Source organism: Arachis ipaensis, chromosome B8 (assembly GCF_059453495.1).
Source record: "Arachis ipaensis isolate K30076 ecotype BB chromosome B8, ASM5945349v1, whole genome shotgun sequence".
In the NCBI taxonomy this organism is placed as follows: Eukaryota; Viridiplantae; Streptophyta; class Magnoliopsida; order Fabales; family Fabaceae; genus Arachis; species Arachis ipaensis.
In genome coordinates, this window is record NC_142443.1 from 128,592,262 (window position 1) to 128,736,440 (window position 144,179).

Sequence of the window (144,179 nt, forward strand, 5' to 3'; positions counted from 1 at the left end):
TTACAAGGGGATTCCCACAGAATCATGAAACACAACATAGATGAACAAAGGAACTCTAAGACATCTATGGCTTTTTCTTTTAATTTTGCACTCTCTGCCTTTTTCATACAAACCTTACTGTTTGCCTTTTTCCATGAGACTCAAGACATGACAAATTAAACAGAAAAATACTTAAACAGAATACATTGAAGGAGAAGAGAAAACTGTTAGCTCAGGTAGCTCTGAGAATTCTGTGCCTTGCACTCTCAAACTTTCTCCTTGCTTCAAACAGTGGCTGTTCTCTCTTTTTATAGAAGAGGGAAGCCTCCACTATTGAAGCCAAAAACCAAGCCAACTTCTTCTTCCTTCAAGAAACAGAACCGGTTCGGCCACATAGAGAGAGAAGAGATAACCATGCAAAACCCAACATGCAATTACCTCTAGTCCTTTCTTGATCATCACTCTTCATCAATCCGAGCTCTCCATCCTTGGCTTGCTCTCCAAGATGGATTTCTGGCCATTGATGCTTCATAATGATGATGACTTCATCTGCTTCAATCTCTGCTTCTACCATCACTTCGCCACTCTAGCTACTTCCTGTGGTGGTTGAGCAGAATCAAAGACAAGCCATGCCTCCAAGAATCTCCTCCTTACTGGCCGAATCTTCTTCTTCCTTTTTGAGCATGAAGAGCTCAAGATTACCTCACCAAATCTAACTATATTTGGTGAAAATCTCAGCCACAGCTCATTTTTATTTTAGTATGTTTTCTTGCCATCTTCATGATGGTCTTGAGACGAGCTCTATCTTCTTTTCGGTGAGTAGGTGTAGCTACCATGGCTTTCATTATTTCCTGGTTAATGTCCGAAGAGAAGAAAAATATGAGAGAGAATAAACAACTTGGAAAAAGCAATTCAATGTAATAAACATATTACACAAGTAAAGGTTGCTTTTACTTCCCTTTGCTGAGAGGCGTACATAGCTATCATAGCAATCAAATCAATCTTCTCTCACTTACTTATGTTTCCAATGCTTAAATTAAATTTGAAATCCATCAAAGAGAGAAATGAAATCCGTTGAAGGTGTGAGGCAATGGTAACATTTTCTTTCCTGATAAATTTTGTTTCGGATCAAGCAATGGAATCATTCATCAAAATTAAAATTGGGCTTGGTAGTAACAACATTGATTTTGGCCCCATAATATTTTGATTCAGGCTAAGTATTGGATCACTTAGCAAAGATTTATAATTGGGCTTGTAACCACAAGCATTAAGTTTGGCCCAACACAAGAACAATAATTAAGCCAAACTTCATTGATTAATATTTGAATCAATGCTAAGCAAAAATTCACACTTGGGCTTGTAATCATTTATATTTTATTTTCGGCCCAATTAAAAACCTGCACAGCAAAATTAATTTAATTAATATATCAATCAAAATTAGATTAATAATTTTGCTATTAATAATGTTTGATCATCATTAATTTAATTTAGAGTTTTCCAAACTCATCAACCTATTTCAGGTTTATAATGGATTTTAAAATAGCATCATTTTGTTTTTTACTCATAATAATTGTACTCTTGATTTTTAAAATTTATTAAAAAATTAATTTATTTGGATATCCAAATATACTTTCATCATATTCAAGGGATTTTGTTCTCTTTTCTTAGTCATTTATACTCGTGCATATGCTTGGCATTTCATTGAGGCATTTGAAGCTTTATCCGATTTGCCAAAGTTGACACAAATAGCAACATTTTCTTGGGTTTCTTTTCTTTCTTTTCTTTTTTAATTTAACAAAAATTAAATTTTAAATTTTTACACCATAAAAATTTTGATATTATATTATAAAATTACTTTTAGAAAAATATATTTTTTTAATAAAATAGTTGATTCTCTCTTAAATGATCGATCGAATCCATACTAAAATTTAAGTAACTTATTAACATATTCTAAATTATCTACCAACAAAAATATAACTTTAGCAGTTAAAATTAATTAATCTGCTTTTTATTCTTATACAGTTATACCTGTTTTGTTTCCACAGCTTTGTGTAGTTTAATTTGTCACTTTTACTTTTGGGCGCATCTTTGAATTGGTATACAAAAATTAAAAGATAAGTGGCCATGTTATGGTTATGCTATGATCAAAATTGGTGACATTCATTCATGTATTTACTATTTAGAGAAATATTTATGTCTTATTTTATATTAGAGGGAGATTACTTTATTTAATATTTACTATTTAATATTTAATATATACAAACAATGAATTTATGTGTCTTATTTACTATTTAATATTTATTATTTACAAACAATAAATTTATAGATTTGTGTAATCTTTTTAAAAAATATTATTTTTACAATATATTATCTATTTTTTTGTTGGTATAAACTCGATCCAAAATAAGAGAGATAATGTGTATGATTTATCAATCACTTCCTTCGGTGTCCCCATCAAGAATAATAAAAAATCATAAATAAAACAAAATCACACACAAAAAAAAAGAAATGTTAGAAGACAATATTAATTAATCATCATAAATATTTTTAATGATGTAAGATGATATCTAATGATGTAAAATTAATCATTTTTTTATGATTAAATACTGAAATTTCAATAGAAGTCCTCTAAACTTTCTCCAAAACGAATATCCTAAAACCCAACAACTAGGACACACGAAAAGTAATCCTCATACCAATCAACAAAACTTAAAACACCTGACAAAATATTAAATAATAAAATAACTCCTTGCATATTGTGGCTGCAACCCCTCTTTTTCCGTCAATCTCATCCATTTTGTGCTTCCCTTTGTTATATCCCTCCATCCCTATTCCTCTTAACTTTTCTTGTTTAATACTTTTTGCACCCACTCCTTCCTTAGCTTTGAGAATGAGACTCCACATATCACTTCTTTCATCCCTGCTACAATGATTATATCCTCATGCCTCTCTCCATTATTTGATGCCACTAAGCTCTTCCATTGATTAATGTATTGAAACTGCATTTTGAATTCCAAGTGTTGTCCATCAAAAGAATAAGAAATTTATTATAAGGAAAAAATAAGAAAATATATAACATGTATTTTCTTTAAAAACAATTAAACACATTTCCTTGGCAATAAATATCAAAATATATAACTTTGAACACCCTTCTTTTATAATTAATGACAATAAAACATATTTTATTAAAATTATTTTTAGTATTCATAAAAATTATTTAACAATTATTTAAAAATAAAAGAAAAATTTAAAATTTACATGAATCATAACAAAGACTTTTGTATTTTGATAACTGCTTTTTGTTCTTTTTCACTTTAATTTTTGCATATCAACATGTATATATTTTGACTAAAAGTATTTTTAAAAAATTAAAAATTATTTGCATATCAAAATTTTAATTTAATATATACAACTTCGAGCCAAATAGATATAAAGATCAAACCTATCATGGTATTGTAGCTGTAACGAAATACAATGGAGATATTTCAGTATTCATCAAATATCAGCATGAATTTAAATCAGAAAGAATGTATATACGCTGTTATACACCACCATCTTCAGCTTCTTGTAAAGATGAGTATGCGAAGAAAGTGCAAGTCAGGATATTTTTTAAATAAGCTATATTTGTATGTATTAAAACTAGAGTATTATGGACTCAACTAATTACTTGTCCAATTGTTGGTGTGCTCTCCCATAATTTCAAGAATACGCAGTCCATGTCATGCAAATCACCCACGAAATGGATTTGCCTACAACTTCGAGGAGCCACCCATGAAATGGAGAGATAACCGACAAATCTGCGTGGAAGTCCAACTCAACTATGACATCCACAAAATGGGACATGTCAGTGGCGGCGGCAGCGAAATGGACATTACAGCTGAGGCGACCACGAATTGAGTCAAGGCGTGGCTGACACACGCGAAATGGATCATCTCAATTGCGGCGTCCACGAAATGGCCACAACAATGGCGGCAGCAACGAAATGGTATATAGGTTTTTGTTGAAGGCTGCAAGTTTATAGTGCATCAGTACCGTACATGCATGCATTGGGTGCATGGGGTGGTAAGATTGGGGTTGATGAATTGGTGTGTATATAAAGGGCAGACGGGGTAAGGGACCAAGTGCTTCATGCATTGAAAAATAGTGGAAGAGAGAGTTAAGAATTGTAAACCGTGGAAAAGAGGGAAAAAAAAGTGAGTTTTGGCTAATATTTTTGTACTATGGTTTGAATATAAAAGTGTAACATGGGCGATGGTAGCGGTATGAACGTGGAAGAAAATCTTAATCGGTTAGACAAAGTACATATTGCCGTGCATTTGATTCATAAGGTTAGTGTCATGTGTGGTTAATTTTGTTATTAGTCTCTATTATTATTTAATATTTGCTAGCGTAAACTTAAGTGTGGTATTCCGATTTCGATGTTGCAATCCGCACGTGTTCTAACGCTGCATGACACACTTGTTGATGTTTTCACGTCGGAGCCGGTGGATCCAAGCATGGATCTCAGACGGCAGAGACTTGAACCATATTTACGACGAGTAGGATTCTATTATGCGTCATTAATAAGGCGTTTTGAGTTTGACAATCCGCTGATAAGTGCATTTGTTGAACGATGGCGACCCGAGACGCACACATTTCATCTCCCGTGGGGTGTGTACCATAACACTAGAGGATGTGGCTATGCAGTTAGGGTTACCCATTGATGGCGAGCCTGTTAGTGGTACTCTAAGGTCATGGAGCAAGTTTCACCAGAGAGATATATGGCAATGGTGCGAAGAGCTACTTGTTGATTTTCCACCAGGACATGTAGCTACTTGGTGCGAAGAGCTACTTGGTGAGTTTCAGCCTTATGTTGTACTTCGCTGTCCCTACATGTCCGGGTGGAAAATCACCAAGTAGCTCTTCGCACCATTGCCATATATCTCTCTGGTGAAACTTGTTCCATGACCTTAGAGTACCACTAACAGGCTTGCCATCAATGGGTAACCCTAACTACATAGCCATATCCTCTAGTGTTATGGTACACTCACCCCACGGGAGATGAAATGTGTGCGTCTCGAGTCACCATCGTTCAACAAATGCACCACTACAAGATTTTTGTTTATTTGTGGCAGTTTTTTTTCTTATTTGTGGAGGTTTATAACCCCCACCAAATGATTTGTGGAGGTTTCCAAAACCCCCAAAATTTGAGGTGCCACGAGGTCTTTTGTGGGAGTTTTTAAAAACCTCCACAATCTATTTAGTGGAGGTTTTGTGTGTGTTTAGTGGGAGTTTTATATTGAATTTTTGTGACAGTTTTAAATCACTTTTGTGGCAGTTTAAAACCTCCACAAATTGATTTTTTATTTTAACAAAATTAACTATTTTGTGAGATTTTCAAACCTCCACAAACCTGTAATTATTTATTTATTTTTAATTTTAAATCATTCATTAATCTCATCTCATTTACATACTCTCATCTCATTAATTAGCTACTTATCAATTATAAAATTTTCTATCAAAATTCAACACTAATGGTGAGTTTTGCACGGATCAAAATACACATAGATCAATTCCAAAGAGCTTCCATTCATAGTTATTTTACCCCAATACAACCAAGAGGTATATATTACAAGAACAAACATGAATCTAGAATTAAATTGCACTACATGAGAGTTACAATCTTATCCAGATTGGGAGTGCCCTTAAAAAATTGAGCAATTGAAGCAGGTTTGTTTTCCACTAACTTATAATAATATCCACAAAAAACAAGGCAGTTTTATACCTAATATGAAAGCTCAATGAAACTACAAAGAATTTTACAGTAACTAAACCTCAAATGAACTACTTGTTTCCCATATAATTGAAGCTGTTTGAGAAACAGCAACAGCATTTGGATCAACATTTTGAGTACTCTGAGCTATTTTTGATAGAGCTGTAACCTACATGTTAAATTGGAAGACGATAGAGATTATTGTATTTACCAACATGCACATAAATACTAATTGTTATATCAGAAAAATAGAACTTAGTTGCATCCCACTTTGGAAAATAAATCCAATTTTCAGAATGAAGCAAAAATGTAAATGAAACATAAATGTAGTGTAAATAAATACTATGATAAGATTCATACACAAAATACTAACCTTATATAGATTTAATTTGTTAAATTAAGCCAAATGTAAGTGAAAAAAAATACTAGGTATAATACTAGGTATCTGTGCCCTAATTACCGATTCCAAGTACTGTAAAAAAAATCTAACATAATTATGCTGGCTCTATCTCTTTAAGAGAATGAGAAATAGCAGCTACCAGAGACCAAACCTGAGAGAGAAGTTTTGCAAGGTATTCTGAACCCATTTTATTTGCCAAGTGCCCGTACTCAGGACTGGTGGCAAAATACTCTCGCTCCTTGCGCCTAGAAAAAATCATATCAACGTTTCTATTGATATCAGCTTGGGATCGATTTACTATACCAACCCAAGGATGTTGCAGACGATAGGATCTTCCTTCAAGGACCTTGATGCAATAAAAGGGTAACATCACAGAGTAAATTATAAGATTAGTCTCACAGGTTCAATTTTCAAACTTCCAAGAATTTCAAAAGGATATATTCAGCTGCATGCACGTGCACACACACACACACAGAGAGAGAGAGAGAGAGATTACATCCAATGCATTAGTTCTTTTGTCCATTAAATCCAGCTTTGTCAACACTCCAAATGTTCTCTCACCTGGACAGGTTGCAGATAGGAAATTAGTGAAAAACAGATGTCAGGGCTTCAAGCAAAAGGAACAAACAATTACTCCATGTAAGTACCTGATGGCTCCACTTCCCTTGCAATTTTAATAGCATCAGAAGTTGCTATGTCTTGATTGGCCAGAGATATTGCCAGTATAATACAATTAGGCTGTCAAAACGCATTAAATATTGGTTAATGGCATCTCAATTGCAGACTAAATGATTCATCAACAATATGAAGTCATAAAATGGTTCCCAGAGGCAGAGAGAAACACAATAAAGGTGTCTTTTTGGAATCAAGGAATTCATAATTTGTCACCCAGTGCAATAATAAATATAAGAAAGAAAAGCATGCTAAACGAAAACAAAAATCTAAATCTAAAATTCAACACCAGTATAAGAGGAAACAATAAAAGCATTGCAATACTACAAATAAGTCATTGACTCCCTAAGTCTTTATGACCTTATCAAAACAATCTACACAAACTGAAGAAGTACCCTTTTATATTTTTCAGTTTTGTCTTTTATATATATATAAAATACACACACACACACATATATACATTCTTAAAAAAATTTCATTTTACCTTCTCAATGTAAGACCGGACCATATTTTCAATGTCTTGAACAATACTCTCCTGCTGTCCTTCTGTAAATGGCATAGTAATCAATGACTGCAAACTATAGAGGAGCGAAATATCATACCGTATAAAGCAATTGAATGCAAATCATACCTACAACAACTTTAGTCAACCCTGGTAGATCAACCAAAGTTAGGTTGACAACTGCCCAAAAAACAGAGAAAAAAAAGGATAATTTAATTAGGGGAAAAACAAAGAACAGAAAGAATAGTTATGTAATAGCAAATGACAATTTAACTACTAGTTCCAGCTTATGCAATATGATAACAATTTACAGGAATTTAAATACAAATATAAATAACAAAAGAAAGAATAGAAATATAATATACAAAAAGAAAATAATAAAGGGAAAAAGACGATGATGCAAATTAAATAAATGAAATTTAAAAGCTTTTAAGAAGTGCTATTGTTATAATCTATTTACGTTCCCATGAAAAAGAAATGTTAACAATGAAGCGACTCATCGGAAGAATTTCTTGAATAAGGAGGTCTTCACATTGGTTTTGTCACAGCAAAGAGGAGTAGAAAGAGTATAGTTATATCTGAAGGCATTACAATTTCTTAATTGCAGAAGATCGTATAAGTGCTAATCTCTGAATTGAATACAGTGAGGAGGATAAGGGTCCTCTGACTTGTTAGGGTGGTGAGAATCCAGGAAAGCCATGACTGAAAATTTCTTCTCACAGAACAATCTTGCTAGCCTTTCTGATTTATTGATCATTCCTGATATCTGCCTATTGGCTTCTCTTGGAGCCTGAAAAGCAAGTAAATCAATCACAAACACACATGTAGGGTCTCAAATCTGAATACTAGTTAATAAAGAATACCAGATTTCCAGAACCAACAGTATAGAATCCATTTATGATGTCCACAAGAACAAGACCATTGACAGTGGCTTCGGTTAATACCACTGACTCCTGCTCCAGAGGAATCTCATTCTTGAGGAGCTCAACTGTTTGTGACACCATACTCCCTTTCCCGCACTAGCAAGTAATATGAATTTTCAGTTAAAATCGGTGAGTAACTATTACATGCTCACTTCATAATTATATGATAGTCATAGCAGTGTACCTACATTCACTAAGGCAAATTCACAAACATGTTCTACTCATGGTTCACCATATCTCAAACAAATTATACTGAATTCAAAGACCAATCCTTTTTTTCTCACTTGACCAAAATTAACCACAAAGAATTGCATACTAAATTCCCCACTCTATGTATTATATGCCAACTTTTCTTCAAATAAGATTCAATACTTTACTCAATAAAATTTATAATTTAATTTACTGTTAGGAAGAACATAACCATGTCCTCCATATACATAAATGAATAAATCAATAAAAAGGTTTTCCTAACGAGAAGAGCTGCCAAATTAGCTTAAGCACGAAGATATCACCTACCACTACCAGTCAATGCAAGTCATACGCAGAATCAAACATAGTATATAGATTCAATTTCTCAAGTTTGGCTACTAGACGAAAATAAACAGCACTAAAAGCAAAGAACAACGAAAATAGTGAGACCAGAGGAGGCGGCAAGCAGAGGAGGCAACTGCGAGAAAAGAATGACACCATGATGAGCAACGACAGATCTGGACGGCGATGCGATGATCTGCGACAAAGGACTGAGCAGAGGAGGCGATGGTGAGAAAAAAATGACACGACGATGAGCAACGGCGGAATGATCAGAGGAAGACGGCGAGCAACGACATTGACATAGAAGCTTGATGGCGGCAATGACGAGGACATGAACGGCGACAGTGGCGAGCTTACTCTCCCTCTGATCACGAACACTACAGCGAGCTTAATGGTGATAATGGCGGAGATGCGGCGAGTAGATCTAGGGTTCAGATCTCAAATTTTTTTGTTCAATTCTAAATTTGTTTGGACAAGTTTTTATTTAGAGTGAAATTTATTTGGGCTTATAATAATTTAGAGTATAAACATTTGTTTAGATGATTGGACTTAAAAATTTTTAAATTTTAACTAGTAGTAATTAATGGGAGTTTTATATTATGCCACAAATAAAAAATATTGGGGAGGTTTTAAAAAACATCCATAAAAAAAGTCCCATAAATAAATAAAAATCTTGTAGTGCACTTATCAGCGGATTGTCAAACTCAAAATGCCTTATTAGTGACGCATAATAGAATCCTACTCGTCGTAAATATGGTTCAAGTCTCTGCCGCCTGAGATCCATGCTTGGATCCACCGGCTCCGACGTGAAAACATCAACAAGTGTGCCATGCGGCGTCAGAACACGTGCGGATTGCAACATCAAAACCGGAATACCACACTTAAGTTTACACTAGCAAATATTAAATAATGATAGAGACTAATAACAAAATTAACCACACATGACACTAACCTTATGAATCAAATGCGCGGCAATATGCACTTCGTTTAACCGATTAAGATTTTCTTCCACGTTCATACCATTACCATCGCCCATGTTACTAAAAACTTGCAGCCTTCAACAAAAACCCATACCATTTCGTTGCTGCCGCAATTGTTGTGGCCATTTCATGGGCGCCGCAATGGAGATGATCTGTGCCAGCCACGGCTTGGCTCAATTCGTGGTCGCCTCAGCTGTAATGCCCATTTCGTTGCCACCGCCACTGACATGTCCCATCTCGTGGATGCCATAGTTGAGTTAGACTTTCACGCAGATTTGTCAATCAATCTCTCCATTTTGTGGGTGGCTCCTCGGAGTTGGTAGACAACCCCATTTCATAGGTGATTTGTATGACATGGGGCTGTATATTCTTAAAATTATTTTCATGCATGCGTAATCGAGGAATTAATGGTTTTTCTTTGTTTATTTTAATAAAAAAGCCCTATCCCGCATTAATCTTTGACCTTTTTCATATTTATGTAGGGTGGAATTTAGTGGCATGCATTTTATGACTTGCTAATTGCTATTTAAGTCTTAATTCCATTGCAATTTCAAAATTAGATAAACACATGTATGTACGCACTACAATAAATTCGGGCTGACAATTCTTTAAAAACGTTGCCTATAATACGAAAAAGTGTTGCTTTTGATCAAAGACAACACTTTCTGACAAAACGCAACGCTTTTTGGGGTTGGCTATACGGCCGTTACCTTTGGTCTAAGCCAACGCTTTTATGTATCAAAGAGAACTTTTTTTATGGCAACCTTCAAAAAACGTTGCCTTTTCTACAAAAAAGGCAACTCTTGGAAAGGGTTCCCTTAGAGCACCCAAAGACAACGCTTTAGATAAGACTTTATGTCAACACTTTTTACGAGTTGTATTTACATAAAGCAACACTTGTCCAGATTTTTTTTAAGTTGTCTTTTCATATACCTAAAGCAACACTTGTCCAAATTTTTTTAAGTTGCCTTTTTTATAGACCTAAAGCAATGCTTATCTAAGTTTATTTATAGTTGTCTTTTTCTAATATCTAAAGCAACACCTTATTGAGTTTTTCTTAAGTTCTCTTTTTTTTTATATCTAAAGCAATATATTTTATCTTTATTATATTTATATGACATTTAAAGGAACAATATTTAAATATTTAAATTCAATTAAATCAATATAACAAGAGAATGAGCTAATAAAAATATATTGCATATATATAGAAAGGTCTTCTAAGTACTAATTAACATACTTGCTAAGTTACCAAGTCAAATAAATGATAAACATAAGTAAACAAAATACATGTTTTTCTCATGATGAAATTGAACAAAAAAGAAACTGGTTTTCCAATTGAAACCAAAAAGACTTTGTGCTTCACCATTGTGCCAAGAGTTGCCTTTATCTCTTTAGAAAACTTCATCCAACCATAAGAAAGTCGCAGTCAAATCTAAATGGACAAAAAAAATATAGTCAAAACATTAGCCTAACAATAACATGTGTATTCAAGTGTTACAACAATAGTAGCAACTAAAACAGCAACCACGACAGCCATAAGACAGCCACCATGACAGCCATTAAACAGCCATAAAATAGCAACCATGACAGCCACAATACAACCATAAAGTATCAAATAAACTAGCAACCATGACAGCCATAAAACAACAACTAAAACAACAACCAAAACAACTATAAAACAGCAACTAAAACAAGAAAATTATCGAATAACTTACAATAAATTATGGTTCAAAGTGTTTCTTCTTGATTCTTGTCTTGTATCGCTTCCATGCTCCTTAAACACCCGTCATCACCCATAATTTTGAGGATTTTGGAAGAATGAACTTTGACTACAAATACATCGATTTCATCATATCATATGAATAAAAAGATTATAAACATATGGCATAAATATAAAAATAAATGGAGCTTACATTAATATACTTTCATATGCGTTTTTTAATTTGCCTAGGCACAGCTTTTCAATTAGTGTACATCAAGGTAATAAAATCACTATTCCTTTCCATTGTTCCAATAAAATTGGTTACTTCCTTCACTCTTTGAGGAGTTGGCCCCATGGCTACTCCACGATCAAAAGTCACTTTCTCCCTTTCTTTTCAAGTTCTTGCATAAATCTTTAGGCATCTTATTTTTTCATGAGTTTTTTTAACCTTTGGAGTTTCTAAATTAAAAAATTGAGAAATAGTACAAATTAAAATAAAAAAAAACCACTATTCATATAGAAAGGGACAGCCGTGAATCATATAGAAGTCTTTCCAAATTAAACAAGTATATGCACATGTTACTATTCATATAGAAAGGAAAGCTGTGAATCAAATATGAATTTGTAAAACAAATGATGATAATCAGAAAATGTAAAATAAATAGTAACAAACAAAAGGACATCACCTTCTACATGAGCATCTTCCATAACTTGGTCTGCTTCCACATCAAAATTGTCATTTTCATATTCACCAACATAATCTTCCTCATGGGGATATGAAAATTTCCTCCATCATTTGGGAATGGCCTAGATCTATCATCCTCAGTAATTGGAACTTCAATATGCTCCTCTTCTCTTTTCAAATGAGCTTGATACTTTTTTACTAGCCTTTTCCTCTTTAAAGTTGCTCCATTTTTCATTATGTTGCTGTATAAAAATATTAAACAGACATAAAACAGCACAATAAGAAGCAAATCAAGTAGTGAAACATAACAAAAATTGCCAAATTCTATATCATATAAAAAAAGCAAAATGAGGAGAAAATCAAATAGTGAAACATAATCACTAATTTCACTTGATGGTAGGGGCTTCTTTCAAAAAGTTACATGGGTAGAGACTGAAATAAAGGCCTTCTTATTGTACAAAGACTAATTTTAACATTGATGATATATATATAACAGCTAGATTTATATTTTAACTATAAAAAGGTTTATTTCAAAAGGAACACCATGAATATATACACTACAACAAATTCAGGTTGAGGCAACCCTTTAAAAATATACTGACTTGCAAAGTTGATGAACTTTCAAGTTTCTAATGTTATTTGTTTAAGAAGTCCTCATCCCAAAACTCACATAAACCAATGAAAATTGGTTACTGCATCTATAATTCATGTCTCTCATGCAGTCAGGATTAGTGTATTACTTTTTCTTTTATGGTATAACATAAAATGCACACGATAGTGATGGGGATACCGATCAAATACAGGCATGATGACCTAATCGAATACCAACGGTGAACACGTTCATCAATGTCCTCAAACAATGCAATTTATGCAAACTTGACAGTTAGTTTGTCTTAACCTCTATTGATTACAAGGTTTCACTCTTGGGGCAAATGTTTCGGCAACAAGCAAAGGGAAGGCGATGGTTGCATCGCATGGACCTGGTTTAATGAAATCAACATATTTGTAAGCATAGAGATTAAGACAAAATATTTATTCATGACTTACATTACATAAATCTTTAGAAGTCCAACAAATATAACAAGAACAATGGACATCAGCATATTTTACAATTTTGCTAATGTTAGTAGAAATTATGGTTGTATTTTATAATATAAAATTGGATGAACCTTGGAATTTTCAGTCATATTCTAAATCAGGATGATGATTGATGATATTAGCTGGCTACAATAACCCAAAAATATGAAACTATAGCCATAGCATTCACCGCAGCAATTTAGAGAATTCTGACAAGAAAAAAAGTAATTGTGAAATCATATAGAGGATGTACCTTAACAGTTTTTGCAGATCCTCGTATTATTCTCCAGGAAACAGCTTCAAAAATCAGAATTATTAAGAAGCCCCAAAAATTAAGATTCAATGCATTCAAAAATTCATAATCAAAATGCAGAAAAATTCAGAAAATCTTAAGAAACAATAATCAGAACCATGAAAACTTTGGAAAAATTGAAATAAAACTCCTAAAATTAGAATTATTAAGAAGCCCCAAAAATTAAGATTCAATGCATTCAGAAATTCATAATCAAAATGCAGAAAAATTCAGAAAAACCCTAAGAAGCAACAATCAGAACCATGAAAACTTCAGAAAAATTGAAATAAAACCCCTAAAATCAGAATTATTAAGAAGCCCCAAAAATTAAGATAGATTCAATGCATTCAGAAATTCCATTTTCATACTAAAATTCAGAACATTTCTAATCTTCATTCACAATCAATGCATTCAGAAATTTCATTCCATAGTAAAATTTAGAAGCTTTCTTACCAATAAACAAAGAAGGAGGAGGGGGTTACAGCTGCGTGTAGTATTGTGAGACCTTGCGAAGAGAAGAAGGCGAGACAGGGGAAGAAGTGGAAGCAGGAACAGGAAAGGGGTTTCTCGAAGAAGACCCTCTACATGGAGCCGAGACAGGAAGATGAGGAGCCGTGGAGCAGCGTGCGTGGAGGAGAGCACCGCGCCGACGCCTATGGAGGAGAGCAATGCGCAGAATCCCGTGGAGGAAAGCAATGTGCCGACGACCGTGGAAAGGAGCACCGCGCCGTCGCCGTTTGGGGTGGACAGCACTGCGATTGAGAGCTGCGGTCATTGTGGAGGAGAGCCGCAATCGGTGGAGGGTGTGTGGCCGAGAGCTGCGGTCGTTGTGGAGGAAAGCCGTGATCGGTGGAGGGAATGTGGCCGTCTGTGTGGTTCGTTTCAAATGTTAGGGTTACAGTATAGTGATGAAGTGATGAAGCTAGGTGATGAAGGAAGTGTTGAACTGATGAAGCAATTGTGTCTTTTTTTTTTCTAAGTTATTTGATTGGAAAATAATTGGTTATGAAAAGTTTCTCTCAAATTTGTAACTCTGAATAATTTTAGGCAACTTTTTATAAATGTTATTTAATTAATTTTTTTTATAATTTTTATAAAATATTGTATTTTTATTTAAAAATGTTGTCTTAAATATTTTATATTGTAACATTTGTTGAGTGTTGTTTTAGTTATCAAAGACAATAATTTTTGTGGGTTGCCAAAAAATTGGTTATCTTAGCCTTATTCAAAGGTAACTCGTCAAAAATATTGTCTTTGCCTATCTAAGACAACTTTTATTAAATGTTGCTTCGAATAAGAGTTACCTTAGGCCAAAAATATTGTAGTGACGGTAAAAGTCTACATGTGTGAATAAATATATATAGAGAGAGTTGCACTAATTTTATTATTCTAATTTTTTATAATATGTGTTATTGTTCTTATTAAAAATACTAAATTAAATAAAAAATTAACTATAAATAATAATAAAAACATAACTATTAAAAAGTTAGAATCCAAAATAATAATACAAATAAGATTATTGAAAATACTTAGAAAGAATACTAAAATATATTATTTTATATATTATTTTTAGTTTAATAAATAAATATTAATTTTATTATAGAAAAAATACTTAAAAATTGTTAATTTTTATATTATTTTTAATTTTATAAATAAATATTAATTTTTATTATAATAGTAAAAAATTATAACATACTAAAATTGAGTACTATAGAAAAATATACTACAAGAAGTATTAAAAAAGATTAAATACACTTAAAAAAATAATATTATAATTTAATATTATATTTTTTTAGTAATTAACTAATTATTTATCTAAAAGTAATTTTAACTAATATTATTCAAACAATATTCATTTTATTAAAATCAATTTTAGTATAGAATTGCCAAATATAAATCATGTTGGCATAGACTCACTTCTACCCAAAATTAATTTTATAAAATCAATTTATTCAAACTCTAGTTTGACAAACGTCAATCTAAACACACACTTTAAATCCTCAATTTTTACAAAAGAAAAAATACGCACGAATAAAATCACGGTAGATTGTCATATTTAATTTACAAAATTTGTAAAAGAAAAAGTATAAGGGCTTGTTTGGACGTCATTCTTAAAAAAAAAAAATTTTTAAATGATATTTTTTTAAAAGATCTTCTACAAAAGTAAAAGTGATTTTATGTTTGAATATTTCATGTAAAAAATCATTTTATCTATTAATTATGTTTGAATAAAATAAGATAAAAGTATTTTTTTTGTTTATTTATTATGTGAAAGACATCTTTTTTCTTTAGGAAAAAAAAAGATCTTTTAAAGAAAAATATAAATTATAACTTCTCAAAAAAGATATTTTTTTTATTTTTCTAGTACTTTTACTCTTACTATTAGAAATTTGCCAAACACACTAAAAAATAAAAAAGATATTTTTAATTAAATTTTTTTTATCGATTTAATGGCACCGAAACAAGTACTAAGGTTGCGTTTGTTTTTGAAGACAGGACATGACATGACACTAAGACAGAGACAATAGAACAGAAACACTAAAAATTATTTTTTGTGTATTGTGTTTGGATACGATGGACAAGACACTAATGTAATGTCTTGTAGACATGGACAAAATTAAGATATTATGCGAAATGACTAAAATAGCCATGTGATTCCAAATTTTTTACATCAAATACAAATTAATTTAATAAAAAATAAGAGTAAGTAGCAGTACAGAAAATTACAAAAAAAATGGTCTATGAACCAATAAGATAAAAATGATATTAAAGTAATAAAATTAAGAATAAATAAAGTAACATAAATTAGAAGAGTGAATTAAGTCTCCATTAATACATCATGCCATAGAGAAGAGAATGAATGATAAAAAAGAATAAATTAATTATTCAGTCAAGTAAGAAATTATACTAAAAAGGAGAGTATCTGGTAAAAAAAGAATGCAGAGAAAGAAGAACTACGATGTAGACAAGAAGCTAAAATTAGAAAAAATAAGAAGGGATAATAGTAGAATAATAAAAAATATCTATAGATAGAAAGGAAAAAAATTTTGATAAAAAAGTCTGTGTCCAGCTCCTCAAATTTCATGTTTATCATTGTTCTTCTTAAAAGATTGGACACAAAAATATAAAATATTGTCCTTGAGACAATGTGTTCCGTGTCCATGTCTTTGCCTCCAAACATATTTTAAACATTTGTTGTTCATGTTTCTGTATCCTGTTTCCAAAAACAAACGCTACCTAAGAGGACAACGCTTGTAATAAACAACCTAAATAATAAATTGAATTAGGAAAGTTAATTTTAATTTTAGAATTCAAATTTTAAATCAATTAGATTTATTCATATTTAGTGAATGTGAGATGTATTTTATTATTCACATTATTCACAATTTCTATTGTTTACTTAGTAAAATTATTTGTAAAAAGTTAATATTGTTTTATTTTGTCAAATAAAATAGTTATATGATAATAGTTTGAAAGATTAATTAATCGGATACTTACAATATTATTTCACTTAGTCAAATAGGATAAGTTAGTTAATTATAATCTTTGACTTAATCAAAGAATAATTTGTTAGTAAATCAAATGTTATAAACAAGTGAAAAGATAAAGTCCTAGTCGATATTTATGAATTTATCATGCAATATGACAAGGTTGAATAAGATGATAAAGTTCAAATTAATAATATTCCTCTGATAACGTTGAATAACTCTGTTTTATTTATTTCTATTATCGTTACTCTTAGCAAACTATATATATAGATGATTAAGGTATTTATTACTATATGACAAATTTTGATATAAAAATTAATGACTAAAAATTAGAGAAAAAAAAATTGAGAAATCTTTTATGCGTGTAGTTTTTTTTATGAATGTAATTTTTATGATATAAAAAAAATTATTATAGACTTATTTATATATTTTAAAAATTTGTCACTTTTATCACTTAATTATATTATTTTTATTATTATCTAAATTATTTTGTTCAATTTTATTCCTTTCTCATTTATAAATTTTAGTGGTGATTTTTTGCCCAATAAAATTGTAGGAGAATACATAGGAAAGTGATGATTAATGTTTGGTGCCATCTACTGTAAAGATGCATCTTTACAGATTTTTGTCTTTTATGGCAAAAAAGCGTTTCACTAAAAAATGTTGCTTAAAGAAAAAGTGTTACCCTTAATTGTTAACTTGGCTCTGATACCAATTTTTATCATTTCTATCCAATTTTTTACTAGTCCTTGATGTATATTGTGATTTCATTTTTATAGCTTTCAATCTTGTTTTAATTTATAATATTCTTTTTTGCATGGATTATTGTATATAAAATCTTTTATCTGTTTGTCTTTTTCTTTAATATAATTTCTCAAATCCTCAAAAACTTCTTTTATTTCTACACTTTCTGTTGTTTCTAAATACCTTCTTAATTTTTCGACTTCATCCTCCATTTTTTCTTTCAACAGTTTTAATTCTTTTAAGTCATAATATGGTTTTCCAGGCATTTATAAATTTTTTAAATTTAATTCCAACTTATTTATATTTATTCTTATTTCTATCCTTTTTATTATAAGGTCATCAATTTCGATCTGAAGGTTATTTAATTCCCTTTTATACTCTTTTATTTTACTTTTTAATTTTTCCGCCCTTTTTCTTTTTATTTTATTTTCTGGTTTTTCAATCTTTTTATGCTTCATTATTTATTTTAAAATTTCTGCAAACTCTATCATCGATTCATCACTATTTTCTAGAGATTCTATTAATTTTTCTAACTCTTCAACTTCTCTTCTTAACTTGTCATAGATTATTTTTAGAGCTTCAAATGCTCTTTGATTTATTTCAGAAAACTGTAAATAATTCAAACGATTTTCTTTTTCAAAGAGCTCTTGTTTCTTGTCTTGATAAGTTACATATATTTCTTCTTTATTTATTGTCATAATTTAGTGTTTAGGGTTTCATTTAATTTTTCGACCTTTTTTGTTAATTCTTTTATTTCAGAATTTTCTTCTTTAATCTTTAACTTAGATAAACTTAAAGGGCTATTAATTTTAGATTCTCTTATTTGAAAATTCGATGAAAATAATTTTCCTGATGATTCTTTTAATAATAGAACTGGGTTTTCAATAGCTTTATATTTTGGTATTTCTGTTTTTACAATTTTCTAAAATAATTCATAGACATAAATTCTTTCTCTGTTTTTAAATATTATACTATGATGGCTATTTGTTAAAGCATAATTTATTGCATATGTAATTGAAAATGGTTCATCATCTTGTTCCATTAGATTCTTTCTGTGAAATTTATAAGCCAAACTTATAGATCTTCCAAGATTTTCAGTTGATAAAGGTATAGCATATCCAAGATGGGCATTGAATTTAACATTTACGTTTGCCAAGTTTCCATGAACAATTCCAATTATTTGATCTATTGGGTCATCAGTAATTCTTTTGTCACAGATTGCTAAGCTTATTGGTGAATTAATTCATTTCATATATGTAGATTTGATTAAGACTTGTATAGTACTAATATGAATCCATCCAATTTTAGATCTTTTTTGTTGATCCTTAATTTTTCCAATCTGTTTACTTAATTCTTCATCATTTATCAAAGCTATTTCAAGTTCTCCATTGGCGGATTTTATCTTTATAGGGGCTTCAAGTTGAATTTTTCCATAGTATATTATATTTTTTCTATTAAAAACTTCTTTTAAAAGGTTCTGTTTATTAAAATTTTCATTTGATTTGAGATTTAATTCTGTTTTTAGAACAGCCTGTTTTTCATTATCTAATAAAGCAGTTAATTTATAATAATCAGATTCTTCTGTTAATTCTAAACTTTCTAAATAATTCATAAATGAAAGACTAGGATGAAGATGTACCTTTCTGGAGAAAAACTTCCTTTATTTAATATATTTTACATAAGGTGTTTTTATCTCCAGAGGGGAGATTGTAAATACTAACTCCAGAGGGGAGTTTAGAACTATTTTTCCTAAAGGAATTCTTCCTCAGACCATAGAATCGCCTCGGCAGCTTCCTCCTTGCTCTCCTAGCATGTGAGTACTCTTTGCCTCCTGCTTTCTATTTTCTGATGCTTCTACAATTGCCTAAGCAACCTATTTATAATAGTTGAGTTTGATGGACAATTCCCATCCTTACCCTTCTTATGACGTCATTGCTTACGTCATTGTTTGCTTATCTTGCACCAGCTACATCGTTGGTGCTTTATGACCTAAGTGCTTACGTCACTATGCAATAATATTGAGAGATGCTTCAGATGTGTTGTCCTCCTCTTTTATCATGTGACCCTCAGATGCATTGTCCTCTTCTTTCATCATGTGAGTTGATTCCGTTTCATTATTGCTTTCTTCAGATAACTCTGAGGCACATAGTTGGCACTTGTGGTCTTCTCTGTCTTTTATCAAATAGCAGAGATTCCTCTTTATCCCTTCAGGGAGCTTTTCTAAAAGTCCGGATAAGTTGTAGAATGCTGATTCAAATTCCACCAAGAGTCTCATCGCTCTTTCTTCAATTTCATTTCTTTTGCTGGACACAAGCAAAGTATTTCTACTTTTATAATTAATCCTTGTGTGAGATTCCTTCGTTATTTTTTGAGTTCTTTCAAAGACCCTTGCTAATGTGCTGGCTAGCCTTCCTTCATGACTGTAAATTGTTAAGTCTTGAATCTGATCAATTGGTTGAAAATTTCCTGGGAAGACGGACATGAATATTACTTGGTGTGCTGGAACCAAGCATTCTTCTTCTTTATTAAAAATAGGTTGACTGTTTGTAAATTTTAGGGATATATCCCTTGGATTTACATTGTCAATCATATTTTTAAATCTCTTTACTGCATCAACGAATCCTGCAGGAAACTCACTAATAATTTTTAGATCATTAAAAATTAAAATTGTATCAATTAATCCATATTGGAAAAACTGATAGGTGTCAGATGGGGAAGCATCTGGAAATATAACCAGCTTTGTTAGCTGTTCTTTGGCAATAGGATAATATCCCAAAATTGCCCTTTTTTCTTCAGTCCAATTCAGGACTATGTTAAGGGTTTCTCTGAGATTTGATCTGCAGACCCTTTTCTTTTCCTTTATTTCAGCCCTTGTAGGGATGTTTCTTATTATCCCTGTTCTCTGGGTTTGAATTGGAGCTTTATCTGCTCTTTTTAAGGTTTGTTCTGGATGAAGAGCTTCATATTCCCTGAATGATTCCTTTGCTTCTTCCAGTGTTAGAAACCCTCCTTTATGAATTATCCTTGATTGAAGTGTGAATGGTGCTGCTTTTTCCCAGGCATCATATACTCCTTTCATGGGGCCATTATAAATTACATAATATTTTTATCTTGGGTGGATTTTTTAATAATTTCAACAATTGTTTTATTTTCCGAAATTTTTTCTTCACCTGATTTGTCCACCACGCTTGGCTGGCTGAACTCTGATGGTGTTGCTTGTTGTGTTGATTTCATTGCTTCAATGGCCTTCTTGAGGGATTGGATCTGTGTCCTTATTTGCTGACAATGCTTGCATTTTTCGAGTTCTTGCTCATATTTTTGAATTTCTTGATCTAATGCGTTGTAGACGAACTCCATTCTCTTGTTAATGTATCTGCAATAACATTTTTGTCACCCTTAATATATTCAATTTTTATTGGATATTGTAACAAAAATAATTGCCATCTTACCAATAGTCCATGATTATAATCAACTTTTAAATTATATCGTATAAAACCTGTTAAGTAACTTGAATCTGTCCTTAATGTAAATTCTCTGGGTAGTAAATCAATTTTCCATTTCTTAAGAGATTTAATTGCTGCTAGAGTTTCCTTTTCATGAGTGGTATATCTTTGTTCTGTTGGAGTAAAAGTCCCTGAAATATACCTGCAAAGTAATTCCTTTGGGGAATATTTAGAATCTAGTGATTCTTTTTCTTGTTCTAAACTTTTTATAGCTTTCTTAGCTTTTAGACATCCTGACCAGGTTATGTCTGAAGCATTTGTTTCTACTATTAAGTAGTCATTTTCTTCTGAAATATAAAGTTCTGGAAGTTTTTCACATAATTTTTTAATCTTTTGAATTTGCATACTGTCTTTTTCGTCCCATTTCCATTCTTTTTTAGTACTTATTTTTGGAAATAAGCTTTTAGTGTATTCTGTTATATTCTTTAAAAATCCTTGATCAGAAATATAATTTATACACCCTAAAAATCTTTGTAATTGTTTTCTATCTTCTATTTTACTAGGAAATAAATTTACCTTTTCTAGGACATTTGGCTGTAGTTTTAGCTTTCCTTGAGTGGATAGAATTAACCCAAGAAACTCTATTTCTTGTTTTGCTATTCTTGCTTTCTTTTTACTAAGAACTAATCCTTTTTCTTTACATCTTTCTAAAACTATTAATAATTTTTGAAGATGATCTTCTTTATCCTGTTTTGTAAAAATTAGTATATCACCAATGTACACTAAAACAAATTCATTTAACTCTTTTAGATTTTCTTCCATAAATCTTTGATAAATACCTGGGGCTTGTTTTAATCCGAATGGTAATACATTCCATTCATAGAGCAACACACTTGTTGATTCTTTTGTTGGGCAAGTAAAAGCAGTTAATTTCTTTGTTTCTTCGTCTAAACGAAGTTGCCAATATCCTGATTTTGCATCAAGAGATGAAAACCAAGTTGCTCCTTTGATTTTTTCTAAAATAGAATCTTTTCTTGGAAGCTTATGAGCATCACCAATAGTTGCTTCATTCATCTTCTTATAGTTAATAACCATTCTTCGTTTTCCCCTTTTAATTTCATTATTGTTTTCGACATAAAAGGCTGGAGCCGCATGAGGACTTTTACTTAATCTTATAATTTCTTTTTCCAAAAGATCTCTACATTCTAATGAAAACTCTTCTCTATCTCTTGCGGAATAAGGAATTTTATTTGGAACATTTATCTCTTTTGTAGGATCTTTTAATTTAATACTTACTAATTCGTTATTTGTATTTTTAATATCTAAAGGATTTTCAGCACAGATTTCATCCAAGAGTTCTTCTATCTTTATTTCAATATTATTTTTTGGGATATTTATCTGAAAGTATAGATTTAAATAACATGTTTCTAAAATAGAGAATATTTTAAATTTTAAGATCTTATCTATAGTAGTAGTCGGTATTTTTATACGTTTTGATTTTTGATTTATTCAAGAATCGTGTGGAGCTTTTAAAACTATATATGTTAATTCTTGAATGAATGGATGATATAGCTTTAAAAAGTTATTTCCTATGATAAAATTCATTCCAGAGTCTAACATATATATAGATGGAATAATGAACCTATAATTTTGAATAAAAATTTCAACCATTTCTGCTTTTTGGTCAATTTTATGTATTGATTTGTCAGCTATTCTAACTCTTAATGGTTTCTTTAATTTTTTCCAATCAAGTTTTATATTTGAACTAGCAAAACATTGTGTTGCTCCAGAATCTATGAAAGCATTTATAAACTTTTCTGTTATTTTTATAGTAATAAATGTAGCATTATTACTCAGTCTCTGAGTCTGTTTCTGAGACATATTCAAAAATATAGTCTAAGTTATCATCAGATTCTTCTAATGGTTCCATGAAACAAGATTTAGCAATTTCTATTTGTTTAGTAAGATCCTTTTTATCCTTCTTTTTCGGGCATTCATTTGCATAGTGTCCTTCTTCTTGGCAATACCAACATTTACAATTTTCTTTTTTATTCGGGCAATAGTTATTTCTTTGTCTTTTGTTTTTATTGTTATTTTCCTTTCTAAAATATCTCTTTTTTCTCCAGTTTGGATAGTATTTTCTTTTTCTAAATTGATATTTTCTTTTTCTTTGAAAATTTTTATTAAGACCATATTTTTGAGGTATCTCCTCATTATCCTGACAGCAAATTTTAATTATATTTGCAAATCTTTTTTGAGTTGCTTCTTGCATACAACGTTCTTTTATTTCCTCTCTTATTGCAGAGGTTGCTCCACCAAAATTATTTTCAATTGTCCCTCTATTTATTTCTCTTATAAATCTTCCCATTATAAATTCATTAGCAGGATATGGAAGTTTTGTTATATACATACTAAGATAATTATTTTTATCTTCTTCTTTTAATTTGTAATAATGTATTCTATATTCACATATATAAGACTCCACATTACATAAATCATATATCTGAATATTAGCTAAATGGTTTTTCGCTTCTTGATATTCTTTATTATAGACTTCTTGTCTATGATCTATAATATTTTTTCCAAAAAATTCTTTATATAGAATCATCATTATATACAATATCTTATCATAAGCTGATGTTTTTGTTTCTAATTCTTCTATTACTTGATTTTCTATTGATGTCATATAATCTCTTATAGTTCCTTTAGTATGAAACCCTATGTAATTCCAAATATCTCTTCCAGACAATTCACTAAGTTTTGGATTAGTAAAGGCTTCTAATAAGAAGAAATTCAACCAATTTTCGAAAATTTCTTTTTCATTCTTTTTACAATCTAAATCGAGCATTCTATCTCCTTCCATTTCCTGGATTTTAGGGATGTATTTTGATGGTATTTTTGTATATTTTGAATATCTATTTATAAACCCTTTTTTAAAGGCATAATTATCAAAACATGTTTCCCATTTAAATTGAGATTGATTATCTTTAGATGTTCCAGCTTCATTTTTTACTTGTATTGGAATTGCTGGTTCTTCGTCACTTGAGTAATCTAGGATGTGTTCTTCATTTTCTATATTTTCAGAATTTACTAATTCTTCTTCTATTTGAAATCCCTGTTCCATAACATTATTTTCTTGAGCCATTTTTAATTGTTTAAAAAGCATTGTAACTTCTTCTAATTTTTCTTCAATATTCATAATTTTAGTGGTGGTTTTACTTTTAAATCTGTTATGTTGATTATATTTTGGAAATTTTCTTCTTTGGGATATTCTTTTTCCTTATTTCTTTGAAATTTTATGGATACTAATATTTCTTCAAACATGTCTACTATAGAATTTAATTGTGGGTTAAAGGTATGATAAAGATGTGGTGAATCATTTCCATGGTAACATTTTTTTAGAAATTCCATGTGAGAAATAAGTTTTTTCAGGTTTTTGGAGTCCTTCAATAAAACTTATAGTAAAATAAAGATTTTGAGAAAAATCATTTTGTATTGATTTTAAGAATTCGGTGTCATTACAGTTAACATTAGTTAAAATCATTAATTTTTGATCTATTAATTTTGATAACTTAATTATTTCTTCTCTTAAATTTTCTAATTTACTTTTTTCCATTAGGTGACGCTTTTCTTTATGAAGAGTTACAGTTTTAAATGAAAAGTGTGGCTTTAAGATGTGTGGTATAAATTTTGCCACGTAAGCACATCTATAAATTTAGATCTGTACCCTATATTTCACTTTAATGTTTTAGGAATTTTTAAATAAAAAAAAATGTTCTTGAAATTTTGTTGAACTTAAAACATTAGTGAATTTAATGCTTTCCAATTTTATTTATGATTCATTAGCAATCGTTCGACCCAGATACATTTATATAGACCGGAATCTAAATTAATTAACATGTGATGAATAAAGTAACAACAAACCATATTTCTTAATGGACCTATTCACCCAAAGTCAAAATCCATTCATCTAAAAATCAAGCCAACACTATCTACTAATGTACAGATATTCGTATCTATCTACAAGTACAATAAATCTATAAATACAAGTGATTCACTAGGTTACACAACTATGTTATTCATTCTAAATATTATTTTTACTGTTTTATATTTTTTTTAACTTTAGTGACTAAGGTTATTTGTTTTAACGTTAGTATTAAAATCTACTGATATTATAGTTAAATGATAAGTTTTGTGAATTAATTATTATTTTTATTGTGTCAAATTAAGATATTATTACAGTAGTATTAACAAATTTTATGTTTTTTTATATTAATTATTTTTAAAATTTGAAACTTGATTTTTTTATAAAATGTTAGTATTTTATCGATTTTTAGTAAATCGATGATGGTTTGATATCTAGTGGTCTGGGAGCGAAACCTACTCCTCTTTGCAGGTATCAGTTTTCTAAAAGTGCATCAAAGCGTCTTCGATTAGATCGGGATTGAAAATAAAAATAAATTAAAATTGATAAATCAAAGAAAAGAATAAAAGAAATGTTTTCGAAAAGAAAACATATTGAAAACAGAAAAGTTTGTGTTGAAATTAAAGGAAAGCGATAAAATGCCTTTGACTGGATTAAAAAACTTTAAATTAAAAGTAAACAATGCATAAATGTAAATTGGACAAAGATGAAGATAAAGAATACTTGGAAAATAAATTTGCTTAAAACATAAAGTTTACAGAAAGATAAACTGAAAGAATGAAAAGATGGAAGGAACCCTAAAGAAAAATTACTCGATTGCAGACTCAGGAATTCCTTGGGATGTGAGTGTGCTTGAGTGTTTTCTGAGTAAAAGTTCCAACCCTGATTTTCTAAGACTTCCTAATATTTATAATCTGCCTTTAGTAACTAACAATTAATTATAATTAATCACAATTAATTACAAATTTGAACTTTTCAAATACTTTCCCCTTGGTAACTGCTCCTGCCATTTGATTGGAGACGTTTCCGATGATTTTCTCGCGTGATAAAAGTTTTTAACTGCTCTGCTACCGTGACTGTTCAATCTTCCACTCGAATGCTCAATTCGATTCCCCTTCTGGAGAAGGTTTCATCGAATAACAAATCATTCGAAATCCAACTAGCGCTCATTGTTCTCGATCCTTTCTTACGCATGCATCTTCTCGAGAAACTATCTCTGACTTATTCCAAATCGATTTGCTTTCATCGAATAATATTTTTTCCGATCAACAAATTGCCCCCTTGGATTAATGTGTTTGTCTTCGATAACATCATTCAGAAGATAAAACACTTAATCCAAAACTGAAAATGTCAGTTCTCAAATCAATAATAATTACCATTTAAGCTCCCCATTAATACTGACCCACTCAACACTTTTCCCGAAACTTACGCACTCTCTTTCTACCACTTCGTTTTCTTCACTAAGTTACCTCTATTCGTATCCCTTTCACAGTAACTGTTCACAGTAATATTTTAAATTCATCATCCCCACTTTTATACAAAATCTTTCGAAACTCATTATCCCTTGGATTTTTCTTACACCATAAAACTTCTTCACAAAAAATCCTTAAACTTATAACCCCCTTTTTCCTGTGTTCAACAATGGCTGGTTCCTCTTCGCATGCCACTACTCAAGATAAGGGTAAAGGTCATGCAATAGCACCGCCATTTCCGTCGACTCTTCGCATTCTTAATCAAATCAATGATGAAATCATTGACGATCCCCATTTACAGTTTAAGGACACCAGAATCTTAATCCCCTTCACAATCGGCACAGATACACACTGTTTCCTTGGACCAATTGAGACTCTTGACAGAGCAAACAAAAAACTCTCTTTCTTCCCCAATGCTAAAGAGGAAGATTTACTAATAAACCAAGCTTTCAACATCTCTCATTTCATCAACCAAAAACCCTTCCGAAACAATCCAAAAATCAATCCTCGAGGGTTCAATTTCACAACTTGGTACCAATGCCTCAAGCCCACAAAGAGTGCTATCTGGGGAGCTCTAGGAATACAAGAACTACTAAGACTTTCTCATTTCTCACTCACTACACACCATTGGATGATTGGGGCGGTGACTTGTTTCTGGAATAGAACAACCAACAACTTCCACCTTCCTTGCGAAATGATCGGAATGTCTCTCCTCGATGTAGCTGCCATTACAGGACTCCCAATAAATTCTCCAGATTATACCCCTGACATGCAATCTAAGCATCAATACAATGTTGTCTTCAACACTTCTTACAGTGAATTCATTGCTCACAACATGGGTGAAGATGGTACAGAGATCACGGACAGTGAACATGTAGCCTTCTTGTTTTACTGGTTAAATGTAACCTTGTTCTGTTCTCGAAGTGTACAAATATCAAAGCTTTTCCTTCCCCTGGCTACTCTCTTACATGAAGGCAAAGCTCTCAACTTGGCCAAGCTTCTTCTGGGGCACATTTTTGAAGAGCTTGGTCGATTTGTCTGTGACCTCCGAGACAATAAAATAATCAATACAGGAGGTCCACTCTGGCTCCTTCAATTATGGCTTAATACCATTTTTAAAAATTTTATGACAAAATCTGAAGGTGACAGTACTGACAAACAATACATTGAAGGTTTTTGTTTGTCTAATTACAAACCAAATTTTCCAATGACTCAATCAGATGAAGACAGATTCTGGGCTGTTTTCTCCCTCTTTCATTCCTGCAAAGATTTCGATAACGATCAACTCAATTTTACTCCTTTTTTGCGTCGCAATCGCGACCCTAATTGGCTTGATCGTTTACTCTTTCCAAATACTAATGAGGAAAATGAACTCGCAAATCGAACTTGGGCAAACCTGTTGGCTGTTCAGGTGATACCAATAGGGTTGCCACATTATAGAAAAGAAAAGTTCAAGATATCCCTGTACGCTCCTCACTTAATCGCTAGACAACTGGGATTTTCTCAAGCTATCCCAACACCACAGCCTCGACACAGTGAACCATTCTATCACATTACTCTGTTATCTCAAGAAGATTTCAACACTTGTCTCTTAAAAATAAAAAACGAAGAGACCGCTTCAACTTCTTGATCTATGAACGCAGTTCATTCATTACCAAGTCTTATTTCGAATGGTGGGCTGCTTATTATTCAAGGTACACTCGTACCTTAGAAGAAATTCAACAAATTGTTGTTCGAACGGCTATCACTAAGAGTTTTCCAAAAAGAACTCACAAAAGAAAAGCTGATGCTGCTCGACCACCACCATATAAGAGTAGAAGGACTCCTACCAGAACCTCTCGAAGAGTAACTCTTCTATTCATAACTCTTCCTTTGAACTCAAAATGTTATTCAACTTGTGTTTTCTTAACCATAATTGGTTTTGTACTTTTATCAGTTAGTACTGCCATCATCAAGCGAAAGTGCTGATGAAAGTGAACCAACTAACAAGGACACTCTTGCTGCCTCCTCCCAGTCGGAAGATGCAGCCGATTCTGACCCTGGCTCTCAACTAGTACGAAGATCCAGACTTCCTCAGGTAACACAATTATCTTTATACACATTTTACTGAATTTTAAAATAAATTGTAAACTTATAACTGTGTACCTTTTGTACTAGCCCATTAATCTTGCCCATTCGACTTCATCTACTAGGGCTCTTGATCAACCAATTCTGCAACAACAAAATGACCGAGAGCATTCCATATCACATAATTCGATTCAATTCACAGGGTCCCTTCAATTAATTCCAGCCATTTTCCACCTTCTTTCCATACAACACAGGTGATTGACCCAACAACAAATCCCTTGCAACATTTTCCAGAAGAAACCCATATACTTGAGTCAATTTCACCAAACAATCAAGCTGCATTCTCTGCAGAAAACCAAACAGTCCCAGACTCTGATTCTGCTTCTAAAGCTACTAACACCACTAATTCAGATTCCTCTCGATCCAAGGTTTTAGAAACTCCTCCAGAGTTGCAACCCAATCCTTCACTCCAGGCTGATCTTCAGACCCTCCAGGATCAAAACCCAGAACATCGAGTGCTCCTACCACTCCGACCAGTGCCACCTTAGACGACTTGATTTCTGTTTTGAATAAAGTTATCCAAGCAAATAAAATTCAAGTGCCTGTACCAACAATGTCAAGACCTGCTACATCGAGGCCTTCATTCGAATTAGATCCTGGCACTCGAGAACAGCTTCGATCCTTCATTAAGCTGCTGGATCATTCACCTACCACATGGGTTAACGATCCAATTCTTCACCAACTCCTGGCTGATCTTTTAAATTCTTCTTTTGAACTCCCAACTAACACACCAAATTCTGCCTCAATTCAAGAATTCAAACAACTTCTCAATGAGAGCGTTACATCTCAATTTCAGCTCCAAGAAACTGAGACGGAAGAAGCCAATATCAAGACTAATATTGAAGATTGTCTTGCAACCGCTCAACCAATCCAAGCTTCTCGTGAGAAATTCAATCTGAGGATTTCCCATGCTATTTCTGTTCAAGCTTTCCATGACCAAGAAGAAGCAAGACTCAAAGCAGAATTAGCTCAGATTAAAGAACAGCTTGCCACAATATGCCAAAGTCGAGCCACTATAGCCAAGCCTCTGGCAGCAGCCCAACAAGAACAACACCACCTTATTCAGGAACTTGTCTCAATTGACACCAAGCGGGGAGAATATGAAAAATAACTTGAGAAAATCCAAGCTAACAAGTTCAAACAAATTGAAGTGCTCTCAATTCTGAAAAACAAAAGGGCAAAGCTACGCTCCGATTTGGCAAAACTAGTGGCACCTTGAATTCCTTTTTCATTTCTAATTTTATTTTTTGTAATAACTTCCATATTTTCTAGACATATGCATGTTAAATTTCTACTTTTTCCAACAATAGTATTGCTTCAAGTATTTTTCATTAACCGAATTAACTATTCTTTCTAATTCAATATCTTTAATCTGGTAAGCATTTTCAGAATATGTTCTCATTACTTGGAATAAGCTTTCCCAAGTATGGGACCACTTACCAAGAAATCTCGATTTCTTTTCCATTGGCAAAATAACTTTCAAAACCAATTCACCTACATTAAAAAATTTTTCCTTGATTCGATGATTATAACTTCGAGCAATACTTTCTTTCTATCGAATCATATTATCAAGTGCCAAAATTCATTCTGAATCTAATTCATTCAGCTCATCGAACATTGCATTCCAATAATCATCAACTGGAAAATCATTCTATCTTGATATTCTTAAAGTATTCAAATTAATTTCTAATAGTAGTATTGCATCATGACCATACACCAACTTAAATGGCGAAGTACATGTCGAACCCCTTGGTGAATTCCGATCGGCCCATAACACTTGGCTTAAAGTTTCATGCCATGTTCGAGGCCTATTTTCGATATGCTTTTTAATCAAACTTATTAAAATTTTATTTGTTGCTTCTACTTGCCCATTAGCTTGTGCATAATAGGGAGTCGAAGTAACCATATTGATATTTATTGAAGCTGCAAAACTTTTAACCCGCTGACCAGTAAACATTGTTCCATGATCAATACTTAATATTTGAGGCATTCCAAACCGATGAATAATATGTTCCTCAATAAAATCTATTATCTCACATTGACTTACTTCGATCAAGGGAATCACCTCAACCCATTTTGTAAAATAATCAATTGCTACTAGGATAAACTTGTGTTGTTTGGATGAAGGATGATGAATTAATCCAATTAAATCTAAAGCCCAACCTCTAAATGGCCATGGCTTTATTATCGAATGTAATTCGGATGCAGGAATTTGTTGAATCGAGCCATATTTTTGACATTCCAGGCACGCTTTTGCATAATCAATACAATCTTTAATCATAGTTGGCCAATATACATGATTGCGATATAGCACCCATTTCATTTTCTTTCCAGCCTGGTGAGCACCGCATATTCCATTGTGAACTTCACCCAAAGCAATGTTTTGATCACTCTGACCTAAACATCTCGATAAACTCCTATCGATACCTTTCTTATATAGTTCATCAGCCATTAAAACAAAATTCATTGTCCGCAATTTTATCTTTCTATCAACTGGAATATTAGGCTCTTTCAAGTATTGAGCAATAGGCTTCCTCCAATCAGTATCCTCCCATTCATCAACACATAAAACTTCTCTTTCACTTGCAGGTACTAAAATCTGATGAATACCTATTAAAGACTCAAGAGTCCCTGATCCAATTTTATACTTTGAAGCAATTTGGGCTAATTCATTAGCGATTTCATTCTGAATCCTTGGAATATGAACCAAAGAGACTTTTCGAAAAGAAGTTAACAATTCTCAAGCGGTTGTCAAATACTTCTGTAACCTCTCATTGTTACATTTAAATTCTTTGGATAACTACTTCAAAACTAACTGAGAATCCCCTAATATCTGAACTTCCAAGACCCCTTTACTAATCAAAATTTCAAAGCCCAAAATTAACGCTTCATACTCTGCCTCATTATTCGAACAAGGATATTTTATTTAAAATAGAAATTTCGACAAGATTCCTTCTGGTGAAACAATTAAAATCCCAACTCCTGCACCATCTTTATGTTTTGACCCGTCAAAATATAATTTCCAATAATCGATTCTTACCTCGATTATATTTGCCCTTTGGTCATTCAGATATTTCGAATTATCTACAAGAAAATCTGCAATGACATGTCCTTTCACAGCCTTTGCTGGAACATATTGTAAATCAAATTTCGTCAATGCCAACATCCATTTCCCCAAACGTCCCCTTAACATAGGGAAACTTAACATATACTTAATTAAGCCAGTTTGTGCTATAACTTTCACCGACTTGGCTACCATATAACATTTTAATTTCATACAAGCATGGTATAAAGACAAACATAATTTTTCGATTGGGGAATACCTTGTTTCGATATCAGTTAATACTCGACTAAGGTAATAAACCGCTCGTTCTTTCCCATTTTCATCATCTTAGGCTAACATACACCCTATAGTATCTTTAGATGCTGCAATATATAATTTCAAAGGTTCAAATGGTCGAACATTTGCCATAATCGGGGCTTGAGACAAATAAGTTTTAATCGAATCGAACGCCGATTGATGCTCCGTTGTCCATTTGAAATGTGAATTATTTTTTAATTTCACTAAAGGTGCGAACACCCTAGTTCGATCTGAAAGATTCGAAATGAATCTTCGAAGATAATTCACTTTACCCAAAAATGACTGCATCTCTTTCTTCGATTTTGGTGCAGACAATGCCAATATCGCATCTGCTTTATTTTTATCAATGGCAATCCCTTTTTTATGAACAACAAAACCCAAAAAATTTATGGCTGACACACCAAAAGCACATTTTAAAGGATTCATTTTTAAACCTTTCTTTCTTATAGTAAGGAATGCTTTCCTTAGATGATCAATGTGCTGGTTTACTGAAATCGATTTAACCATAACATCATCGATATATACCTCCATAAATTTTCCAATAAACTCATGGAAAATAGCATTCATTTTCCGTTGATATGTTGTCCCAGCATTTTTCAAGCCAAAAGGCATAACTACCCATTCATACGTACCTAATGCCCCAGGACAACGAAAAACAGTTTTAGCCACAATATCTTCTGCAATAAAAATTTAGTTATATCCAGAATAACCGTCCATGAAACTAAGTATTTTATTTCCTGCTGCAGAATCGATTAACATATCTGCAATAGGCATAAAATATTCATCTTTCGGAGTAGCATTATTCAAATCTCGAAAATCGATGCATACTCTCAACTTCCCATTTTTCTTCATAACAGGGATAATATTCGACACCCATTCAACATGGCGTGCAGTTCGAATAAATTTTGCTTTCATCAAACGTTCGATTTCCTCTGTAATCTTTATATTAATTTCAGGAGTAAATCGTCTTGGAGTCTGTTTCACAGGTCGAGCATTAGGTTTCAATGCTAATCGATGTTCCACCAGTGAACAATCGAGACCAAGCATCTCATGATAATCCCAAGCGAAACAATATTTAAACTCATGTAAAAGATTAAAGAGTTCAGTTCAAAAATGATCAACAAGATCTTTACAAATATATGTAATTCGAACATCATCAGGAGACCCTAAATTAATTTTTTCTAAGGGATCTTGAGATTCAAACCCTTTATAATAATCATCATCATTTACTGAGTATTTTTCAAAACCCAATGGTTCGAGATCATAAATGCAATCAAAAGTGAAATCAATAGAATTATCAAAAACAGAAGAGACTTGATCATGGATAAAAACATCATTATTTTTACTTTCTGCATAATGAGCATCTGCTATTAAATCGGCAGTCCGGCTTGCATCACTACTTATATTACAAGAAATAGAGAAATCATAATTAAATTCCACTAAAGATGTCGAATCAGACACATCATAACTAGTAGTATTACTAACCCTATGTGATTCAACTTCATCAGTAGAACCAACTTTATTTTCTAATAACTGAGAATTATTTAAATAATTATGTAATGTTACCAGGTAGTCAGAAACTTCTTCACCCTGGTCCATAGAGCATTTTCTCCAAAGTCTTCAAGAAAGACAATCCCAACCAGTTGGCTCCAAACCCAATTCTGGATATCGTAACTTCACCGAGAGACCTTCCGAGGACAAGTAGCACCCTTCACAATTATAAGGACTCAGTGATTGATAAACCACTATTTTATGGTTTATATTGTGTTTAATTGTGTGGTTTTGTCATGATCCTTGCCCACTTATTCATCAATTTAGCATGCATTTAGATTTCCTTCCTAAATTCAGTACATGTTTAAAAATTGCTTCCTAGAGACTTTAATTATTTACATTTAATTCTCCTTTATTCCATTCGATGCCGTGATCTGTGTGTCAAGTGTTTCAGGCCTTATAATGCATGAATGAGATGGAGATTGGAGAGGAAGCTAGCAAAAATGGAAGGAACACAAGAATTTGAGGAGATAACCAGCGAGAAGTGACGCGGTCGCATGGCTCACGCGACCGCGCGAAGGAGCACAAATCGCAGTGACGCGGCCGCGTGGATTGGAAAGCGCAAGCGACGCGGTAGAGTGGACGACGTGAACGCGTGGAGAGGAAAAAGCGCAAGCGACGCGTCCGCATGGACGACGCAATCGCGTGACATGTGCGATCTGCATAATCTGCAGAATTCGATGGGGGCGATTTTGGACCTTATTTCGGCCCAGTTTTCGGCCGGAACAGCAGACTAGAGTCAGAGAATATGCAGAAACAACACAGACATTCATTCAGTAGTTTTTAGATCTAGTTTTTCACTCTCTTAGGTTTTTCTCTCTAGTTTTTAGGATTTTAATTTTCAATTGGTCTTAGCATTGGAACAGTGAGAAGAGTTATTTCCTCATCAAGACTTCATCATTCTAGTTTGTTCTCTTAACTTGGTTTTATTCTTCCATGTTCTTTGTTATGTTCAATTTTGTCATTCAGATACTTTTATGATTAATCAATGCAAGGATTATTTCTCTTTAATTCAATTTCAATTCCAATAATCATGTCTTCTTTTAATTCCCTTTTATGTGCCATGGATTCTTTATTTACAATGCGTGAGTAGTTTCATTACTTAATAGGGAGTTGATTAAAAGGAATTCTTGAGTTGGAAGGATTGAAGGAGATTTTTATAGTTGGGTTAAATGTTGGATTGCTATCTTGTCACCAACACCAATCCCTTTGAACTAAGTGGGTTGTAACTCGTGAATAGATCTGGCAGTCCAACTTATTTGACTTTCCCTTACCTAGTAAAGGATAACCAAACAGAGTAACCGTTAATTATAAATCAATCTTAAAAATCACTCCATCAATGATAGAGATTCTAACTAATCAATTCCCAGTCAAGGCTTTTATTTATATTATTTAAAATTCCTCAATTTAAATTCTAATTTACTTATTTCAACTTCTTGGAATATCTGATTAATAAAACAGCACACTTTTCTGCAACTCGTTGGGAGACGATCTGGGACTTAAAACTCCCAGTAATTTTAATTTAAACTCTCTGTGACATATTTCTAAATTGATAGGCAGATTTTCAGTGAGTTAAGAACTATACTTGCAACGTAGTCATTTTAATAAATTTTTAATTCACCAGCTTCTGCTTCCCATCAGTGATCGATCAACATTTAAGGGCTTTAACTTACGATTATAAATCCTGAAATTGACATGCATTTGTTCGACATATAAATTCGAATCTGCCTTGATGATTTCAGGTTTTCCCTCCTTAGTCCATAGGAGCACGCTCTGATACACAGTAGAAGGTATGGCCCCCACACCGTGGATCCAATCTCGCCCCAACAAAGCATTATAACTTGCTCTTAAGGGAACCACCACAAAGATAGTATTACGCTCAGACGAGCCGACCTTCACAGTCAAAGTAACCAATCCTCTGGCTGGGGTCAAAGTCCCACTGAAATCTATCACAGCAATGTTTGTAGGGACTAAATCATCAGGATGCTTTCCTACTTTGATTAACATTTTCTCTGGCAACAAACTAATTGCAGCACCACCATCAATCAGAACTTTATTTACCTTTATCCTACTCAAAGTAGTTGTTATATGAAGTGGGCGGAGATGAGACATTTGTTTTTCAGTAAGCCGCAAAAAGTAACCCGGCTCGTCCTCGATTCTGATAAAGGAAAAAGCTTCCTCATCCTCCGAACCGTAATATTCGTTGGGGTCACCTTCATACTCCCCAAATATTCGGTTGGAATGATCGAAATTGTCCCAACCATGTCATCATCACCCTCATCGAAATATTCCTCATCAATATCAACATCTTTGTTTTTATCAATTCCAGAAGATTGGGCTATTGCTTTGCCCTTTTCCATCTTCGCAGGTGATTGAATCTCTTTAGGATAAGTTTCTCCATCAGAAGGAAAAACAATTCTAGAATGCACAGAAGGCGTTGTCCCCTTGCTTATTTCCTTGCCTGACTCAATCGAAAGTTTCTTGTTCTGATTGAAACTTCTCCTTCCTCCTCTTCCTCGTGGATAACCTCTGGCACGACCTCGATAGTAGGAATACTGATTTCGAGAAGGTGCTCGATGCCCCCACTGTGGATTACGTCGATACAAATGATCGCGTCTCTAGAATTCTTGGCAATTCCTAATCCACCGAACACTTATGGCCTGAGAACGGCTTAAAGGTGTAGATACATTTTCTTGAGGGGTCTTTGAACTAGAACCCTCCAAACGCCTAATTGGCTGCCTCTGGCGCGCTTGCTCTTCTCTATGAGCCAATTCCTTCTTCATCCTTTCCTTTTCAAAAATTGCTGCCTTTTCAGCATCAAAAATAGCATTGCACCGCGGACACAAAGATACGTCCCGGTCTTTGATCTTTTGCTGAACCAAGAAATCCAGCAAACCATCCCCTGTTCTGGGGTATACTGATCTAACCTGTGACTCAAAATCATCAAGAGCCACATCAAAGTCATAGGACATGCCCACCATATTCACTCCAAAGCAAGGTTCGACATAACTGGCATCAACCTCGAAGGGATCTACATCAACCTTCATCTCTTTCTTACCATCATCGAATTTCAACCATCCCTCCATTATCGCTTCTTGAATTAAGTCCCTGAAACAGACACAACTGTTAGTCGAATGACTTGTTGCTTAATGAAATTTACAGTAAGGCTTTCCTTTTAAATCTTTCACAGAAAGCAAAGTTCTACCCTCAGGCAAAATTAATTGTTTATCTTTAAGCAACACATCGAAAATCTGATCAAATTTCGAAATATCAGAACTATATTTCTTTCCACTTTTCAGTTTTGAATCATTCGACTTTTCATTACTTGGCAATTTCTTCAACAAAGAACAAACATATGGAGGACCTTTCTTAAGTTCGGCCAAATCGACTTCCGTTTCGAAATCGACTTCCTCCTCTGAGGACTCCATGGTTACATAAGCAACCTTTTCTTTTTGAGTAAAAGGTTTACTCTTTGATCTTTGTTCATTTCTATACTTTTCTTTTTCTTTTTTCATGAGTTCGGTCTGTCGAAACTTCTCAGCCAAATGGGCTAAATCAGGAATATGCACATTGAGCAATTTTCTGCGCATATAAAATCCTAACCCCATAGTTGCTATTTTCACTACCTCACTTTCGGGTAATGACACATAGCATCTACTCCTAGCGTTTTTGAAACATATTAAATAATCATCAATAGTTTCACCATCTTCACGTTTCAAAGCCACTAGATCAGTAACTGCCACATTCATTTTCCCTCGATAAAATTGAGCGTGAAAAGTAGTTTCTAACTGATTCCATGTTGTAATCGAATTTGGTCTAAGATTAGAAAACTAATTGAATGCATTCTTCGTCAACGAAGAAGGAAAAAACTTCATTTTCAAATTTTCATCATTAGCTAAGTTTCCAATTTCAACCAAATAACAAGCAACATGCTCAGTAGTTGATTCTCCAACCTCACCAGCAAACTTTGTGACTATTTTTGGACTTTTTACCCCTCTTGGCACTTCAACCATCTGAACAACTTGGGAAAAAGCAGACACAAAATATGGTCGATTCATAAAACCAACATTAAGCCCAACTCGATTCAAAACTTTTTCCACAATTCTAGTGACTTGATAACGTTCACCACCATGATTAGCACATAACCTGGCTAAAACATCATCAGCATTTTGGCCTCGGGGAATTATATAAGGATTTTCTTGATTCAAAACATTGTTTTCATTTTGAAAAACATTTTCTACTCCTTCATTATTTTCCCTAGCATTATGCCTTTCACCATCATCATAATCAACAATTCGAGCAATCCTCTCGACTTGTCTAGCAAGATGTTCGAATTTTGATTCATGATCGGCCATCATAGGATTCAGAATTGTAGTCATCTGTTGGGTCAATAAATTGACTAAAATCATGGTGATTTTCCTCCACTTGTTGTCGATATACTGCCATTGAATTAGCATCATTCAAAGTAGAGCCCACATTATAATCACGAGAATACTCAGAATATTGATGTGGGTTTTGAATATTATTAACTCCATTTGTATTCCCAAAGCGGATAGGTGGGATAAAATCACCCACCGGTGGGGTATAACCAGGAGGAAGACCATAGGGAGGCCAACCAGTGGTTAATGGAGGCTGATACGGTGGCGTAGGGCCACGTGGACGAATATTACGTCCAACATTTCCAATCTGAATAGTTGTAACTACTATACTTTCAGTTCTAATTGCAGCCTCCGAACGTGAAGACACGTCGGCTTATTACACAGATACTGGTATGCTATCATTAGTGGATGAACCACCATTCACAATCGATATCTCATCAGCCATGTGAATGATTTTTCCACTCCGTAATCGCATACACTAAGTAATACTGGAAAAAAGGTTGTTTGACACACTTCAATTTAAAAACTGTCTCACCGGGCGTGCCAATTTGTTTTGTCGATTTTTAGTAAATCGATGGTGGTTCGATATCTAGTGGTCTGGGAGCGAAACCTACTCCTCTTTGCAGGTACCAGTTTTCTAAAAGTGCATCAAAGCGTCTTCGATTAGACCGGGATTGGGAATAAAAATAAATTAAAATTGATAAATCAAAGAAAAGAATAAAAGGAAGGTTTTTGAAAAGAAAACATATTGAAAACAGAAAAGGTTGTGTTGAAATTAAAAGAAAGCGATAAAATGCCTTTGACTGGATTAAAAGACTTTAAATTAAAAGTAAACAATGCAGAAATGTAAATTGGACAAAGATGAAGATAAAGAATACTTGGAAAATAAATTTTCTTAAAACATAAAGTTTACAGAAAGATAAACTGAAAGAATGAAAAGATGGAAGGAACCCTACAGAAAAGTTACTCGATTGCAGATTCAAGAATTCCCTAGAATGTAAGTGTGCTTGAGTGTTTTCTGAGTAAAAGTTCCAACCCTGATTTCCTAAGGCTTCCTAATATTTATAATCTGCCTTTAGTAACTAACAATTAATTATAATTAATTACAATTAATTACAAATTTGAACTTTTCAAATACTTTTTCCTTGGTAACTGCTCCCGCCATTTGATTGGAGACGTTTCCCATGATTTCCTCACGTGATAAAAGCTTTTAACTACTCTGCTACCGTGACTGTTCAATCTTCCACTCGAATGCTCAATTCGATTCCCCTTCTCAAGAAGGTTTCATCGAATAACAAATCATTCAAAATCCAACTAGCGCTCATTGTTCTCGATCCTTGCTTACGCATGCATCTTCTCGAGAAACTGTCTCTGACTTATTCCAAATCGATTTGCTTTCATTGAATAATATTTTTTCCGATCAACAGTTAGTAAAGATATGTATTTTAAATTATAATTTTAAATTTTTATCTATTTTAAATTTTTTTATCTATGTGAGACCAATTTTACTAATTTAACCAATAATTTATCAATTAAATCAATCAACTAATAAACTTAATCAGTTGAATTACCGAGTTGATTCTCACAACTATAACAATTTTAGTGTCCCAACCTTAGATTTGATTTGATGTAGGAAACCCTCACATTAAATCCTCAATTTCTACCAAAAGAAAAAATTCGCACGAATACACCATCGGTCTTCCATCCCTATTAGTATTACACTTATATTAACAAATGTAAAAGCTGTTTTTTTTTTTTTAAATCGATGTGGGTAACAATGTAAGTCAAAGTAGATTGTCATATTTAATTTACAAAATTTGTGAAAAGTTAATATTATCTTATTTTGTCAAATAAAATAGTTATATGATAATAGTTTGAAAGATTTATCGGATACTTACAATATTATTTCACTTAGTCAAATAGGATAAGTTAGTTAATGGTAATCTTTAACGAGGTTAATCAAAGAATAATTCGTTAGTAAATCACATGTTATAAACAAGTAAAAAGATAAAGCCCCTAGTTTAGGGGCAGAACTAAATAAAATACGAGAAAAGGATAAATAGGTCTCTGATCTTTTGTCCTGCGGATATTTTCGTTTTTGATCATTGAAAAATATTTTTAAGTCCCTGACCTTCACAAAACTTAGACGGATCAGTCCTTCTGTCCAAATGCCTCCGTCAGGGACTGATCCGTCTAAGTTTTATGAAGGTCAGGGACTTAAAAGTATTTTTCAATGGTCAGGGACGAAAATGTCCGCGAAGCAAAAGGTTAGGGATCTATTTGTCCTTTTCTCATAAAATATTAGAGAGGACTAAAAATATTTATACAATAAAATAAAATTAAAATAAAATTTTAAAAAAGACTAAACTGAAATTTATATATAATTTATATATAAAAAATTAAAATTAGGGGGAGCTATTGTCCCCTTTCCTATCACCTGGCTCCGCCCCGGCCCTAGTTGACATTTATGAATTTATTATGCAATATGACAAGGTTGAATAAGATGATAAAATTCAAGTTAATAATATTCATCAATTTGTCATGTAACTTGATAAAGTTTGAATAACTTTGTTTTATTTATTTCTATTATCGTTACTCTTTGCAAACTATATATAGATGATTAAGGTATTTATTACTGTATGACAAATTTTGATATAAAAATTAATGGATAAAAATTAGAGAAAAAATTAAGAAGTCTTTTATATGTGTTGTGTCTTTTTTTTTTATGAGTGTAATTTTTATAATATAAAAACATATTATAGACTTATTTATATTTTAAAAAATTGTCACTTTTATCATTTAATCATATTATTTTTATTATTATCTAGATTATTTTGTTCAGTTTTATTCCTTTCTCATTTATAAATTTTAGTGGTGATTTTTCGCCCAATAAAATTGTAGGAGAATATATAGGAAAGTAATGATTAATGTTCTTGGAATTTATAAATAAAAAATGTTCTTGAAATTTTGTTGAACGTAAAACATTGGTGAATATAATGCTTTCTAATTTCATTTGTTTTTACAGTTATTAGTTGTTACAGCAGTTTTTCGATTCTAATGAGAAGAAAGGGAGTTTTAAACTTTTAATACGAATAACAAAAATAGAAATAATAACAACAAAACATACATGATATATATTTTTTGTTAGTTTTCTATTTGTACCTATTTTATTATATATATTAAAATATCAAACACTAATTACATAATAATTCTTTTAACATTGTCATCAAAATTATTGTGGATTATTAGAATTTTATTACTGTTCACCACATATTAAAATATCAAACACTAATTACATAATACAAAAAAAAATACTCTTATTCACTCCCAACACTTCTCGGGTCATTCTCTAATTTCTACCTTTGAATGAAAGTAAAATTTTTTGGATTAGCTTTTTCGCATAAATTTTTTAATTGATTTGTCCAAATCTACACCAAACTTCTTACTCTTGGACTGTTCTTTAGTTGCAACTCTTGAGGGCCCTGCTTGTCATGTATAACAACACCACATGTGCTTTATGTGGGCGTGCTATTCTAAGTCGCAGCAACAGAAATAGAACGCATGCTAACACGATAATCAGACAGCTTGGACTTTGCGTCCCAGAGCGCCGATCATAATATGGCTACTTCCTCATCACAATTAACGAACTTCTAAGCAACATTATAGAACACTGAATACAAACACCTGAATAGGTTGTGACTTTCATCGGACCGAGCCACATCATGGCTACTTCTAATATAAGTGTGCTTGCGCATGACGTTCTTACTCCATCAAGGAAGAACATAGCAGCTCGATAGATAGATAAAAAATGAAGAAAAATTAGATATTAAGTAGATGGATAATCAATGAACAAAAATAATGAAAAAATTGATAATCAAGGAGATTGATAAACGATTCTAATTGTAAGATTGAGTAATTGAAAAATAAAATGATAATAAATTATTCACCAATTTATAATCTTAATATTAAAAAAGATAAAATTAGAGTATCTAAATTAAAATAAAAACTTGAAAATTGAAGATAGAATTTTAAAAATAAGATAGATGTAACAAAATAATAATTTATAAACACGAGGAGGAAAATTTAGAATAGCGTAACATATATCATAGTGCACAATTCAATCGATTGGGTAACACAACCAATCGATTGAATTGTGAAAACCAATATTACTTTGAAGACTTCAATCGATTGGGAACACGAACAATCAATTAAATAAGAAAAAACTCACATTCTAAGCGTAGTTCAATCGATTGTATAATAATTCCAATTGATTAAATTTTGAGAACCCATATTGCCCTGCAAAATTCAATCGATTGTGTAACACTTCCAATCGATTGAATTCTGGAAAAACCCATACTATCGTCCAACATTTAATCAATTGAATTACCAAGAAACACGATTTCACTAGCATTTACGGATATAATGGATCAAGGATAAAAAACCAATTGATTTGGATTGCCAAAATATTTATGACGATTAATGGAAGATTGTTATTGTTTTTGTTTTTAATTGGTAATAAACATGATAGATGAATAATAAAATAATAATTTATAAAACAGAGAATAAATTTTATAATTAAATAATATATATATATATATATATATATATATATATATAATGGATTAATTTATATATTATTTAATTTATATATTAATTTATAGTTAAAATTAAATAAAGACTATTTAGTAATTATTAAAAAAACTTAAAAAACATATTTTGTTCTGGGACATCATCAAGACAGCAACAAACTCAACGTCGATACAGTGACAAATTCATTCAGCAATGAACAAATTTAAGTTAAGTGATTATTTCAGCAAGAGAGTAACAAATTCAAGGTTCAGTGATAAGCATTAACAAATTTCAGCAACACATTTAACTTTCAACAACAAAATCAAAGTGCAGTGATGAATTACAGCAACAAAATTGAAATAGAAAGAAAGGAAAAATTTGTTGAAACTCACCAAATTGGATTGGCGTGAAAGAAGTTGACCGTGAGGGGGAAGCTGAAGCCGAGGCTCGAAGCAAGAAGACGAATGAAAACCAGACCACTGGGACCTGCGGCTAGTGACGACGAGCGCAGGGAAGGCGTGCGAGACGGTGACGAGACAGAAAGCGATGACAACTAGCCCGGGACCTGCTGCTTCTGTTGCGGCAACGACGATCGCGGGAAAGGCGCGATTGGGTGGGAGACGGTGATGGTGAAGAAAGCTGACCAACTGAACTGACAGCCAAAGCAAGAAGACGACAATGACCACTACCCAAGGGACTAGAGGCTGGTTCCGTCTGGTTTTGGTGCCGGCGAAGCAAACGTAAGAAGGCGGCGACCGAGCTTGAGATGGTGAAAACACAAAGCACGACGAGCTTGAGTCTGAAATGGTGAGTTCCAGACCAAGAGAGAAGTGAGACACTGAGGACAAGAGTGGCATGAGAGAGACGAGAGAGCTTGAGGTAGAGAGTGGCGAGAAAGAGACCCCAGAGAACAGAGATGTTGAGGCTTGAAGGCGGGTGGGTCGTGGCTCCTGGTTTGAAACCGTTATTATATTTTTAAAAAGTTAAGCATGACCCAGTCGAGTCATATAAACCGGCCAGGTCACTAATTTCACTGAAACTCGTCTGGATCAAACCGATTCTTATCGGATGCATGAACGGTCCAACAAGTAGTTCGGTCCGACCAAGTGACCGGATATCCGATCGAGTCGAATTTGATAACTATGCATTCAACAATTCAATTTGAGTAGCACTAACGGTAAAGGAATCCTAAATCAAAGAAAAAAGAACCAAAAACTAAAAATTCAGAAAAAAAAACAAAGAAATAAATCAAAGTAACACTAGCAGAATCCTAAATCTTCGTTCTGACTTTTGAGCAATCTAAATGCAGAAGCGCAACAGAGATGGAGGCTGGGCAACGACCACGACTCAAAGATGGTGGTAGATTGAAAGAAGCTGCGGCTTAGCAAACAAAGGGAAGATTCCAAGATGCTAAACTCAAGGAAGAAGCTGTGATTAGTGGGTTGGAAACTTCGAGCACCACGACCAAACGAAGACATAGGTTGAAATTTAATGCTTTTTAGTTTCATGTTAAAAGTGATATCTCTATTTTCTTGTTTAATTTTGTGATGCTTTCTTCAAATTTCTTGATGTTATTGTTACATAGGACTCTATCCATTATAGGTATTGAGCAAATTTGAATAAATTTGAGTTATACCTTAAACTTTAGGATAAAATTAAAATGTCATCCATCGTTCAAAATAGGATAAAATTACTGAAATGATTTTAATATTGTGGACTAAAATGGAACAATTAAAAAGCCAAAATAAAAACCTAACCCAAATATTTGGGACAAAATATACATTTTTTCTAGAATTTTTTTTGAAACAAAAAACTCAACACAACAAGGTGGAGCACTTAGAATGTTCAGAACTACAATACAAACACTAAAAAAATAAACTGTAGTTATCTCCGGTATTGCCATCAACAACTAGACAGAACAAAGTCAACTCACTCTTTGTAGCTCCTAATCGACTTGGTAATAACTTCCACAACGCCTGCTTCTTGATCCCTGAAAATTCTTGCATTCCTTTCCAGTCACATATTTCAAATGATAGCAAAAAAGCCAATTAGCCACCTGTTACGTTCGTCTTTTCTTATAGGAGCTCCTATCTAACTCTCAAAGTGTTGCTTAATTGTTCCTGGAATAGACCAAAGTTTATTATAGGCGTATAACTAAACACACCACACCTGCCACGTGAACTCGAAGCCAGTGAATAAGTGAAAATCATTCTCAATTTCTTTTTTACATAAAACACAAAACATATCTCTGTGATCAATAATGCCCAATCTAGTCAACCTTTCCTTAGTATTGACCCTACCAACTAACACAAATCAGGTGAATAGCTCAACTCTTGGTGGTACTAGTCCTCTCCATATAGATCTAGTGAAACTATAACTCGTAATGTTCTTTGGGAGAGTCTCAGCTTGCAAAATCTATACAAATGAGTTAGTAGAATAAACTCCTAATCTATCAAATTTTCATACTATTCTGTCTTCCCTCTCATTTGTTAACCTGACAAATTATAGAACCCCATGAAGTTGGTTAACTAATTCCAACACCCATTAGAATAGTAGCCTTCTCCAATAAAAATTTCATATCCACTCTAACTCATCCTAAAAGTTTAGAACCCATCATCTCCTATTACAGATTCGACTTGATTTAAAACCAAAAAAATCTTAAAAATACATTTTACAACACACCACATGATAGCTACGTAGGATTTTTCCCTCGAACTATTCATATTCCACTCTTATCGAATACCAAGTAATTCGATTCGAACATGGCTGGTTCATAACAGGGCTAAAAGGTTTCCCAATACTTCCATCGATCTAACTTAAATTCAATAGCTTAATTATTTGGGTAAACACGTATCATCTCACTTTAACCTAAAGTTAGGGAAAGCTACATAATAACTGTTATTAAAATGAAGAATTTAATTTTTATACATGGATAATATAAAGAATTTTACATAGATATTTAATTATCAATTATATTAAATATATATTAAAATTAGTCACTAAAAATAACTATTAATACAAAATATACTTTAAAATATAAAATATACATTGAAAATATATTAAAAAATAACATATATATATATATATATATATACAAAATACAAAGTGATTGATTTTAATAATTAATTTTAGTATATAAATAATATTTTATTTAATCATATATTATCATATCATCACAAATAATTCACTTTTAAAGTTATTACTATCTAAAAAAAATCTAAAATATGAATTTAATTGAATCACGTATTAACTCATCAAAATTAAACTCAAATAAAATTAAAAATAATAATGTTAGAGAGATAATTACTTAACATTACTTTATTTATTAACTTATATTATATCCAAAATTTTATATATTATTATATCATCAAAAGTAATTCATTTTTTAAATTACTACTTAAAAAATCATCTGAAAATATAAATTTAATTGGATCACCTATTATCTAATTAAAATTAAACTCTAAAATGAAAATGCCAATGCTAGATAGGGAGGTAATTAATAATCCAAAATTACTTTATTTAACTTAATATCCATAATTTTATATATTGGAATATCATCAAAAGTAATTCACTTTTAAAGTTATCATTTAAAAAATCATCAGATAATATGAATTTAATTGGATTACTTATTATTCATCAAAATTAAATTTTATACCAAAATTAAGAATGGTAATGCTACGGAGATAATTAATAACTTAAAATTGTTTTAGTTAACTTTATATCCATATTTAATATATTATCATATTATCAAAAGTAATTTTTTTTTAAATTTATGATTTAAAAAATCATTTTGAAAACATGAATTAATTAAATCATCTATTATATATCAAAATTGAATTCTATAACAAAATTAAAAATGATAATACTAAGGAGATAATAGAAAAAACTTAATTTACTTAACTTAATATCCATAATTTTATATATTGACATATCATCAAAAGTAATTTATTTTTTAAGTTACTATTTAAAAAATTATTTGAAAACATGAATTTAATTATATCACCTAGCATCTCATCAAAATTAAACTCTAAAATAAAAGTTAGACTAATAATGTTAGAAAGATAATAATAACTCAAAATTATTTTATTAACTTAATATCTATAATTTATATACTTAACATTTATAATTAATTAATTATACATTTATTACATTTAATATTACATAATTATTCTCATTAATTATTAATAAATATATTATTAATTAATAAATACAAACTAAGATAAACGATAATTAAATAATACAAAATAATTTAAATTTAGGATAATTTACATGAATAAAATGAATGAATGACACTCAAAATTACACAGTTATCCAAAACATAATTCGGTTACATATTTGTCTGATTTATATCTCTATATAAATTAAATCAACTTATTATTAGTACAATATATACATGTAAATTGAATCAATCTAATTTGATTTATTACTGTACAATATAGATATAGTATGTCAAATCAACTTAATTTGATTTACTACTCGTACAGATTATTGACTTTAAAACATAAATGTTAATAAGAAAATACCCTGAATTTTATATTAACTTAATTTTGCAAACGCTTTGATGATGTTATGCATTACTTCTGACTCTAACAAAAATTTTAAGTTGTAACTCCTATGTCACCTTAGAAGACTATACTTTATATTAACTTTTTAACATCAAAAGTGTCATTATGATTTTTTAGATGCTAATGAGTCAAAGGTGGAATTTTAATGAATTTTTAGAAATTGTTTATTGTTCCGTTTTAAATTCATAAGTTTGTAAAAAGTATAGATTTTTTAGAATTTGAACTAAAATACAAAATTAAAATTTCTATTTCTATTTGTTTTATTTTTTTGATATTTTATTTGAATTCAAATAGGAGTTATTTTTTTATTGACATTTATATTTTAAAGTTAATGAAAAATAAATAAATAATTAAATATCAATAATCTAGTAAAAAAAATATCAATAATATGTATAAGTAGTAAATCCAGATATATATTATATAGCACTATACCAATTAAATCAAATCAGATTTACATGTATTTAATGTAAATCGAGTTAAATTTATTCGATTTACATAAATATATAAATAATATATAAATCGGACAGACATATAATTAAATTGTATTTAAGACATCTTTATAATTTTAAATCTCATTATTTTATTCATGTAAATTATCCTTAAATTTATTTGGATTCTTTTTGAGACAAATTTTCTATGTCTCCGGTACATTTTTGAATTAGTAAAATTAAACAATTCCAACAAGTCTGGACACAAAACTTGCTACAAATTAATACATTAAAACTTTCGGATTTTCTATATTACACAAATGGCAAGTTATTTAAGAAACATCTATACATTTATAATAAAATTAAACCAGATTCAATTAACTGAAAAATATTCATTTAATTTTGATACATATCTTAAACAAAAGTTATCCTATATAAAGAGCACAATTGGGACAAAGAGAAAGCCATAACCAAATCATATTACCCAATCATATCACCATGGCTAGAAAGAAGTCAAAGCTTGAATACATAGCAAACAACTCCAAGAGAAGGGCAACGTTTAGGGCAAGGAAAACTAGTTTGATAAAAAAGATTGATGAGATTAGCACCCTCTGTGGGGTTCAATCTTGTGCTATAATCTACCCTCCAAATGAACCTCAGCCAGAGGTTTGGCCATCACCTCAGAAGGCCAAACAAGTGATCTCCAAGTTTAAGGAAATTCCCAAATTGGAACAAAACAAGAGAATGTTAACCCAAGAAAGTTTGTTAAGGAAAAGAATCCAAAAGGCCGAAGACCAGCTAAAGAAACAAAAGGATGAAAATAGGCAGAAAGAGATGAGCCATCTAATGTTTCAGTGTCTGAGCTCTGGTGAGGTCACTGGTAATGCTAGCTTGATTGATCTTTGTGATCTCTCACGTTTAATTGATCAAACTCTAAAGGAAATTGACCTGAAGATTGAAAGGATCCATGATCAAGAAAAGATGGCAAATCAAGTTGAAGCTACACAAACCCAACCTTGATTTGTTGAAAATATTAAAAACTCAAGTAGTTCTCAAGGGTGCATTTCGTTAGTCTCTCTCCTGTTGTCAATTCTCTAATGTGTTTCTAGTCTAGTAGTACTCTTCATGCATTTTGTTTTCCATATGCATGACATTGTCAGTCAATGATAACCATAATTAATGAAATAAAGAGAGATTGATTTCTGATTGAAATTTTTAGTTAGGATGTTCATGGTTGAGCTTTTTTTTCATAATTTGAACTCAAGCTGCACTAAACAATTTTAAATAATTTAAAAATTGCATTAAATTTAACTAAATTATATCGCAATGCTATCAGACTGCCTATGCTTTATGGTATAGAATATTAGGCCGCCAAAAGAGAGCACAAACATAAGTTAAGTGTGACAGAAATGAAAATGTTGAGATAAAGTTTAATGGCGTTGTTTGATCCATATAGTCCACCCCTTCTAATAAGATAAGACTTTGTTGATGTTGTTGTAAAAATTGCACCAAATTATTTTTCTACAAAGTAAATTAATTTTAAACTATTTTATGATACGGTGCATTAGATTAAATTAGTTTAAAAAAATTTAAAACCCGTTTTAATTTTTAAAACCAATTTAAATTGGTTTATATAAAAACATCAGTTTTTAATATATAAGAAATTGATTTTAACCATTTATATAAAAATGAGAAAGTATAAAAAAACAATGATAATTATGAACAATGTGAACAATGGATTACAAAAGAAAAGTAAAATTAAAATTAAAAATTAGATCATTAATTAATTATTTAATTTTAAATTTTAAAATTTAAAAAATTAGAATGTCGCGACCATGTTCTCCCGCTGCCGATGTTGTACACGACCACAATGCCACCGCCATTGTTGTTCATGAGCCCTGAACTACTGCCATTCACGATCCGTTAGGAGGAGTTGCTGCCAAAGGCTCGTGAATAGGAAATTGATTGAGCCAAGAAAATTGTTGGAAAGCCGATGTGGAATGTTTATATGGAAAAGGAGGATCTTTTGCACTATCTTCATGTGTCACTCATGATACATATGGTACGGACGTTAACATTGTTAATGTATGTGTTGAGTTCCGAAATTCAGGAACTCTACAACCGTGCCACTCTCCCCACCAGGGATTTCGATGAGTTTCGTTCCTTCGTTTGCCATTTTCCTGAGTTTAAGTTCTGGTATTCAATTATGGCTAGTTCAGGATTGTCATTTTAGTAGATATGCGGACATTTATTTTAATTCTTATGTGGATGGTTAATTGATTGGATTGAGTTTAATTATATACAATTAAAATATGTTAGATATTCAATTCATTAGTATGCGGATGATTATTTTTATCCTTAAGTGGATGGTTATTTTCACTAGGGGTGAGCGACGGCGAGGAGAAGCCCGGCAGCGCCGTTTGTTTCCGGTCTGGAGGAGAGCAACGCCGATAATGGTCTTTGTTGACGAACCAGCGGCAGTGAGGAGGATCCCGATTACGACGATGGGAGATGGTTGGAGACCAAGCGACAGTAGCGACGACAGAAAATTTGGGAAAAAGCTGGTGTATTAATAAATTAGGATATAATGAATGGTTAAAATTTTTGAATTATTGAATGAGATTTTTTGGTTGGGTAATTTGGGTAGAGTATATTTTTTTTTTACTTTATTGAGACAAATTTCCAACCAATTGTTCACGTGGTTCATATTCTTCGTTATCTACCTAGCAGAGCCGAATTAGTAACGATCTGTATCCATCACAAGTACTTTTTCGGTGTTTGCTCTCCTTTACGCAGTGTGTGGCTCAAACCAATTTATTACAAAGGAGCCAAGCTTACTAAATCATTTCAGCATAAAACGATTTGTCCACCTACAAGTACACTAAATCCTCGTCTCACGACCACTTATATAGACGTGTATGATTTACTAAATCGTTCTAAGCTCGAACGAATTATATAGGTCACTTCTCACATGCTATACCATTGAGACGACTTATGATTTTGCTTTTATGGTAAACCGTTCCTTTCCACAACGATTTACTAATATTCAGTAGTAAATCGTTCGTTAACGATTTCGGAAAAAGTAAAATATAGTACAATGGTGTAATTGCAAAATACAGTCATTCTTTTTTAAATATATTTTCAAGATAGCTTTTAATTGTATACATACAAATAACTAAAGCCAACATAGACTGACATCAACTATGCAAGTGAAGCAAATAATTGATTTTTCAACCCTACTTTAAGATACCGGCATAACATTTGATTTGAACTCATGTGAACTCCTGTTTCAAATAATCAGGCCCGGGCTTGAAGGGATCAGACTCGGCATATGCATCTGGTCGGGGAAACCCCATATCGTTCATTCTGTTGCTCAGAACATGAAGAATGGCCTTCTTCTCACCTCCATACTCATCTACATTGTTCTCAACATATTCATTTGCCTCAGCTGCTATCTCATTCACAAAATCAAACTGATTGTCCTCTGATAACAACAACTTGTATATATCCAATGTCAACAGTTTTCCCTGCTCCTTTATAATCCGAACTTGCTCCTCCAGGAAAGGTACCCGCTCCATCTTGAACGGCAAGTATTCATCCTTTTTAGTCTGCAGTAAAACATACAACTTTTTTTGGTTAAGCATTCAGCTGAATTGCGTATGACATTACAAGAATAAGTACCAAACTACCAATAGCATGTCGACTTGATCATGCGCACAATGGTTACATGCATCAAGATTCAGCAAAAAACGATTATCTATTTCAGGAGAGTGCAAGTGTGCAACCAAGATACAAAAGAAGCTATCATTTGCAAATCGTTATGTTCTTTGATAACAACAGACACCTTAATAAAATTCATAACATTTGCTTACAAGGCCGCGCAACGATCACATGCATGACTAAAATTTCATATTTTTAATTCCGTTTCACTTTTCAAGTACATCTTCAAATAGCACAATCTTTATAAATCCATCTATGATAGTGAGATATTTTAACCTCCATCCCCTTTCAAACGAATATAGTATAGAGTCCTTCAACCAAAACCCTTCCTTTCCTCATTTACAAGGTTACCTCTAAAGCAACACACCCCAGTTTAGGCTTATGCTCGAGATAACCAGCAACATACACCTATCCCAACCTGCAACCATAACCCTTGAAGCAAAAAGAAATTAAAACACTTCACAACAAAACCATTTTAGCTCAACAATATTCCCACAATGAGCATTTACATCTTTACCAAAACAATGCAATTTTACACCCTAAACATGACGTTATAATCCCAGCGAACTTTTTCCAAAGTGGAAAACAACAAGCAGAACAAAACAAACACTTTTGCTTCTGATGGTGTGTCATGTCATTTATGTTGTTCCACAAATACATAGAAAAGTGCCAAAACCATACTATTTTTCAGCTGTTTGGGAATTTTGACAAATAGTTAAGGTGAAAGCATAAAAAGAAAAGAATAAACAATTCCATAAGTGAGGATCGCAATGAAGAAAAGATACCAATCTCCTTCGCCGCCATATCCGTCGTCCCCGACTATCCTTTCGCATTTGGGACATCATCTTGCAAAGACACAAATAATTAAATAAATAAATAAGCTCAGTGTCAGTGACACTCCAGAAAATAACTCGAGATTATTTTCTATTTTTATTTCTTGTACCTGTGAGCTAACTGTCAGGCTAGGGCTCCATGAATTTGCGGCTCTTAGCTCTATCTTCTGCAAAATTGAATCTAGTGATGATTTGATTTTGAAGTAACAGCTTCATAAAAATAAAGAATTTAATGGAAAGAAAAGAAAGTGATTTTAGCTACTGAGTAATTGGATACAATTTCTTTTTTTTTTTTGGGTTGGGGGGGGGAGGAAGGAGGAAGAGAAACGAATATGGGTTTAGGAAAAGTTACCGGTATAGCTGAAGGTAGAGTGAGGGGATGGAAGCTTATTGCCATGGCTGGTAGTTGAGGTCACTGACACTCTGCTCAATGTTTTATATATTTTTCACGTTATCCCCTGTCTCAAAAAAACATAACATAAGCACTGCTATTATTATTATTAACAAAATCAGAATCAGTAAACCCAGCAACTCAGAATCAGTATTAAGGGGTGGGCATGGTTTGGATTTTTAAAAATCCAAACTGAATCCACTTCAGAACCAGTTTTGTGGTTCATGAAACCAAAGCAGAACTGGATTGAAGAGAGAAACCGGTTTGAAAAAACAAAAACCAGTTTTAAACCGGTTTTAGAATTTAAATCCGGTTTTATTTACAAACCGGTTTAAATCCGGTTTTTTAATATCCAAATCTAAAATCTGGCTTTTTTTTTGAAAATCCAGTTTTAAAACCATATTTTTTTAACCAAAAATCCAGTTTTTGAAAATCCAGTTTTAAAACCAATTTTTTCAACCAAAAATCCCGTTTTAAAACTAGATTTTAAAAATCCAATTTTCAAACCAGATTTTTTAACAAAAACTCCACTTTTAAAACCAGTTTTTAGAAATTCAATTTTCAAACCATAACTTTTTTAAAAGTAAAATTAATACTAAAGTCATTTTAAAGTGTATAGATTCATTACAACTAGAATTTGGTTCTTTATAAATCCAAAGAAACAGCAGCCAATGCTATTAAGTATTAGCAGCAGCCAAAGAAACATACTACAATCTTTACAATAGCATGTTGAGTACCCAGAAACTAAAATGGATTGAAACATGATAAAGGTTACACACAAGAAATTAGAAATTGAAACACCCCTTAATGCTTCCCATTCTTTTTATAAGGTATAAAAGATATAAAAAATGGTCTCACAGTCACACTAGAGGTAACTAGACAGTACAACCATATTTACACAATTCTCTTAGCCCTGAGACAGGTTCAGGTACAGAAAATGGGACAGAAAATATAAAACAAAAGGCAGGTAGGTTTAGAATTAGAAGGTTGAATCTTATTATCTGATTCTTTGGCTTTTAAAGCAATTATTATACTTCCTTACATTAGTTTCACTAGAAAAAATGATCAAAGAGCATCAGAATCTTGAAGCAAATTCAACCTTTCAAGCTAACATGACAGCACAACTGCGAATAAAAGGATTCAGATTTGTGCTGCCACATACAATTCTTGTCCACTCCAATTTCTCAATTGTTGGATCAGGGCAGCAAGTGTAAATACTATTGATCCCATTAATTAGAAATTGAAACAAAATCTGAGCACAAGAAGCTCTCTGAGGAATTACCAACGCATGATGTTAATTAGAACATAGGATGGGAAACATAAGATGAATGAATAGCAATAACAAAATCATATCTTGTTCCTAAATATAAAAACACAATCACAATCAACGCAGATTAAGTATGAAAATCATCAAAACAATGTTCAGACCATCTCAGCCGAGTTTCTCATCAAAACAGCAATTCCATCATAAACAGCAAACTAGCTCAGCAACAATCAAAACCTAACAATCTAAAGAAAATCATCCTAACGTAACCACCTATAATCAACTAACAGCAACTAATCTAACTAAGCTGATTAACCAAAATCAACTAATTAACCAAAATTAATCAAACTTAATAAAAATAAAAAGGAAAATGGACAAAAACCTGGAAGCAGAGAACTAGAACAGGACAAAAAGAAAGGGGACAGGGGTGTTGCAGTGGCGGATGGAGGACGCTGCTACAGGCGGCGCCGGCGTAATGGAACTGCGTTGGAACTCTCTGGAAAGAAGAGAAACAAGGGCTACTGCTTGTTCTGGTCCAGTGAAAAACAAAATCTGCAATACAATCAATTGCAAAATCAGACACGACAACCCGAAATTCCTCTAGAAGAAGCACGAGCAGAGGCAAATGGTACTAACCTTGTGACCCAGAGGCAAGAAGCACGAGCAGAGGCGAATGGAAAGCCCACACCTGTGACGGCAAGTCGGCGAGACGGAGACGATGAAACCAAAGGATGACGACGGCGAACGAGAAAGAAGAAGACCAAAGGCAGAAGAAGAAGACGACACGGTTTTAGGAGAAGACGACACGGTTGAAGGAGAGCTCGAAGAGGGACAATGAGCTCGGACAGAGAGAGATCGAAGAGGAGAGGAACCCTGAGAGGAGAAAAGGAGAAGACGAACCCTTTGCGACGGCGGCGCCACGAGCTCAACGCAAAGACGGCGAGGAGAAGATGAATGATGAGATTAGGGCCGAACAGACCTTCCACAGGCGACGACGACACTCACGTCCTGTCCCCACCGGCGGCGACAACTCCCTCTACCCGAGGAGAAGAGGTCGGCGAAGAGCTTGAAGGGGATGGTGGCTGTGTATTACTCTTGGGTAATGCAATGGAAAAAGATTTGCGATAGGGCTTTGAGCCAGAGAGAAAGGCTGGATTTCTGTTTTTTTTTTTTTTTTTTTCTTGTTGAAAAAAGATAAATAGATCTTTAGCTTTTGGGCAGAATCAATGAAAAATCAAACACACGTTGTACTGATATGGTCGATATACGAATACACACGTGCGAGAATTTTTAAAATGGGACAAATTAGATGGATCGATATGTCAAGGTTTTGAGAAAGTCGGGCACTTAAATATATTTTCAAATCCTTTAAGGTAGCGTTTGGTAGAGAGACAGAAATAGAAAGACTAAGACTGGGAGACAGAGGCTAAGAGACAAAGATTGACATAAATTTTAGTATTCTGTTTGGTACAAAATAGGAGACAGAAATTGAAACAACAATGAAACTCTAATTTAATTTGCACAAAGGGTAAAATTAGAATTAATTAATTGAAATGAGGGTATTTTAGGTATAAAATGTTATTAAAGTTTTAGTATCCATCTCTAAAAATTTTAGTCCCCTGTGTCCTTAGAGATACTGAAATACTGAAATTTTGGAGACAGAGACAGAAATTTTAGTACCAGTCTCTAAACCAATAAACATGATATTGAGTTTCAGTATCTCAGTCTATGTCTCAGTACCTCAAAACAAACACTACCTAAGGATATTATTGTTTATATCCAATCACTTTTAACATCCCTTATCCAATGTTTTGTTATATTTATACCCTAAATTGAATTTTACAGTGGCAAAAAAATTTCACAATAAACTATAATTACCTTCCATTTGCAGTAATCTTTTTTTTTTATATAGTACGTCATGAGAGAGAAAGTTTCAAATCTTTTCCCAAACAAATTCCGGTCTACTAATGTTATTTGATGTTAATAGAACAACAAAAAGTCTCCTTAGAAAAGTTGCAGAGTGCCATGATCCTGCTTCAAAGGTTGCATCAATGAATTTTCTGTCATCCTGCAACAGTCCAAGTGCATAGCATGCATCTTTGGAGGAGTTATAAACCACACTATCAACTGTTCTTAGATCACTGAAACTCGTGCATCCCTTTTGAATGTTTAAAAGTGGCCTTAGATAGTAATCTTCTTTATTCATTAGTGGTATATGAAATATCCTTCCTATGGCATACCTTTGCTTTCTATGAGTCCACGTATGACACTCTCCATTCCAAACAAACGTTGTTGAAAACTCAGAATAAGTCATATTTCTTGCATCAATATGCTCTTCATTTGCTTTGAACCATCCAATCAACATAGATTTCTTGAAAAAGAAATTTCAACAACCGACTGAATTATATCAGTATCTTTGTAGACAATTGGCATATCATCAGGAAGATGGAATGACAATCTTATTACTGCTAGTTCCTTCATTTGAATAGGATAACCAAACAATCTCCATGTAGTTTCACATGCTGATATATATCTACAATCATAACAATTACGTATTTCATCTATTTGAGATCCATGGTTTTGATAAAATGTAGCTGTCACCCTGTCTTATCCTTTTGAATATATTTGAACAAATATTTAATTGATGAAGTTTGGCAAGTATATTCAACATTGATGTGACATCCAAATTTTAGAAAAAGACCAGCATTGTATGAAAGAGTTGTCAACCTCAATAGATTTCTTTGATACAGTTCGCCCATTATCTCTTCTTTGATATCTTGGAAAGCCTGCTTCGTCAATAATTGTCCTATTTCTGAATGCTTCGGAAAAAAAACTTTCAGCATTTACCATTGATCATGCATTGGCTCTTACTATTTAAATGACCGCATGGACCATGAACCATATATTTCTCAACAGCAACATACAATTTTGGATTTTCCTTCTTATCTAGAATCTATGTCTTAATAACCTTGTCTATGTCATCAACAGTTCGTGGCTTTAATTCCGGATGCATGAATAAAAGAAGATGGGCGTGAGGTAAATCTCTTTTCTGAAACATAGACAATCTGCAAATTTAAAGATATGATATTACTAATAATTGGACAAAGTAAATAAAGATTTATGCAAAAATCTAAAGCATATAAAACTAAGTATACTGCTACTAAGTTAGATAGTGTGATTTAAAAAATAGTTGATTCTATAAAAAAAAATAATTGTTACGTGTACAATTAAACTATATAAAACTAAGCATGTAGTGAAATAAGCATGATAAAAGTAAATTAAAAAAAATATGCTAAAACAAAATCATATAAAACTATGTAAGTGTACTATACAATGAGTTTGAGGTAATACAAACTATATAAATGTACTGTAATATACTCAAGATAGTGTACTATTTAATGAGCATATTATATAAATGTTCTATACATAATCGTTTCTTAATACTGATAGTGTACAATACAATGAGTGTATTATAGATAATTTAGACAAAGTAAATAAAAACTCGTAAGAAGATTAGTTATACATACATCCAATAATCTTTCCAAAGAATGTTCCTTTCTTCAATGCCTTAATTAATTTATCAACATTCAACTTGAATATTCTACATAAGATGTCTGACTTATCTTCTGCATGGAGTCCTTAGGTGTTACCTCTCTTTTTATCTCATTCCATTTTGGATTACATGTCATAGTGATAAAGTAACTTGGATATCCAACATATTTACATATTGCAAAAGCATCTTTGCAATTATTGAACATGTACCTTGGACCACCAGTAAAGCTCTTTGGGAGAATAATTCTTTGACCAGTGTTAATGGCATTAGTTTTATCATGAACCATAAACCCATGCAATTGCTTGAACTTGTCTAGCCTCAACTTTGGTTGTTTCAATTGCAAGTATAAAAGTCATTCTAACTCAACCATAGTGTAGGCATCTACTATGAATTATTGCAGTAATCTTCTTAACTAAAAAAGGATTTGAGACTCCTTAGTCTGTTGTTAAAGTCTGTATGCAAAGAAGTCTCTCATGCTTATTGTTGGTTTTTTCTCAGTTTTCTGACATTTGGTTCAGAAGAAGTAGCTATATGTAATCTGTAACCATCCTCACCATATGGAAACAACAAAGGATATTGAAGAGCAAGGTACATTGAATATACTACTTCTATCCTCTGCAACATTCTTGACTTTGTCTCAATTATTATATCACCATTAACCCCACTTTTGTCAATATCTCCAATTATCAATACAGCAACCTTAGATGTTGTATAATTTTTTGACTAAAATTAAAATAAAAAAATAGTTTTGTGTAGGTTAATACAAATTAACAACGTACCAAATAAGCTAGAATATTCATTTGTTTGTCTCAATATATCAGCATGAACAAGAAAATTGAAAAGATTATCAGGAATTTTATGGTTATCGACCGTATTTACTATATGTGACTCCTTCTTAAAGTTATTCTACACACGTGTGCAGTCGAAAGATAAATTCCACTTGATTTCTCAATAAGAAAATTTGAGAAGACATAGACCTTTCCCTCGATCAGTTTATTCTCAAACATCTTTGCCAAATAATTCTTGATTGAACAATGAATTTTATTACACTATAAAATAAATTAAATATAAAAGTTATTAGCACTTATAAAACTATGAAATCACATTGTCTTTGATTCGTACAAGGGTTTACTTATCAAATAACCTTAAAATATGAACAAAAAATATTTATAAATTGGACCTAGCATCACTTAAAAGAATCATGAAAAATAATGAACTAACTTTATCATTCATGAAAACCTTTTTTATGTAAGTCATCTTGCTCTTGTCAAATTTATTGGATGAGACTTTCCATAACCTTATAATTCTTGCCTTTATTTTCCAAATTTTTTCATCACATAATCTACCATAGGTAATACTATTGATAGAATTGTAGCTAATAGCCATTAGGTATGAAAAATAAAAAAATAGAAGACGAACTATGTCTAAATTATGAATTATCTAAATAATAAATAATTGTAAAAATTTAGTGTTAGCCAATTTTTTAATGGAGATACTTGCTACAATGAGGTAAAAATTATGTCATCATATTTTATTAAACGTTAATGAAGATACTTGCTCAGTATATATGTTATCCAGATTATTATATGCCAATATTTTTAGGAAAGAGCTAAAAGAGGAGATATATAAATATATATAATATTATTGTTATATAGGAAGTAGAAATAAAAAGATATGTTATTGTAATAAAATATTAACCATTGCCCATTAATTGAAGAATCTTGACAATGTGTATAATGAACTGTTTATTTAGCCCAATAAGAATAAAAAATAAAAATCACCCCACAAATTACCCCTAATTTCAAAAACCCCTTCAGTTTTTTTACCAAACCAAACATCCAAACCCTAATTTCAAATTGTTTTTTACCCAAATCCTTCTCCTTCTCCAACAGGCATCCCTCCCCCCTTCCACAGCGAGCATCCCTCCCCCCTCCCACCGTTCTTCACTAACCCTCTTACCTCAGCAGCGCCGAAGACACACCTGACCACCCAACACCTTCGACCTCAGTTCACCCCCCACTGGCGCCCGTCCGTCCCCGTCGCCGGTAGCCAACAGTTCGGACGGCTCCTGCTTCTGGTCGCAGGTCTCCTGTGTGATCCGCTGGACGCCTTCTTCATCATCTTTGTCGCGAGTCGCAGATGCCTTTGTTCCCGCTCTCTCGAGTGCTGGCACCCATCCCGGGGTTCAGTTCCTGCGTCCGCCGTCCTAGTCTCCCAGCCCATCAATGCCGTGACCCCTGAATAGGTAGGAGTGCTTGCTGCAACGGCACCCACCACCAGTTGTACCTGCCACCAAAGGTTAGTTAATTAATATGGTTAGTTGATGATAATGATTTTGCCTGTAAATAGATGTTCATGCAATGAATCGTGCTAAGTCATTTGTTTGTTCATAACTGAGAACACCATGGTTGGAGTTTGAATGTACTGAAACATAGTGAATAAGTTGTTGGTGTTTGTGGTGGCATTGGATTTTAATTAAGAATATAATAATTGAATAAAAGTTATTGATTTGTTATATGTTTATTATCAACTAAAGCAGATATTCATTTTACTATGTATGCAGATGGTTTGTTTATTTGAAAAGTGGATGTTTATTTTACTTATAGTATTGATCTTTTGCTTGATTTGCTGAATTATGCATATACATGCTCCACTAGTTTCTTTTGTTAAGTGGTTTCGGAGTAATGGAGAAAAATTGGATTAGATTTAGAGCCCGTTTGGGAAGTGACAAAAGCAACTTTTTTTTACTTTTGAATTATGAAAAGTTACGATAAGCGTGTTTGGCACCATTTTAAAGAAGAGCTTTTAACTTCCCGAAAAGTTAATTTGTAGCTTTTGGAAGAGGTAAAAATAGATGACTTATCTCCTTTTTGATAAGTCATTTTATCACTTCCGTGAAAAAAAAATTGATTTCAAAACAAAAAAATATATTTTCGTTCTTGATTCTGTGAAAAAATGTTTCCTGTTTCTGCTGGAAATACTGGTCCTCCACCACCATTTTTACACAAGGTTCCATCTTCTAGAAGCACTGACTTTCCACCATCATCTTCACGCAATGTTCCATCTACTGGAAGTGTTGGCCCTCCACCACCATTTCAGGTAATGATTCATCTGCTGGAAGTATTGACCCTTCACCACCATCTTCTGTTCCATCTGAACCAGCATATATTCCTTCCAGGTATTTTTTTTTTATCATTTTATCATTCTATTTTTATTATTAAATTTGTATTGAACATTGTGTATGCTATAAGATCTCATTTTTAATTTTATTTTTTTATATGTGATTTTAATTTTATTTTTTTTATATGTGATTTTATTTTTATACAACTTGCTATTATTTTTATAATTAGTTTTATAATTTTTTTTATGTTCTTCCCTAACAAATTCATGAAAGTGGCAAGTCCGGAAGAAAATTTAAAGCTGATTGGAATGAACGAAATACTGTTATATTCATGAAAATATGTAAAGAAGAGATGGTGGCTGGAAATAGACCTGGAACACATTTTAACAAAGTTGGTTGGGAAATTTAAAAACAAAATTCTTGAAAGAGACTGGTTTAAATTATGAGTCTAAACAATTTAAAAATAAGTGGGAGGCTATGAAAAGAGAATGGGGACTATGGGCTAAACTAAAAGGAAAAGAGACCGGTCTTGATTGGGATCCTATTAAGAAGACCATACAAGCAAGTGATGATTGGTGGAATGCTAAGATTCAGGTATGTTGCATTTTTTAAAACTATTTTAGAAATATCAATTTTATCGAGAGATTTTTAATTGTCATTTTATCGTCTCATAGGAAAATCCTGATGTGGCAAAATTTAGAGAGGAAGGTCCAAAACATCTTGATGAAATGGAGTTTCTTTTTGAAGATGTTGTAGCTACTGGTATAGGTGTATGGGCACCTTATGAAGATATAAATGATAGTTATAACGATAGATATAATGATGAAGATAATGGTAATGAGGAAGAAGGTTTAGAAGATGAGTTAAATGATGAATCAACGCCTCCTAGTGCAATGAGACAAAAGAGAAGAAAGGTTGGAAAAGGGTCTGGAGCCTCTCAACTTTCAACTCAACTAGAACGTATAATTAATGTGTTTGAAGAAGAAAAGGCCAACGAAATAGCTCATAGAAATAACGTACCAAGTATATCTACTTGTTTAGCTGTTCTCAAACAATTACCTGGGCTAGAAGTGGGGAGTGATATATTCTTTATAGCTACAAGACTAATGGCAAAAAGGTCGAATAGAGAGATTTTTATGGGGCTAGAAAATTCTACCTTACAACTTGGTTGGTTGAAGACTCATAGTTTAGCAGGTGTGTCTGGTTCTTAAAGTTTTTTTTGCTAGAATGTCTGTTTTTAATATATTTATGTGTTGTTCAAAAAATATTTTCTATGATTATATTTTTTATTATTTTCTATGGTTGTTTGCTATTTTATATTTAATATGTGAACTAGTGTTTATTTGATATTAGTTTAAAATATTTGTATAACAGGATATCTAACAGCTCAACTGAAAGTTTGTCAACTAAAAGTTTGATGTCAAATATAAATGTGTCAGACGAAGAATTTGAAAACAAACAAAAGGTCGCAACCAAACATAAGAAGAAGACAATGACTTTAATAACAATCGCAACTTGTGTTGATTATTTTCTAAAGTACGTTGTGAAAAATCCACGAAGAACTTCAAGATTGACAGGAAGTGGTTGGGTAAATGAACTTTTAAATGGGCATCCTATTCGTTGCTACCAGCAATTTAGGATGAAAAAGCTTGTGTTCTTTCATCTCTGTGATGTTTTACAAAGTACTTACAATCTAAAGACAACAAAAGGGATTGGAATTTATGAACAAGTAGGTATATTTTTATATATCATTGGACAACCAGGTTCAATACACAATGCAAAAGAGAGATTCCAACATTCAGGGAAAACTATTTCTAGACAATTTCATTGTGTATTGGATGTTGTTTGCAAGCTTGCTCAACATATTATTCAACCAACTTCCACAATTCACAGATACTCCAGTGGAAATTAAAAATGATGAAAGATATTATCCATATTTTAAAAATTGCATTGGTGCAATAGATGTAACTCATATACCTGTTGTTGTTCCTGCCAACAAGAAAATTCCATACATTGGTAGAAAGGAAATTACAACTACAAATGTGATGGCAATATGTGATTTTAACATGTGTTTCACATTTGTATGGGCAGGTTGGGAGGGATCTGCACACGATACTAAAATTTTCAATCAAGCTGTGCGTAGACAAAGTCTTCATTTCCCTCTTCCTCCTAAAGGTTAGCATATGAGACTGATATTATTTATATTAGATTAAACTCTTTATTTTTATTAACTGATTTTGTGGTGCACTAAATTTTTGCTAGATAAGTACTACTTAGTAGATTCTGGCTATCCGTGTTTTATGGGGTTCTTAGGTCCTTATAAAGGTCACAGATATCATCTTCCGCATTTTAGATTGGGTCCTAGAGCAAGAGGAAGAAATGAAGTATTCAACTATTATCATTCTAGCCTTAGATATACAATTGAATGCTCATTTGGATGTTGTAAAGCAAGATGGAAAATCTTAGGTGCCATGCCATCGTTTTTCTTAGACACACAAGTTAGCATTATTGGTGCTTGTAGGGCTTTACACAATTTTATTCGACAGAATGACATAAGCGATGAATAATTTGAAGAATTCTATGAAAATTTTGATCTTATGGGTGAAGGTGAAGGTGAAGTAGAAGTAGAAGAACCAGTTTCTAATGATATTACGTGGGAAGAACCGAATGCTGAAAGTGCTAGAAAATGGAACTAATTAGAGAACAAATAAAGAATCAATTGCCTGATCGATTGTAATCTTAGTGATTTGGTTATGTAAAATCAACCTTCAATAATGGAAAGTATTTGTTATCATCGTTATTTTAATATCCATTCTCTTATGTTAAAAAAATTGTATTTTTTGAGTTATTTATCCAAACGCTACAACTTTAAAATAAGTACTTCTATAGTTAAAAATTCAAACACAAAATAACTCATTTATAAGCTACTATTAATAAAAGCCCTTATACTTTAAGCTCTTTTTCCAAAAGAACTTATTTAAGTTATTTAGTCAAACTGGGCCTTAGTTTATGTTTTCTTGAATTGAAGTTGGATTTGAGTTAGGCTATTTAAACATGGTGCACGGATAAAAATTTGGTTAATTTGTTAGATGTTTATTATCAACTAAAGCGGATGTGTCATTTTACTATGTATGCAAATGTTCATTTTATTCTGTGTTGGAATTGAGTTTCACTCTATTTTATTGGTTATAGTGAAATCAATCATTTAGTTAATCATTTAGTTATGCTTTTTTGATGTTAAGATATTTTTTCATAGATTGTTGATTATCTTCTAAAGCTTGGGGTTAATGAGTTCTTGTTACACGCTAGTAATTGATATGCCTGAAAATTGAGATGTATTCCTGTTTTCTGGTGCACATCGGCTATTACACAAGTTACAAAATTGAATAGCAAGGAAGAGAAAGAAGGATCACAGGTACAAGCTCTAGCAATCAAAATATTGGAGAAAGATTATAAGTAGAGAGTTCCTGACAGACTTCCTTAACTTAGCCTTGAAGAACTTAATACTGTCATCATAGTGCAGCATTTCTTGAAGATTCTTCTTATTTTAACACACTTTTAAATATTGATAATTAACTGTTGGCTTTCTAGTATTTCTCTAAACTATAAATTATATATCTCGTGTAAATGTTATGTAATAAAAAAATTTCTCTTAATTTCAAATTAAGACTTTATTTGTTTTTCAAGTTAATATCAATGTTTAGAAGAATTGTATTTTAATATATAATTCCCAAACCATAAAACAAAAGAAACATGCGGAGCACGTAGGGATGGCAATACCACCTGAACCCGCGGGTACCCACACCGCCCCTACCCGCTCGGGGCGGGTTCTTAGGAGGGGCGGGGCGGGGTCGGGTTTAGGTAATATCCGCCCCGCTATATATATAATATATATAATTTTAATATATAATATGTATAATATATGTAAAATAATTAGTAAATGATTAATAATATTGTATCATATTTAAATTTTTACTTTAATTTATGTTATGTATGTGATGATAGTTATATAAATTTTGAAATTTAATTTTATTTATTGGATTTTAATAATTATAGGGGCGGGTAGGGGTGGGGCGAGAACCCGCAGGGGCGGGTTAGGGTTCAACATTTTACTACCCGCGGGTAGAAGCGGGGCGGGTTCTATACGGGTTGTTGTACGGCGGGGCGGGGTCGGGTAGAGCAAAAACCCGCCCCTACCCGCCCCGTTGCCACCCCTAGGAGCAAGCACGCGCATGCAAAAACCAAAAAATTAAGTAATGGACAAACGTTATACCCAAAATAAACATCCATTTTAGAAAGAAAGGAACAATTTGCATACACAGTAAAATGAACATCCACATTAGTTGATAAGGAAAACCTAAGCAATTGACCAAAAATACCACTTGTGCTTCATGTTTAAATGGCGTAATTAAAACCCAGCTTGAATTCAATCAAATTAAACTAAATCAAATTCAACCCACATAATAAAAAAAACTTGTGGGGCATGTGCAAACAAAATGCAGAAAATCAAATAAAAGACAAATAATATACCCAAAATAACCATCTACTTTAGAATGGAAAGAACCATCCTCAATTATAGTAAAATAAATATCTGACTTAGTTTAAATGGCTAAAGAAAATACAATTTAGTATTTGTTTTACAAATCTAAATGTCATATAACCCTATTATAACTTAATCACTTATATCTAATTGCAACAACTCCAAGCATACTTGAATTCAATGAATGGTACACTAAATCCAATTCAACAATATAACTATGTTCCGTCTCATCAGTTTCTAGCCCAGTCACGTTCGTCACTTCCAGGACCTGTAACACAAACAAACAAAACCAACCAAAGGAATTAAGTGATATATGGTACTATGACATAAGTATCAGCAATATAAACCACCAAGAAAATGACTAACTTAAACAAGATTAAGCGTGTTAGTTAAATTTCAGTTTATAATAGGCACCATGCTCACAATATTTTTTAACAAATTCTTCTAATCAGGCAAAATTATGTTAAATTCAATTCAAATCAAATAAACATCCAAATTAGAATGAAAATAACTATCAACCTACCTAGTAAAATCAACATCCAGCCTATTTTAGATTTTCTTTTTATTTTTTTGTTTGCATCAACACAGCAGGGTAATAAATTGTACTACAAATAATATACCCAAAAACCATCCACTTCAGAATGGAAAGAACCATCCGCACTTATAGTAAAACGAACATCCGATTTAGTTTAAATGGCGTAAAGGAAGATACAATATGGTATTTGTTTCACAAACCTAAATATCACATAACCTTGTTATTTATGCCATTGTCTCAACTGACATAAAAGGAAGAGATGTATCTTCGAGTAGATCATTGATCCTTTTAGAACGTGTAAAACTACTTTACACTGACAAGCATTAAATTAAATTCTAGAACATATATCTATGATTTTCTTCATGAGAAAGAACCATTGGAGCTCCAAGCCATAGAAATAAAAACAGAAAATGGATATATACAAAGCACTATTCTCTTTAGAATATACATTTTTTGCGGCCTATAACTTACATTTTCTGCATTTTATTTATGTCAATTTAATTAGACCAGAGTATAAGATCTTATCTATGAGTTAAGACTTATTTAGAGGCTATAACTTAAAGAAACCATCATAAAATAGATTTCTAAATAGAGGAAACTAGAAAAGAAGCATTTGTACTACCTTTTCAAGAGTGAAAGCAAGGGCTGCACCAGCAACACCAGCACCTACAATGATGATGTCATCACATCCTTTTGAGACTTCTAGTTGGGTCCATGTACCATTTTCTGATGTCTTGTACTTTGTGCATGTGTTGTTGCACTTGGAACAATGGATTTTCTCTTGTTTGATGTAGAACTGTACAGAATTTTAAAGATTTGATACAGGATATGCACTTAGTGGACTTGCCGCTTACTGATCGCAAGTTCACTTGGTTTCGAAGGCATTCTTGCAGTCGTATAGATAGAGTTTTGGTTAGCTTGGAGTGGATAGAAGAATTTTCTGAGTCTCGGTTACGAGGAGGACCGAGGAGTTTATCAGATCATTGTCCTATAATAGTGGAAGACAAAAAGTTGAGGGGAGGTCCAAGGCCATTTCGAAGTCTAGATTTCTGGTTTACACATGAGGCTTTCTCAGAATGGTTTAGGAGGAGTGGAGAGGATTGGGGGAGATACAGTTCACAGAAAAATTGAAGGCTCTGACGATTCCATTGGAGAGATGGCATAAAGCTAATTTTGGTGAGATGGATAAGAAGATTACGAGGTTTGAGGAAGAAATTAAGAGAATTGATGACATAGTTAGCAATGGGGTGTATGATGAAACAATGGAGGCTAGAAGAAAGGCGTTATTTACTTGTTGTGAGAGGTGGTATGTGAGAAAGGAGGTCCACTGGAAACAGATGTCTCGATCTAGGAAAGCAAAGGATATGGACAAACACACAAGATACTTTCACAATATAGCTTCAGCAAGAAGGCGGAATAATAGGATTGATACATTGGTCATTAACGGAAGACTGGTAAGGAATCAAGCAAGGATCAAGATTGCTATCAGAGATTTCTACAAGGAATTATATCACCAGGAACATTCTCCTAGGTTGGGTTTCAGGGACGGTCTGGTGGCTAGGATAAATCAGGAGGATTCTGTGAGTTTAGAGACGATGCCGTCAGTTGAGGAGATCAGAGAAGCTGTATGAGATTGTGAGTCCTCAAAGGCACCAGGTTGTGACGAATATAACATGAATTTTATTAAGAGGTGTTGGGGAGAGATAGGATCTGAATTCACGGTAACAGTGTTGAGGTTCTTTTAGACAGCCAGGCTATCGAAGGATACCAATATCACTTGGGTGGCATTGGCGCCGAAGTTCATTGGTGCGAAGGAGATTAAAGATCTGAGGCCTATTAGTATGGTTGGGTGTGTATACAAGGTTATATCGAAGGTGCTAGTTAGGAGGATGAGAACAGTTATGCTAGCATTAGTAGGGGAGACTCAGAGTGCATTTGTAAAGGAAAGGAAAATACATGATGGGGGCACTTATTGCGTGTGAAACAGTAAACTGGCTTAAATTGAGAAAAAATGAGGCAGCAATAATCAAGCTAGACTTTCAAAAATCATATGATAGAGTCAAGTGGAGCTTTGTGGACTTAGTGCTGGAAAAGATGGGGTTTGGACAGAGGTGGAGATCGTGGGTTATGGAGTGTGTGGCCACAGCTTCTATGTCGATTTTGATAAATGGCTTGCCGTCTAAGCCATTCAAGATGAAAAGAGGTTTGAGACAAAGTGACCCACTTTCTCCTTTCTTATTTGTTTTGGTTGTGGACGTGCTACATCGAATGATTGGAGAAGCAGTCAGGAATGGCCGTATATCTCCATTGTTGGTTGGCAGAGATAGTATAGAGCTGTCACATCTTCAATTTGCTGATGATATAATTCTGTTTTGTCCGCCAGATGAGGAGACTATCAAGAATTACAAGCGCCTTCTGAGATGCTTTGAGTAGATGTCAGGCCTTAGTATTAATTTTGACAAGTCGAGCTTGATGCCAATAAATTGTGACGAGGATTAGGTCCAGAGTATGTGCAGCTTATTGGGTTGTAAGGGCGATACACTTTCAGTTAAATACCTTGGAATATCCTTAGGAGAAAATCCAAGGTTGGTGAAGACTTGGAAGCCTATAATAGACAAGTAGAGGAGAAGCTCAGTCTGTGGAAAGCAAAAATACTAAACAAAATTGGGAAGTTGGTGCTGATCAAGTCCGTTTTGAATAATCTGCCAGTATATTATTTGAGCCTGTTTAAGATGTCGAAAGCGATTGCTGAAAAATTGATCTCACTACAGAGAAGGTTCCTGTGGAGTAAGGAGGATGATAGTAATGGGATGGCATTAGTAAGATGGGAAGTAGTGCAGGCGTCTAAAAAACTAGGTGGACTGGGGGTTGGAGATGCTATGGTTCGGAACATAGCACTACTGTTTAAGTGGTGGTGGCGGTTTGCAAAGGAAGAATGCCCGTTGTGGAAAAAGGTGGTATGTTCATGTCATAATCTGAATCCTAATGAGCTGCTGTCAACTCAAGTGCTACCTATTAGAGGAGGCCCACGGAAGGATATATGCCAGATACGAATAATGAATCAACATTTAAGGGATAAGATAGTTACAGGCTTGTCTATGGAGGTTGGAGATGGGCGACGTACTCGGTTCTGGGAGGATGTATGGTTACTTTCTGGATCTTTGAAGGATTGTTTCCCCAGGCTTTTCTCTGTTTCAAACCAATGTGGATCTGTTATAGGGGATTGTGGGTTTTGGGATGGGTTAGAGTGGATTTAGAACTTCCAATGGAGGCGAGAACTATTTCAATGGGAGTTGGAGCTTTTGAGACAATTACATGAGGAGTTGGGACCTGTGAATTTAGTAAATAACAAAGAGGATAGAATGGTGTAGAAATATGATAGACAAGGTGTTTTTTCAACTAACTCATTTGTGCAGGTTTTGCAGGAAGAATTACTCCCAGAGGAGGTTACCAGCTACAGCTTCACTAAAAAGGGAGATGAGTTGAGACTTGGGAGGAGTGGGGGGCTGGCGGGTATTCCATTAGGTTTAAGATTTTTTTTTAATAAAAATCAAAAGGGCGCCGTTTAAGGAAATTTTTCCAAACCAGACGAACTAAAATCAATGATAGAAATTAATTTTAAGATTTCATAAAATTAATAATATATCCTTATAAGTAATCTACGTAATTAGTAATCTCTATTACGTTATACCTATAAATAATTAATAATTATAAATTAATGATATTTATTATGCTATAAATAGTTATTACTATATTTATAATACCTATAAATATATGAAAATCATAAAATCTATAAATATAATAATTATATAATAATAAATTATAATAATTATTAATCAAATTATTATAATAATTGCTTATAATAGCTATAATTTATAATAGTTGTAAATATTTATAGGGATATTAATATCCTTATAAATATTTATAAATAATATCCTTATTAGTAAATATAATATTATAATAATCATAATTTATTTTATGAGAGTATTATTCGTCACAATTTTTCTTATGACAGTAAGCGAAGAAAACATAATTTTTATATTTTGCAAACCATTTTAAATTTCATATCAACTGTAATTCGCTAAACCTAAGTTGCTAGCTAAAATTATATCGTCATAGTTCTGATGGATGCATAATTTTACCAGTTTGTTTCTCATATTTCTTACGTCACTATTAATTAGTTCGATATATTTTGATACTATACTAGATATTGATAAAACCTGGATTTCAAAGTCGCGGAGTAGTGTGGAATATAGTCAAGGACTGAATACTTTTTTAGACTTTGCGTTTGCGAATGCATCCTCCGATAGCTTGATAAAGTGTCCATGTCCTAAATTCGGGTTTCAACTTATGCAAACAAGAGAGGATGTATACGACCATCTGTTGTTACGACCATTTCCCCCTGGATATACTATTTGGGTGCGTCATGGTGAGAAGCTGGTTGAAGAGAGGCCTGGATTGGGACGAGTAGATGAAAATCTGATATCCCAAGTGAATCAAATGCACCAAATGGTCAACGATGCATTCAATTTCATGATACAACATGGGAGTGAGGACATCACAACAATCGAACATGCAAAAGATGATGAAGACGTGTTACCAAGCTTGTATGAAGGTCCAAGTCACGCGGCGTGGGATTTTAATGATCTACTGTCAGATGGAGAGCAGGAGTTATATCCTGGATACTCAAAGTACTCCAAATTATCGTTTATAGTGAAGCTTTATCATATCAAGTGTATGTGCGGTGTGAATGACAAGGCAATGACAATGATTCTTAACTTACTGTGGGACGCATTCGAACAAGCAAAACTTCCAAAGACAGTGTATGAAGCCAGGAAGACAATAAGAAAGCTGGGTATTGAATATGCCAAGATAGATGCTTGTCCAAATGACTGTATGCTGTACCGATGTGATGATGAGAACCTGACTAGGTGCAAGAAATGTGGGTGTTCAAGATGGAAGCAAAAGACTAAAAAAGGCTCTATTATTAGGCTCAACGTACCAGTGAAGAGAAAAGGAAAACCTATAGCAGCCAAGACTCTTCGTTACTTTCCCCTCATACCACGACTGTAGTGGTTATTCATGTGCAGCAAGACATCGAGTGATATGTTATGGCATAAACAGGCATCTAATAACGATGGTTTCCTTAGGCATCCAAGGGACGCTAAAGCATGGAAAAAGTTTGATGCAAAGTATACTAATTTTTTGCGGATCCGCGCAATATTTGCCTAGCCTTGGCGAGCGATGGATTTAATCCCTTTGGGAATATGAGCACAAAGTACTCCATTTGGCTTGTGATTCTTATTCCGTATAATCTACCACCCTGACTTTGCATGAAGCAAACATCTTTGATTCTATCCACGTTTATTCCTGGGCCGAAAATGCCAGATAACGACATAGATGTTTATTTGCAGCCTTTGATAGATGAGTTGAAGCAATTATGGGATGGGGTTGAAACCTATGATGCCAAAGAGGGAAACACTTTCAAGATGTGTGCGGCACTGATGTGGACTATCAGCGACTTTCCAGGATTGGGGAACCTATCTGGCTGGAATACGCACAGTGGGTTAGCCTGTCTTACGTGTAACTTGGATGATAAGCCACATCGGCTGAAAGACAGTCAAAAATGGTGTTTCATGGGCCATCGACGCTTTTTAAATCAGGAATACAAATACAGACTAAACAGGAATAGATTTGACGGGCAGGTCGAAGGTAGAGATCCGCCAAAGAAGTTATCCGGAACAGATGTATTGAGGCAACAGTCTAACGTGCACGTTTCATTTAGAAAGAGTTCAACTGTGACATCCAAAAAAAGACGCAATGGTCAAGATGCGGATGAAGATGACTCGCATTGGATGAAGAAGAGTGTTTTCTTTGACCTCCCGTACTGGGAGGATCAGATGTTGCGTCATAACCTCGATGTAATGCATATAGAAAAAAACGTGTGTGACAATATGGCCTTTACTATCTTAAACAATAGTGGAAAATCAAAAGCTAATCTTAAAGCTCGCAGAGATTTACAATGCATGGGTATAAGGCCTGAATTATGGCCGGGGGAAGGTGGTAAATATCCTTCTGCAATATTTGCGATGTCGAATTCACAGAGGGATGTATTCCTGAAGACTTTGCAGAATGTGGTCTTTCCAGATGGTTACTCTAGCAATGTTGCTCGTTGTGTTGATTTGCGACAGCGCAAGTTATCTGGGTTGAAAAGTCATGACTGTCATATTCTGATGGAACAATTACCCCCAATTTTGGTGAAGAATACACTTCCGAGTCCGGTGTCCAATGTGATTGCAAATTTGTCATCATTTTTCCGAGAACTTTGTGGGAAAGCCATAAACCCTATGCAACTTGCTGAGCTTTAGAATCATGTTGTGCAAACCTTGTGTCAGATGGAAATGATTTTTTCTCCATCCTTCTTCACCGTCATGGTCCACCTCAACGTGCACCTCGTTGATGAGGTTACTCTTGGTGGACCAGTACATTATAGGTGGATGTATCCAATAGAAAGGTTAGCTTGCTGATAAACCCCTTTAGTACATTCAGTTCAATTAATTGTGTATATATTGAGCATTTTATTGTATTTATATAAAAGGTATTTAGGACGTTTGAAGCAATATGTTCGTAATAGGGCACAACCGGAAGGTTCAATTGTAGAAGGCTATTTATCTAAGGAAATCCTGACTTTCTGTTCTAAGTATTTGGATAATATTGAGACTAGAATCAACCGACCAGGACGAGTTGATGATGAGCTCGTTGACGTTCTTCATAATTCAGGGGAAAGTATGTTCCCAGCTATTGGAAAAGCATTAGGAGCTGTTTCGCATTTCGAACTCACTCTAATGGAAAAACATCAAGCTCATCGTCATGTGCTAGTCAACTGCGATGCCGTGGTTCCGTTCCTTGAGTAAGTATACGCATGTATTTCTAAAACACCAATATAACTCTTTTCTCCCAGTGACTAGTTGGACTAATTTTCTTCTCTCCAATAAAGTACATTTAGGAAAAAGACAAAGCGAAACTTGCGTCATCAGACAAGGTTGCAAGCTAAGATAGATAGCGTTGTCCATGCAGAATTTTCTCGGTGGTTCAAGCATGAGGTTGACAGAATGCTAACCTGACCAATGTTTTTTTAGCCTGGAATTAGTACTATATGAAAACCGATTTTAATATAAAGCATGAATGTTATGTGGTTCCAGGTTCTTATGGAAAGTACACTTCAATCGAAAGACCTGAAGTTGCTTGCGTGCGGTCCCATGATTCAGGCCAGACGTTTTGGGACGTACAATGTTAATGGGTACAAGTTTAGAACTATCACAAAGGAACATGGGATAAAAACATAAAATAGGGGAGTATATGTATCGTCGAATACAAGAAGTTATGCAAGCATGCGTGATAATAGAGTGGCTGTTGGTGGTGTTCCGTATTACGGAAAAATTGTAGACATAATTGAATTGAATTACAGCTGTTCCTTCACAGTGGTATTGTTTAGTGTTATGACATCAAACAAGACCATTTAGGGCTTACCAGCGTTAATTTCTCTCGTCCAATACACACTAGTAATCGTGAAGAAGATGAACCGTACATATTGGCATTAGAAGCTCAGCTTGTATACTATGTGGATGATGAAGTAGCTAAAGAATGGAGTGTTGTGGTTCATGTGAAACCAAGGGATTTGTATGACATGGGAGAAGAGAATGAAGAAGCTGAAGTTGATTTTTCTCCACAGCTAGGGTTGAACATATCAGCGGAAGGTGACATTGGAGATTTACTGTTGACAAGGGAGGAAGATATAGAAGACCTCATAGAAAATGCCTCAGAAAATTTCGATGATGTCGCGTAATGCATTGTATGAAGCATTTTAATGTAATTTAAATGTGATCTTTCTATCATAAACTAAGTTAAATAAACTCAGCCGTTGTACGTTATTTTCTTTGGTTACTTTATACTTATGTAGTTTTTTTTGCAGTTAAATATTTATGTTATTGTGAATTCTCATGAGTAAAAGCAGACTTTTTGGTTCTTTCAACGATTTTAATACAGAAAAGTTAGTCTACGTTAAATCTTTATTCCTTCTACAGTTGTTGTTTTTCTTAGGGTTGTATTTTTTATAATCTTGCTATGTATTACGCAATATAATTTCACTAGTGTTACATTTTGAAAACAATAGTGAAAATAACATGACGGTGGAACAGGATCGATGAAAAATGAGGACTTTTCGTCATCATTTGCAAGCACAACAATTGCTACAGAGCTTCTGTTTAAGAAAATTGCCCAAACTACTAACAAGGGTGATGGTAATTGTCGAAAATTTGTGTTTAGTTTTAAAATTGTCTTAGCATCTTGTAGATTGGTTTTTTTCTAAGTCAGTATTTAATGACTCCAGAGTTTTCAATTTCTTCTATGTATACTCATTCTGTAATGTGCATGTTGATATTTTCAGTCTTACCTGAATATTCCGGAGAAATAGTTCCTGATAGTCTAGATGGAGAAGAGTCTTATTCAGAAGACAATTTAGATGATGTATCCTCTGTCGCAATCGATAGATCCATGCAGTTTGATCTGAATAAGGTTCCGGATGAAGAGGATGAAACTTTAGAAGATCATAAAGATAAACAAGATGATATACATGTTAAGAAAATGTGCTTTGATATGAATAAAATGCCATGGTATGGAGATGAAATATTAGATCCTCTAAAACGTGAAGCTCATAGATTCATAACAGAGTGTTTTTTGCCAGGTCAATACGATATTGGAGAGAAATTTTGATCTTTTATTATAACAGTTATGCTGATTTCCTTAGTTTAATAATTTGGGTCGCAGTTGTACATGTTTAGTTACTTTTAGAGTTTCTTGATTTAGGTTTAGTATGTCATTAACTTCAAAGAGGAGTAACTACTTTGATTTATGCTCTGTAGAACTTTATTTTAACTTTATAAATTCAGAGTTTGATTATATTTTCTTCTTTTACATCCATGATTGAATGCAATTTTAAATGCCAATAACGTAATCAAGAAAATCTTATTGGTAAATTTGTTCACATAAGTTAACATATATAGCTTACAAGTAACTTGTGAATTTTTTTTTACGTAAAACGAATGTAGAAAAAGTGTTGAGTTTAAGTAACAATGATTTAAACATATGTAGCTTCAGATAGTAATCTTTACTCAACTAGATTATACCCAGATGGTTATTTCTAAAGAGAACAATGCAATATGTGGTAATACGCATTTTGCGGCGGTTAAACAAAACCGCCGCAAAATAACCGTCGCTATCTTAAGGAATTGTTGTAGTGAACAACAATAAATTAACCACATTAATATACACACTCACACTGTTATGATTTAGTCCATCAAAATCACAGCTATGAATAGCTACCGAAAATGTTATATATAATGCTGATTGTAAAGCACAACCAGCATCATAGTGTTTGAAAGGCAATATCATGAATTGCATTGTTATGAGAATACATTAAACAATACATCAAAAAAAAAAATTCTACCAATTGGAAATCCTACCTGAACAGTTGCCAAAAGGGATCCAGTTCACTTCACATATCTGTAATAACTTTTTGTAAAACAGCAACAACGCTTTGAATCAGGATAGACAACATCTAGGCTCTTTTAAGAAAATAATTCATTATTAGTTGCTAAGTGGTCTTTTCTTTTTGAAATCTGCTTAAAAAAATAGAGAATAAACATCTAACTTAGTGCTTCATAAAATTTTATAAAATTCTGAAAAAAAGGGAGAAATGACGACCTTTTGGAATGCGACAGTGATCAACAAAGATGCAATTGCGAGGGGAGGAGGGCTGCGGTAGTGATCTGCGAACTGCAAGGAGTTGCGGCGGTGAACTGCGAATCGTGAGTGAAAGGGAGACGGAGTGGTGGCGGCTCCTCGAATCGCGACTAGGAGGGCGTGAGCATTCGTGAACGATAGTGGCTGCGGTTGATTCCGTCACGGAGGAAGGGCGAGTGGTCGCCGAACAATGGTGCGGCGGCGTGACGGCATGTTGCTGGCCTTCGTACGGGTTCATGCGTACGAAGTCTGGTCGGTGTCGCTGCGACATGGTGACGGTGCGAAGAAAAGGCACGTTGGGTTGTTAGGAGTAGAGTAAGGCGGCACGGCGTTAAAGGTTTGGAGAGGTGGGATTAGGATTTAAGGGAAAGGGATTGGATGCTAAACAGTGAGAACAAATTTCTTTTATTATAGGATTTTTTTTATTTTTTAAAAATCTAAATTTTAAAATTAATTAACTTAATTATTATTTGATATTAATTTCAAATTAACTCCTGTTGTACACATTGTATATCAAATGCATTGATTCCTCGTACTTTCTCATATAGCAACTATATAACACAAGCAAATAACATACAATAGCAACTATATAACATTATGAGTAAGAATGAAAAGTTGGGGACAATAAACCAATCATAATATTTTCACTGTACCTCGTGAATTTATAAAGTTTATTAAAGTTGAACCAGTTAAAAATAGGCATGTATGAGATCATTTTCGCATGTAATTTTAAAATTTTCTCATCTAATTTTGATTTATGTCATTGAATATATTAATATGATGATTATCGTGATTTCGTCACGACAGTATCTGATAAAAGCTACGATAATTCCATAACTAATATATGAGATGGACTAGATTGTTAAAGTACACAGAAAAATAGCATTTAGATGCACACATAAAATTTATAAAATGTGATTATCTCAAAAAAAATAAATGTATAATTCAAGTGGGAGATTATTAAAAAATTATTAATTTTTTAATTTATTTATAAGTAATATTATATATATATATATATATATATATATATATATCAATTATAAAAATAAATTATATTATTTCATATTAAATAATTATGATAATTTTATTTATTGTTATAAATATAAAATTGAATAAATTATAATTATTTTTTATTTTAAATTAAATAAAACAAATTTAAAAATATTATTTTATTTAAATTTTAGAGTTTAACGTGTGTTACACATTTTTATTATTTTTTTGTTAATAATGTGCCAATAGTACCGTGTCTTAGGAGATAAGATAGGAATATTAATGCACGTACACCACAACGGGATATAATTTCCGAATTCGAATCACACGTGTTATAAATTAATTAAATAGATACTTGAAAATAATCGCAAAAACTGCTATGTGTTAATTAGGATCAATAATAGAATTTTAACGTGATAATTTGATCCTTAATGCTTGAAGTAAGGCAACAAGGAAAACTGCCGTAATCTTCTAATTTTGCCACAATTTTGTAATCAACATGTTCAAACTTCATTATATTGAAATTAAGTTCATGGGAGATTTCAAAGCTTCATCTGTATACATTGCGCTTCATTTTAATTGGTATAATGAGCTTTGAAATGAGCTTCCTCTCCAGCGTGCAAGCATAATCTATTATATATAGCTTTTACTCTCTATATATGTACAGTTGAATGAGGCTAATTTTTTTTGTTATGAAAGTAGAAGTGGTGATATATTTTAATATTGTAATTTTTGGTGTTTTTAAAACTGTGGAAGTACACAAATCGGAGGGTTCGATTTCTGTACCTAAAATTTTTTTTTATCACAAATCGGACCGATTTGTGTACCTCCCACAAATTGGACGGTCCGATTTATACTTCTCTAATTAAATGATCCCACATTTGAGTATAACACTCCAACAATTCATATTTTAAAAAAATACCACTACCACTCCAATATTAAAAATAAAAAATTCGTTGAATGACTGAAATAATAGAAACGCGATTTTAAAATTTATGAGCACTACATCAATAAATTAAACATGTTATCTGTTACTCAATTCAGTATAAATGGATAAACATGCACATAAAAAATTTAAATGAATAAAATACATATCAAAATTTATAAATATTAAAATATATTTTAAAAATTACTTTTGATAATAAAAATATACAATAAATATTCGTAAAATACACAAGAATCTTTAATATATATTTTTGTCTATATTTTAAACTTTTTTATGTATATTTTTATCTATTTATACGTTAATATATCAATGCTGCTCCAAATTAAAGGAATCACAATATTTACATTTGTTGAAATTGTATGTATTTCAATTCATTAGGTAAGAAGAAATTGCATTTGGATCCTTCTCATATATTACTAAACAAAATCGATGACAAAAACAAACTTATCAATACAATATCATTCTTTATTTTAAAAAATATTGAAATTTTCATTAAACTTAACATAAACATATTTTTACAATGAAATTCAAAATAATTTAAAACTCATAGGTTTCATTTAAATTTAAATTTTTAATCTCAATACTGATTTTCACGAAGATAAACATAACAAAAACGAACTATATTTATTTTTTCAATCAAACCTCATCGACTATATTCGATTGAAAAAATCATCCAATTCGTTCTAGTTCAACGTATTCAAACTTGCATCATCCAATTCATTTTGGTTTAACACACTCAAACTTACATTATACATTGTTTATTCTTAATGTTTGATTTCGGAAACATAACGAAATAATGATAAAAAATCAAAACACAGAAAAGAAGAGCAAAAAATCCGAGAACGCAAAGAAAAAGAGCAAAAAATCCACAATAAAATCTTGAAAAAATATTAAAAATTGGTTCGTTAGGATTCTGATATGACGCATGGATAAAAAATAGATTAAAATAATTTGGTTGGATTTAATTACTTAAAATACTTAATTGTAAAACTTTTTTGTTTTTTATTGTGTCTACTGGACTTGTTTAATTGATTTTTTTTATAAAATTAAAATTAAAATATTATATCTTTTATTTTTTAGATACCAAAAATCTAAAATAATAATTTTTGTTTATCAATCTCAATCAGACTAATAACAAGATTAGATAAATAAAAATCAATTTAATATAAAAATAAAATAAAAGATATTCTTATGAAAAAAATTATAATTCTTTAATTATGATAAGTCAATTGATTCAACTAATTACCTAACAGTTGAACCAGTGATCTTTTAATTCAATATTTTAAATGGTTCGATTGTGAGTTTGATTCTGGTCATTACAAAAAAGAATGTGGGATAAATATAAAAAACAATAGTTGTTTTAATAGTAGCAAACGAATATGTCTTATTAAAAAATGTTAGTAACTTAAGTATATACTAATTTCATAATGCTAAAAAAATAATAATTTAAAATTATTTTATATTTTTAACATTTATAATTTTATATATTTAATATTTATAATTACGCATCTATTATATTTAATATTACTTAACTATCCTAACAGTAATTAAAGAATATATAGAATAAGATAAATAATAATTAAAAATATAAAATAAAATAACTTTATCCTAGACTATATTTTTATTATATTCTAAATATTTTTTTATAGTAGTTTATTAAAGAGAATAATAAAAGTGTAATTACACTGAACTTCAAGAACGTTCCATATATCCTTATTATTGGTATATTTTTTTTATTACTTTTATACAATTCTTATTTTATTAAAAATAATCGACTATATATAAATTTCACTAATTTTGTTTATCTGAGCTAAAACATTATTCATTTGTGAACAGTGAACATCAACAATATGCAAGGTTACATAAGAGCAGGATTAAATAATTAATTTCCCTTTTTGGGTAGGGAATTTCCTATCTTTCTTCCTCTTCGTTTTTCATTTAGATGTCCATTTGAGTCAAGTCACAAGTCAGCGTCATAAACTGATATTTGTCACCTTATATTATTGCGAAAACAATCATTTCCTTAGAAGCGCAGTTCCCATAAAAATTAAAATTATATTATATTATTTTATAGAAAAGTCTAGGAACCAGCAATTTTATTGAATTTTGTCCTGCATGTAATCAGCACAGAAAGGTGAGTTATTAGATAAAATCTCACACCAATCTCACACCATTAAATCATCATTGATAATTATTTGATGGCTACCAATCACAAAAATTGCTGGTCCCCTAACATTACTCATTTTATATTATTATTATATTATTTATTTATGTATTTATAGTTATATTAAATTTGAGTTGTGCAGCAAGAACGTGGCATAGAAGTAAGATTTTGATGATTATAATATCTTGTTTGGAAGGAACAGCAATAACTATCAGATCATATCTTCTAAAAATCAGTGGAGGCGGTGAGAACTCAATTAAAGGCCCACACGTTATGTTCTTCCATACTCTTCCCTTCACCATCAATAGCAACATAATAATATTTTATATTTAATTAATTATTATTATATATATCCCCCAAAATCCCGAACTCATTATTTTTATCATCATATTGCAGAAGCTTATTCTAAGAATAAAACATCTATAAGCTCCTCCGTGATTTCGTCCCCTCTCTAATTTGTCATTTTATTATCTATCTATCCATATGGCTGCTACTTCTGCTACAGAAAACAGAACACGTGAGGGTATATATATAGAAACTCAACTTTCTATTTCTTAGTTTTGGTCTCTTATTTATATATTTGGAGTTCTATGTCAAGAAATTTCATTGTAAATTAATGGGCAGGAGTTGGAGGTGGTGCCGAAGAGAAACCAATTCCACTTCATGAGAATGTTATGCAGAAGCACGCTGCATTCTTTGACATCAATCATGATGGTGTTGTTTATCCATGGGAAACTTATAAAGGTCTCTCTCTCTTAATTTTCATGACGGTGTTTAATTATTTTTATCTGTGTGACATTTCACCTTTTTATACAATAAAAACTGAATATTTTGTTTGGTTTGCAATAAAAATTAAAAAGTGAATATTGTTAACATGTACTCTGTTATAAGAATGAAAGTTAGCAAAAAAGTGAAGGCTAACATTCCTTTATATATACGGGGAGAAAAATATTTAAAAAAGACCACATATATATATATATATATATATATATATATATATGAACAGAATCGTTGATGAAAAGTCACCATAAAAAGAATCGTTGATGAAAAAAATTTTCAAATGTTGTTGACTTATTGGTTCGATATTAACTATTAAGGGATAAATCCTATCTTTTTTTTTAATAAATATGACCTTCCGAAAGTTTTTTTTTCCCAGAATATCCAATGATTTTTTTTGTATTTTCATCATAGATAATTATGTCTATGTTCAACTTTTCATAAATATTTTATTTTGTCTCTGAAATATATTTTTTTTAAATTATATATATTTTTTTGTCATATAAATTACATTTGGTTATTCACTTCATTATCGATATGTGTTACTGCAGCCTTTTTTTTAGTATAAAAATAAAAGTAGTGATATATTTTTTTGTGTTTTTTAAAATTGTAGAAGGTACACAAATTAAAAGATTCGATTTCTGTACTTTAAATTTTTTAATTTTTTAATGCAAATCGAACGATCCCATTTCTGTATCTCTCACAAGTCAAACAATCCAATTTCTGTATCTCTAACAAATCAAATAATACAATTTCTATTTTTTTAGTTAAATAATTTCGTATTTAAACATCCCAACAATTCACATTTTAAAAGAACACCATTACTACTTTCATGTCGAAAACAAAAAATGTGGTGTTGCCTCCATGCGAATGTCAAATAAATAAATCAATAAATAAAAGAAGAAATTGCTGAGTCCATTATCATGTCGATTAATTAATGAAGTTAAATTATTTATAATTACAGGTTTGCGAGAAATTGGAGTTGGGATATTGCTGTCAATTGGCGGTTCTCTTTTCATCAATGTATCTCTCAGTCAGAGCACCCGCCCAGTACGGCTCTCTGCTCCTTAAATTTAAAAAATGTTAAATTGTATAAAAACATTAATCAACAATGTTAGTATGTTACTGCATATAAAAAGTACTTATTTAATATTTTATATAAATTTTTTATTATTACATTATTATATATAAATTTAATTATTCGTCTATTTATAATAAATTTGATTATTTTATAATGCTAAATTTAATTATTTTAATATAAAAATAAAAATTTAACTAATATATGTTCTTAGAATACATAATAAATTTATTATTAATAAAAAATTTTAAATATTTTTAATGAAATTTTTTTATTCTTTAATTTTAATATGTGCACTTAAGACACATAAGATAATAAAATATATAATAATAATAATAAAATAAGATAAATTAAGATAATAGATTAATTATTTTTTAACTAATAAAATTTTTATTTGAGTATTTGAAATAGTCAAACACATTTTTTATGAATTATATATGATGAATGATATCAATTCGCCAAATTCCTGATATCTATATTATATATTTTATAAATTATCTAATAATTATTCAATCATTTAACAAAAAAAGACCAAACTTAATAATAATAATAATAATAATAATAATAATAATAATAATAATAATAGACAACTAAATAGAAATATAAAATATTTCATTTTTTAAACTAATTTTTATAATTTTTGTTCAATTTATATTTAAAAATTGATTGTCAAAATGTATATATAGTTTTAAAGTTGAGTAAAAAAATAAAAAATATAAATTCTAACTAAATAAATCATTAATATACCTAAACATCACAATGCTCTATTTTTTATTAAGTTGATTTAAATTTAATATATAAGATCTTGTTAATATATGTTTTTTTTTTTTTACCAAAGATAGGAAATTCGAACCCGCAACCTCTTAATTGAGTATGGGAAGACTATGCCATTTGAGCTATTACTCATTGGCTTGTTAATATATGTCTTAAAGATATATTTTAAAAATATTTTATTAAAAATAATTAAAAAATAAATTATTTATATTTTTAATAAATTGAATTCATTAAAAATTTTAAAAATTCTATTATTATATTCCTAAAATATATCTTTAAGGTATAAAATAACTAAATTTATTTAATAAAAATATTTTTTATATAAAATTTAATAAGAATTTTTATATAAAATAGCTCATCATCGTCTTCGTCGCCCGCACCGTTTTTCCCTTTTCTTTTTTTTTGTTCTTCTCCTTCTCTTACCACCTAGTGATGTTTTTTGGTAGTTGAGTGGAGAAGAGGAAGAGCAATAAGAGGAGGAGAATGGTTTTAATGAGAGAGTTTAGAGATTACCATGGAGTGGTGGCAAATTGGCAACTTCACACCATGGTATTCTGCTGCTTATTCAGCTCTTCCAGATCCTTGTATTATCTGAAGTGAATAATAATAATAATAATAATAATAATAAATGTAGATGGGAATTTCTTTGCTTGGGTGACTAAAGAGTAGGGGAAAAAAATGGAATAGGATGAGATGGTAGCTGGAGTGTTGATGATGATGTTGGAGGGAGAGAGGTGAATTGGGGGCGGTGTGATGATGAAGATGATATTATATTAAAGGGTGAACTATTATTTCGGAATTCGAAAGTTTCGGGTGATAAAAGTTTTTAAAAGATTTTTAACTGCTCCGGTTTAATTTTTGAACTTCTTAAGAATTAAAATTGATTAAAGCTGACAAAAATTAATAAAAAATCAATTCAACCGAATTAATTGAAAAAATATTTTAAAATTGACAAAGATGTAGTTTAAATTTAAATTTTTTTTTTGTGTTTGCATATTCTTTTTGTCACTAAATTATATTATTGCTTATTATTTTAAATATTAATTATTAATTATATAATAAAATATATAATAATTTTTTTAGATATTATTTTAATTTTATATTCATTTATATTTAAATTAATTATATTTTTATTAATTATAATATAATTATTTTTTTATAATTATATGATATTTATTAATATTATTTTTTAATAAATATATATAGTATATAACAATATAATAAATATAAAATAATTAGTTATTTATTAAAATAAAAAATATTTATTTTAATATAAAAATAAAATTAAAAAATTTTATTATGAAAAAATATTAAAATTTTATATACTTATTTAATAATAATCAGATTATAATTTGTTGATTATAATTTGTTAAAATTAGATTGTTTTTAAAATATTAGTGAAGATATATATATTTTTTAAATTTTGTTTTAGATTTTGGACTGTTTTATATTTTTTATTTATGTGGGATCGGTTTTACCGGTTCAACTAATAACTCATCAGTTGAACTAATAAACCAATAAATTAATAACCTGTTCGGTTCTGACTATGCTTTGAATGATTTGAAAATACGATAAAAAAAAATCAATAAACATATTTTTTTAAGTAACAAACAAACTTTCATATTTAGCAAACAATTTATCTATTAGATATAAGTTTTTGTGACAGCATTTAAATAAATATTTAGAAGGTGCACAAAAATTGGAACAAAATATGATCTCTAAATTTTTATTTTTATTTTTCAAAAAAATGTAGTCATTTACAATAAATTTTGAAAAAAAAAATTACTTGACAAAAGATTATTAATTTTTTATAATGATTGCAAAAATTTGTATCAAAATTTAATCTCTAAATAAAGTCATTTTTTAGAATATATTTAATATTTAATTCTTTTACAAATTTTTTAATACTATTTTGGTAATTTATTCTATAATAAATAAGAGTAAAATTGAAAAGATAATTCTGACTTAACAGTTGACTGTTATAACATTAACAGAAGGAATAAAACTGAAACTTATTAAAAATGTTAAAAGATAAAATTGAATCGAATTTATATATATATATAATTTTGAAAATGCTAGTAGAAGTACTTGCCCTGCAGAGATGTACATCCATTCGTCCCTAAATAATTATGATCCAAATCATGAGTATTGAGTGTTAGAGCCAATTATGTTTGTTAGATTGATTACTTTTTTTTTCTGAAATTTTTCGATGACATATAAATGATATTAAAAATGTTATTATATATTAAAGTAAGTCACTAAAATTAACCACTAATGTATTTGTGTATAAATATATATATATATAGTTTAATTTATTTTTAATGTATATTTATATTTCAATATGTATTTTATATTAATGGCTGATTTTGGTAGCTAATTTTAGTGTACAGATAACATAATATATATTGTTGCTGCGCGTGCTAAGGTATAAGAACCAATTAACTTTTTGGGAAGAATCACATGCTGAGGTGTATTTGCATTGAAAGTAGCCTTCTCATATCTTATATAGTCTTAATTTACAGTAAATGACTTGGAAAAAAAATTTATCGAGTACTTTAGAAATTGAAAAAATCATTAGATATGAAACAAATTTTTTAAATTATAGTTTTTTTTATTAATGATAAAAAATTCAGTTTGAGATATAAAATTAAGAGAGGTGGTGCTCTGGGCTGTGGTGATTAATAGGAAAGTATAACTGAAACAATGCTCAAATATTTTTCTGTTGATTTATTGTTTATGTTTACTCATTCACTACTCTTGTTCACAAATTTTCAATCATCCCTCTCATTTAAAAAATGGACGAGACACATTTTTTCCTCTACTTATTCTATTATGTTTTTTTTTCTTTCATTTCAATGTTGTTTGATTCAAGTGCGGGGATTTTTTAAATTTTACTATTTGGAGAAATTAAAACAATGTAATTGTCTGAGGGTTTTTTTAAAAACTATATTGCAAATTTGTAGTGTGTTTAAAATCCTACAATATGTTTAAAATGTAGTTGTAGTTTTGTTGAGATTTAAAATCCCTCACAAATACAACTACCCCTATTAGTAGAATAATATTGTGTGAATTGAGGATTAGCTAGCTAGGACAAAGATAATTGTTATCGAATAATTTGGAGAACTAATTTTTTTTTTGTGACTATTTGGAGAACTAATTTAATCTTATTTTTACATTTTCAAAGTTTAGAAAATACACACATTTTTTTTATACTGAAACCCAATTACACGCGCGCGTGTTTTTATTTGTCTTATATCTTATGTAGGGCTGGAAGTGAGCCGAGCTGAGCCGAGCTAGACCAAGCTCAAGCTCGGCTCACGAAAATTGAGCTTGGCTCACGGCTCGACTCATTAACAATCGAGCTTATTTTTTAAGCTCAAACTCGGCTCACCAAAAGCTCACGAGCTGGCTCAAGCTCACGAGCTGGCTCAAATAAGAGAAACATAGATACATAATCTATAATTTTATAACAATAAATTATAACTTATATATTTTTAAAAATATTTAAAAAGATCAATTTTATATATTGTTTATCTATCAATAAATTATAAATTTTTATTTATGTCCTATATTAAAATTATATATAAAAAATAAATATAAATATTAAATAATTAAGATTGTTATATATATATATAGAGAGAGAGAGAGAGAGAGAGAGCCAGCTCACGAGCTAATGAGCTGAGCTTATCTAAGCTCAAGCTTGGCTCATTTAATTTATGAACTCAATTTCAGGCTCAAACTTGGCTCACCAGCTCACGAGCTTAGCTTATCGAGCTGTTAACGAGTCGAACTCGAGCTGGCTCATGAGTTGGCTTGACTCACTTCCAGCCCTAATCCTATGCATTTGTGTTAGAAAACAGAAACTAAACACCACCTACAATAATAGAGAATTAGCCACTAAAATTTAATTAAAGGGCGAAAATCTTAATATAGTATTACAATTTACAAACCAACTTGGGTTGCTGACTGGTAAATCCACTTGTCTACTTAAGCAAGTGTTGGAAATCGAAGTGTATGCAGTAATTCTAATTCTTTAGCTAGCGACAGACACTTAAATTAAGTTTAAATCTGCAACGGATTAGTCTTTAGTATATGAGGCTGAAAAATATTATAAATATATATATATTTGATTTTGAATGATATGATATCGATGTTATCATATTCATATAAATGGAATTTGAAATAAATTCCAAAGTGATTCGAATTCAGGTTATCTTCATCATAACGAAATTCATTGTATTGGGTATTGATCCATGTACCCACCAATTCAAATAAATATTTTATTGAATCGATGCAAAATAGATTCCAATTTTCCAGCTCTTGAACCGATTCTATATATATATATATATATATATCATCAACTACTTGTTGTGGTGATGTAGGGAAAATTTCCATCTCCACTTTTACCAATTGAAGTGAAGAACATACAATTCGGTAAACATGGAAGTGACACTGGTGTCTATGATACCGAAGGAAGGTAGTTTGCTTTATTTAATTTTATACATTCACTTTTCAGGATATGTCTCCTAATTATACTCTAACAATAATAATGTACTTGTTGACAAACGTTTTAGGTTTGTTCCTTCAAAATTTGAAGAAATTTTCATTAAGCATGCACATACATATCCAAATGCTTTGACATATGATGAGTTGAAGGAGATGATAAAGGCCAATAGACAGCCAAAAGATTTGAAAGGAAGGTAGGGCTGTTGTGGTACCCCATAATTGACAATATATCTTTGGTAATCCATTATTTCCCGTTTTTTCTTTTATCTTCGCTTATCCACTTAATTACCTCTGTTTAAAAAAGATTACTTGAATACCATATTTTGGAACAAACTAATAATAATGTGCCATTGATTTTCATATAACAAATAAAATATTGTATTTTGTCAAGGTTTCTTTATGGTATATGTTATTTGGAGGTTTTTTGGGTTATGAAAATCGAATCCGAACGAATAGTTAAATTGGTAAACTAATTAAAGTTTTGAAAATTCAGAAGTTCAATTGAGATTTGATTGGAATTAAATTGAATATAATAAAATAATATATTTATACATAAAATATATTTTTCTCAAAAAACTGTTTTTGTTTTAATTTTTTATTTTTGAACCGATTTTTGAATAAAAAAAGTATTGGCTCAATTAATTAATCGACTTTTATCAATTTTGACCGATCTACACGATAATCAATTTTGGTTAACTCCATTAAATCAACTAATTCAATCCAATTTTCAAAATACTTGGTTTTTTCAAATTCTGAAAAATTTTATACTCAATCAATAATAAATAGTTTGATGAGCTAATTTTTTCTACCCAAAAGCAATTTTGGGGTTCAAAATTCAGAAAATTTTAATTTTTATAAATAAAACATTTATTATCATGCAAAATAGTGACATATTATTGACTTGTTTCAAAAGTGACAATTGAGATTACAAATTTTTTATCTTTAGAATTTAATTTTAATGCACTGATCAATATAAAATAATTTTACACAGCATTTAATTATATATATATAACAATACATCAGGATAAATAATCATCTTTTACATTAGCTGCATAAAAAATTATTAAAAAAATAAATATAATTAAATAAATGTATATAATTTTTTAATTGTTAGTACGTCAAAAATAAATTTTTATCTTTATTTTATATTTTTAATCTTAAAAAGGGTTAGGAATTTCAACCAAGAGTCTAAGAATATTGGAAATTATGATGAATGCCAAATTGGATATCAAATTCAAATAGAGGGTACGAATAGTAATGCTTATTTAATTTTGCATTTCAAAACTTATGATAACCATTTGATGCACAGGATTGGGAGTTTTGTTGAATGGCACCTCTTGTACAAGATTGGTAAAGACAAGGATGGACTCCTACAGAAAGAAACTATCCGAGGCGTTTATGATGGTAGCGTCTTTGAAATACTGAAAAAGGAGCATTCGTTGGACAAAAAGAACTGATTAATCAAAATCCATTTGATATAATAATAATGATCATTTATGTCTTTGGATAAAAATGTAGATGTTGTATAAGGTACAAAGATTGATATTTTAAGAATTGATCCCTATAATGGAATAAAATGTTTAGTATTCCTTTATACATTATATGTTTTTATTTTCGGCGTTATTATATATTCTTGTGAAAGTTGGAGGTCGTATAGTTTGATGAGTACTTATAAAGTTTTTGTCGGGATGAATTATACATCGACAATGAGAGAATAAGAGAGTGAGTATTTGTATAAAAAAAAAAAATCCTCAAGTCAGTAAATTGGGTTGTAAGTAGGGGTGGCAAACAGGCCTAAATCTGTCGGGCTGGTCCGCGTAACCCGCCAAAAAGTGGGTTGGGCTGAAGAATTGGGACCACCAAATAGCAAAAGTCCGCCTAAGTCGCACCGCTTAAACCGCGGGATTTGGCGGGGCGGGGCGGGCTTCCCGCCGGATTTAGTATTTTTTTGGCAAGGGGTATTTTTATAATTTTTTTTTTTGCCAAAATTCAACTTCTCACAACCCAACTTACAAAAGAATGAAGATGAAAATTGAGTGTTTTGGATTATGTTTATTTTGTTTTAGAGACAATATTTATAATTATGTTTTGAATTATATTTATTTTGCTTTGGAACAATATTTATAATTATGTTTTGAATGAAAACTTGGTTTATAATTATGTTTATTAGATATTTATAATTACAAAGACTTTAATGTTTGTGAATATAAAAATTATAATAGTTAAAAGTAAAAAACAGAAGAAATTTTTTTATGCCTTTATATATATTATTTAATAGTTAAAAATAAAAAAAAAAGATATTTGGCGGGTCTATCCCGTCGGCCCGCCAGCCCGCTGTTAGACGGGGCGGGCTTCTGGCGGGGCAGGGCGGGCTTCCCCGCTTGCCTCTCCTAGTTGCAAGATATGCCCAAAATATCTCTATCTTTTTAAATTTTCTTTCGACTATATATCTTTAATATAAAAGGATTGGATTATAACTAATGTTTGATTTGTTAAAATCTTTTGGAAAGTGTTTGCATTTTTCAAAAGTATAAATATTTCGTTTTGTATTTCATAAATTAAAAAAAATTCATGTACTTATACTTACAATTTTTTAAAATTGAGTGCTTTTGAAAACACCTTAGAGAAAATTTTTTAAAATTAGTTTGTTTTTATTATCAAAATTACAAAATTTAATATAATTTCATATATTAATTAATATTTAAACTTAATTCTTATATTAATATTTATTATAATATTTTTAAATTTTAAAAATTATTTTACCAAATACATTTATTGTTATTTGTTCTTATTAAAAATTAATTTTAATTTAATTTGATTTATTTTTAGTATTTAAAAAGGTAATCTAATTACTTTAATTTTATCTATTGTTTTTTTTTTCTAAACTCAATGTTTGACACCTAATAATCAACTTGATAACTATATGTACAATCAAAATATGAATAATCTGTTGCGGCCTGACCCAAACATCATGCGGGCCGACCTGACCCGTAGACCACTCGACCCGAATGGTCGGGTGTGAAGTGCCCAACCACCGACCTGGACACGCGTCCTTGACAACTCTACTATAGCTGTATGGGGAAGCTTCGAGGAAGGTGGGTCTGCCCTTGTGGGACCCACTTCTGACACGGTATATATGGAGAGGGTCCTACCCCTCCCCCAAGGTAGACACACATCATCTTATCCCCTTTTCGCCTGCACACTTAACTGACTAAAACATTGGAGTGTCTTTGCAGGTGACACCCCCTCTCCATACGAAGAATTCGGGACGTCAGCTACTCCTCCTCCAACCCAGCAACCCTGAATCAGGCGACACCCCATCTCACCAACCGAAGCATCATCCCGACCCGTCCGGTACACGAGCTATCGAACATTGGCGCCGTCCGTGGGACACCTGAATGGACGTTGTATTGGGTCCTGGAGAACCAGGCCGTGGGGCCGAGCACAAAGGGGAGGCCTCTGTGGCCTCCTCCCGGGAGCGGACGAGGTCCCCTCCACGACGAACCGAGCCATCTTCATGATCTCAAGAAAGACGCCCCTTTGGGGGAACAGGCGGCAACAGCGCCAGAATAATGCAGGAACTGCGTCACAGGATGCAGAACCTGGAGCGCCAGCTAGTAGATCAGGAACATCGTCAACAAACTCCCGAATCAAGCTACTCCCGTTCTCCCCCGAAAAGTCACTCCCGACGAAAACTAGCCCACAATCTGAACCCGAGAGCGCCCAGGAGGAAGGACGCGCAAGAAGACACCGCGACCCCATCATATACACCCGGTAGGAAGGGAGACGCGCCACTAGGCGAGACCGGAAAGACGGTCGTTGAGAAGACGGCGAGGGAAGACCAAGGAGAACGCGGCGATCCGTGATAATGGGCGCAACCCCGTTTCATCGTTACATCCTCGAGGTCCGGCTACCAAAGCACTTTGATAAGCCGACGGACATGAGGTATGACAGAACCCAAGACCCGCAGGAGCACCTTACGGCCTTCGAGGCCAGGATGAACTTGGAGGGATTGGGAGACGAGGTAAGGTGCCACGCTTTCCCAGTCACTCTGGCGGGACCTGTAATACGGTGGTTTAACATCCTCCTGCGGGGCTCGGTGGCCAGGTTTTCGGACATTAGCCGCGCTTTCCTAGCCCAATTCACTACCAGAATTGCAAAGGAAAAGCACCCGATCAATTTGCTCGGGGTGACTCAGAGGTCCGGCGAGCCGACCAGAAAATATCTAGACCGGTTCAATGACGAGTGCTTGGAGATCGATAGGCTAACCGATTCGGTAGCTAGTCTGTGCCTGACGAATGGACTTCTGAACGAGGACTTCAGGAAGCATCTCACCACGAAGCCGGTGAGGACGATGCAGGAGATCCAGATCGTATTCAGGGAATGTATCAACGATGAAGAAGTCAGCCAGGACGTGGCTGCCAACAAGCGGCAGCCCTCCTACAATCAATCTAGGCAGTACGGTGGCGGAGAAAGACAAAAGGAGCACGCCAGAGACGGCGGTCCGGGCAAGACGTCCAGGTCGTTTTCCCGGGTCGGGAAGTTCACCAATTATACCCCTCTCTCCGCCTCCATCATAGAAGTTTATCAGCAGATAGCCGAGAAGGGAATTTTGTCGAAGCCCCGACCTCTGAAGGACCGAACCGGAGGGAACAAGAGCCTCTATTGTGATTATCATAAGGGCTATGGACATAAGACACAGGATTGTTTCGACCTCAAGGATGCGCTAGAACAAGCGATCCAGGACGGGAAACTGGCCGAATTCTCCCATCTCATCAGGGAGCCGAGAAGACGAGATCGCAATCGCGAGGGAGAGGACAAGACCCGCGCGGTGAAGCGACGTCACGAGACGGAGGACAATGAACATGGCCTTACCATAGTGAACATGGTAACAGCAAGAGACGCGGCCCCAAGGTCGAAGTCGGCACACAAGAAAGACGCCAAAGTCCTGGCAGTTTCCTCATCTTCCGCGCGAAGCTCCAAGAGGTTTCCACCCATCTCGTTCAGTCCAGAAGACCAGTGGTTCGATGAGGTCGCGGAAAGCCCTCCAATGGTCATCACGGCCAGAGTGGGAACCGGCCTCATCAAGCGGATCCTCATAGACAGCGGGGCTGACTCGAATATCATGTTCCGCAATGTGTTCGATGCCATGGGTCTACGGGATGCCGACTTAAAGACCCACCAGCACGGTGTTGTAGGCTTAGGCGACCACTTCATCAAACCAAACGGGATAATCTCCCTGCCGATATCTGCAGGACTTGGACAGGGGCGAAGATCGGTAATGGCTGAGTTCGTGGTTCTGCGAGACTCCACGGCCTACAACATCATCCTAGGGAGAAAGACCATCAACGATCTCAGGGCAGTGATCTCGGGGCTGATGATGGATCCGTGAGATCCATAAAAGGGGACTTGAAAATGGCAGTCTCTTGCGATAATGCCAGTCTCTCATTAAGGAAGAAGTTCAAGGAAGCATCAGGAGTATTCCTTGCCGACCTAGACGCTAGAGTTGAAGACAAACCCAGACCCGAGCCAGAAGGGAACTTAGAGAAATTCAAGGTCGGCGACACAGAGGAGAAGTTCACCTTCGTGAACAGAAACCTCCCACACGACCTGAAAGAACCCCTAATGGAAATGATCAGGGCTAATGGCGACTTGTTTGCTTGGACGCCAGCCGACATGCCGGGGATAGACCCCCAACTCATGTCACACCACTTGGCCGTCAAGGCGGAGGCCAAACCGGTGGCTCAGAGGAGAAGGAAGATGTCACAAGAAAGAGCAGAGGAGGTGGCCAGGCAGACGGCCAGCTTCCTTGAAGCGGGATTTATACGGGAGCTCGACTACTTGACCTGGCTGTCGAATGTAGTTCTAGTGAGAAAGCACAATGGAAAATGGAGGATGTGTGTGGATTACTCCGATCTCAACAAAGCATGCCCCAATGACTGTTACCCCCTACCCAACATTGATGCACTCGTCGATGCGGCGGCGGGATATCGGTATCTGAGCTTTATGGATGCTTATTCTGGCTACAATCAAATACCGATGCACCGGCCAGACGAGGAGAAGACATCGTTCATAACACCCGGGAGAACCTACTGCTACAGGGTAATGCCGTTCGGACTGAAGAATGCAGGGGCCACCTACCAACGGTTGATGAATAAGATATTCAGCGACCTCATAGGGGAAACGGTGGAAGTATACGTCAATGACATCTTAGTAAAAACCACCCGACCTAACGACCACATAGGAGACCTGGAAAACGTATTCGCCTCCCTCCGACAACACGGCATGAGGCTCAACCCACTTAAATGTGCCTTCGCCATGGAAGCAGGAAAGTTCTTGGGGTTCATGATAACCCAAAGAGGGGTAGAGACCAATCCAGAAAAATGTGAAGCGATACTCCAGATGAAGAGCCCGGGATGCATTAAAGACGTCTAAAGGCTGACAGGGAGGCTCATCGCGCTATCACGGTTCCTCGAGGCGTCGGCTGCTAGAGCGCTACCATTTTTCAACCTTATGAAAAGGGGATAGCATTTGAATGGACCCCGGCGTGTGAGGAAGCATTCAAGCATTTCAAAGAGATCCTCGCAACGCCACCCGTTCTCGGGAAGCCCAAGGTCGGAGAGCCGCTCTATCTGTATCTAGCCATAACGGATGAAGCGATGACAGCGGTTTTGGTACGGGAGGAAGGGAAGGCTCAGTAACCAATCTACTTCGTGAGTAAAGCACTGCAAGGAGTAGAGTTGAGATACAGCAAATTAGAGAAGTTGGAACTTGCACTCCTAACCTCTTCCCGTAGATTACGACAGTACTTCCAAGGTCATCAGGTAGTCGTGAGGATGGATAAGGGAATCCGCCAGATACTCCAGAAACCCGACCTGGCAGGAAGAATGATGACTTAGGCCATCGAGTTGTCCCAATACGACTTGCAATATGAGCCCAGGCATGCGATTAAGGCGTAGGCCATGGCCGATTTCTTGGTAGAAGTAACAGGGGACCCAGCCGAGGCAACAGGTATACGGTGGAGGCTCCACGTAGACGGGACCTCCAACTAGACGTTCGGAGGTGCCAGGATCATCCTGGAGAGTCCCGCTGGAGTCATATATGAACAGTCGATCAAGTTCGAGTTCCCGGTATCAAACAATCAAGCGGAGTATGAGGCCCTTATGGGCGGCTTAATCTTAGCACGGGAAGTCGGCGCCAGCAGGCTAGAGACTCCTTGTTACAGAAGTATCTAGAGAAGGTCAAAGAGTTGAGCAAACAATTCGAGGAGGTCACAATCCAACACGTTCTGAGAGAAAGGAACACACGGGCGGACCTCCTGTCCAAGCTAGCGAGCACAAAACCAGGGGCTGGCAATCGATCTCTAATTCAGGGTTTGGTAAAGGAACCAGCTGTCACCCTCCACTTGACAAAGATAAATCCCTCCTGGATGGACCCGATAACCGACTTTCTAGAAAGCGGCAAGCTCCCTGACGACGAGAAGGCGGCCAAAACATTGAGAAAGGAGGCGGCCAAATACGCAACCATACAGGGGTAGTTGTTTAGAAAGGGACTCAGCCAACCTTTGTTGAAGTGCCTACATCCTGACCAAACAGATTATGTGCTTAGAGAGGTCCATGAGGGGTGCTGCGGTCATCACATCGGGGGCAAAGCCCTAGCAAGAAAGCTCGTCAGAGCGGGTTATTATTGGCCATCAATGATGAGGGACTCCAAAGAATTCGTAAAGAAATGCGTCAAGTGCCAGGAGAACGCCAATTTCCATAAGGCGTCGGCTTCCGAGCTAAGCCTGTTGACGTCTTCCCGACCTTTCTCACAATGGGGAGTCGACCTCTTGGGACCCTTCCCGGTTGGTCCGGGGCAAGTCAAGTATCTCATAGTTGCTATCGACTACTACACCAAGTGGATAGAGGCTGAACCACTAGCCAGTATATCATCGTCCAATTGTCGAAAATTTATGTGGAGACAGGTGATAACTCGATTCGGCATCCCGGAAGTCGTTATCTCTGATAACGGGACGCACTTCACTGACAAGAAGTTCGTAGAGTTCCTCGCCAGCTTGGGCGTAAAGCAAAAGTTCTCATCTGTAGAGCATCCCCAGACAAACGGCCAAGTCGAGGCCACAAACAAGGTCATCTTGCTAGGTCTCAAGAAGCGGCTTGATAATAAAAAGGGAGCATGGGCTGACGAACTCGCCTCAGTTCTCTGGTCTTACCGAACGACCGAGCAATCGACCACAGGAGAAACCCCTTTCCGCCTGACGTATGGGGTGGATGCTATGATACCCGTGGAAGTCGGCGAGCCAAGCCCAAGATTACTCCTGAAGGGAGTGGAGAAAGCTGTAGAAAAGGACCTAGTAGATGAGGCTAGAGAGATGGCCCATTTGTCAGAAGTAGCACTAAAGCAAAGAGTGGCCCTGCGCTACAACACCAAAGTACTCGGGAGGGAATTTGAACAAAATGACCTGGTCCTACGTTGCAATGACATCGGCAAACTGGGAAGACCCCTACAGAGTCAAAGAAGTGATTGGCAAGGACGCCTACAAATTGGAGAGGCTCGATGGCAAGGAAGTCCCGAGAACCTGGAACGTAGGTAACTTAAGAAGATTTTACTCCTAGTTCAAACACGCCGAGTGGGCGACTTGACGAGCTCAAATAATTTACCATCAAATAATTTACTTTTGTTAAGAACTTATCATTGCAATAGACTTGTTCAACTGATGGTTAATGTTCACTTGTTAAGTTTACTTTTCCCCTCTTATGCGTCCCACGACAATGAAATTTTCGTGATGACCCGGTATTCCGGGACTGATCACCCCGGGAACCAACAAAACCAACACGATAACAAACGGCTATAGCAACAGTAAAGCCACAACTTGGCTTCGTCAAGTTACCAACGCAACGGTAAACAAACGCAAGCGACAAGCCAGTACCAACAAAACGGTAACAAAATAAAATGAGAACGGCTGCCGAGTAAGCGGGAAAAAGACAATAATTATAAGCCGACCAAGCGGCTATCAAAGTAGTTTACAAGTTCTATAAAGTTCATCAAACTACGCGACAAATTCTACAGCAATACTACAAGATCCATAAAGTTCATTTCTTCGGCATATCGACAATCTTGCCATCTTTGATCGTTTTGAAAACCCCGATTGCCGATGTGTCAAAGTCAGGAGCCACAATTTTCACTTGAGCCTTAAGGGCCTCTTCAGTCATCAGGATCGCACTCTTCCCCTGCTTCACGGTCTCTTTGTGCTTCCTCTTTAACTCTTCAGCTTCAGCTTGAGCGGTCTTAGCCGACGAGACGGCCACTTCACGTTCCTTCTCTAAAGCAACCACCCGACCCTGCGCAGCATTGAGCTGGCTCTCCAAAGTCATCTCCCGTTCGGTTAGCCGGGAGACGGTGTCGTCAGAGGTCTTCAACTTTTTCTCAGCAGATGTGGCCTTCTCCTCGGCAGCCTTAAGCTTCTCCTCCGCTTTGGACAGCTGCTCCCGAAGTGTTTCAACTTGAGTCTTGAATTCATTGTTGGCCTTAACAGCGGATTCGAGCTTCCTATGCATCGACTACATTCCCGATAGCTCAAACTCGGCCTTCCGAGCTATGGCGGCACCGCGGAGGAGGGTACGGTACATCCCCCTCGCCTGCCCCGCAAGGTCCGTACCATGGAAATGTTCCTCCGTGTCGGGAAGCAGCTGGGAGTCTATGAAGTTTCCGGCATCAAAGTTCCTCTCCATCACGGTGAGCGCTCCTTCAGGGCTGGAGGATGATCTCAGCCTCTTGGGGTTGTGGATAACCTTCAAGTCATCCTCCTCGACTTGTGGATTGGAGGTCAAATCTCCAGTACTGGCCACCTCCTCACGAATAGGAGAAACGCGCGCCCCTTCAGCATTGCGATCCGACATCTCGGCATCATGGGGCGGAGACACCGCTTGGTCCTTATTTTTAGGCGGGGCCTCCGGCTTCCCGTCGACCGTCTCTTCGTCGCTTTCGTCAGACAGGAAGTTGTTATACAAATTCTCAAGACCTGTCATCTCGGCAGATATTCCTACTGCAACAAAAAGTAAAACAGGTTATTCGTGAAACCGGCATAACAAACCGAAGCAACAATAACGCAAGAAATGCAAGTTAAAGCTACTCACAAATATAATTTCTGGTGACCTCCCGGTCACCCATGAGAAGGTGGGGGTTCACGTGGTTTCTCCCAAAGACGGCCAACAACACGTCGGCAATCTTTTTATCCACAGCGGACATTCCCTTATAGGTCACCTTAATAAAGGTGTTGGACCCCGCCCTGAAACTCCAATACGTTGGGATGAGGCGTTGCCCTTCTAACGACAACCAGAAGGGGTGGCGACCTTTAACCGGGCACACCTTGAAGTACTTGTCCTTGAACCCATGGTAAGAGTCCTCGAACAAGCCAAAAATCCTCCGACCTTGGGCAGATCGGAAGAACATGAATCCTTTCCTTGCTTTCCCCTCTTTGGAAGGATTCGTAAGGTTGAAGAGAAAAAGAAAAACGTCGACAGACACCGGCAGCTCTAAGTATTCACACACCATCTCGAAAAACAGCGGATGGAAGCCCAACTATTCAGATGCAACTGCGATGGCGCCATGGAGATCCGGTTAAGGAGCGCCATTTAAAAGGAAGAGAAAGGAATGCGAACTCCTAATTGGGTGAACATTGCCTTGTAGAACCAAATCCAGTCGGCAACTCGGGGGGAGTGGAGGTTGATTTCGTATAACCATTCGTTGGAGGCAGGAACGAAAATATCTTAATTGGCCTCCTCGTCAGTCCCGCCGCACAAGTACTCGGCTTGGCGGAACTCTGTAAGCTCCTCCTCACCCATCTGGTTCGGAGAGTCCTTCACGTCGGAGGTCACCCAAGCATACCGGTCGTAACCCACGCTTGAGGTGGAAGCTTGTGAGACAATACGAGGCATACCTACAGTGGGGGCACCACTCGGTTAGTTTACGAGGTCGGGAGCTCGAAAAAGGCCCAGAAACTACCTTTAGCCTATTCAACAACTGAAATCAAGCATGGCTGAGGCAAATCCTAAGTAAAAGCCTAAAACTAAAGCCTTGGAATGGTAACCCCCCTAATGCACCTATCTAACACTAATGTCACCTAACATACGGGTGAAATCAGAAATACATCATGCATATAGAATGCAGACAGTGAAGGTAAAACAAATATGGAACAAAAAGTGGAAGATGAGCGCTTACCAGGATAGTTGCAGAGATTCGGAAGGAAGCAAGGAGGGGTGAACGCACAAGGATGTAGGAATAGCAGTAGGAAATTCAGAGAGAAGAAGACGGAGATGGGAAGAACAAGGGAGTGAAATGGAAGCAAAATGGAAAACTGAGAGGGGGATTAAGAAACTAACTCAACAAGCGCGAAAGGCAAAGGGCAAAATAGTCTTTGCACGCAGGGTTTTGAAATAACCCATTATGAGCATTAAATGCCTGATGCGAAGAACGAGGCGACAAAAGGTTATCCCCAGCAATGAATGGACACGCGCACAAGAGGCACGTTCTCTCCACGAGCGGCCGACCTGGCGACAACACACGAAAGAAGACATAACGCACTACCAACGGCGCTCACGACCATTGTTGACGCGTTAGGGACACTGTTATGGCCTGGCCCAAACATCATGCGGGCCGACCCGACCCGCAGACCACCCGACCTGAACGGTCGGGTGCGAGGCGCCCAACCACCGACCCAGACACGCGTCCTTGACAGCTCTACTACAGCTGTATGGGGAAGCTTCGAGGAAGGTGGGTCTGCCCTTGTGGGACCCACTTTTGACACGGTATATATGGGGAGGGTCCTACCCCTCCCCCAAGGTACGACACACATAGGGATGACAACGGGTCCCCATGGGGGCGGTGACATGCCCCCCGCCCCCCGCCCCCAATATCTGTCCCCGTCCCCGCCCCATCCTCATGGCGGGTAACGGGGACTTCGTATCCGCCGGGGACCTGGGTCTCCGCGGATTTTAGTAAAAAATAATAAAAATTGAAAAAAATTGCTAAAATTTAAAATTGATACATGAAATTAACAATTGCTATACATGTAACTGAAGAGATGGATGAATATTCTTTAAGCATGCTTCAAAAGAAATCAACGAAATTAGAAAATCAATAAATATATATGTTATTATTAAGTAATAATCAGGGACCAATTTTGTGGCTCATTGAAAAATTGAAGCTGTCAGATAATGTACAATAAATTTTTGTTTTTATCTTAATAAAATCTTGCCTGTGATCGTTTCAATGGTAAACAACATTTTTGGAATTCATAAATTTTCCAAATATTTTGTAAACAGGGAATATTGCATGTCGATATCAAACCAGGATGAATGTTGCAAACTTCTTAGATTTAAGAATCACATTGATCCGGTAATGATCACCAGAAAATTATAAAAAAAATCAAAATACCAAAATAAAAATCAGAATTAGAAATTTACAACTTAGAACCTAATTACCAAAATTTAAAAATCCAGAATCAAATAACCCTAAATAGAAATCAAAATCAGAAAATTCAGAACTAATAATCTAATAATCCTAAATAAAAAATTCAGAATCAAATCAACCATAAATAAAAATCATAATAAAAAAATTCAGAACTCTAAACCTAATTACCCTAAATCAGAAATCCAGTAAGCGGAGAGGAAAGGAGAGGAGACGCGGCAGTCAGCGGTCGGTGGTCGGCGATGTTCGAGGAGAGGAGATGAGACAAGACTGATGGTTTCACCGTGAGGAGTGAAGAGGAGAAGCAGCAGTAAAGCATGTGTGAGCATTGTTCTATGCCTTACCCAGTTACCCGACGGCGAAGAGGTGACGACCGGCGAAGACGCAAAGACGGTGAAGATGACGGTGACGGTGACGAACTGAGGGGTGGGAGGTAGCGCCGTAGCGGTGAAGGATTGAGAGGGTGAGAGGTGGCAGTCGGTGGCGGTCGGTGGTGCTGATGGTGCGACCGTGCGTGGTTCAGAGAGGGCGAGAGGCTGAGGTTTGAGGGTGGTGAAGAGTTCAGAGAGAGACAGAGACTAGGTTGAAGATTGTGAATTGCAACTTTGCAAGTGTGACTGTTAGGGTTTTCACCTTCCTTCATATGACATATATATATATATATATATATATATATATATATATATATATATATATATATATCTTTTTACATAAACGGGGTTTAAACGGGTCTCCACGGGGTGGGGACCTCTATCCCCGCCCCCGTCCCGTTTAATATACGGAGCCCCGTCCCCCGTCCCCGTGGGTACAAAATCATCCCCATATCTACCCCGTGACGGGTAAATCCCCGTGGATATCCGCCCTGCTGGGGATTTTTGCCATCCCTAGACACACATCATCTTATCCCCTTTTCGCTTGCACACTTAACTGACTAGTGCGTCGGAGTGTCTTTGCAGGTGACACCCCCTTTTCCACACGAAAAACTCGGGACGTCGGCTACTCCTCCTCCAACCCAGCAACCCTGAATCAGGCGACACCCCATTTCACCAACCGAAGCATCATCCCGACCCGTCTGGTACACGAGCTACCGAACATAATCAAACTTAAATTGAATTTATGTTCTTTTTAATTTTTTGAGATTAGAAAGAATATGTTTATAAGTTGATTTTTTTTTGAAGTTAACTTTAATTTTGACAACTATAGTTAAAAGTATTCTTTGTTAAAAATATTATAATAAAGAGTTAATTTTGTAATTATATAAAAGATAATTTTTTTTAAATAATTATTTAGTAACATATTTAGAAAGAAAGGTTATGCTCTTTTAAAGAAAAGAAATTGGTAAAATGAAAAAATAAGGTTCTAATATAATTTAAATCAAAATAGCACACTCTCACGTTATGGAAATTATAAATTCAATAGTGATTGAGATTTTATTTTTTTTACTTTAAAAGATTATTTTCTTAAAATGAAAGTGCTTGATTAAATTGACAATAAATTATCCTATATTTTTTAAAATATAAAACAAAAAATAAATAAATTTTCAATAATTTTTTATTGTTTTATATTATTAAGTTCTTTTTAATAGATATATTAATCAAATAATTTAAAAATTCATTATATTTTATAATATTAATAGAAAAATTTTTTTATACTACATGTACAAAATTTTTTTTACTGTTAAAAATTTCTGGATTTATCATTATTGATGATTAATTACTGACTAAAAATAATAAATTTTAATGATCATCTAATATTATTTTAAATATTTTATTCAATAGATATATTTCATTAGTTAATATTTTAATTATATTACAAATATAAATAGACTGATTATTAATTTATTACAAGACAATTATTTTAATAAACTCAAAATATATTCATTAAAAAATCATTAATTATTATGTGATAAATCAGTTGTGAACATATGTTTTTTAATATATATCAGAATAAAAGTTATTGATTACAAACCTCAACTTAATATTGTTAGTTTTTTTTTTTTTTTTTACCAAAGATTGGAGACTCGAACCCGCAACCTCTTAATTGAGTATGGGGAGACTATGTCATTTGAGCTATAACTCATTGGTAACTTAATATTGTTAGTTAGGTGATGAACAATATTTTTACAATATTAAAATATATAAAATCGTGTATTCCTTATAAGACGACTTGGTTACAAGGCTCTAGTATCTCACATATGACTCCATCACAAATATTATTAGCCATTATTAGAACAAATTTTGCCAAATTTTATTAAGCTGCTCCCTACATAAGAAAAGAAGGATTATGTGTAAAATAACCATTCCACAAATGAGAATAATTTTGATCTCTCTATGGATAGCATCCGTATGACCGTATCTGTATGCTATAATCCACCATTGAGAAATAATGAATTTATTTTATGTATTTAAAAAATTGTGAATGTGGACCAAAATTACGGTGATGCCCTTTTCATTTTCCCGAAATGGACTACAAAATACAAGGGCAGCGTGTATTGCAAGTATCCTGAAGCAGCACTCACGCACTCAACATGCTCGTAAATGGAAACCGGAAAGTCACTCACTGAAATCAACAATTAATGAGTCTCTTCAGTCTTCATTTCTTGCCTCTTCTCCCTTCTTCTTCGTCTAATAAGATGAAATCATAGCTAAACCAAAACTCTGGTCTTCTAGGTTTCAAGTTTCTTCTGCTCTCAAGTAAGGTTTTTTTCCCAGTGCATTTTCTATTTGATTTCGTTTTAACGTCGTGCTTTTAGTTTGAAATAATCAATCGTTTAGAAGTTCAGTTGAATAATGAACAAAACTTGTGGTCGTTTTGAATATTAGCTACCTATTCGAATGTATATTTTACTCCTGGTTTTGCTTTTCGTTCTATTTGAGTGTGACGAAAATAAAAAATGCAAAGCAAGAAATGGAACTTAAAAGTTAAAAGTGAGAGAATTGAAAAAAATAAAGAGAATGGAACCGAAAATATCGCTTTCTCTTTTATTTCCGGATAGAAAAGCAAAAATAAAGTACAAAGCTAGATTTGAAGACGAGTGCTAGGAACAAGCATATTTTGTGATTTGTAGTTATTAATTAGCTATTATTAGTATTTTTAATAGTGTGATTATATTTAATGTGATTTGTAGTTATTAATTAGCTATTATTAATATTTTTAATAGTGTGATTATATTTAATGATGTAAAATTACTCATAAGTATTCGCCAGACTCAGATTTGAAACCTCTTAACTAACTATTTGACTGGTTAAAATAATCATATAATTAAACAATCTAATATATACATAAAATTTAGATAAAAATAAATTTAGAACACACTCTAAATATACTTTAGATAAGGCAAGTATTTATCAAGTTTTATAGTGACATATAAATGGAAATAATGTGATGAATTAATTATATAGAGTTTAATTTAAATACGACACTCTTTATTAAAATAAAATATATAGAAAGATTTGTTTTATGTTTTAATACGTATACAATTAAGGTTATTATGCGATAATATATAAAAAATGTTAATTTTTCCTTCTAATTTTCAAAGGTAGTGGAGTAATTGCCAATATATTGTTATTTGTTTTTTATTATAAAATAAGTTTAGTTTACTAACTTCAGATTCAAGAGTTTTGGTTCAATGTGGCGTGCAGTGGAGCGGGAGAGTTCATCCTCTCTTCACCAAACGAAGTGTCTTAATTGGCTTATGTCCCTGTATTTGACATAGATATTCTGGTCGTGGAAGAAAAATGTAGTATTTTAGCTCCTTAAAACAAAGATATTGTACATGAGGCTTTTCAATAAGAACATCTTTTTAGTACTATGAGTTCTTTATGGTGCTTTTTTTTTTAAAATATCGGGTTGAGGTGAGTGAGTTCATTGAAACCAAAAAAGAAGTTTAGATTTCCTGTTATAAGTATATAATACACGATAATCTTTTTTATTTTTTTATTATTTTTTAAATTCTTGCTACATACAATTAAGATAAAAGTTTTAAACGCTTCAATTTTTTCCCTCTCACTTTATGTTTTATATGAATCTTTTAAATAACATTTGGTTGGTTTGAATACCATATCAAGTAATCACATAGAAGTGCCAAAAGGTAGAATACTTAATATTCTGAAAACACTTTTGTAAATCTTCTTCATGTAGTTATTTGTTTAGTTAATATATGAATCTATGCTACAAGCAATGGGATACTATAACACTTAATTCTTTCCCTATAACACAGATTATTTGGACATCTAATGGCATCATCTGATGAAGAGGGTGAGATTATTCCAAGTGGTGTTAACGATTATTGGTTTGAAAATGAGAATGATGGATTTGCACCACTTTCTAGTTTGACATTGTTGTGGAGCACTAGTGATGAGATCAGTTGTAGTTCGGGAACAAAAATATATTTGCGCGGCACTGCTGATGACGGACTCCAGAAGGTTCATAAGCAGATTATAGGATGGAGGTTCGAACTTTCCAATGAGGAGCAGCCGGAGATTTCAGTGCGTTTGAAGGACAAAAACTGGATAACACTGCAAAGGCCAAGGAAGTGCTTTGAAAGTGCTTTTAGGACAGTCCTAGTCACAGTATCTTGGCTGCATGCTGTGAAATGGAATCCAGAGGAAACTGGAGTTTCTATTTGGAACAAAATAATGAAGGCCTTTAGGCATGAATTTTCATTTTGTCATTTGTGAATATTCGGTCTTTTGCATATTCCAATTCGTTAATTAATATATGTTCTGTTTCACAGCTCATTTGATGTAATGCCGTCCGAGAATGATCTTATAAATCATATGTCAATGATTAGAGAGGCCGCCAAAAGGGATGCTGATTTCGCAAAGTCGAAGGTCTGTACTACTGTGTTTTTTACTAAGAATACATTAAAGAGGGTTAATGATAACTTATGCAATTGATAGAAACAAGCCTGCATATATACCACTTATTTCTTGCTTTTGGGTTTGTTGTGCAATTAAAAGGGGTTTTATATATATTAGCATTCAAAAATTGAATTACTATGCTAATTGTTCTGGTGCCTGTTACACAATAAATGGCTTCCTATTTTTAAAATTTTAATTCTTAATAAAATATTTACAGATAATGGGGTAGCCATTGAACCTTTTTCTCAAATGATAACCAACTTATTTACATGACAGAATAATAGAGTTGTTTGATGTCTGCCATTGTTCCTTTGGCTTTATACAGTTGAGTTGCAAGGTTGACATTCTCAATTCTTATGGATGGATAATTGCTCGATTATTTATTTGATTTGTCTTTAATCACTTGTTGACCTTTGCTATTTTCTGAATATAATGTGGATTCACCATATGGCATCATTTTCATTTTTTGTTTACTTTTTCTTTAATAAAAAACTTGAATCTACAGTATCTGCTAAACTTCATTGGAGAGGGAGATTCAAATGAACTATCCCATGAGGTCAGTGAAATTGTTAGCTCTTTGTTTTTTCTTTGTTTTTCTATTTATGTAGATATTCTTTTATGTTCTTTCTTATTTCAGTTATTTGAGGTTATGTTGGTTAATGGCAGGATGTTCGATTCTCTAGGAAACCAAAATTTATAATTGACTCAGAAGAGGAGAGTGACAAGTCCGATGGTGAACTTGGCGTCAATGTTGGGCAAAGTGTTGGTTATGATACTGTTTGTGCAATTTGTGACAATGGTGGTGAAATACTTCCGTATGTCTTCTCAATACAAGTTCATGGTTATAAGGACTTGCATTATTTTGCTCTCCATCCTTTATGTATTGCTAAGAAATTAGGGCATTTTCACATTTGTTTACTGAACTAGTTACTTTTGTTACAATAATTCAGCTGTGAAGGAAGATGTTTAAGATCCTTCCATCCAACTATAGAAGATGGTAAAGATTCATTGTGTGATTCTCTTGGATTCACTAAAGCTCAAGTTACAGTAAGTAACTATCTCCCATCTTCAGCTGTTCTAAGAAAAAAGTAGAACAAATATAACTTGAGCCATGTTCGGATGTATTTTCTCATAAGGAGTGGAAAAAAGAGAGTAAATGGGAGCCAATTATCTCGGTTCTCTTCAGTTATACTCTATAATAAAGTATTCCAAATTGAATAAAAACTAAGATTTTTCATTAGCACTTTTGAAAGTAAGTGATGCTGAATACTCTACTTGAAACTTTCCATTATTTTGCTTCCCCTCCTGTTTCATTTTCATCTCAAAGTCTCAAATTCAGTGTTAACAATATATGTCTCTACTTCCAATTGTAGCTTTATAAGACCAAATCTAAACTTTGCAGGCCTTTCCAAACTTTTACTGTGAAAATTGTAAAAATAAGAAGCATCAATGCTTTGCTTGTGGCAACTTGGGTTCATCTGATGAATCATCAAATGCAGAGGTACATTTCAAATACTTATTATTTTTTAATATTTTTAGTGTAACTCATGTTTCTTAGTCTTACAGGAAACATCACAATAATAAATGCTATTTAGGCCCTAATCTCTAAAGCTGTATTTGGATATTGTCTAGATAGAAATACATAGACTAAGGACATAAAAACTTGATTAGTTGTGGACAAAGGATTAGAGACAATTTTTCAGGACAATGGATTTGCCTTCAACACATCTGGTTTCCCACTGTTCAAACTTCAAACACAACCAATTATTCATTCCCTAACTTAGAGCACTCAATCATCATTCTTACATTCATAAGTCAGACCACAATGAGCGTTTTGCAATGGGAAACAAAACCCGACCATTATGCTTTACTTTATTGGCAAAGCCAAGTTATTACTGAGGCTAACTCCAATTAATTTTTGGGTTATTACAAACATTACACCATAGTCTCATCAAGATATTGGACTCGTGTTAGTTGCATTGACCTCCTCCCCACTTCTTAGATTCCCACTTTAGGGCCCTAACAGATGTAAGCAAGAGTATGGACTTGATCATTAATGAGATCTTTACACTTGTCACTAAGATGATTCTGGTGCATACTATTCTTTCCATTGCGGAATGCCAAGATTCGCCATGACATCAAATGGATTTCAAGAATAGGTTTTTGCATGTTGACCTTAAGGAGGTTCCACACGTCAAACTGCCTACTGGAATGGCCACATTATCAGTTAATGTAGTTTGAAATTAGAACACTCTTTATATGGATTGAGACTAGCACCAATGGTATGGTTTGAAAAGTTTTGATTCACACTGCTCAGCTTTTCATTTACGGTCACCCCATTTTATACAAAGGTTTTCTAAAGAAATCACGATACTTATTCATGTGAATGGCATTGTTGTATTCATTCTGATAAAGAGGGTGTCTGGATAATTAAGCAATTGATGCATTCAACGTTCTACATGAAAGAACTTGGCCAGCTCACCTGTTGATTGGAGGTCTATCTTAGAGTATTATACCTTTATATGGGAAAACTTGGTCTTGTGGTGGTCTATCTTAGAGTATTATAACAAAATGTGGTGGCAAGAAGCAATGTTTAAGCTGCATTTGAGATATGGCTTATGGAACCTGTGAGTTATGACTGAAGCTTTTTGCTAAATGAATTAAATTAACATGAAAACTGTTCCACCTCTGATGGTTTTGTATGAAAACAATGCTGCCATTAATATATCTCGTGCACCGCTGTCCATTATGACGACACAGAACATGTGACAGTGGATAGAATGTCTTAGAATTATTAAAAATATATGTTGGGTTAATGAGTTCTATGCACAACGTGTTTGTAAGTCATCAAGTTGAAAATATTGTTACAAAGACTTCACCCCATATGTTTGCAAAACAAGTATTCTGGGACATTAGGATTTGTGGACCATTCTTATGAATCTTTTTTCCCTGAATATTAGGATTTGATTACGCTTACTGTGAAAAGAAGCATTGACAGACTCGTTGTCTTGTATCTCTTATTCTCTTTGAAATCGTGATATTCTGTGCTGGTCAAATATTAAGAAAGCTTTTCCTGAATTTCAGTTTTCAACTTTTGTCTTGTTATTTTTGTCATTTCGTATTGTTTTAAATGTTGAGCTTAATTTACTTGTTTTCCTTCTTTACGGTTAAATGGAAGCAATTTTGTGGTTTGGTTCTCTTAGGTGTTTCCTTGTATTACTGCAAACTGTGGTCAGCACTACCATCCTGCATGTGTTGCAAGGCTACTCTACCCCGGCATTGACGCGGAGCAACAGGAAAGGAGAAAGAGAGTTGTTATTGACAAGACATTTATCTGTCCTCTTCACATATGCACTTTATGCAGAAAAGGTGAAAATAGGAATGTTCATGATTTGCAGTTTGCAGTATGTCGACGCTGCCCTAAGGCTTACCACAGGAAATGCTTACCCAAGTTGGTTTTTCTTGTTCCTTTCCTTTTTTTTTTTTTATCAAATATCAAGTATTGTGTCATTGCTGAAATTCCTCTGCATATTTTTATTTATTTGCGTTGTCCTAAGTACCTCTGTCTCATGTTATTTTCTTAAGGGAGATTCCACTCACATTTGATTATGAAAAAGGCATTGCACAAAGGGCCTGGGATAACCTACTTGATCGTCGTATTTTGATGTATTGTATGTAAGTTATTACTTATTACTGTTCAATAATTTCATAATGCAAATTTGTCTTTTGATTGTTATTTTCCATATGCTATACCATTGCTATATTGTTTCTAATCCTTTGTTGTTCAGGGATCATGAGATAGTTCCAGAACTTGGCACTCCTGCTAGAAATCATCTAGTATTTCCATATAATAAAGTGAAGGAAAAGAAACAAGGCCACAAATTATTCAGCAAAGAGAAGGATGCTATACTATTGAGGAAAAGTTTCGAAGATCTTCCTCATAAGAAGTCATTGGCAACTAACCTGGTTACAAGGGAAAGCATGGCTATCCAAAATGATAGTTCTACCAAAGTTCGAGATAAAATATGTAACGAGAAAGGTCTATGTTTCTCACATGGATCACTCGAGTCTGTTGCTTCTAGCAAATATCTGAAAGATGAAAAGAAGTCTTTGTCCGGTAGATCCCTACCAAGCATTGGCAGTAAATTGATTTTGAGCAAAGATAACACACACACGAGTTCAAGAATACAACAGGCTGTATCTCTGCAACGAAAATTGGTTAGTCAAAGAACAGAAACACGTAGCTTGGACAAGCCTCTGGTGAAAAAAGTCAAAACATCGCCTGACTCTATTCAAGCTGATATGGAAAAAGAGTATGATTGTGAACTATATTGGATAAACTTTAGAGAAAGAGATTGATTTTGAAGTTTGTCTATTTACAATTTGAACATTACTGTTGTGCAGAATTTTATCTTTGGTGAAAGAATCAATGTCTACAGTCAATGAGGAAGAATTCAAGAAGAACAATCAATGCTTTGGTTCAAGTTCTTGTTTCACAGAAACAGGATTTGATAAGAGCCTTACTCTAGGGAAAGTAGAGGGCTCTGTTAAGGTTTATCTTGCTTTTTACTACTTGAATGCAGCTGTAAGCATTCGTAATCTAGAACGAGACATTTTGGGCTCTGTTATGGATTATTTTGGCTTTTCTTGTAGGCCATTCAAACAGCTTTACAGAAGTTAGAAGAAGGGTGTAGTATCGAGGATGCAAAAGCTATTTGTGAACCAGGGATCCTCCATCAGCTTTTTATTTGGCAGGTTGAAACAACTTACCTTGATTACATTTACCATAACTGTAATATAATTGTGTTACTATTCTTGACTACAGAATAAAACAGCACCTAGGATTTTCTTGGGCTGAGCCTGTGTCAGTTGTGAACTTGTAGTAAACAAGTGCCTTACCTAGATTATTAGTACAAATAGATGTTTGATACCCATTTCCAATTAACTTCTCAAATAGACAGATAACCCTTTAACAGTTCTTGACTAATGACTCATGCCACATGTAAGACGCTCTGTTACTGTCAGTTAAAATTTGATCATTTTTTGTCGAACGGATGTAATCTTTGTGTGTATTGGATTATTGACTTCTCCCTTCTTCATTGATATGCGGGATTAGTTTCTAGTTTTGTCAATGTTAAATATTTCGTGGTCAGTTTGGTTAGTTTAGTCCTCATTTAAGTAAAATTTCTTTGCTTTGATATTTAAAGAATTTGGTAGAAATGTATGATGTATCGTCTCACACATAAGGATATTTATACTATGAACAATGTTATATACATAACTTATCCACATAAGACTCTAAATAATGAGCTCTAGTAGATATATTGCTGCTACAACTTAAATATTAACTCTACACTTTATATGTCATGTGCATGCTGGTTACAAATAGATTCAATCAAAAGAGTTTCGTAGGACAAAGTCAATATATCAGCTAGCTGTTCATTGTCATATACAAACCACATGAGTGAATTTCTCTAAATCTTTAGTATTAGAATTATTTGAACTATCATCCATAATAAATCATTTTCATGCATACAAGAAAATGACATGGGAAGCGGATTAAGCTCATTATTTTACTGTTGTAACTAGGAATAGTAATTAAAAAGTGGTTTCTTAGATCTATATGCCTTTGTAAAGGAATTTCAAACCCAAGCTTTGTCCATATTTTCTTTTATGGTGGTACCTCCCCCCCTAAATCCCTATCGCAGGTAATTACCATAGATACCCATCTTGATGGATTTTCTAGTTACTACTAATTCCATGTGCATCATACACTCATACTTGAAAATGTTTGACGTGAGGGATGCCTGACACTCATAAACTCTATAGAGACTATATCCTTGAGAGATGTCGGATTTGTATACAGCTACTAGAGCCTTCATTTCACTTTGTATACATTTTATTTACACACGTAAAGCAACTCTACTCTGTTATTGCAATTTCAATAAGCCTTCTCTTTTCTGTTGATAGTTATCAGCACCTTGGAAAAAGTGTTATGCTTTGGCACTGCAAGCATTACTTTGGATATTCATACAAATATAACACATTTAAGTTTTTATTGGAAAGATAATCTTGATTGTCAATTTACTTACAGAAGCAACTAAAAGTCTATCTTGCTCCATTTCTTCATGGTATGCGATATACGTCCTTTGGTCGCCATTTCACTAAAATAGACAAGCTGAAAGAGGTAAATTTTGTTATTTTTATTTTTATGTTTTTTCTTTTTTAAATACTAATTGCCAAGAGGCTGACATATTTTACCTACCTTTTCTTATTCGGTTGCTCGAGCTATGTGTATGCATGTGTACATGTTTGGAGGGTTTCACCGTATGAGTAATTCATTGCCAATGCCTATATTTACTCCCTGCTTAGAAAAAGAAAAAGAAAAAGTAAAAAATATAAATATAAAATTACTTCCAGGGAATGACTAGCTGAAATGTGTAAAAATGCTTGGAATACGTCCGTTTTTTGCTTATTGGATCAAATATGTGAATTATTATATATTTTGAAGACTTCACATGTTTGATTTGTTTCATTAGTGGTCAAGTTTCTATTTTCTAATATGTTATTTGGGATAAATGTCGTTTGTAATAATATAGTATAGTATTTGACTCTTTCGAAGTTATAATGATTTTTATGTTCATTTCAAATTCTTTGTTGATATACTACTATTTTGAAAAACTATTCTTAGTTTTAAATTAGTTACTAGTTAGGAGTACTTAGGACAAAAGGCATTAGTTTTTTTTTTCAATATTGAACAACTTTATTAAGGAAATGAGTTAATTTAACTTAAGCCTTATCAACAATCTGAAAAAGTTATGATAGTATAGACCTAAGAAACTACATACACATAATTAATTAAGTAAAAATATTTAAAATAGAGAGAAGATTTAAAATAAAATTTAGTGTATGCAATTCTTTAGATAAGTATAATATTAAGAAATGAAATAAATTTAAATGAATATGAATTTTTGTAGTTCTTAATCTAATAAAATGTTACTTTTGTGTGAGTTAATTCTTTGTGAAATGTATGACAGATATTGTATGAAGTCGGTTAAGTAATATTCATGTTATAAACATTCTGTAATACACAATGTAATTAGCTGTTTAAACTTTTTATTTTTTACTAGTTTATAGTTTTATAATGTTAATAATTTTGTTACCACGTTTTATTTAAGTAATACACTTAAGCATACATCTTAGAAATAATTTTTTCATTGCTGAAATTGAAAAAAGTAAATGGGTAATTTTTATTATTAAAATTAGAGTAAACTACTAAAATGGTACCCAAAAGTTTGCATCGCTGACAAACCCCAAAGATACTAACGACAAATAAGCCCGGAAAGATTTAAAAACACGACAAAAGAATTAGATATTAAATATTAAATATACATTCTAAAAAATGGCTTTAGAGATAAAATTTTAATGCAAATTTTTTAAATCATTATTAAAAAAATAAGATTTTTATCTTTAAAATTTGATAATTTTTTATCAAGTGAATTTCTTTAAAAAATTTTTTATTGTGAATGACAACATCTTTTTGAAAAACAAAAAGAAAAATCTATAGATTAAATTTTGCTCCGAATTTTTTTGTGCACCTTCTAAATATTTATTCAAATGTTGCCACAAAAATTTAGATCTAATGGATAAGTCATTTGTTAAATATGAAAGTTTTTGTTACTTACAAAAAAATATAATATTTATTAGTTCTTTTTGTCGTATTTTTAAATCATTTGGGGCTGTTTTTGTCGATAACATCTTTCAGTGACCTTTCTGTCAGCAGCAGCTGAATCTTTTGGGTATGGAATTGGTAATTCACCCTTAAAATTATGATGAGCTCGTTTGTGTAACAGAATTTTAAAGTAACAAGGCAATGATGTAATGGTATGTTTGTGTTTCATGGGAGAAAAGTAGTACTATTAACAACAGAGAATAATATCTTAAAGAATGTGCTAGTAGGCAGTGTCATAGAATTACTGATTCTATAATATCTGTTATACTTAATTACTTATTCTAACACCGATTACTACTTCTAAGTAATGATCTTGTGAATTAATACGCTACAATTCATTATACTGGATAATCTTTTCAATGTTTTTCCTTTCTCAAGTTCTTATTTACTAATGTGACATCTTTTATTGCAGATTGTTGATAGGCTTCATTGGTATGTGCAAAATGGTGACATGGTATGTACTGTGTATTCCCCTTTTTTCGTCAATGAGTGATCGCTACAGAGAAGTTATCTTTCCATGCCATTTTTTTAGATTTAATTGTATTGTTTTATTGGAGTAAATGCAGTGATCTTGATAGTAGAATGGTGGTTGTACATCTTGTAGTACTATTTCCCACTCTAGTGAAAGAATATATATATTCGGTTCTGAATCATTCAAGTTTTCAGTGCTTCGAATGAAATCTTCAGTGTATAATTTAAGGTAGGATGTTAATAAAATAAAACAAAATTAAAGTAGGTTGATATATATCCTTCTTTCGGCTTCATTAAGAGCTGCTGTCTTATACCTATATGCAAAGTATTTGTTTTCTAAGGTCAGAAGATGGTGACTTATATGTTAATTCATACAAACATTAGGTTATAAATGATGTTTTCTGAAACATTAAAATTTTGTAGCATTCAATTGTTGTGGAACTTCTCAATCTGAAAAATAAATAAATAAATTGGGAGGTATATTAAGTTATTGCTTGGATTTTTTTATTGTTTTGACTAACTTGCGTTGTCCTACAATTACATGTTATTGTTTGTCAGGTTTTAGACTTTTGTTGTGGTTCCAATGACTTCAGTTGTTTGATGAAATCAAAGCTTGAACAGATGGGGAAGTCATGCTCATTTAAGAACTATGATTTAATCCAAGCCAAGGTATATCTTTTGATCTAGTTCTAACCTTTCACAGCTGGCTACTTTGGATTTTGGTAAATGCATGTTTTGTAATATGTTCTAGATATGTTGGTCGTTTAGGAAATGAGCACATTCTCAAGATCAAAATGCAACGAAAAATTCTGTGAAGTGGGGGCTGTTATATGCATGCTGTGACGATAATTTCTAATGGATTAATGCATCAGTATATTGGGTGTGCTGCAAAGGCTCCACCAATTTAGAATATGTCTGTGCCGTGTTAGGATCATTAATTGTGTTAAATAAATGAGTTTTATGAGTGCATTCCACTCTGTTTAATTTAGGGTTCCTGATACATAAAGAAGTTTGTTGAATTTTGTCATTTCTGAGATGGAACTTGCTCTTTAATTTACCAAGCACTTGTTGAAGGTTGGAAGACCACAAAGGCTATCTCTGCTGATGTGTGTATTATGTGTGGGGCAAAAACATAGTCTAATTCCCATCTATTTTTGCTCTGCTCAATGACTAGTTTCTTATGATATAATTTGTTTAGCATCTTTGATGAATGTTGGGTGTGCCCTGCAACTCTAGATATACTTCTATTGATTAGGTTTGTTGGGTTTGGTAGTAGAGAAGAGGCAAAAATTATGTGGAACAATGCAATTTTTGCCACTATTTGGACGATTTGGTTGGAGCATAACACTTTTAATGACCGATTCTCTTCTTATAAACATGTCTTATGGGATATGATTAGGCACTTAGCATAGCATTTTTTTGGTGTAAAGCTCTTGAACCTTTTAGAGGATTTTCCCTCTCATATATTGAGAGATTGGAGAGAGTTTTGCTGTTTTGATAGGTCTTTGTTCTGTTTTGCTGTTCTGTAGGGGAACACTATCCCCCCACCTTTTCTGCATTTCTTTTTTCTCATCTTAATGGAATTGTTACTTTATCAACAAAAACTTCTCCTTAACTTGTTAAAACATATGTGCGTTGTCTAAGCTAAGTTTAACAAATGCTTGTAAGTTTATACATTTGGTAGTGTTATCAAAGCCACTAACGTAATTGTCAAGTTACGCTTCTTGGGTGCGACCCTTTCCCGTTTCCTGTTTTAACATGGGATGCTTGTGCACTGGTTAGTTCTATTTGTGGCTGCTTCTGATAATCTTGTTTTTAAAGTAATTATGATCTTTCATTCTTTTATATTGTTTAATTTTCCGTTTCTTTTCTCTTCTCCCCTTCCTTCTACAATGAGGGCATGTATTTCTAAGGTCGTTTCTCCATGCAGAATGATTTCAGCTTTGAAAAGAGAGATTGGATGAGCGTAACTGCAGAAGAGTTACCAAACGGTTCTCAACTTGTAAGGCCCAGCAAAGCATTTGTTTCCTAGTTTAATTTGTTATTTTAGATACACGAATGTTGTTAACATGTAATGTCTTTGTTAATTTCTTTCATTCTCAATACTTGACTAGATCATAGGGTTGAATCCTCCTTTCGGAGTTAATGGTTATCTTGCTAACAAGTTTATTGACAAGGCACTGACATTTAAGCCAAAACTCCTTGTACTTATTGTGCCAAAAGTAACAAAACGGTTAGTATTGTACTATTGTTTCAACTTATTTCCCCCATTTCTTTTGATATGGGATTAAAAAAGTTCATCTACCTTATGCTTATTTCGATTTGCCAGACTTGACAGAAAGAAAGGTGGATATGATTTGATTTGGGAGGATGATGAGATGCTTTCAGGAAAGGTAAGTTGTAGCTATATGTCCATAACTTTTATCTTGATCTTGTGTGAAAAACTGAAAATGTTTGAAGTTGTCCCTCAAACACAAATGTTAAGGCAGGTATCGAGACATTGAATTTTTTTTTTTTTTTTTTTGGAGATAGAAAATTTTCTATTTTTTGTTCTCCCCAAAAGTGAGGACAATAGAGACAAGACAATGAAATAGAAATTTCTTATTTTGTTTCCATTTTTGTTTGTAAAACATTATTCATACACAAAACACTTTTGACACCCATTTTAATAAGGTTGTTACTAATTAATTGTGTATTTAATCTATTATAATATATAAAAGGAGAGTCCAAAGTTTTATTATGGTCAATGAATGACAAATTTTTACGTTTCATATAAAATTATCATGTCATCCATGCAATAATATAGAAGAAAACATCTATCTTAGAATACATTTATACTACTATAAAGAATAACATCTATATAAATAATCTAGCATTAATTTCATAATTTCACGCATTAAATTATCTACTTCTAAAAAAAATATAATATAAAAAAAATGTTAATTGATATCAATGATCTAAATTTTAATATTGCATATCCTAATTAGAGAGTAAATTTTACTTTACGAAAATTAATTTATTTATCTATCTATCTATCAATTTATTTATAATGTATGAAAAGAAAAATTAAATAATGACACAATGAATTCTTGACATATTAGATAACTTCTAATATTGCTCTATAAACATTTTAGTGAAATTGTCATTTTATAATTTTTCTATCATGATATCATCTTTTATTCTTATGTAATGTTTAGTTTTACTTTTTAATCCTTTTTAACTTTTTTTTGGTAACTTTTTAATTCTTTATTTCCATGTAGGTTACTCTAAGCCTTTTAATAGTAATGGTATTTCTCTTTAGTAGATATAAATTGGTTAATAAAACCTAATTCATTCTCTAGTTTTATTTTGCCTTCTATTCATATTTACTATATAAATTAACATTCACTTCATACATTTTTATCTCCTCTCACATAATCATATATCTCTCACTCTTTCTCCTCTATCTTTGCTAATGTTTTGCACAATTATTTAAAAAACTTGGTTAATGACCCCAGTTCTTTATTTTAGTTTGCTAAAGAATTTGCTCACTTTAATAGCAATGCTATTTCTCTTTAATATTAATTAATTATAATAATAATGTTAATAATACATGATGTCATGATTCATGAAAAAATAAATATTATTTTCAATTACTGAAATATTATATTCATATTTACATTACATCTAATAGCTTTATTCTTGCATTATAGTATTTAAGTTTGCTAAACATATGTATTAGGTGATGAACTCTTTCACATACTAGAATGTATAATGTCTTTACAATTTTATTTAGGTTTAATATTAATTTTTAAGATTTCTTTATTAAATACTTTCTTATATATAAAAATTAATTCATTTTAGCGCGCGGGTTTAAATCTAGTTATTTTTTAATTAACAAAACAAAGGGTGTAGACGCAGTGGAATGGTGTTTGTTTATGTCTCCATTTCTGTTGTCTCATTGTTTCTGTATTTGTGTCCGAAAGCCAATTTCCAAACATTAACAAAGGGACATGCATGTATATTAGCTCATGTTTTGCATTTTGTTTATCCCTCCAGGCATTTTATCTCCCGGGTTCAGTTGACGTGCGCGACAAGCAATTAGAAGACTGGAACAACAAAACACCTCCTCTTTACCTTTGGAGTCGGCCGGACTGGAGTGCTCGGCACAGGGCGATTGCTCTACAGCATTGCCACATAAAGGACAAGTATGATGATGCGCATGTGAAAGGAATAGAAGTGAAGAATTATCTTATGGAAGAGAATCATGACTGTTATCAGGATTACGCTGGATTGCATGAGCCTGGTGATTTCTTAAGCATATTTGATGGTGTCCCGGATGATAATGGCGGTGCTACTCCAGAGGAAGGTGGCAATTCTTTTGGCCATTTGAAGGAGATGACATTTCCTGCCTCTGTTGAAGCTGACAGTATGGCTATTGACATGGATTTATCTTCTCCCTAGAATGAGCATTTCTGAGTTGTGCTGAAATTGTTATTGGGTATTTGAGTGTCTCTAAGAAAAATGATTATATTGAAAAATTGGAGTTGAAGTTACTATTTTGGTGCTAGTATAACTCTTAGCATGACATTTGATAGTATATTATGTCTAGCATTTTATAATTTGCAGCTCTCTATTAGAAACTGACTCTCCACTTTATAATAGCTTGTCCCTGTCCTTGGAAGAGAGATTAACAAAATTAAAGTGGTAATTATTAGATGACGAAAGTGTTTTTATAATATTTTATTAAAAAGATGAGCTTTGGTTAAAAACTTAAAATAGCTCTTTTTGAGTAACATAGATCATGGACTAATAGTGGATTTTTTCTAGTTATATTTTTTTCTTATAATATTTTAATTGTTGATTTTGCATTTTGCATTTTATGAGATTATGATTTTGTCTATTATAATACTTATTTAAAAATTTAAGTAGTATATCAAAAGATAAGTATGATTTTTAATTAAATTTTTTTAAAAAAAGTCTTATAAAAAAGTTTGCTAAGAAAGAGAAAAACCAATGTTTTCACGCCTCCCTATTAAGAAGCGGGTCCTTAGTTACATTATTTCATGGCTACTTTTGGCTAGGTGATCCTTAGTTGCAAAACTCTATCTAATTCATGCAATTGTTTAGAAAGAGTATATAAAAATGTGATCCAATTCACATAGTTTATTTGATTTTTTTTTTTTACCAAAGATAGGAGACTCCAATCCGCAACCTCTTAATTGAATATGGGGAGACTATGCCAGTTGAGTTATAACTCATTGGCAAAAAATTCAATTCAATCTAATCTAAAATTTTGTCATTTTGATCAATATATTATTTAGTTTAAGTTTTACTGTTTGTGTTTTTGATCTTTATATTGAAGCCGGGCCAAAGGCCCATGAAGATGCTAACGATGATATTGAAGCATGAAAGATAATAAATAGATATATAGAAGAGTAGAATAGATGGTAGATCGACTTAGCGACGCAAAGTGAAACTGAAACGGCAGCAAGCTAGCGATGACGTTAAAAAGGCAGCTCGGTGGCTCGGTGCATTAATGCAGGTTGCGTCCAAAGGAATAATATATGCAGCCTCATTTGATAATTAACTCCCGAACTTGAGGATACACGGAAACACCTCAAGCTCAACGTAATTATGAATGATGCGGAGAGGGATGCCTCGACAGTGCTGCAACTGGTGGAAGCTTGCTTCCCTAAGGAGAGTGTGCAGTTCATGGAGAAACCTAATTTCCGCCGCCGACTTCTCCTGGAACCACTTTCGTCGTTCATGCTTACGAGATCCAAACTTATTGCAGTTTGGCCTCCAGAACTGGTGTCCGTACAGTCAATTATGTTGAACAATCCTACTGAACCTACTAACGTCGATTGCATCAGTAGACAACGCCACTACAAAATTGTTGGATTGTTATGCTTGCTCGATAATGATAACTACCAGAATATGCATGCCATCTCGTGGAACCCCTGTACGACGGGATTCACATTCGAATCACCACAAATCAGAGGCAGAGCCCATGTTGTCTGCCGTTCTAGCTTTGGTTACGATCATCTCAGCGACAGTTACAAGTCTTACGGAATTATACGGAAGGAAGGGCCATCTGGTTTTGAATATAGTTACAGAATTTATACATTTGGGAAAACTTCATCGTGGAGAAGAATTGAGGATGATTTTCCATTTGACCTACTTGACCATACTTACGGAGTATTTTTTGGTAGTAGTAGAGCAAGCACTATTAATTGGAGGGATAATGCTAAGGAGACAAAAAAAAAAAAAACACTCGAAACTTATTTTATTTAACGTTTATTAATTGTCGTAAAGAATGTTAAATAAGATAAGTTATTGTTGTTTTTGGGTAATTTTAGTCGGTTACTAAATATTTCCGTAATTGGAGTGCTGGTAGAGTGGTTCTTTATTTTGACTTGAGTAACGAGACTCATGGTCATTGTACCCTGCCTAACAGGGATCCAGGTGATTTTTCCTGTATAAGGAGCAAAAAGTTATGTGTCTTGAGAAACTGCCTTTCTGTTTGTTATGAGAATACGACAACAAAGCACTGGATTCTGTGCAGATTAAGGAATATGAAGATACCCAATCTTGGACTCAGTTGGCAATCATTCCCTTTTACTCGCATCTCTATTATACAAATGGAGGTTGTCCCTTACAACCTCTCTACCTCTCGGAAAGTGATGTGTTTTTGGAAGTTTCTCCATCTTTCGGAATAGTTTTGTACAACTTAAATGATTGCAGCAGCATAGATTTTCCTGTGATTGACAGCTCCAGTGATGGCACGGAGACAGGTCATAGTATGGCTTATATCTACCATGAAAGTTTAGTTTCACCAAATGGTCTTCGAAGCAACTCATCCAACATGCCACTGCACTTTATCAAACCCAAATGCAAGTCTATTGTGTCTTAAAGCCTGTGTGCACTTGTCTTGGTGAAGCCCTTCTAGTACATCCAACTTTGTTATTAATGTTATCAACTTTATTTATCCGATTATGTTTCAATTGGATTTATTTATGATAATCCATTTGATATTCTTTCTATTCTTGTCAAATATTTCTTTTAACACTGCACTGATGAGAAATTGTACTTGTTCTGATATCATGTTTTCATTAGGCAATTTTGCATTTAATAAAAAAGAAAGAAAAACCTAAAAGAGCAATTATGTTAGAAATGAGGGTTTGGTGTGTTGATGAACCTAAGTTTGATGGAAGCTTGAGGTAACGAATGAGTCACTGAGAGCATAGTTATATGGAACGCAATACGTTTCAGTATGAGAATACGCCATATGTAAAATATTTTATATGAAAAATATACATATGACGTTCCAGTATGTAAATGAATTGGTATACGGCACACGCGAATTGGTACGCAGTACGCTACCGAATTGGTGAATTCGAGTAACTATGAGCTGGAGCAGAAGGATGTAGCAATTCAACACATGGTTATAACCTACCTTTTTTGTGAGGTCTAATTGCTTTTTGAAGTTTAGTACATTTGAATATAATAGAAAGAGGTTTGTTTATGACACACATGAAAAAGTAAGTTCCTGCAGCTTATCATTCATCTTCTGCTTTCTTTTCGTCTCTGTTGTGACTATAATGGTTTAAATACAAAGCCTGAAGTTAAAGATTTAGTTCTAGGTATTTCACTTGAAAAAAATAATGTAACTGCCTCTGGTAGCTTATCTCCTAAGATGTCTGTGGAAGCCAATGAATTAGATGTCCAGTCAAATCACTTGGAGAAACCTTTAGAAGTGTATAGTGCTTCAATTCTGAAACGCAACCAATGTTAGATCCGGTTCAATTTTTTATTTTACTTACAATTGATTTAATTTTTTATTTTACTTTTTTTTTTAGTGCTTATTGGTTACAAAACTCTTAAATGTTTCCAGGTTTCAAATTTTATTTTACAATTTTTATTCTTACAGAGAATCGCCGGAGATCTTTTGTGATTCATAACTGAATGTGTTATCTGCTTTAGTTTCACAAACACAAAAATGAGAATATTTATTTATTACCATATATCTCCTGTTGCATATTAACTTGTCTGATTGAGCGAATGAACTTGCTTTTACTTGTCATTTGAAAAAGACGACCACATTCATTTTATTAGATGCTTGTTTTATTGTACATTTCTTAATTTTGTGGGTTATGGTCCCTTTGGACACCAGAATTGGAATCGTAGTGTGGAATTTAATCTCAATTCCAATTCCTTGCCTCTTGCTGAATGTGGAGGATAAAAGTCCTCGTCCATCTCTTATTATGGAAGTCTACACATTTCTCGACCAGTGTGTAAGTTTGTCAACGTGTTATGCAGCTATCAATTTTCATTTCCTTGGCTCCCCCCTTACCCTACGAATATTTGGATCCATATTTTGTATTTGATAATTTAATCATTTTCAGTGCAAGTTTCAATTATTTTTTCTTTTTGGTGGAGAAAACTCACTTTTTTTTTTAAAGGAAAAAATCTGCATAGTTTTGAATTCTGTATAAATAAAGTTCATCATATTTATGGGTTATACGGTGAAAGGAAAATTTTTCTACTAGCTGAAAGTAAGTGACATAGGAGAAAAAGAAACGCGTGTTTAGATTGTTATTAAAGTTCTCGACAATTCCTGCATGATAGCAGAGTGTGATGTATGAGGATTAAATACAATTAATCAGTTGACGAAGAGAAATGCGTTAATAATAGTGATTATGGTATTGGACTTTTTTTGAGGATTCAGAAAATATTTGGGCTCACACCAAGTTATTTTGGTGTGAGTCCAAATAACTTTGGATTATAAATAACTTTATCAATTAAAATTTAAAAAAATTGTCATAATTTAAATCAAATAACCAAAAATTTTAAATTTTGGGCCGGTTTTTCTAAAAATTACAATTAGGTATACAGATATTGATTATGAAAAACAAGAGTGATAACAATAAACAGAAATATAAATGGCAACAATTGAAGAAACAAGCAAAAAATTAAACTAAGGGCAATTGAGACAATTAACTAGTAAAAGAACGAAAATTCAAGTGCAAAATTATCTTAGCAATGGTAGAGAATTAAAGATCACTGTTCTTGTCATTAGCCACAATACAAATATAACAATTGTGAAGAATTAATCTTACTTTATTGACCTCTAAACATTTAGAAAAATCAAATAGGTATAATTGATTTTAATTCACAAATTCTAACTAACTCATTAATTAGACTTAGTGAAAGGATAATGTTAGTGAAAACTAAATCAACTAACAACTCTAAGTCACTAATCAATATTGGACATCAATGACTCAAGGTCACCTAAGTCCTCAATCCTAAGCGAATAATACAAAATTTTACTCTAAAACTAAAAAGAATTTAGATCCTCTAAATTTTAAATTTCACTTTAGAGAATAAAGTGTGATCTCTCACCATTTATTTCATAGGTGAGACCAAAAGTAAATATGAGAGAGAAACCATCCAAGGGTAGAAGATCACACTTTACCCTCTAAAGTAAAATTTCAAAATTTAGAGGATCCAAATTCAACTAAAAGAGGCATTTTATCAAACACTTAGAAGGCATAAAAGTAAAGCATCATAAATTGCAATAATAATAAAATCTATAACTACCAATCTCAAGAAAGCAATAACAACAATTCAAATAAACAACAATAAACCTGAAACATATCAATTGCTTTAAAAAAAATTAGAATTCAACAAGAGAGTTTATAAACTAAATTAACAAAAATTGAGAAGCTAACAAGTAAAACTATAAAAATTAAGACAATAGAATAAGAAAATATAAAAAAATTTAAACTAAAACAAGATTAAACCCTAAATCTAAAGAGAAATTAAACTAAGAAACTCTAAATTCTAGCGAGAAGTTAGAGTTTCTTTCTCTAGAATTCTACCTAAAACCATGCTAAAAACCTAAACTATCACTACTTCCTATATTACTTGGTTGATCCCTCTTGAGTCTTGCATCCATATGCTTTAGAAATGAGTTGAATTGGGTCAAAATTGGACCAGAAATCACGAATCACGTGCCATTTTAAGTGACTTATGTGCTGCAAGCCGTGCGTACGCACAAATTGAAGGAGATGCGTATGCACAGGCCATGCATACGCACAACCCAGAAAATGTCTAATTTCCATTTCTTCATGAATTCTCCACTTTTGCATGTTTTTTCTTCTTCCTTCCAAGCCACCATTGCCTTCTAACCTTTGAATCACTCAAACAAACATATCAAGGTATCGAATGAGATAAAAGTATTAAATTTGGCAATTTAAAGCATAAAAAGTATGTTTTAACAATTAAGTATAATTATGGAGAAATTTACAAAAGCATGCAATTTCAAAGAATAAATACAAGGTAAGTTGATAAAATTCACTCATTTAAAGCAAAAAATAATCATAAAATATGAATTTATCAATTTTCTGACATTTAAACAATAACATGTCCTCATACTAAGTATTAAAAAAGACAAAATCAAGGGATGACACACTTATTAAAAGTAAACTATCTATATCTATTGTATCTATTTCTATCTATCTATCTACTTGTATCTATTTGTATCTACTTGGTCAAAGTCAATCAATTTTCAAGAAAATATATATACATGAAGGGCTAAAACAATATAGCAATGAATGCAATTCCATGAATCAATTTGAGTTCTAAATAGAATATAACAACTTGCAAGATAAGATCAAGATAGGTAGAAACATAGAATCGAACAATCAGACCCCTCATCGGATGTGTATATTCTCTAATCGCTCAAGTTATAGGGTTAATTTATTCAATTTCCTTCTAATCTTGCTGTCTAAGATTTGTTTTTCTTCTAACAATCAACAAATATTCAATGCATGCATACAAGTATCATGAGAATTTTTCCAAGAGTTGTAATAGGGTTAGAGTAAAGGTAAGATTGTATTTGATCAAGTAGACTAAGAATTGAATTTTGATTAGCTTAAACTTCCACCTAATCTACAACAACGTATTCAATTCTAATGCAAAACCTAACTACCCATTATTCACTTTTCGCATACTCATGCTCTTTCTCAATTCACATCGCATATGCATTATTCTCAACTTTTCTTTGAGGTTACATTTGTCTTTTTTTTAGCTTTTTTTTATATATATAACATAATATATACACAAAAGATTAATGCACAAATATGTACCCAATTTTCAAAATTTCGAATGAAAATCCAAAATACATATTCTTTCTCTCTACCAATGTTCCCACAATCTCCTTCTCTCATACTTAGATGATGCACACTCATTTGCCTAAACTAATCAAAGATACAATTTAAGTACATTCATAATTTTCTGCTTAAGGTTGTGATGTGCTAAAGTTAAGAATAAGAGGGATTAATTAGGCTCAAAATTGGTTAACAAGGGTCGATAAAAAAGGGGAGGCTATATGAGTAAGTGAGCTTAAATGAAATAATGGCCTCAATCATATAAATATATTCATACACTAAATATTGGACATAAAGAATCAAATAAAACAAAGATTGCAATTAAAAAAAGAGAATAACACACATAAGAATAAAATAGTAGTTAAAATGATTCAACCACCCGTTAAAACTCAAATCTCACTTGATTGTGTGTTCTAGCTCTAATCTATGTTCCACAATTATTTTTTAAACAAGTTCAATAAAAAGTTCCAACTCAAATTAATGGGATGCTCTATATAAAAATTATTTTGAAAATTTTATTATTTTAACCAAGTTTATATATATAAATTATCTTGAAAATTTTATTATTTTAACCAAGCTTTTATATATATATATATATATATATATATATATATATATATATATATATATATTTCTCTATCATTCTAACTCATCATGTACATCTAGAAAAATGAATTAAGTCCTATTATCTACATTATTCAATCACAACTAAAAGCTAAAGATGAATATATACAAACCATATTAAAAAAAGAAAATATGCCAAACTAGAATAGATATCTGTATTATATACAAACCAAAATAAGAAAAGTGCAATGAACTAAAAGTAAAACTAGAAAGATAACTAGGTTATATACAAATTAGATTAAGAAGGTGTAATAAACTAAAAGGTGCTTAAGACAGCAAAACACTAGCAAATATTCAAAAAGCATAATAAAAATCAAAATGCAATATATAGAAAGATTCAACAAAGCGTGCTTGGATATTCAAAACCTATCTACCGAAGCAGACATTATGGGACTAGCCAATGACCTCAGAGAAGGCCTGTTCTCTTAATCCATGTCAAAGAGACAATCGATCTCTTTATATCAGGTGCAAGAGCGGACAGAAAAGTATATCAACAATTAGAAGACGACAAGGTTAAGGGAGCTGACTCTGGACATAGTAGTCAACATCAATCTCGGGGCAAAGAAAAAAGAAGAATACAGCTCGGATAAGCCTCGAACATACCACTTTTACACCCCACTACGAGTCTCTCTTGTCAATGTATACAGAAAAATCTACCACACTAAGAAGATATCGCCTCCTAGACACATTAAAAGCAAGAAAGCTGGAAATTGGTCATAATATTGTGAATACCATAAGATATATGACCATTTCACCAACGATTGCTATTATTTAAAAAATATCATTGAACAACTGGCCAAAAAAGGTCGGTTGGATAAATATCTAGCTGAGAGGTCAGACAATCATAGTAAAAGTAAGAGAGATGAAGACAGAGATAGTGAGACCGACCTCGACAAACTCCTGAAAGACATGTACACATGATTGTTGGAGGGTTTGCAGGAGGGGGGATTGGATAACCAAATCCTCCCACAAAAGGCACTTGAATGAGGTCTATTAGGTTGACGAGGCCGTTGAAACACCCAACCTACCTATAATCATCTTCACCAAAAAAGATGCACGAGAAGTGATGCTCGAACACGATGGCCCAGTAGTAATCAAAATGATCCTCACCAATACAAACCTTCATAGAACCTTGATAGACCAAGAGATTTCGGCTGACATTCTATTCAAACCAGCTTTAAACAAGTTGGGCCTAGAGGAAAATGATTTAAAAGCATACCCGGACAACCTCTTCGATCTGGGAGACACTCCTATCCAACCTCTAGTGTTCATCTCTCACTACATCACCTTTGGTAAGGGAACAAAGCAAAAACCCTAAGCATAGACTATATTGTGGTGGATGTGGTGTCTGCCTACAATGCCTTGATAGGTTGGACAATATTAAACTGACTTGCGGCAGTAGTCTCAACTCCCCATCTCTACATGAAGTTTTCTACTCTTGAGGGAATATCCACTGTGAGGGGAGAATAGAAACTGGCAAAAAGGTGTTATAACAAAAGTCTAAACCTACGAGGGTGTACGAAAGGGAAAGAAGTCAATATCATAGAGATCGGAGGTGTCTGAGTTCGAGAAGAATTGATACCCCAACATGAAGGAAAAATTGAGGAGGTCCAGATCGGGAATGAGGTTGGAAAGTCAACAAATGGGGGGCCAACCTAGAATTACAGCTGAAGCAGGAGCTCATTAACCTCCTATAGGAAAAATTCAAACCTCTTTGCTTGGAAAGCCTCTGACATGCCTGGAATCCATCCCGACCTCATGAGCCACAAGCTTGCTGTTTACCCGGACTCATGACCTAACAACAGAAACAACGAAAACTCAACCTCGAAAGAGCCAAAGTCATAGAAAAGCAAGTCCAGGCACTGTTAGAAGCCGAGTTCATAAGGGAAGTAAAATACCTACTATGGCTCGCTAATGTGGTACTCGTAAAGAAACTAAATGGAAAATGGAAGATGTACGTTGACTATACCGATTTTAACAAAGCCTGTCCCAAGGATCCTTACCCTCTACCCAGTATTGATGCTCTGTAAACTCATTCTCGGGCTACAAAAACCTGTCTTTTATGGATGTATACTCAGGATATAATCAAATCTCGATGTACAGGCCGAATTAGGAGAAAATATCTTTGAGCTAAAAGGTTTGGTAAGTTGAAAATGATAAAAGAAGACCTTGATAGAGGGAGAGATATCAAGTTCCTGATATATTATCTGGTAAACCTTCATAAACCCCCAAGTGTTCGGGTGAAGCTAGTAGGGAGCGACCTTCGAAACTTGAAGGACGTCCATTTCAAAGTCGGTAAAAGGAATAGAAATTCCTAGCCTAGTGAAAAAACACTCATACATAAATAAGAAGTGTTCTTCCGACTTATTATAGTGGGAATAGCAAATTCTTTCTTGGGGTCAAGGGCCTCTAAAGTATGCTTCTCTTCATCCTCCCAACTTCTACAAATCCTATATTAAAGTCAAAATTTTTCTATATATTCCCTATCAACTATGAAAATAGCTATTAAAACGGAACTATCAGCCCAGTCTAAATCGGCAAAAATGTTAGAAGGCATTATGTGAACTACTGAACGAGACATAAAGGGTTATATCTACAAAAATAACAAAATAAAGTTATGTCACTACAAAAGCTCATGAGCTGCAAGTCGGGTGCAATAACACAATCCTCAAAGAAACAACATTCAAATAAACAACTCAAAGAAGTCGAATCATTCTCATGGGATCGGGAACATTTGCAAATCTACCAGTCCCTATCACAACAAGGATCAAAATGTAACCTACTTTACAAGAATACGAAATGATGCCATTATTCAGGATTAAAATAGCACCATTTGAGAAAAAGTAAAATCCGGAATTCAAAACCAATAATGAACTCAGAATTTTGCTACAACAACAATGTCCACAACAGATGGGTGATCTCCAAAAATGACAAACAAGGAAAATTACTATTTCAGTACAACCACAATATCATTTACAATAATGACAGCAAGTGCATTTTCAAGAAATCTCTACAAATAGTGGCAAGAAGTCATATTTCCAAGAGATTACTTCCTAAAGACAATATTACCAGAAACATAAAAACATCACCCATCAAGAAGCATTATCCAGCCATGGCAGTAACAAGATTAAAAAGAAAGAAAAACTAACCTTGATGATGAACATAAGCCAAAGAGAACACACGCAACCGCAATGCAAACGGACGATCCAAAATGTCTCAAGAAAGACGAAGATTCAAAACAGAATCCCAAAATGAAAAAATCTTGAAAGCAAACTTGATCAATGAAATTGGAGTCACAGTGGAAAAAAAGGAAGTGTTTAAGAGAGATTGAGCAAATTCTTAAAAGTTGAAGAAGCGAAAAAGAAAAAGAGAAGAGGATTGTGTTTATATAGGTACTATAGACAAAATAGTAATTTTATCCCTTATTTAATAACATGCACTGTTATAAAAGAAACCGAAAGGATGCGCAAACGGTTACAAAAGACGTAACGTTCATATTTGAATCACCTTAAGTATCCAACTTGTTCCCCAAGGCAGATCGTAAAATCCGACTTGACTGGATGAAAGCTACAAGAGATAAAGACTGACTTAGAAATGCTTGAGCCCGACCTAAAGAAGCTCGGCCTCAAGTAGGGGCTCTATTCATACCTTTACCCACAACTTAACCAGGCCCAAAATGAATAAAGCCGAATCAGCACTCTACAAATATCAATGTTCGAATCTACATTACTACCTACTAGATCTCACAGAAGTCGGATACAGAGACATGGGCTTAGCCCTACTTATTTCAATAAGTGACTAACTCCTACAACATCTCCTATTGATCTAGAAGAGAGATTTTAATAACCTCCCTGATAAAAGGGAATAATTATCCACCATCAAAGGTGGAATCACTTTATAAAGTGTTTATTAGCTAACTACATACAACTATAAATACCTTGATACTTTCTAGTATTTTTTAAACTCTAATATACAAAAAAATTTGCCTAAAACTCTTACTAACTTAAGTATCGAAATTTCTTGCACGTACCTACATCAGATGGCAGCATTTATGCACCCGAAAACATCATACACAACTCCAAAAAGAGTTTAGATTTCATGTTCAAGCCCAAATCACAATTTCAAATAACCTTCGGAGCAGGCGTGAAAGCAAGTCCTATAATGGGATATGCTTTTGTTATCTTGGGTAATAGCATTAAAGTTGAAGATGACGATAAATCTTGGAGATGATTTTTTCGGTATCCACTTTAAAAAGTATGTATAGTTCTACGTGTTTTAAAAATTTTGATTTTTGAGAATTGATTTTTTATGCTCGTCTTCTGAATTAGGTGGAAGAAGATCGTTGAGTGCAATTACTTTTAATGTGTAGATGAAATTGATCAAAAACAAAAAAACACTAAATATGGAGAAACTTTTTACGAATAGCAAATCAATGGACATTGTGAATGAAAGTATTTGTGAATCAAATATTTTTGCAATGCTTCTTTGAATAATAATCACCGGACTTGTACTTTGATTGAGTTTTCTTTCTTTAGTTAAGTAGGACATAGGGCTGGCAGTAATGACTTGAGATGTTTATGTAGAAAAGGCATTTCATAATTGTAATGTAGTTTATTTTAAGATGAACTATGACATTGCAGTATCTATTTATCAGACAGTAAATAAAATATAATTGTGGGTTAATTTAAATTACAGCATTAACCAAAATCATAAAAAAAACCAAGTGTAACTAATTTGAAAATTAACATGGACAAAACCACAAAACTAACATGAAAGGAATTAACACCAAATTTACTGATGCCATAACATTAACACAAAAAGCATTCTTTTTGTCTATGTGCAATGATTACATAAATCACTAACCAAGCTCAAGTGCACCTTAATTAGCAACAAGCTCTTGTCTATTTGAAATGAGAATATCACTGTCACGTCAAACCAAAAAGCGGCCAAAACAACAGCCTAAATAAAAAATTTTAATACAAGTCCAATCAGATTTGTACAGAACTACAGATCCATAATAAATATTAATTATATCTTGGGGGACAATTTTAATAGTTTATTTTTTTTAAGAATCCCCATTTGGGAAAGTTAGATTCATAATAAATAATATTAATTATTATAATTAATTATAATTATACTTTCACCGCCGTGAGCTGTACTCGTCGGAGTGGAAATACTGCAAAGTACACCAGTCTCTCTCTCTCTCTCTCTTCTTGGATCCAAAAAAATCATTGTGGATTTCTCTCTCTGTCTCTTACTCAAAATACAAGCAAAGGTACTCTCTCTCTCTCTCTCTGAATGCATCATTTCAACTATTTCCTTTGACTTTGTAACCTTAATGCCATTCTGTTACATGTTAGTTTTTCAATTTCTCTGCAATCCAATTTGAGGTTTTTCGGGTATCACTTCACATTAGTGCCGCCAGTTCTAAAAATTTGGCGTTGACCCCATTTTCTATGTTCATCATGTTGCTTCCGATTTACTTTACTAGCTGCCACGGAGTGTTGATTTTGAGTGTAAGTTGATTCAATTCTCTGCAAATCGAGATTTGTAACCAAAAATCAAATCAATTCCCTTACGTTTTCTGTATAATGTTACTTGTTAACAATATATGTACATTGTTCTTTTCCATTTCCAGCATGTTTCTGAATATGAATTTTATATATATATATATATTAATCAAAGTGACATTTGCTTTGTTGATTCAATTTATAGATGTTCTTTTTAATTAATTAATATATATATATATTTTGAGGAAGTACAAGCACTGCTTTAATTCTCTAAATGTTGACTTGTAGAAATGTTCGTGGGATTTTCTCAAGTCACTGATTAGGAATTAGGATCATGGTGCAGAGTATTTTTCTTTTTCTAGGTTAAATGACCAATCAGGTAGTTGCTAGACCATTGCGGTGATTCTAGAAGAAGTTACCAATTAGGATCATCATGTGTTTCTGAAGTATTGGAAGACTTGAGAAGTGGAAGATTCAGATTGTGACTAAGAGCTATTTGTTTTCCAGGGTAGAGAATTTTGCTTTCTTGAAGACTGAGGAATCAGGCCCATGATATTCTGATATCTAACTGTATTAGGAAGATAATGGGACGAACTTCACCATTACTTATCATTTTTTTGGTTCTTGGTTCGTCCTTTGCCACGTATAATGTGGTAACGATGCTAATCCGCTATGGATCTTCAGAAGGTGTGGCCTTTAGTGATGGTTTGTTGTTGTTTGATCCCATCATTGAGATGCCTGCACATGCAAAGAATCGGAAGGTGTCTAAGGCACCTTTTCATGTCGCCCTAACGGCTACCGATGCTCCATACAACAAATGGCAATGCCGCATCATGTATTACTGGTATAAAAGGCAAAAGAACATGCCTGGGTCAGAGATGGGAGGATTCACTAGAATTCTACATTCTGGAAAGCCAGACAACTTGATGGATGAAATTCCCACTGTTGTGGTAGATCCTCTTCCAGCTGGTATGGACAGGGTGAGTTAATTTTTATATAATGATTTTTTCCTCATGATTATCAAAATCCATTGCTAGACATGCTTGTGTGTGTAAATATGTGTTTCTCTGCTTCTCCTTTTAATATTTTTATGCAAAATAATACTGATGGTGTTTTATAGTACTTTGGTGATATGAAATGAGGGAAATCCTAGAAAATTTGCAGCTTCAATATAATAATTCAAAGGATGATGTTAGGTGGAGGAAACCTTAAGGATCATTGAGAAAACTGTTATTGAATTTCAACATGGAACTGGCCAGCAAAGCTTAAATTTCTTTTAATATGCTAATGCCAAGGAAATGGAAATCTAAGGGCCTTTTCCTAAACCCCAAGCTGAATACATCTTCGATCTTCCCTTTATATTCTAGGCTGAATGTGTGAGACTATGGGCTTCAATTTTCTGTTTTCATATGTTATGGGGGCAAATGTGGTCCATAACTCGATATTGATTCCATTCATCTATAAATTGAGTTCGTTCAGGAGGTTAATACAAATAATTATTATTCTCAACTACTTGACTTCTATTTGAAGCTTATTTTGCTTGTTATCCAGATTTTGTATTCATCCCCATTATCATTTTTGTTATTGATATTTGACAAACAGTTAATAGTTGAATGTCTTCCTCTGCAGTTATATCCGATTCCAGCATACCTGATTGGATATTCATATTCTCAATTAGATGATTATCTTTTATTTATTGTTTTATTCTGCCCATAGTACACCAACTAAGCCTTGTCTCGCTAGGTGGAGTCAGCCATATGGATCAAACAATGTCATAGTATTAAGCATTCTACAGTAAATGTTATTCCCATCTAAACCATTAATATTTACTATTTTCAGCTATGGCTTTTCTAGGTCTTTCTTCATCTCTAGCTATAGGACTTTCCTGTCTTCTCTACTCTAGTTACAAGGACCTCTAAATTCCTCTCCAAAACTACCTATTGCAAGACTCTTCCATCTTCTCAACAATAGGCACTACCCCAATTCTCCCCAATGCATTCATTTCTAAATTCTAATCCTGTTTTGCCTAATTTGTTCACTCATCCTTTGCAGCTCCCTTGTCTCTACAATGTTTTTCTTGTTTTATTATTGACTATTTTGCACAAGATTTGGTCGCATACAAAATTGCCAGTATTATTATTCTTTATGCAGTAAAATATACTGTCCTTACAATTCAAATGATTTGACTTATTGGTTAATATCTTTTCAGGGATATATTGTTCTAAATAGACCATGGGCGTTTGTACAGTGGCTGGAAAAGGCAACTATTGAAGAAGAGTGAGATCTCTTGTACTAAGTGATTTCTCTTTTATTTTACACTAAAATATAAAAAGTTGATATAGTTGTCTTTTGATGCAGATATGTGTTAATGGCAGAGCCAGATCACATATTTGTACGTCCCTTACCCAATTTGGCATATGGAGGACATCCAGCTGCTTTCCCATTCTTTTACATCACGCCTGAGAAGAATGAAAAAATCATAAGGAAGTTTTTTCCTGAGGAGCATGGACCAGTTACAAATGTAGATCCAATTGGCAATTCTCCTGTAATTATCAGGAAGGTAAACGTTCTTCCCAAAACTTCCAATTAGCCGAAATGGATCCATTCACTGGTTCTTGTAACTGATGTTATCAGTTGATTGGACCCAGCATTTTTGTTCCATCATTCGTATTATGGAAAAATCTTAATACCAGTCAGTTATACATTTGACTTCTGTGCTGTTTTTTAGGATTTAATTGAAAAGATTGCCCCCACATGGATGAACGTGTCTTTGAAAATGAAAGAGGATCCAGAGACTGATAAAGCTTTTGGATGGGTGCTCGAAATGTATGTCTCATCAAATATTTGATCGTTGATGTAGCATTAATATGCAAAGGTAGTGACAATTTCATATTGATGTATGCTAATGGTTCTTGTTGGACGCAAGGTATGCTTATGCTGTAGCTTCTGCACTGCATGGAGTGCGCCATATTCTGCGTAAAGACTTCATGCTACAGGTTTGGGAAAACATCATGTAACACTTGATATTGTATTGGTTTATGCAGATATAGTCATCAATAGCAGCATATATTGATGGTTAGGATTGAGTTTGAGGTACAAAATAATCCAAACTGATAAAACTTAAAATGGTTGGTTTAATTTTGGTATTGGAAATCTTTTCTAGCCAACCAAATCCAAATTAATCTGCACTAAAATCAGGTTGGTGTTGTTTGGGTTATCAGTTAAGAGACAAGTTATCACCTTCCTATAAGTTTTTCTTTATGATGATAGTAGCAATGTTAGATTGGGTTTGGCTTTAAGTGATGCAATGCAATAATCTAAACACTTACATGCAAGTTATTTTTTAAGACACATTTGCATGCTAAAACCCAACAGTCATACAATCTTCTTAACATAAACCAGTGCAAACTGATTTAGTGATTTATTGTGCTAATTTGGGTTCATTAGGCCTATCTAATCCAGTGAATGCACCAATTATCAGCTCAAGTGGGTGTTAGATTGAATATGATATGCATATTTTGACTTCTGTGTATTTGATTTCTCAGCCCCCATGGGATCTCTCAACTGAGAACAAGTTCATAATTCACTATACTTACGGATGTGATTACAATATGAAGGTAAGTTTTTTTGTTTATCTCTCCCATTCCTCGAACTATGCATGGTTATGATTGTTGACTATTGCTTATAATTTCCATTCTAGATCGACCTGTGAAATCTGCTTAATTTTCTTATTATGCCATAGAAGTATACTTTAGATGGTTTAAACTTTTGCCAAATACACTACCTATTTGTCATATATTTCAATATAACAGTTTCTTGTTTTGGAATGCGCAGGGTGAGTTGACATATGGTAAAATTGGTGAGTGGAGATTTGACAAAAGGTCTCATCTACGAGGACCTCCACCGAGGAACTTGCCCTTACCTCCACCAGGGGTTCCTGAAAGTGTGGTATGTGAAGATTTTGCCAACTAATTCAAACAGCTTGTCTTCTTAAATAAATTATCTAGCAAGAAATGCATTCTCTGATACCTATGACTTGATTCAAAACTTAAAAGGGGATCTATGCAATTTCAAGCTTTTTCATATTCTTTCAAAATGTAAGATGAAATGAAGAAAAGCAGTTTTCCCTTAGGTTTGTGGACAACTATCTTTAATTATGAACGACACAAAATCACCATATTCCACAGGTTTAAAAACTGCTTTCTAATCGTTATACTTTATTTTTTGGCCAATTTTATGGGCTTTTCATTTGGTGCGTAACTTTGCCTAACTTACCTTTTATAGTAACTTTTAAATATTTTAAAATTTTACTTTTATATTTTTTATTTTTTTAGTAATTAGGCAATAATTTTTAGGCACCACAGCAAACACCTTATTTTTTTTTTAGGGGGACAACTTTTCTCGTCTAATTAGTAATTCCTTGATTTCATAGTTACATTTGAATTGTGAAACACCTGAGTTCTCTCTACACAGGTCCTTATGAATTGTGCAAGAAACAAAGTTTGGTAGTTGTAGTGGACAGTTTGACAAGTGATATAACTTTTAGCTGATAGGGGCCTCAATTGTGAGAAATTATCACAGTATATGCAAGGTTCAAATCTTGATCCACATCACCTATTCAGGCCAATGACACCTTGGTTGTGGTGGTTGTGGCTAGTGCAACCGCCCACAATATGTAAACTGCGATGAACACATTAACACTGGAATTGCAACTGTGATTAAAACTGGCAACAGCTTAAAATTTTGGTTGTAGGTCTCTAGCATTGAACTATGCCATCTTTCAACTTTCCACTACTGCAATTGAAGTTGATGTAAACCATCAAAAGGCATTTGTTTTGGAAGTATATGCCTGATGAATCCCATTGCACCATATCATCTTTTATGGCTAGAGTTTTTAAGGTGCCTGTATATTTACTTATTCCCCAGATACTGTTCTCTGAAACTTTCTTCTCATTTGTTCCCCTTTCACTCCCCCTCCTAGGATGCCAAAAACTGAAAAGAAAAAAAAAGGGGGTCTATCCTTGGTATATTACGCCTTTGGTTCATTGTTCAAAAATTTAGATCCATAGATTACATTGTCAAAATAGAGTAAAGATTTCAGAGAGGATTTGAAGGCTTGTGGAAAAAAAGAGAATATTAAGTGACCAGTATCTCTTGTGGGGAGTGAATCCCAGTCATTACACCTGTGCTATTCAGCATCATCTCCCTTCACCCTCCAAAGCTATTTTTAGTTCAGTTTCCTCCGGTGCAGCATTGCATTTCTGTGTCATCTAATAGCAAAGTTCGATCAAGGATTAGACTTTTCAAAATATGGTTGGTTCTGCTTAGCATATAGTTAGTTTAAAAGCAAATTGCTTGAACAATTTCTTTGAACTTGGTATTGTTAAACAGTAACACTGCTAATACTTTTGCCTATCCTCTGAGAAGCCTTCTCAGTTTTCTCCTCACTTTGAAACACCGTTTTCATCAACCAATTCAGTTGTCAAGTGTTCAAGGGTGTTTATGAGACTCCTTTCTTCTTTTAATGCTTGCATTGGGAGCGGACCTTCTCAATTTTTTTTTTCTCAATTGTTTGGTAAAGTGTGATCTTTTACCATTTAATATCTTATCTCACATGGTTTTTCTTGGTCCCATTTAAAGAATGTAAGCTGAGAGATCATACATTACCAAACAATTGAAGGAAAAAATTGAGAGGATCCATTCTTATCCTATCATTAGTATCACACTGCATCATCTTTTCTTATTTTTATCTTTTTTCTTTTTTAATTTTTTTTTATGTTGCTTAAACATGTCTTTGATCCCTATATAAATTTGGATCATTTTGTTTTATTCCCTCTAAAAATTGTGTGCTATTTTCGTAGCTCATTCTTCTCTCTTTCTGATTTTAGTGCCTTGTGCTCTAAACTTGCTTGCATTTTGTTGATATAAATGTAGAAAATTTTGTCTTACTATTGTAAAGTTTTTCTCAATCTTCTTTTGATATAGATATCACCACTTGACACCAAAATTTAAAGGATAACAACCAAAAACACCAAGCTGCTTTTTTATTTTAGGGAAAAAGGGCTAACATTATTGAAAACTATAAACATAGTTAAAGCTTCATGTGCATCTTTGTTCCTTCTTGTTTTCTCCCTTTCTTTCAAAGATAGCCTTTTTAAACCGCAGTATTATAGGTGGTGTTTTATTTAACATACATTCAGTATTTCAGTTTATATAGTATATCTAACTTGTCATTTAATATATATACAGCTCCTCAATCTTTACATAATTGGTTTATCTTTTTATTTTTTTCTTTTTATTTTACTTTCTCGGTGATGGGGTGTTGGGAGGGGAATTATTGGATTGAATCTTCTAAGTATTAAGATATGTTAAGTAATAACGTGACGGGACTTGTTAGATATGTGACCATTCATATTCAGTTATTTAACATTCTATCAATCTAAGGGTGATTACTCGTTAATTGTTACTTCACTTTGTCACTTTATACATCCCCTCATTGGACCCAAATTCGGAATTATCGGTATCTTTATAGAGTAAGGAAAGCATGATAAAAAGGCATCACTAACCAGTTGTTTACTTTTAATAACGTGTGCAGGTGACCCTAGTGAAGATGGTGAACGAGGCAAGTGCTAACATCCCCAATTGGGACACAACGTAAATATTTTTCCTTTTTTTTTTCTTTTTCATTTTTACCCTCTTTGTATTGAAGGTACATGTTTGGAAAAAGAAAATGCATAGCAGATATGTTAAGACTAATTTTTTATTTTTTTATTTTTCTTCTTTACCGAGTTTAGTCATAGAATCATAGATCAATGTACAATATACCCCTTTATACGACAAGTTAATTTCAGGGTAAGGTTTTTTTTTTTTTTTTTTTTGGATAATTTTTGGGCTAGTACCACAGTGCCAAATAATTTGTTCAGTAAAGTAGTACACTTTAACCGTGGTCAAATTGTTTATGTAATTGCATTCCCTCACCGACTATAATCGTTTCTGACGATTTTTACAGCTTATCTGCATTCCGGGGTTATTTCATTCTATTATATTAAACATTTTATTTTATTAAATAGAATATTAAAAACTTTTAAAAGATTTTAAAAGTTTATCAGCTCTTAAAAAGCCAGTATGGGAGAAAGGATGAACAAAAAAAAAAAAAAAAAAAAAACAAGTCGAAACGAGTATTTGTGGAGATTATTCTTGATGGGGTGCTAAAATGAGATCTGTGAAACCTACAGAGATGGGGAATTTGTTCTGCAAATAAATGGGAACGGTGATAAAAATACAGATACATATTCTATAGAATCTGTGAAATTTCTGTGAAGTGTAAGATTTTTTAATAAATACTTTTAATTTTAAAAATATTATTTATATATTAAAATTAGCTATTAAAATTAATCTTCAAAATATATTTTATACTGATATTGACTTTAGTGTATATCTAGAATGATTGTTTTAATTTATATATGTATATAAATCTATTTGTTAAAATTTAGAAACCTTAATTTCTTATTTCTAATTTCTCTTTTAAATTTTTACATAGTGTTACAAATCTCACACTAAGCTTTTATTTTTATGTAAATTTCACATTTTCAACTTCTAATTAAATTATTTTTTATAAAATAAATATATTATGAATTTTTAATTTATAAGTTAAATTATATTAAATTATGAATTCAAATTAATTTATTTTATAATTTTTATATTTTATTATTTTTATTTTTAATTTTTAAAAAATAATATCTATAAATATTTGCAGATATCTATCCTCCCAAGCAAAGATAAATAAATAAAGATTCAACCCATGTTTAAAAAGGTAAAAACTGAAACTTTGACATCCAAATTGATTGATAAATAACACTAGAACAAAACAAACCCAATATATTTGTTCAATGAAGTGCAGTTGTTCATTCAATTGAACCGACACATGGACATTATTGATACACCCCCTAAAATCATGTGAAAATTCATAGAAGAAAATCTACAGTGGGTTAAGTGCGAGCTTTTTATCCTGTGACTGACTGTCGGCAAAAGCAAAAATGCAAAATTTGAGAGGTTCCGTGCAATGTACTCCCGTGACTTTACTAAAAAATCTTAATTATTTAATAGATTTTGCCACATATTTCACACTACAACAGAAAACATAACTTTTCAATGCAATACATCTACAATATATTAAGAGTGAAAAGAACAGAGCATAAGACAGTGCATTAAAAGGGGCTGAGTAATTGTGCAGAGGGCGCATCATTGAACAGAACAAAGTGATAGGTGTTGTCTTCTGTGGTTCTACCCTATGCATAATTCACGAGCACTCTCCTTTTTTGAGTTTCCTTCCACATGCTATTTATTTCAAGCTTGGTCAAGTAGCAAATTTCAGATTTGACATATTGTTTTGTCTTTGAGTAACTTTGTTTTGTATTTAGGGGTGGCAATGAGTAGGATAGGGTAGGGTTTGGAGTCAACCTTAGTCCTACTCGCGAGTTGAGATTTTTATATAAACTCAACCCTATCCTATCCGCGAGTTGAGAATATCTCAACCTTAACCCTATCCGCGGGTACCCGACCCTACCCGCCGATTACAAAAAAAATGCAACGTTATTATATAACTTGATGATAATTTAAAATAGAATTGATTTTTATGTAAAAAAAAAATTATTAAATTATTAATTAATGATTTTTTTAATGACTAAGGATCTTTTGTATTTAGTGAGAAGTCTTTAGTTCAACATCTACTTAAAATATATTTTTATATAAGTATATAACATATACATATATAGAGTGCGGGTTGGTCGGATAGGGTTGAGTCTCAACCCGCACCCTATCCGACCCGCACGAAAACCCTACTCGCACCCTACCCTACCCACTGCGGATCGAGTTGGCAATCCTACCTAACCGGATGGAATTAGGTTAGATACCCGCGGGTAGAATACATATTGCCACCCCTATTTGTATCGGATACATAATTTTTCCAATTATTTTCTTCTTGCAATTCTTGGGTAAATGATTTTTGTACAAGATACGAGTGTAGTTGGCACTTTTTATTTTTAATATGGAAGAAGGTGTGGAGTGATACAGCATTATGGAGAATAGGGGTGCTTTTCCTGCGTGTGGTGTCAGGGGCTGAAATCGGACCGAGCGATTTAGAGTAAGAAACTCGGACGGTCCGATTAGAGGGAATCTACAAAAAAAGATTTTTTTTACTGAAACTCGGAGGGTTCGTTTTGATTTAAAAAAAAAAAAAGAAAAATCCAAAAACGGAGGGTCCGTTTTCTTTTAAGGGAAACATTAAAAAAACAAAACTTGTAAAACGGAAGGTCCGTTTACAGTTTAAGAAAAAAAAAAAAGTAAAAACGGAGAGTCCGATTTTATTTTAAATAAAAACAAAAAAAAAACTAATTGAATGGTCCGATTTGTGGTGAACGAATTTTTAACAAAGAACTCAGACGGTCCGATTTTTCTCTATCCCACACCTGTACCTAACACCTGTATACACCATAACCAAACATAACTCACATACACCTCCAATATAAAAAAAAATTAGCCGTGTAGTTGAGTGGGAAGAGTTAAGAGTTTATGCTGGAGGTTTGACTATCATCTTAAATATAAATATAAAGAAATATTACATTGTTAGTATTTAGTTGTCATAGTTTACGATAGATTCTTCCATGATGAACGTAAAAGAAAAAATTACGAGGGAAATTAGGGGTGATATCAAACTTTATAACTAATATAATTAAACTAGATTTATATTTATAAATAAAATAAAAATATAATAGTGGCTAATTATTTTGTTAAAAAATTAGTTTAAATATTTTTATGGCTAATTATTTTATTAAAAATATATAAAACAACATATATAAATATATAATAATTAATTTGATAATTAATTTTTAATATTCATAAAATATTTTATAAAACAAATATAAAAAAATATTCACATCACAAAATTGAAGCGACTCCAAAAACGGGCTACTTTTTTTATAATGGATTGGAGGAGTGTGTTATGCATAATCATAAAAAATGGTTAGAAATTACAAATAAAAAACTCAATTTTGGGTAGAAGTAGAAGACTAAGGATCCTATTTTAGATAAAGATAAAAAATTGAGAGTGGATTTTAGATGGGATAGAAAACTGAGAGTCGATTTTTGGTAAGAAAACAAAAAAAAAATCAAAAAATCCAAATCAGAGGTTCGATTTGCTTGTTAAAAAATTTTTAGTGTTGGAATTTAGAATACAAATCTAACCCTCAAATTTATAATTTTTTTATAAAAAAAATTAAAAATTTTAAATCTGACCCTCAAATTTGTAGTATCCATACAAAATAAAAATAAACTAAATTTTTATATAATTAAAAAATACTACTTGTACTACAATACAAAAAATAAAAACTCCAAAACATATCTCATATTTTATGAATTATATTTTTTTTACAGTATCTCCCATACTAAAAAAAATGTTGAAAATCGTCAGTAAAGATCTGACCATATAAACATTACTAGTAATTGTTTAGCCGAATTTTAGGAATTCGACAATAATTTCAATACAAATTGCTTCTAGAGTCGCTATTTTTATTGGCCAATTACCATATAAAAATTTCGACGATAATATATATCATGTAATAAAATATTCTTAAAAAATCCTATTGAATTATCTCATGCAAAATTTGACAATAATATTTTTTTTAATAAAAATAAAATTACGATGCTAATCATACTTCTTACTTAGGTCTAATTTTATTGTACTCTTATATCTTATTTTGTTGAAACAATACCAATTTGAAAAAAATATATAGTAAAATAGATGATATGAATGTAAAACACAATATATATAAAGTAGACCAACCAACATGTGTAAAATTTTATTTTTGATTTGGGAGTGGTTATTGGTTTAATGCCTGCATTATACACAATGGAAACAAAGATGATACCTGTTTACATCAAATACTCAAATTTATTTATCAATACATCATATTCGAAATTTTTTATTTAAATTATTTAAATATAATATTTACGGAAATAAGTAATATAAGATGTATTTACGTTTAGATAAACATCATATCTCGAGTACAATGTCTAAAATCATCTTAAATACACGTCTCGAATATATTATACTTTGGATATGAAATAATAAAACAATGCACAATTCAAATGCTACCGGCATACATTTAAAATGCAGAAATCGGATATTGTGTATCCGAGATACGTGCTTAGTAGAAAAGCGAGCACAGTACCAGAGATGCATTCGAATGCTATATAAGAAGTGTGTAGCCGAGATCTTTTACTTCATTCTACATTTTTTTGAAGTTTAGATAATTTTAAAAGCATACATGGCTAGACAAAAGGATTATGTCCGATCAAAAAATATTAACAAATTGAATGCAGCCTGACATGTGGTTGGAGCACTGAATTTTGAGGTCAGTTTATGTTTTTGTTACTTTTAATAGTTAATATGTTTTGATTTATTTAATTTAGTTAATTAGTTAATTATATGTTTAGTATTTATTTGGATGAGATTTAATTTATTGGAATAGTAGAATATTAGAATTTGATTAGGTATATATGAAATAATTTTTATTTATCGTGTTAGTTTATTATAAAATAATTACAATTTTATTTGTTATTCTTAATTAAATAATATATTCTCTTGTGTATTAAATTAATTAATGATATAAAATAATTTTTATTTGTCGTATTAGTTTATTACGAGATAATTATAATTTTTATTTGTTATTCTTAATTAAATAACGTGCATTAAATTAGTTGATGAGTCCTGCTTAAATTTAATTAAATTATATTCGTAATTATTTTATTATAAAGTAATATTAAACACAATAGGCAATAAGTTTTAGAAGACTAATGAATAATAGTTGTTCAGTCACCACGGTTGTTTTTGGCACGTCGTGTGACTTTGGGATTTCCGCCGCCTGAAGTGCTACCACCTTATACCAGGGAGGCTGAGTTCGGACACGCAGTAGATCAAGGGATTTCATCTTCACTAATATCTTACTCTCTACATTTGTGGAGCGATAAAGACCAGAGACCCATATTTTTCACATTTCGTGGGGCGAAATCACCATCACACTCCAGGATGTGGCATACCACCTTGGATTGCACACAGATGGTAATTCGATAAACGGTTGCACTAGAGATTTCCAGCAGTTTCATGGGCACCCCACATGGCAGTGAGTTGCAAATTCGCTCAGTGATAAGCCTCCACCACAGTCCGAGGATAGGAAGTAGAATTTCAGACTGAAGATGATTTGGCTCAGGAATAAGGTGGCCCACATTCCACCAAGGGCTGATGAGGCTACTTTCCGCTAGTATGCCATATGTTACTTACTTATGTTGATCGGGAGATACTTGTTTACAGACGATTCTGCCAAACTTGTCCCTCTGAGATGGCTGCCATTTCTGGAGGACTTTGATAGTTGCAGACAGTTGTTATAGAACTCTGCACTACTGTCGCACACCTATCATTCATTGTGCAGCGCTACCAGGCGTGATACGACATACATTGCCAGGTGCGTGCTGTTAGTTATATCGTGGATCTACCACAAGTTCTCGACTTTATGTCCTGCCGGATACGATATTCTCAGATTTCTTCTTACTTCGAGGTAATTATTTAATATTTTAGTTGTAATAATAAGAATGTGCAATATTAAAACCAACTGTAATTTTTTTTATTATTATTAGGTTGGCAGGACTTGGACAATAGACTCGGGACCACCATCATGACAGAGCCTTTAGATTGCGGTGCAAGATGGATGTGCTGAGGTTTAACAAAATACGACGTCTAGAATCTTCATATGTTATACAACAAATTACTTTTCTAGTAGCCTGATCGACACCGTGCTTGGTATGATATGTGGAAGGAGCATGGCCACCAGCATAGCATGGTCACCATTGAGGGTGACCCAGATCCGCTACCCATGCAAGACTACTTGTTGTAGTGGCAGGGAGCATGCATTGTTCGTTTTCTCTCTAGTGATGAGGTATTGGTTGATCCGAGGGTTACGGCCCCTCTGGCGGATATTCCCTCGGTGACCCCGAGACAGCGGAATGCGTTAGACCTTCCATTGGATGCTCCAGATCGCAGGCGACGGGCATGTGTTAGACCCTCCAGTTACTGCCCAGCAGGATGTCCTATCACCCACATTCTTTGATGGGCATGAGACAAATATTGCTAGGAACTTCATGCTAGGTCCATCCTCAGGAGTACAGCAGCATGATCCATCATTCATAGTAGGATAGTAGGATGACGGCCAATATATCATGTTTCAGATTGACTTCAATGAGTTGTATGACCTTATGTGTACGCTGACAGATATCATGGACAACTTCGCAGATAGATATCGTTGTAGAATAGATATGTTGGTCCATCAGGGAAGCGAGCCTTCCACATTTAGGGCACCCACATATTGACCTAGGCACATGGCGAGTCCTGTCAATCAGCAGTAAACTCCTGCACATTGAGGCTATACTCAGAGATTCCCGACGTATGAGGCTACACAGGCGGATCCAGTATATCCTCCTGTACCACCTACAAGAGCACTCCAGGCGATTGTGCTACCTCCTCCACCTCCAGGTTATCAGTCACTCCCACCATTAGGATATCAGTGATTCTCTCACCCTTCACAACACCAGCCTGTGATTTATCCTCGACCCATTCGACTTCAGCGACAGACACGTCCACTTGCATGTGGGATGGGCCACCAGCTTGATCACCATCCTGGACAGTCGTAGTGACTTCACTATAACTCTTTATAGTGCTTTATATCGTGTATTCATTTGCTATTTGTTTTTTGGTACTTATAGCCTTTAGACCTCTTGTTACTAGCTGAATTATGTAGTAGTTTTTATGTTTGCTATGTATTTATATTATTTATCAGAATGCTATATTTGAAAACATGAAAACTTAATAAGTAAATAGAAACAACACACTTTATTCAAATGAGTAAAGAATTAGACATAAATGTCAAAATTGCATAAACTTTTTTAATTTGACATGAAACAAGACTACTTTCCTATTAAAGTACTATATCACTGATACGATGTTGGAGCGCTAGGACATCCTTGCCTCGTATGACCTTCCTGACGACAAAGATTGCACTTTTTCTCAGATCTTTAAACAGTGTCCATCTCATTACGTAGTCGTGTCGATACCGATCGTCCTTTCTCTTTCCTGCACATAGATGGATTCGGCTTGAGCCTAGTACCATATCACGGGGCCCACATCTTCTCGTTCGATATAGGAGAAAACTCAATCTCACAAACTTTGAAAACTGAAGCCATACGGTACACTAGATCAATGAATGTGCCCCATTCAATGCTCGTTTCAAAACATGCAGCTAAAGCATGATCACAAGGATATTATAGGGCTTGAAAAACTCCATAGTCGCACAATTGCATGTTGAGCCTAACGCGATATGAAGTTTGACTCTAGAGACGGATCCAGAAATCTAAGAGTGGAGGGACCGAAAATTAAAATTTTGTATAATTAAATATAATATTATATATTTAATAATAGATATAATTTTAATTAATTTTTTAATTAAAAATTAATAAATACTTGTTAAATAAAAAAATTATCTGTCTTTATAATTTTTTCACAATTTTTTATGGTTTTATATCTAATAAGATATAAAATTGTTTATTTTTAAATTTTTTTAATTAATTTACTTTATTAAGTATTTATGTGACAGTATGTTATATTTTTATGTTTCATATCATTAAAAAATATGACATAAAATAATATAAATTAATTATACTAACAATTTTGTTATTTGAATCTAAAATATATTAAAGTATTTCTATATAATAAT

The 144,179-nt window shown here is 33.2% G+C and overlaps 10 protein-coding genes, 1 long non-coding RNA gene and 3 pseudogenes across 15 annotated transcripts; 9 read left to right on the top strand and 5 right to left on the bottom strand.

Annotated features, from left to right (window-relative positions):
* Nucleotides 1–5,531: 5,531 nt before the first annotated feature.
* Nucleotides 5,532–8,095, bottom strand: LOC107614203 (phragmoplastin DRP1E). Of its 2 annotated transcripts, none has more exons than XM_021109792.2 (7): nucleotides 7,974–8,095; nucleotides 7,435–7,485; nucleotides 7,288–7,349; nucleotides 6,779–6,869; nucleotides 6,628–6,692; nucleotides 6,283–6,477; nucleotides 5,532–5,900 (listed from the first exon to the last, which is right to left on the bottom strand). In XM_021109792.2, exons 3-7 carry the CDS (start codon nucleotides 7,309–7,311, stop codon nucleotides 5,787–5,789), a joined length of 489 nt encoding a protein of 162 aa, XP_020965451.1. In that variant the 5' UTR covers nucleotides 7,312–7,349; nucleotides 7,435–7,485; nucleotides 7,974–8,095; the 3' UTR covers nucleotides 5,532–5,786. The 2 variants fall into 2 exon arrangements, with proteins under 2 accessions (XP_020965451.1, XP_016171916.1); XM_016316430.3 differs by having other exon boundaries at nucleotides 7,897–7,987.
* Nucleotides 7,928–9,236, bottom strand: LOC148549820 (uncharacterized). The gene is made up of 3 exons (XM_021109790.2): nucleotides 8,868–9,236; nucleotides 8,169–8,324; nucleotides 7,928–8,095 (listed from the first exon to the last, which is right to left on the bottom strand). The coding sequence occupies exons 1-3, from the start codon at nucleotides 9,090–9,092 to the stop codon at nucleotides 7,928–7,930; spliced, it is 549 nt and encodes a 182-aa protein (XP_020965449.1). The 5' UTR covers nucleotides 9,093–9,236.
* A 2,996-nt stretch (nucleotides 9,237–12,232) lies between these two features.
* On the bottom strand, nucleotides 12,233–14,443 carry LOC148549821 (uncharacterized). Its single transcript, XR_015895975.1, has 3 exons — nucleotides 13,949–14,443; nucleotides 13,457–13,500; nucleotides 12,233–12,368 (listed from the first exon to the last, which is right to left on the bottom strand). It is a non-coding gene; the product is annotated as an uncharacterized LOC148549821 (long non-coding RNA).
* A 33,594-nt stretch (nucleotides 14,444–48,037) lies between these two features.
* On the top strand, nucleotides 48,038–48,648 carry LOC110265733 (agamous-like MADS-box protein AGL80 pseudogene; annotated as a pseudogene).
* A 2,005-nt stretch (nucleotides 48,649–50,653) lies between these two features.
* On the bottom strand, nucleotides 50,654–54,941 carry PTAC7 (plastid transcriptionally active7). Its single transcript, XM_016315649.3, has 6 exons — nucleotides 54,392–54,941; nucleotides 54,138–54,307; nucleotides 52,453–52,558; nucleotides 52,211–52,267; nucleotides 52,053–52,112; nucleotides 50,654–51,155 (listed from the first exon to the last, which is right to left on the bottom strand). Exons 3-6 carry the CDS (start codon nucleotides 52,495–52,497, stop codon nucleotides 50,820–50,822), a joined length of 498 nt encoding a protein of 165 aa, XP_016171135.1. The 5' UTR covers nucleotides 52,498–52,558; nucleotides 54,138–54,307; nucleotides 54,392–54,941; the 3' UTR covers nucleotides 50,654–50,819.
* A 5,322-nt stretch (nucleotides 54,942–60,263) lies between these two features.
* LOC148549822 (L10-interacting MYB domain-containing protein-like) lies at nucleotides 60,264–61,640 on the top strand. Its single transcript, XM_088495798.1, has 3 exons — nucleotides 60,264–60,407; nucleotides 60,898–61,023; nucleotides 61,104–61,640. The coding sequence occupies exons 1-3, from the start codon at nucleotides 60,264–60,266 to the stop codon at nucleotides 61,638–61,640; spliced, it is 807 nt and encodes a 268-aa protein (XP_088351924.1).
* Nucleotides 61,641–66,685: 5,045 nt separating this feature from the next.
* Nucleotides 66,686–67,486, top strand: LOC107611596 (uncharacterized). The gene is made up of 2 exons (XM_016313506.2): nucleotides 66,686–67,129; nucleotides 67,250–67,486. The coding sequence occupies exons 1-2, from the start codon at nucleotides 66,686–66,688 to the stop codon at nucleotides 67,484–67,486; spliced, it is 681 nt and encodes a 226-aa protein (XP_016168992.2).
* Nucleotides 67,487–79,772: 12,286 nt separating this feature from the next.
* On the top strand, nucleotides 79,773–88,141 carry LOC107611988 (putative peroxygenase 5). Its single transcript, XM_088495239.1, has 6 exons — nucleotides 79,773–79,928; nucleotides 80,030–80,149; nucleotides 81,147–81,232; nucleotides 86,417–86,511; nucleotides 86,609–86,734; nucleotides 87,850–88,141. Exons 1-6 carry the CDS (start codon nucleotides 79,889–79,891, stop codon nucleotides 87,995–87,997), a joined length of 615 nt encoding a protein of 204 aa, XP_088351365.1. The 5' UTR covers nucleotides 79,773–79,888; the 3' UTR covers nucleotides 87,998–88,141.
* Nucleotides 88,142–90,408: 2,267 nt separating this feature from the next.
* On the top strand, nucleotides 90,409–91,932 carry LOC110265359 (uncharacterized). The gene has a single exon (XM_021108322.1). The coding sequence runs from the start codon at nucleotides 90,409–90,411 to the stop codon at nucleotides 91,930–91,932; it is 1,524 nt and encodes a 507-aa protein (XP_020963981.1).
* Nucleotides 91,933–91,955: 23 nt separating this feature from the next.
* On the top strand, nucleotides 91,956–92,975 carry LOC110265362 (uncharacterized). Its single transcript, XM_021108323.1, has 2 exons — nucleotides 91,956–92,437; nucleotides 92,642–92,975. The coding sequence occupies exons 1-2, from the start codon at nucleotides 91,956–91,958 to the stop codon at nucleotides 92,973–92,975; spliced, it is 816 nt and encodes a 271-aa protein (XP_020963982.1).
* A 2,614-nt stretch (nucleotides 92,976–95,589) lies between these two features.
* LOC148549823 (uncharacterized) lies at nucleotides 95,590–96,271 on the bottom strand (annotated as a pseudogene).
* A 5,236-nt stretch (nucleotides 96,272–101,507) lies between these two features.
* LOC107614140 (protein ENHANCED DOWNY MILDEW 2-like) lies at nucleotides 101,508–116,805 on the top strand. The gene is made up of 19 exons (XM_016316366.3): nucleotides 101,508–101,701; nucleotides 103,228–103,659; nucleotides 103,744–103,840; nucleotides 104,376–104,426; nucleotides 104,537–104,685; nucleotides 104,821–104,917; nucleotides 105,273–105,371; nucleotides 107,074–107,321; nucleotides 107,456–107,545; nucleotides 107,659–108,183; nucleotides 108,275–108,422; nucleotides 108,524–108,625; nucleotides 109,965–110,057; nucleotides 112,015–112,056; nucleotides 112,632–112,742; nucleotides 114,004–114,075; nucleotides 114,188–114,306; nucleotides 114,403–114,466; nucleotides 116,112–116,805. Exons 2-19 carry the CDS (start codon nucleotides 103,244–103,246, stop codon nucleotides 116,514–116,516), a joined length of 2,928 nt encoding a protein of 975 aa, XP_016171852.1. The 5' UTR covers nucleotides 101,508–101,701; nucleotides 103,228–103,243; the 3' UTR covers nucleotides 116,517–116,805.
* Nucleotides 116,806–117,696: 891 nt separating this feature from the next.
* On the top strand, nucleotides 117,697–118,968 carry LOC107611595 (uncharacterized; annotated as a pseudogene).
* Nucleotides 118,969–128,965: 9,997 nt separating this feature from the next.
* On the top strand, nucleotides 128,966–136,320 carry LOC107613793 (hydroxyproline O-arabinosyltransferase RDN2). 4 transcript variants are annotated; one of them, XM_016315946.3, is made up of 10 exons: nucleotides 128,999–129,125; nucleotides 129,649–129,739; nucleotides 129,868–130,340; nucleotides 131,570–131,637; nucleotides 131,719–131,920; nucleotides 132,089–132,186; nucleotides 132,287–132,356; nucleotides 132,906–132,977; nucleotides 133,195–133,308; nucleotides 135,956–136,320. In XM_016315946.3, exons 3-10 carry the CDS (start codon nucleotides 129,945–129,947, stop codon nucleotides 136,016–136,018), a joined length of 1,083 nt encoding a protein of 360 aa, XP_016171432.1. In that variant the 5' UTR covers nucleotides 128,999–129,125; nucleotides 129,649–129,739; nucleotides 129,868–129,944; the 3' UTR covers nucleotides 136,019–136,320. The 4 variants fall into 4 exon arrangements, with proteins under 4 accessions (XP_016171430.1, XP_016171431.1, XP_016171432.1 ...); XM_016315944.3 differs by having other exon boundaries at nucleotides 128,966–129,125; nucleotides 129,649–130,340; XM_016315945.3 differs by lacking the exon at nucleotides 129,649–129,739 and having other exon boundaries at nucleotides 128,975–129,125.
* Nucleotides 136,321–144,179: the final 7,859 nt, after the last annotated feature.

Excerpts from the sequence above, each read along its gene's own strand:
- LOC107614203 (XM_021109792.2), bottom strand. The coding sequence starts at position 7,311 with ATGGTCCGGTCTTACATTGAGAAG. Across the intron at positions 6,693-6,778 it reads AAGGGAAGTGGAGCCATCAG|GTGAGAGAACATTTGGAGTG; the intron begins GTACTTACATGG and ends CAACCTGTCCAG. Across the intron at positions 6,478-6,627 it reads AAAGAACTAATGCATTGGAT|GTCCTTGAAGGAAGATCCTA; the intron begins GTAATCTCTCTC and ends TATTGCATCAAG.
- LOC148549822 (XM_088495798.1), top strand. The coding sequence starts at position 60,264 with ATGTTTCCTGTTTCTGCTGGAAATACTGGTCCTCCACCACCATTTTTA. Across the intron at positions 60,408-60,897 it reads GCCCTCCACCACCATTTCAG|TGGGAGGCTATGAAAAGAGA; the intron begins GTAATGATTCAT and ends TTTAAAAATAAG. Across the intron at positions 61,024-61,103 it reads GGTGGAATGCTAAGATTCAG|GAAAATCCTGATGTGGCAAA; the intron begins GTATGTTGCATT and ends ATCGTCTCATAG.
- LOC110265362 (XM_021108323.1), top strand. The coding sequence starts at position 91,956 with ATGGCAGTCTCTTGCGATAATGCCAGTCTCTCATTAAGGAAGAAGTTC. Across the intron at positions 92,438-92,641 it reads CACAATGGAAAATGGAGGAT|GGTAATGCCGTTCGGACTGA; the intron begins GTGTGTGGATTA and ends CTACTGCTACAG.
- LOC107613793 (XM_016315944.3), top strand. The coding sequence starts at position 129,945 with ATGGGACGAACTTCACCATTACTTATCATTTTTTTGGTTCTTGGTTCG. Across the intron at positions 131,638-131,718 it reads AAGGCAACTATTGAAGAAGA|ATATGTGTTAATGGCAGAGC; the intron begins GTGAGATCTCTT and ends CTTTTGATGCAG. Across the intron at positions 132,357-132,905 it reads GTAAAGACTTCATGCTACAG|CCCCCATGGGATCTCTCAAC; the intron begins GTTTGGGAAAAC and ends TTGATTTCTCAG.
- PTAC7 (XM_016315649.3), bottom strand. The coding sequence starts at position 52,497 with ATGGCAATAAGCTTCCATCCCCTCACTCTACCTTCAGCTATACCG. Across the intron at positions 52,268-52,452 it reads CTCTACCTTCAGCTATACCG|AAGATAGAGCTAAGAGCCGC; the intron begins GTAACTTTTCCT and ends TCAATTTTGCAG. Across the intron at positions 52,113-52,210 it reads GCCTGACAGTTAGCTCACAG|ATGATGTCCCAAATGCGAAA; the intron begins GTACAAGAAATA and ends TGTCTTTGCAAG.
- LOC148549820 (XM_021109790.2), bottom strand. The coding sequence starts at position 9,092 with ATGTCCTCGTCATTGCCGCCATCAAGCTTCTATGTCAATGTCGTTGCT. Across the intron at positions 8,325-8,867 it reads TCTGCTTGCCGCCTCCTCTG|TGCGGGAAAGGGAGTATGGT; the intron begins GTCTCACTATTT and ends ATTACTTGCTAG. Across the intron at positions 8,096-8,168 it reads CTGTTGGTTCTGGAAATCTG|GCTCCAAGAGAAGCCAATAG; the intron begins GTATTCTTTATT and ends CTTGCTTTTCAG.
- LOC110265359 (XM_021108322.1), top strand. The coding sequence starts at position 90,409 with ATGGGCGCAACCCCGTTTCATCGTTACATCCTCGAGGTCCGGCTACCA.
- LOC107614140 (XM_016316366.3), top strand. The coding sequence starts at position 103,244 with ATGGCATCATCTGATGAAGAGGGTGAGATTATTCCAAGTGGTGTTAAC. Across the intron at positions 104,427-104,536 it reads CAAATGAACTATCCCATGAG|GATGTTCGATTCTCTAGGAA; the intron begins GTCAGTGAAATT and ends GGTTAATGGCAG. Across the intron at positions 108,626-109,964 it reads ATCAGCTTTTTATTTGGCAG|AAGCAACTAAAAGTCTATCT; the intron begins GTTGAAACAACT and ends ATTTACTTACAG.
- LOC107611988 (XM_088495239.1), top strand. The coding sequence starts at position 79,889 with ATGGCTGCTACTTCTGCTACAGAAAACAGAACACGTGAGG. Across the intron at positions 80,150-81,146 it reads TCCATGGGAAACTTATAAAG|GTTTGCGAGAAATTGGAGTT; the intron begins GTCTCTCTCTCT and ends TTATAATTACAG. Across the intron at positions 86,735-87,849 it reads CCAAAAGATTTGAAAGGAAG|GATTGGGAGTTTTGTTGAAT; the intron begins GTAGGGCTGTTG and ends TTTGATGCACAG.
- LOC107611596 (XM_016313506.2), top strand. The coding sequence starts at position 66,686 with ATGGATAAGAAGATTACGAGGTTTGAGGAAGAAATTAAGAGAATTGAT. Across the intron at positions 67,130-67,249 it reads TTGAGGAGATCAGAGAAGCT|ACAGCCAGGCTATCGAAGGA; the intron begins GTATGAGATTGT and ends AGGTTCTTTTAG.